At 37.3% G+C, this 103,685-nt stretch overlaps 2 protein-coding genes across 2 annotated transcripts; both read right to left on the bottom strand.

Moving 5' to 3' along the window:
- Positions 1–9,936: 9,936 nt before the first annotated feature.
- Positions 9,937–21,145, bottom strand: LUM (lumican). The gene is made up of 3 exons (XM_071423300.1): positions 20,723–21,145; positions 16,754–17,650; positions 9,937–10,972 (listed from the first exon to the last, which is right to left on the bottom strand). Exons 2-3 carry the CDS (start codon positions 17,628–17,630, stop codon positions 10,818–10,820), a joined length of 1,032 nt encoding a protein of 343 aa, XP_071279401.1. The 5' UTR covers positions 17,631–17,650; positions 20,723–21,145; the 3' UTR covers positions 9,937–10,817.
- A 16,314-nt stretch (positions 21,146–37,459) lies between these two features.
- DCN (decorin) lies at positions 37,460–75,744 on the bottom strand. Its single transcript, XM_071423299.1, has 8 exons — positions 75,563–75,744; positions 71,258–71,493; positions 55,846–55,958; positions 46,308–46,521; positions 46,007–46,120; positions 44,748–44,841; positions 40,807–40,945; positions 37,460–38,976 (listed from the first exon to the last, which is right to left on the bottom strand). The coding sequence occupies exons 2-8, from the start codon at positions 71,463–71,465 to the stop codon at positions 38,782–38,784; spliced, it is 1,077 nt and encodes a 358-aa protein (XP_071279400.1). The 5' UTR covers positions 71,466–71,493; positions 75,563–75,744; the 3' UTR covers positions 37,460–38,781.
- Between the last annotated feature and the right edge of the window lie 27,941 nt (positions 75,745–103,685).

Genomic DNA, 103,685 nt, shown 5'->3' with positions numbered 1-103,685 from the left:
GTTTGTTGGGCATGTTCTTAAAAGCTTGGAGGGAATATGTTTGACTAATCCATTCCCTGCCTCACTCATTCTCTCATATCCAAAGTTACAAATTTCCTTCCCTAAAGCAAACAGACAAAACAAATATCTGCTCTAAATGACGCAAAAAAAAGCCCTAACCAAATTATATCCACAATAAGTAAATCCTGACCTAACTGTTCATATAGCTTTATGCATATTTTAACTATTTTTCCTACTAAATTATATGCTTTTTTTAGCCTCTTCCACAATTATAATTATGAAAAAAATTATCACTGATAATTTACTCAGAAAGGAAATATTTGTGTAGCACAAAAACAGTGCCTTACAACCTCTGTTATCTTGCTTACTGGCTCATGAAGATTAAGAAGCATTTTGCAGTGTAGAGGCAAAAGACTGATAGCTGAAATTTCTGGTCAAAAATGGGAGGTTAGCTGCGACAAAAATAGTATTTAAATAAAAGTAAGTTCTCTCATAGGATTAATGCATCAGTAAGGTTAAGAGCTCAGTTCAGTTGCTGCATATGATATGTAGTAATTTAATAGTTTTCAACATTGTTATTAGCAGTAACAAGTGCAAAATCCTATAGCTTTTCCAGCCTCAGAAACTGCTATCTGGAAGTGTTCCAAAGAAAGGGACAAATAAAGTATTTTTAAAGAATAACATTTCTATTTCACACAGTGAATTTGCTACCTTCTTACTCTGTAAATATTCATAACCTTAATAACTCTTTAAAAACGAAATATAAAGCTGTTTACCTTGTTAGTCAAGTTCCTGGAACTATCTGAAGCCAGTTAGAAATCACTGTAAATTCACCGCTTTTGGCTGCTAACCCCTGTGTTTGTTTCCTGTCCTCCTAAGAATTAGCAGCATATAAAACTGGAAGTACGTACTAGTATTCCCAGATGTATTTCCATGCACACCTTATTAGCTATTGCTTCTAGTTTGACATTGTTTCAGAGTTTGGGCTTACCTCAGCTTTCTTGGATCTTCTTCTCTTTCTATTGGTCCCTGTTGTTAGACTGTAATAGCTTGAGTCGGGCTACAAGCCGTGTTCTAGGAATACAGCCTCATATATACGCATCAGTGCTTACAGCTTTTAACCCCTGAAACAGCTCAGGCACCTCAGCACCTAGGCAGGGAAAGAAGAAAAGCCTGGCCTCAATATCAACCAGCCACTGAGCTGAAGGCATTTGATTTTTTATGTTCTATCAGATGAGGGGAGCTGGTCTAGATGAAACAGGTAGCCCAAAGTGTACATTTATTCAAGATTTTTGTTAGAAGATACTTTACACGCAAAGCTGACTTACATCATAACTCATTCTCATAATACCTGACTTGGCCACAAAGGATTAAAGCCAGTGCCATCTGTTTCTACGGAAATATTTTATTTGATTTTTATTAAATGCAGATGCTGTCATGCCATTTAAAGACAAAATTCTTGATTAGGAGAAGAAGAGAGCAAATGCATTTGCTAAGATTTTTTTAATATTTTCATTTCTTTAAAGATTAAATCTTACCTTTTCCTTTTTGTTCAGAGAGATATTTACATGTATTTATACAAAGCTATAATATTCCTCAGTGTTTCTTGCAATTTTCTTTCATCATTGATCTAAAGCAAGCTCTTTTCAGCCAACTTGCTCTCCAAAGATAGCCACATATTTCTCACATTAAGTATTTTGGAAGATTTTGTTTTCCTTTTTAGACCAAACTTAAAGTAACAACTTCATATCAGAAAAACTATTCATGTTCAAAGCCAGAACAATGACATAAATATTTTAAGGGAAAAGTTAATGGAAAATATTGAAAACATATAATATATTCTAGTACTTTAAATGATTTATATTAGTTTTAAAACTTAGTTGCATAATTATTTTAATTCAGTTTCATCTGTTGGATTTTAACCATCAAACCTATAACAACCTATTTCATAGGTTTTAATCCCTTGCTTCTTAAACTCAGAATGTGTCAAAAGAAGTTTAGAACCAGAAAAGACCAAAAGTAGTCAAAAAAAGGAAAGCAAACCTTAAAAACATGGGCAGCTTTCACTGTCTTCAGTAAGGCTATAATGTTAAACACATCATAAATTTTTTTCTTTAGTTATGTTTGTGCCACCATGTTTCTTGTTTATGAAAAATCCATCCTTACCATCAGTAATTTTTGCATTTTTATGTGCTTAAAAATAAAACAAGTGCTTAAGTGTTTCACTCTGCTAGCACTCCAGGCCATTCAACACCTCTTAAAGATTATCAGAGATTTCTTACAAAGCAGGTATAAAACTGATTCTTTCATGCGTACTAAATATTTTAATAATTTAAATTAGATTAAATTAATTTGCATCTATGCCTTAAACAAAGGTTCTAATTTTAAGCAGATGTACTAATTATAGGACAAAAGCCATAAAAAACCCCAATTTTCATTGTGGATTTCACTTTGAACACCTATAACTTAAAATGTTTAAGACTTGTACCTCCTGCAGCAGAGCTGGTACCCCACATTAGTGACAAGGATGCTTCTCAGCTGGAGTCCATCCAAGGGAGATGGGGAGGGGCAGAGGCATCACTGTGTGAAATTTAAAATAGTCGTATGTCCAAATGTCCTCCATTTAAGGAGGCTTCACCATGGAAAGTGCATCTATGATTCTTGTAAACAGCAAGCAGTGCAGTATAAAACTGCTTTGTTTTTGTGCTAAATCTTCACAAAGTGTGAAGAGAGAATGTGGAAGCCTCTTTGCCACTAAAGAAAGAGCCGAGTCCATCCCGAATGTTGTACTGAAATTGCAAGTGCTCATGGCTGGTATCTGCTGTGACACACCTAAATGCATCCTGCCAGATGTTTACGTTGAGCAACAACAAAAAAGATTAATTTATCTTTTGCTTCATGGTGGTCTGAATTTACTTGCTATTTTTACCTGCTAATTATGTCCAGATACTCATTATGTTATCACAGAAGTCCCTGGCAAAGAGACTTGCTGTTTACCTTGTGGCAGGCAGTGGTACTATTTGTATGAAATATTGTTCAGCAAAGGGTCACAATCTGCCCTTTGTGGATTTTGAGGCCAGATATTTGGTCCTTACCAAACACACATTTCCATTCAAAGGAAGAGTCCTTCACTAGGAGAAGAATATAGCAAAATATATTTTCTAAGACTTTCTCAATAATGTGAATTTCCATTTCTTCTGATGAAAACAAAGCAGAAAAAAATGACAAGAAATGTCTTCAAAATCAAGAAGCAAGAGTGTTTATGACAGTCATACATATTTTCTTACACGCTCCCAAAAATTTTTGAAATATCTCTGTAGAGACAATGATCGCCTGGGTGTTTAAGCAGGCTTTGCAGAAAGCCTTCTTCCCATGAAGCCTTCAAGATTATGCACATCTCATGCATTTGTTGTGTTGAGTCCTTTGTCATCTGGTGTAAAATATTTCTTATTTAAAGGTTGCACTTTATGGTGATAAAGTTTTACAGGCTAATAAAAGACCACGGCCAAGATTTTCAAAAATGACTAATGGTTTGGGAGACTTTTTGTTTTGCAGATCCAACCTGAGACTCTTTCCAGAACCTTACTTTCAGTAAGAGCTAAGAATTTTGTGTTAATGAGGTAATTTTTAACTTGAGAAGCTGAGTGATCAAAGGCAAATATCAGTGAAACTCAAAGTGCTCCTGAGACCATGAACAATCTCTCAAAAAGTAACAGTATGAAAGGTATTTGCACAACAATAAAAGGAAGTGGATAAAAATATTACAGTAAAAATACTGTGGATACCCACTCTGAATTTTGGAGATAATTTCTAAGAGATACTCTTGGGTTTGTTCTAGTTTGAGAAAGATGTCTGAAGCTATTACAGGATTTTTACTGCACGTGTCTCCTTTCAATCCACACTGTTAATCAAGAGAATTTGTATTAAAAAAGTATAGAAAAGTGAAGAGCATCAACAATTGCAGGGGGTAGTAACATCTCCTTGAGAAGTAATATACATGCTTGAAATTAAAACAGCTCACAACCTTGGGAAAGACTAGAAGAGTAAAAAAGACAGACCAGAAAGACCCTTTGGGAGGAGAAATGGACAACTGGGACTGCTGTTTGGAGCTGTTCTGTTTTAGCATCAGGGCTGCTGACAGTGAAAAAATGCATTGCTTTCTTTCAGTAATGGCTGCCATATGTCTCAGATTGAATTTGAAGCAAGGTCTGTTAAGCATCAAGCATGTGTATAGTTCATCACCAGCCAACCCAGGAGTGTACTGCAAGCAGAGCTTACTCATTAGCCCGGTGCATTGCTCCGTATAGCAAAGGCTGCAATCCAGGGTGCCTCAATTTGGGCAGTACTTCACTAAAAACCATGTGCCTTGCTCCACAGGACAATCAGTTCATCTGAAACAGGCCCTTGAATGTCTTCATGGTTACTAGAGAGAAGGTAGTGCTTCAAAAGCTGAAGACAGTAAGTCCAGTTTGTGTATCCTTCATCCTATACTCCTAATGGTAGCTCCAGACACCTTCATGGGGTTGCTGACTTTTACTCAGGCTTCAGTCTGCCTCTTTCACTTCTGATAACAAGCATGTAGTCATCTCTCTCTTTCTGCATTGCTGCTCTGAGTTTTACCCAGAGTCAAAGAGACAAAACTTCTATTTCCAAACGGTTCCCTGACCACCAGACAGTGATATAGCTCAATTAATAATATCTGCTGCTCCTTTTAAAAAACAGCCAAAGGTCAGCAAGATCAAAGAGTCTAAAAGAAAGCAGATGACTGAGCCCTTCAGGCTAGCCCAAGGGACACTGCCGACAGATCAAAGGACTAGCCCAGATGTTCCAGACCCTGCTCCTATGGATGTATTTTACTCTACATCATTCCTAGTGAACAAAAGAAATTAAAACAAAACAGACTTAAGAGCAGGAATGCTGCACCTCTACTAGAAGTCTAGAATTACATGCTTAGACGTTGCAGTGGAAGAAATTGCATTTCTTATTTAATTAAGCATTTTTTGTGCATATGCAGGCAGCTGAAGTATAGGGAGTTTACATGGGGAGTTTTCAGTTTAGATCAGAATACATTGGTTAAAGAAACCCTGGGGAACAGTTTGACTGGCTTAATTTGTTAAAAGGAGATGTCACCTGACCTCTTGTTTATATAGGATTTAGGAAGATAAGATTCCATTCGAAAAGTCTAGAAACAAAACTTTAGCAGTTTACTTTCTGCACAACTTCACTCCCTTATCAAAACTGTGGTGGGAACTGAGTAGCTTAGCTGAAAGTGATCATTGCAGAGCAACACATTTCAGAAAAGAACAACTATGGAAAAGGGCTCAGCTTTTATGGGAAATATATTGGTCTCCTGAATATGCTTCATTAAATAATTTTTTGGCACTCTGTTCACTTTCTCTCTGGTTTGAACTCTTTACCACAGTGACACCAAAAAGGTTCCATGACACAATGCCAAAATCTGGTATTTGTCTTGGCTTGCTAGGTTTACTTTAACTACTATGGAAATGTTACTGTCAATCTCTTACTTTACTTTTTTTTCATGATTTCAACAACTTCAACACTAACAAATCTATCCCACCCTGGGACTCTATTTTTAAAATGCTAACTGTATCTCAAATTAAAATATCTAACATGCATTTATCAGTGACACACATATTGAGTTGCTGGGACAACGTGTAGCTATTTAGATAATTTATATTTTCCAGACAAGTAATGGTAAATGAAAATAGGAATTAGTGATCTGATGCCCATTCTGTAAACCTGTAGAAGTTTTGAACCATAGACCATCAAGGATTAAATATTCTGAGATGACATCAGGATAGTGAAAACAAACTGGCTTTACTATCCTTTAATTATGTCCTTATCCTTAATTTATGTTAACTTCTGTTTTCTTATTTTCTTCTTTTGTTAAAGAACTCCAAAAATATTTTAATTCATCTTCATTTTAGATCCCCACAGTAAGACAATAGATTTCAAGAAGTTTAAACTCACAAAAAGTTCTGTCCTCTAAAATGAGTGACAAGCATTGCATAAAAGAGAATGCCCACAACTTAATGAAAAAAATATTTTGTTCCTTTTACAGTAATGATCTGCTACAGTGATTTTGCCACATGACAAATTCAAGGTTCAGGGGCTTTTTTAATATTTAGAAAGAAACGCCAAATGGCATAACCTATATGAAAACTCAGCTCTTATTTTCCATTAATTGTAGTAATTTTTGCTCTAACTTTTAATGCAGATACTCTTGGGAAATACTGAAATTAAACATTAGACTATGTGATTTTTATTTTCTTAAATTGCGATATCAGTCATCGCTTTCAAGATCTGGCATTTCCCAAAGCACTTGAGTTTTCTTCCAGAGTCCCAACTTCAAGCTCAAATCTCACTCACCATGACTACTCCAGTCACTGATTATCCTTTCAGATGGAACATGTTGAAACTAAGTCTTTATTGTTTAGATGAAATTCCTCAATTCCCAGCACTTTGATGCAAACTGACACCACCTTTTTCTCTGAAGACAGCTCTGGAACCCAGCTCCAGGGAGAATTCATCACCCATCCTTGTCCAAGCACCATGCAGAGCTCCACAGCCCTAAATAATGACCTAAATCACCCTAAATAATCAAAGGGGTGTTCTTCAACACTACCTGCCCTTTTCTTAGATTATTCCATGATCTTCATGGCGGCAGCTGGGAATCCCAGCAATAAATGCCTAGCTCCCTTCTGCATTTTCTGTGTAATACATACCTCAGCTCAAGGCTGTGATTTCCATTAGGAACAACACACCTTTCCTTCTTCTGAATTGAGGGTGGGGATAATAATATTGCAGGGGATGGTTCTTCTTATCCAAACTTAAGAACCTGTACAAAAAAAAAAAAATATCATTTTTATACACAGGTAATCACAAATTCTTCTTCAAATCAATGCAGCATTGCACACAGTATAGAAAACTTACTGGTCTTACTGTTTATTTTTTTGACAGCAAAATGATGAAATCTAGAAGTGAAGTTCAGGAAACTTTTGTTCATGCAGTTTAGAAACCAGTGTGTGTAGTAAGACGGATGGCAAAATCACATGACATGATGCTGGAAAGATGATGGAAGTAGGAATTTTGATAGACTTGTGTATCTTCAAGACAGCTTATTATTAAATTGGTTTATAACTTACAAAATTTATAAAGATTTCCAGTACTTCTGTCTGAAATATTTTGCATGTTTCAAAGAAAGTGTTATCATCAATGGAAATATATTTTTACAAGTATTATTTAATGGGTTCCAAAGTGCCTTCATAGTTATTTGAATATGTGCTCTGTTCAGGTTGACCAAATACCATGACAGACTTGTATGCATTGCCCCACACTGGGATTCACAGAGCAAAGACAAAACTGCTTTTTTTTTTTGCACAGTGCAGGAGCTTTCCTCTCCTTCAGAAGTCAGGTGCATTTGACCAAATCTCTTTGTTTCTACATTGTCATATAGACAACATAAATAATATTTCTCTTCTCATGTATTTACCTAATTTCTTCACTTCCTTCTTAATTAGACTTTATTTTCTGCTTCTCTTTAATAATTTCAGAATTAAAAGGTAGCTGTAGCAGAGATGTGCCACATAAGAAGAATTAGAAGAATTATACTTTTAAAAAGAAATTTTTATAGTAATCAAAACTTGTTAAAACATTGTGTTATTTGATCTGTAGATTAAGAATTCAAATTATGAAAATGAATATGATTCACCTCTTAAAACAAGTAGAAGAGGTTTCCCCCACAAAGCAACATGTTTATAGCACTAAAGAGTAGCAATATGTACATTTTAGCCCATAATCACAATCTTATTTCAGAACAGTGTGATAAAAAGTCCTACAGCCTCTAAAGCTGCTTTTCTTTACATAATGAAGTGATAATTTGCCCTGGTACTTGAACCTGAACTTTCTGCCTTCAAGGTGAGTCTCCCAAAGTGCAGCTACCACTCTTTTCTTTCTTACTTCAACTGATGCTGGACTTTTCAGACTAAGTAGAAAAGAGAGTTATTTCTGTGTGAAAGCCTTAAGGCCTACAAATTACGTTCTTTTTCTTATGGATGGAAAACCTTTTAACCAATATCAAAATCTGAAAAAAAATCATAACCAAAATGTCCTCCATGAGCACCCTGTCCATTAGGATGTGGCATGTTTGTTAGTGCTGTCCCACATGGGAGAGTAAGAAGGGATGGATCTCTGATTTCACTGCCACTACTCAGTAAATCACAAGTGTTAAGATGGGAGCAGATTGGCACAAGACAGCAAAGATATCGAAAGAAAGATTCCACAGTTCCTGCCTATGGAATCTAGGTTTTGTGAGTATCATAGGAGTTGGAATTATGGACTGGAACCTGAAACAAGAAATTTTCCACATGAATTTCATGCTAAACTCTTCAGCTGTAGAACTGGCTAGTAAAACTGATATTTTTCCCCATTGGTTACTAGTATTCTTAGAATCACAGATTCACAGAAGTTATAAATAAGTTTGAAGAAACATCTGAAGGTTGTTTAGTTCAACCTCCTTCTAAAACTAAGACTAGCTTCAAAGACAAATCTGTCCCATTTCTGAGGATACAGAGTCCACAGCTTCCTTGGGCAATCTGTGACAGTACTTTATGAACTCACTGTGAAGAATTTTTTTATATGTCCAGCTGAAATTTCTCCTTCTGGAACTTTCTCTTTGCCACCATTCCCTTTTACCGTGCATCCTGACACTGGGCACTTTTTCTGTATCACTCTTTTAGGCAGTGGCAGACTGCAGTAAGACATGGACTGAGACATAAGGTATATTCAGAGAGGCTAAGGGGAGCACCTTGGCATTACCTGGAAAGAAGAAGGTTGAAGGAAGTTCTCTTAACAGGTTCTACTCTATCATGAGTTGGACTGTTCTCAGTCTCACTGTTCACACTCCTTCATTTTGCATAAATGTAATCAGTGTACTGAAGCAAGCTGAAAAGAATAATACTTTTCTGTTGTGTTGTTAGACTTCAGCAATCAGCTGGCATATCTCATCAGTTTGTGCTCTAGAGGTCTTAGTGTTTAGTATATTTTTACATGAAGGGAACAGTTGGGTTAAAAGCTCTCTGGGAATGGTTAAATACCATTTCTCATTCAATTTTCTTTTCTTTGGGGTGTTTTGCATGCACTTCCTTCTTCTTTTTCTGTGTAACAATGCCTAGGTGCTATTCCACAGTGATTCCCACCCTGATGTGTTCAGAAAGCCCCAGATTTACACTTCATTCTGCAATGAAAACTCTAGCCAACTTGTAACAAATTTTACTGTCAATCCTTCCTGTACATGGGTAAAAAAGAAGCAACATTTATGAATTCCAAAATGAAAAAAAAAAAAGGAGGGAAATATTTCTATTGTTTTCTGAATCTCTCCTTTTGTTTTAGTCCCGGGTTTCTTTGTGAACTGTGTTTTGATTTTGAACATCTGGAACTGGCAACATGCCGACTAAATGGTTTGGTATGAATTGGTTTGGGGTTTTTTTCAGAGGTGATAGTTTCTGCTTTTGCTATAGAAACTAGCAAAGTTTCTGTTTGAGTGTTTAATGGTCTAGTAGTTGAAAATAAAACAGTACCCATGGGATGATCTGTACTTGCAAGCAAGCCACTTACAGCTCTCAGTTACTAACACATCTATTTTAGTGTGTTCCAAGATGCTGACAGCATTTGGACTATTTAGTCCTGGGTGGAACATACTACCATGTCTTTACCATGTGTAGCTGCATTTTACTCACCACCTGTGGTTTCTGACAGATTTCACTGTTCTTTTGACAATACTGAAACACTAGTTTGCACGTTTTCATAGTGCCGTGATTCCCATACAGCAAACTTCATAAGGCATTGATTTATTGGCCAATGCAAGTGTAGTGGCACATGTTAAATTATGTGTACAAACATATTGAAACATCAAAGTAGAGAAAACAGTTTATTTAGCCTTACAATAATTTTTATAATGATAGAATAGCTTAGATTGTCTTGTCCTAACCTGGTTTTTTTTTCATTTTATAAAAGAAAGAAACATAGTTGTCAATGATATGGACAAAAGGACACTATTTGATATGTTTTATTTTCTACAGTCTGGTTAAAAATAGCATGCAAGTAATTGACTAAAAATATTTGTATATATGATTTATTTTGAAATAACAATTATACCAGCAATGAATAAAAATCTTACCATGACAGTTAAATGAAAGTATGACAAAAAGAAGAGTAAACAATTATTTAACCTGAATATTTTTTCCTCGTTATCTTTCATGTATTCCATTAATATAACAATGTCATAGGCTCTGAACACATATTTTCACAAATTTTAAATTGTTTGTATATTGTTAAATAATTTTTTCCTTTGCAATGGGTAACAATATATAAAAGGCATGATGATTAGGAAAGTTTGACAGGAATCTTGTATGGACACAGGCCAGCCCATACTGCTCTCTATAACTAACAATGAATCCCTCCTAACTTCCCTGTGAGTCTGGAACCTGCTGGCATGTATTGCATGCATGAATATAGATTTTTATGAAGTTGAATCTTTTAAATCAACTCATTTAGCCAGATAAAGAAATATTTTGCATCAGATTTAGTAATTCTTGTGCTTTCTAAATAGAACCATTTGTAAAAATATGCACACGTTCCCTTAAATTTGCCAAGTCCTCGCTAAATCTTCACAAACAGAATGGATACTATGCAGCTTGACACTTGCTTTAAGGCATACCCTAATTTTAAAGCACTACCATGGTGTGTTATTCCTGCAGTAAGTGCCCCTGGGAGGGAGCTGGGCGATGCCGGGTGCGTCACTCCAGAGAGATCTCGGCGGCCACGCGCAGGCAGTTGTACATCTCCTGCGGCAGGTCAGCCCGCGTCAGGTTGTTGCCGTCCAGGCGCAGGTGTGTGATCTTGGAGTAGGTCGTCGGTCCAACCACCTTACAGAAGCTGCTCAGTGGGAACTCTGAAGCAAAGAGAACAGAAATAAGAGGAAAACATTAATAATTAGGACAAACCCATTATTTTTCTGCTTTTTTTTTTTTTTTTTTTTTGGATTTCAGTTGAAAATTGTGACCTTAATTCATTATACTATTTTTAGTATTTTGCATTTACGCTGATGTAAATCTCTGTAAATTTATTGGAACTTGAGGGACTTGTGTTGGGAGAGGTTCTTTCTGTTATTTGTGAGAGGAATTTAAAGGCTTAGTTTTTCAAATGCCATTTTCTTCCAGTACAAGTTTGACTTTTAGACTTCAGATTTTATCTAGAGGTCTAATCTGGCATTTAGATAAAAGGAAAAAAACAATCTTAAAAAAAACCCCTAGAGATGCAAAGAGAGGAATCAGCCAGTTTATGTACATTACAATGGAAGGGTAAAAACTGTTTTATAAGATATTGAAGTTTCTGGAGAAATTGAAATCATGATACAGCTTTACCCTAAAGAACAGGCAGCCCAATGGGTGTCTGTGTATTTTGTATGTATTTATATGTGCCATTTTGATTTACCTGTTTCAGAATGAAATTTGGGTCTAGGGTTGGAGAAGAGCTTTACATTTAAACTGTGCAGTTGAACCTTTCCACATCAGAATTAGGTGAGTATGAATAAGGGAATTACTGATAAAATATATATATATATTTATTGTAATTTATATATCATGTTATTTATGGTCTCTATTCAGTTGGGGGATTATTTTGTTCACGTAACATCAGATAGACCTTGAACGGAAATTTGCCTTGTGTCCTATGATCAATATTAACTGTAAGGTAAAAATAACATTAATTACTGAAGTTCTTTGCTCAGTATGAAGAGCACACACCCAACCTCTTTATAGACTTCTTTCATGCAGAGAAGATCAATCCTCAGGAGAGAATGTATGTGAATAAATCTGATGTCGCCTGCATGCCACATTGTGTAATTTTGCAAAGAGAGTCTTCATTCACTGTTTCCTTTAAGTCAGACAGAGGATTAATCTATTGAAAAGCTCTATAAGTACTAAAGAAACAGTCTGAGAGACTTGTTCTTCTTCAGAACACTGACTTTGGATGAATTCACACAGAAAATACTTTAAAAGGTTAAAGGGACTCCTTCAATGAACCCATGCATCTCTAATTTCTGAGACATCAAGTTAGTATTATCAAAATCAAATGCCATTTGATTTACATAGGCCACCTTTATGTATCTTTTCTACATGGCTACTTAACTCATCTAAGAAAGTATGATCAAATTGTAATACTAAAGAAAGTGGAGGAAGTACCTTTCTTACCTTTTCATAAACTTTTGGATTAACATTCTTCTAATTGGATTCTTCCAGGACATGCTTTAACAATAATAATTTTCTATCACTAATGAAACATGGCTTTTGTATACTAAGTATAAAGCTGTACAAGGAGCTCTTTAGAGCATAAGAGCTTAGGTAATATTTTGGACAGAGATATGATGTTAAGAGTGGGTAAAGACTCAAGTACCATCAACAAAATAAGTTGTTTTGAGTAGGAGTTAAGGAAATATAATTTATAAGTAAGATCTTTATCACCAATTTGATTAAAGCAAATTAAAGCAATTTCCTAAATTTTGTGTAGAGTGCAGCCTTCTTTTGGAAGGGTGAGAGGTGAATGACATCCTTTGGGCAGTCCATGCTGTAATACAGGAAACTTTTAAGACTTCAGACCAATTCTGATACTCTTCTGGTTCAGAATGCACTAGCAGAAGCAAACTGATAATTCTTGTTCATTAAGATCATATGATCAGAGAGATTTTTATAGGATTATGTCTGGGTGGAATTTTGCTGAATGAAAACATAAATTCCTGAGATTTTAGCTCATTTTCTTGGGCTATAGGCTATGTCATTGACTATTTAGTTCCAGTTTTCTTCAGATAACTTGGATTTAATTTGTAAAGTTTAAAATAAACATGAATTCTAATATCAATTTTTTCCCATCTTCTTGTCATTCAGGAATGACATAGTAAGTACATTTTTGCTGATGACAAACATTAAAAAACTTTATAAATTTAAATTTTAGGGGTTTTTTTTCATATTGGTACTTTTGAGCATAATATTTGGTTGCAAAAGAAGATTTGCTTATACAAGCTGGATAGATGGTTAACTACTCAAAGAACATAAACTTCATACATGTAAATCACAAAATTTAACTGTGATAACAAAACTCTGATGTGTGCTGAGTGTTTATGAGACTAAAACCACCTGGGAAGTGGATGGAGATCTTGGCCTCACGTAAGTCAAATGAACTCACTCCTGGACCTCAGTGGGATTTTGTTCCAATATTTGGTCCACACCTTTTATATGTGGGTATCAATTTTTTATACTCTTCATACAATTTTCAGTTGTTAAAAACATATTAAAAATGTTTCATTTTAATTGCAGTCTCTACTAGCAGAAAATAAGACCGGTGGTTCTTGTGAGTGCACTTGATGAGCTGTTACCTGTGTGATCTGTATGGGAATTGCAATCCTTTAGACTGGAGTACTGTGGCATCAAATATCTCTGTAGTTTACTTCCTCTTTTGTTACACTTATTTATGTTGCAGGTGAAAAAATGTCTTCCTGAATTTATAAAATTCAGGTTCAGAGCTAGTGTAGCTGGAATTTTTTCCCACATATTTTCCCAACACAGAAATCTCGCATAAGCCAGACACTGAGAGAATAAGTATTGGATGAAAACTGGATTTTCATCTAAGAGTACACTGGGCAATCCTAACAGGATCTGAAGTTCCATAGTCACTATTGTTGGTCTCTTGTCCACTAATCACATGTGAAACATTTTTAGATAGGCCATGTTAAAAAACTCCTTTGGGAATTGTTGGAGTGAACCAGATAAAAGACCATAAAGCACCTCCACAATTTGGTATGTAGTCTCTTAATTGTCCTCTGGCACATTTTCATATTTCCCCTTTCATACTCCATTTATGTGTAATCCCATTACTTCCTGGTGTTTCATGTGGAAGCAACAATTTCCTCATTAATCCCTTACAAGTATAGATTAAATATGGAGAAGGCCATCTTTGGACCTTCTTCTTGTTTCACTGAAACTCTTTGGTTCTTGCGGGTTTTTTTTCCATCCTGCAGAGTTTCTTTTTGGCTTGAGAAGTCTGTAAAGTCTCTGTGTCTGTGTGTGTGTGTGTTTGTGTACATTCATGTGTGTGTGTATATAATAATAATGGCATCTTAAAGGCATTTCAATTTAGAAACTACAGTTTAGGTTTGAGCTGTGGAGAAAGTGAAAGCTTTTCTCAATCTTCCATGGTCCTATTCTAGCTTGGAAATCCAACAAGCACCAAGTACAGTAGATAAAAGTGTAGATTTGACACCTACAATCAATATAATGGATGTGCTTCAATTTATTAGAAATCAGAGGAGCTACTCTGAATTTGATTTCTCAACAGTTTGCTATCTGCTTCACCCACTGCTTCTTGTAAGAGCACATTCTAAGGCATAGCCAATTCTGCTACATATTTTGATGTGTTTGTTTATTCATCAGTTCTTGTTCAAAACACTCAGTCACTCAATAAGGGTATTTCTCAAACAGATTATTTTTTATCAATGACAATGCACAATGATTGTAACAAGTCCATGGTGAAACTCATGGACAGTAATTTAGAGAAATATTCTTTCCAGTAATATCAACAAAGCTAGAACCAGATTATTCTTTCTTAGACAAATATAAATGTTAACTGCAAGCTTTAAGGTACATGAGAAAAGGGAAACATAACAAGTTAAGAGCTCTGGAGAAATATCTTTATGTTAGGTGTCAGTATAATGAAAACTTCAAACTAAGTAAGCATGAACTGAAAGATTATATCTTTTGTGTATTTGAGGACAAATTATCATTACTCCTTAGACAGAAGTCTCTCACAGCATAGGGGTACCATAGGCCATCACATGGAATGGAAGCTGGCCTAATTTACTTTCATAAATCACTGGTACATCATAACAATTTATTAAACAAATTAACTGGTCATTGGTTTGAGGCTTAAATAATCACAGATCAATTAATTCAATTTCCCAAAAGACTAAGCACTCACAGCTGTAGATCAGGTGTAATGAATGGTGAAATCCAAGGGCTTTGTTTGCCCTGTATTAATGATTATTTTTAATTAATTTTTATACCACATTGTCAATCAGCATCTTAGGGAACTATATATTATGCCTGTAAATTGATTCTTGAAGTCTGCTAGATTTTATGATAAAGAAAAAAAAGTAAATCATAATTCTGTTGCATCAGTCCATAGGGTAGCAATGATAGTGTAGCAATAGCTGGTGAACATCCACTCCCCACACCATCCCCCTGAAAAATGCAGATTGCCCTGAAAAGCTAAAATTGTTGTCATAGTCCCTGACCCTGATGTCCTTGGAAAAGTGAATATCAGCCAAGCTTGGTACCTGGTTATCTTGCAGAAGGCTCAGATCATTCTAAGTAGGGGAAAGCGCTTATATCACATGAGAAGTTAAAAATCATAATTTTTAGCTATTTTAGGAGTGGCAGAGTATCTGGTAGAGTTCCACAGGTTGCTGTATGTAGTCCCTTGGGTGGGAACTATTAACTCATTGTTTTCCCTCATCAAAACAAGAAACTGAGATGCACTAGAAAAAAAAAAGCCACTGAGAAAAATGAAACATAGTAAATACAAAACATTTCAAAATATCTTGCCCTAAATCTGGTAAGATCTGCACTAAAAATGTTTGGTTTTAAAGGCTACGTCTCCATGGGGTTAGCTATGTATGGAGTAGCTAACACTGATACTCTTAATCCTTGATGGATACAAGCAGGCAAACAGCAGGGAGGATTTTGTGGTTTACAACAAGCTTCATATCAACAAGCAAGATGATGTAAATCCTCCTGAAGAGCCACAGTCATACTTGGAATATCTCCCTCTCCATCAGGGACTACCACTGATGGAGGTGCAGCTGGGGAACTTCTGGCATGGTGGTGAGGCCTCTCCAGCTCTGCAACACCTCCTTGTCAGCCCAGGAAGGGGACAGCCTTGTGAAAGCCCTGTCTCTGCAGAAACCTTCACGGTCTCGTGCAAGGTGTGGCGTTTCTTGACGTCACAAGGAACATTTTTCAGATTATAAATGAATGGAGACAAACTTGCCACCTGATCATGTGATGTGCAAAATGGGAATGAAAAGAAAGAACAGGGGTAGCTCTTTGGATTTCAAGAGAGGTTTGGAGGGATACTGCATGAGGCAAGGGAGGAAAGAAACAAATGCAGTTACTTTGATGTATCTGTTTCAGTGCATCTTGTGCCTGCTATCTTATGAATTTGATTTTTCTCCCCTTTTCCTCCCTCCAGCATTTTGATTACCAGGTCCTGAAAGGTTACCATAGTCATATCCACACCTGACATCTCTCTTTTTTGTTAACTTAAGAATTCTGAACATTTTTTTGCACTGGTGAAACTTTTCATTTTTTTCCTGAATTATACAAGACAACTTCATTGGCTTCTATGTAGTTACTCCAATTTACAAAAGATGAGAGTTTGAGGAAAAAATCCACTTTAGCATGAAAGCATAAATTTCTCATTTTAAGGATATATTGAGTGGCTATTCAGTAAATATCTGTCTTTTAACATGAATGTGGACAACTGTTAGGTAAATGTCAGTGTGCTTACAGTCTAAACAGTACTATTTTTTCAGACTGGTTCATGTGTTATTTCAGATACTTGCATTGGCCATCAGTATCTAGTCTGTGGTAAACACTAATGAATATGTGCAAATTTAACTTACTGTTAATTTTGTTGACTTGGAGGTAGAAGTTTTCCAGGTTCTCACTGACAATTGGAATGCTCTTCAGTTGATTGAAGGAGAGATCCAACTCAACTAGGGATGTGATGTTGAAGACATTACCTGGTATTCCAGAATCTGTTAATTTATTGTGGGATAAGCGTAAATATTGTAGGGCTTTAAAACCTTGGAAGTACTCATCAGGAACATTGGAAATCTGGTTATTATCAAAATACAGCATGAGCAGGGAGTGAGGCAGTCCTGTCGGTAGCTTTGTAAGTTGATTGAAGCTTAAGTCAAGATACAAAAGTGAATTCAGGCCTTTAAAAGCCCCAGAAATAGAATCTGCTTTCAGCTGGTTGTTCTGGAGGTGAATGACAGTCAGATTCATCAGCCCCTCAAATGCACCAGGACTGACTTTTGTGATCTTGTTGTGACTTAATTGCAAGTCATCTAGAGTTTTGGGAAGTGGTCCAACAGCTTCCGTCAAATTGTTGTAGTTAATGTGAAGTTTCTTCAGGTTCTTTAGTTTAGAAAAGACTCTTCCCTTAATTTTTGAATTTTCCAGATGGTTGTGATCCAGGATCAGCCACTGTAGGTCTGTTACATTGTCAAACGCATTCTCTTCAATTCCCTCAATCATATTGTTTCGGAGATAAAGGTATTTAATTCCACTTGGTACAATTGGAAGGGTTTTCAGCTTAAGATTGTCACAATACATGGCAGTAGGGTAGCTCAAAGGACAATTGCATTCTGGGGCACAGACTGCTGCAGATGGCCCGAAAGGATCATAGCCATAATCATCTCCAGGACCGTAGTCATACTGGCAAAAAATGCCACTAATCAACAGCAGAAAGACAGCTAGGAAATTTAGAGTCATCTTTCTAATGTGTCCTGTTCCTGTATGATGAAAGGGAATAAACAGGATATAACTTTAGTTTTTTATCTCTCTCAGCAATATTTGAAATTTTACCACATAAAGGTTATATTTAAAAACTAATTATGGTTCCTATTTAAAGTTTTTAATTAAGAGAAAAATATATTGGGTTAGTATTACATTGTTAATACTATATTACTGCCTCTGTCTTGTATAATCTTCCTTTGCAACGCAAAATTGCTGGCCATTTTGCTGTTGTAAGTAAAACTTTTTTTATATTTTTCTGCATTCATTGATTAAGTCACAAGAAAGAATGAAGTACAAGGTTTTTAAACTTGCCACAGAAGTTTTCAGTTTTGCTGAAGGCCACATTCAGAGACAGTTCCACCATTTAAATTCTACCAAGCATTCCATGTGCTGAATTGTCTCATTTCTAAACATGTGGCTATTTGACTTAAGTTTGAAAGAGACAGGGAAGCTAAAACTGAGGGTAATGCTCTCATGCATAGTGGGTTGTTAAGATGTGTGTGGCTTGAAAGCTCTTTTTCTCATGGATTATGCTCTGTAAAGCATGGGACACTAAGTCTCATAGTCACACAAAGAACAAACTAATAGGAATATAAAGTGTATTATCTTCAACATGCCAAACAACCAGTATTGCATATGTGTGTGGTGGATCTGAAATGACTGAATCTGACAGTGGACCTGAAATGACTGAATTTCAGATAGTGAAAATGTTCTTGCAAATTCTCTATACAACAAAGGTGTTGGTTACATTTTGTGCCCCTTCTAATTTAACTGAACTGGCTTTACATAGTTAGTTTTTCGGTTCACATACAGCAAAAGGATATTTGGTGTCCTTGGAGGTGTTTGTGATTCAGTATACATGGGGTCACTTAACTCTTTAAGGCCATAGCTTTCTCATCAGGTACTCCACAAGATGTCAATTAATCTGTGAAGACTAGTATCTTGTTTATACCTCTAAGTGGATAGACAGATGTTCTGCTGGAAAAGTAGGTCTAGAATCAATAAAGTCAGTGAGCTTTGATTTTCACTAGTAAAAGACAAGGCTCCAAGTACTCAACTACTGTTCAGAGACTGAGAGGATTAAGAAAATCCTTAAAACCTTTTTTTTTCTCAAGGAATTTCAGAAAGTATGTGAAGCCTGTAAACAGACCACAAGGCATTGATCTCAGATCTGGGCAATTTTCCAGCAGAGTAAGTTAGTCTTGCTATTGGAATTGTTACACAGAGGACTTTATGTTAAAGTGCAGGGCCATAGCTACAAAATTTTCCCTAATTCTAAATGTCTTTCCTTCTATTGACTTCTTAAAAGCCATACAATATTCTAGTGAGATAACAGTCTCATTTAAAGCATCTCTAGGCAGGGTCTATTGATCTCATGCAGTACAGCACAAAGAATTTTTTAAAAATGTTCCTATGTTATCTCTACTCAATAACCCACAAAGTCCCACTGCTAGATATTAAGCTGCTGTCCCCTGGAAAAGGAATCCTATTGGATATCATCTCCATGGTGTTGGTCCCATCACATTTACCTAATTACAAACCCTTGGATAATCACTGAAATATTAGTTGTCAGTGTAATTTTCTTTGCCTGTCTTTTTTATTACTGCATGAGAACATGCAACATGAACATGAGCTAGAACTTTAGTCCCCTGCTGGTATAAATAAGTACAGCTCATCTGAAAGCAAAGACTGCAGTAACACAATTCATCTCAAAATCCAGTCCTATTTAGGTACTAAACATCAAATAAAGGAAATCAAATACTTCTGTATTCAAAGTATAAAAAGAGTAATGAACTCCTTGGACTACACTCTTTAGCCTTATGGTGACATTTTTTACACACCTCTTTAATTTTATAGTTTTAAAATAACATAGACTTTTTTAATTAAAACTCTTTTTGGTTTTTTTGGTTTCAAATTATATTTGTAATGCTAAGTTGCATTATTGATATCATAGTCCTACAGTCCTTTAAATAGAGTAAAAATTTTACTGCTCTGCAGAACCCTTCAAGTAACTAAAAATGTTAGATGGCAAGTGTTTTGAATTAATTTATCAAAACGTTTTAGAATTTATGTGACAATTCAATAGTTCAGGGGCATATGGGCCTGTGTGCAACACAAAATTGCAATGTAAATGGGAAATTTATTTAGCTTGTTTTATTAATGCATTTCTCATTCAGGTATGTGAATGTCTCACTGTCAGAAGTGTAAAATGTTAATAGATCATGTTTGTTTGTTGCAATGAGCTACATGAATCCAAAATATAAAATCAGAAAACATTCTTAGATGCTTATATTACAACATAAACAATAAACATGCTTTAATTAATTGCCTGTGCCTGTTCTAAGCAGTTGTCCTGCAAAATACCTGTGAAAATATTTGTGAAGTTGCCCAGGCAACTTGCCAAAACATACTAAATGATAAATCCATAATTTTGGGAAAACGCTTGCTACATTAATGTAGAAATACTATTTGAATTATGTTTGACCTTGTCTATATTTCCTTAATCATTAATTTATTATGAAACAGAATAAATATAAAATTAACAGTCAGTCAACCTTAATTCTGTAGTTTAACTTCTTAAATTAAGTTTGTAAAAGACTATATTTTTAAAGTTTCACTGGTATATTTAAAATGAGCTTTAAAATTAATTAGAATTTTTAAAATATCTACTGTTTCCCTCTCATTGTTTATGTGATTAATTATTTAAATATCAGGATACATTGTCTTTTTGTAGAATGGAGCAAAATGATTTAGCAAATGGGGTTTACAAAGCTCTCATTAATATTATGAATGAAAAAGTAAACAGTGAGTACTCTTACGCACTTCTTTGTACTGTGTATCAAATCTTATTCCGATGTAGAACAAAACAGACTGTGAAAAATTGCAGCACTGATGTACAAAATATGTGAAGCTGTTTTAAGGAAACTGAGAAAGTGAATCGACAGTGAAACTGTTAATTTGTGCTCAATTTACAAATTGGCAAACTTATCCTGTCATGTTTTCATGTTCCCATTACAGCTACATTTAAACAGCTGAACATTACGGTTAAAGCATGCAGCAGCACTTACCTTACTGCCTTCAAGCTGCTTTCCTTAATTCCCAGAGCAGATGCAATAAGAGGCTGTATCGACCAATATATGCTCTAAACAGTGTCAGGAGGTAAAAGTCTGCCAGATCCTCTGTGTTACAAGAGGGAAAAAAAAAAAAAAAAAGCCCTAGTCACGCTGTTCTCTGAAGCTGCTATGTCATCATGGTGATCTTGTGGTGTGGCATGTACAAAAATGCAGCTCTTTAATGAAGTGCAGGTGGATACCATATTTTGTACAAGGACAACCCATCTGTTCCTCCTGTGGGATCAGAGAATGATATTTCACAAACCTGAGAAAGTTAAAAAGCCACAGGTTTATACAAGATTTTTTTTTGTATTTCAGAGGGAAAACACTTTATATTGTAAAATAAATTGCAAACAGGCTTTTGTTTTCCAACTTATTTTATATTGCTAGACATGAGCTAACACATAGCACTCAGACCTCAATGCTGCTGTTCTTCTTCAGCCAAGTGACTCATTCATTTTTCTGCCTTTTTCTTTAACTGTCTTATGGCCACAGTAAAATATCCTTAATGAAAACTTTAGCCTAAGGATCAGATTCAAAATTGTCTTTGAATCATACCCTTTTCCACATTACATACTGAGTTCAAAGAGTACATATTTGCGTTCAAAGACTCTTCTGCAAATCATTGGAATTGATTTGGTCTGGAGATTTTCTTTTCTGGTTAAATGTATGTTTGTTTAATAAAAACGCATCCCAGGAATGGGTTTTGAGCAGTCACTGTAAACTCACTCCATACATTCATTCTTTTTGCACTTACAGTTTTCTCCTGCATTTCAGAATCTGGAACTACTCAGCTTTATGTTGTCTGTTTCTTATTCCATGGATGTAGTTCAAGAATGCATCTTAAGGCTTGGATGAGATGTTACTTTCACCGAAAATGTTGAAAAAAATTACATTAAGAAAGTAACAGTTTAAAGTGGATCTTAATGCTCCCATAAGAACTTTCCCTTATCTCTAAATGGAGGATGTCTTCCTTTTTATGGGAAACATATTGTTTTATAGATTTGGGTAGGGAAAAATGTCAAATGTGCTTATAGAAAGCACACACAAGCCATTTTAAAGTGTCTTGTGTGTTTAATTGCATTGTAATTGTTGGGGTAGAAATTCAGGGATTTTGATCATTTTCAACCTATTATCTTTATGAAAAGTTGTAATACAGAATGTTTCTGGGCTAGAGAACCCTATCAGTTTCCTGAAGAGGAGCCTGGATGTGAGTTTCTACCAAAATTTGCTGCTGATGCATCTCAGTCTTCACAGCAGTGAAGGCTCCTGGGAGCAGGGAAAACCAGTGCCCTTCACCAAGAACAGGAAACACAAGCAACACTTACAGACCTTTGTGCTTCTGCAGTGCCCCAATTAGCAAACAATTTGCTTAACACAGAGTGCCATGTGCCAGTGCAGCCCACAGGGAGGGAATGTTATGCTTTTGATGTTCTGACATCGTGCCTGTCTCCCTGGTGTGGGAGAACCATTTACACTCTGGGAAACACGTTGGTGACAGATTGTTACTGCATTACTGCTTGCATGGTGCCAAGAAGTGAATGTGCAGCAGTGGGATTACAACTGTGAATTAATCTAAGGGAAAAACTGCATGGTATCAGGACTAGAAATGTACAAGTGGACAAAGCTGCTGTTGTTCTGCATGTAGACAAATGGAGACCAGATGGAGTTTCTCATGCACAGCATGATATTTATCTGAAAACTACTTCATTAGCTTTACTTGACCAAGGAAACCTCAACTGTGACTTGAGTGCAAATGTAGCAATAAGCAGCACTCAGCAGTTGGAATAAAAAAAAAATATTTTTCATGCAGAAAGAGATAACCTTTAAGGTAATACCAAGATTTGCTCTATGGAAGAACATATAACAAGGTGAGCAATGGAGTGTAATATTTGTAAAGAGAATTTTTAAAATCACAGGAAAAGCATTAATTGTGCTTTCTCTGACTATGGATTTGTTTTGAAGGACAAGCCAAATATTATGATAAATTAATGTATATTTTGAACCCTCAGTAATAGGTGTAGTTTTGCATTTGCAGTACAAATAGAATTAAACATTGGCTGCAAGTACAGGATAATCCAGGCTTAATATGCTTTTGGCACAGTTGTGTTTATGAACCAGTTTTTCTATACATCAAGTAAACATCCCTTTTCTCATTCTGATAACAGAAATACAAAACATGCATATCTTTTTAACTTACAAATCTTATTAATCAAACTGATGATATTTTGAAATTAACATATGGTAAAAGCTTGGGTCACATAAAGTTCAGCTGAGACTTGTTAATTCATATAGTTCCTGTTTTGCTGACTGTTTTACATTAGCTATGGAAATTGCACAGTCAAGATGAAGAATCACATGCCTTCTGAGGTTAAGATAAAAAACAATAGATTTTTCACCCTTTTTAATAAGATTTGTACCATCTCTCCAATCTGTTACTTAATAATGCCCTTTGGCATATTTTTTATGCTTTTCCTAATCTTAAAGTTCTAACTCACGCATCTATCACTTCATAAACCTGTTTGGGAGAGCAGGTAGGTGCTACAACCCAGCAAATGAAGGTATTGCTTCTTCTGCAAGAGAGGGTGGGACTGTGGTGGGGTGATTTCTTTGTTTCTGGTCTTATTTTGTGTTCTGTGCAGGGGTTCTTTTGGTAGGTCTCAGAAGTCATTAAACAGCATGTGAATGAAGTTTAATTCCTTAATTTCTAAGGAATACACAAAGTAATATGTAAATTCACCTATGTCATCTAAGTCGGAAAGTGGTTATAAATATGCTTCACACTGATGACGTCAAGACATATTAGTATTTCAATTTTACAACTGCTGTGCTCCAGTCTTTCTTCAAAATTTATTTTCTTTTGTACCTTAATTATTCATCTTTCTTTGATGGAAATATGATCAAAACCTACTATAATCTAACTTTCTTTGTCTTGTGATATATGAATAAATTTTTTTAATGTGATACAAAGCTCCTTTTTGTCTTGATTTTTTTAATTCATGTTTTCATGGCTAGAGATGGCCAAATCTAATGGGTTGTAATGAAAGAATCTGGAAGTAGAGCTCACTGCAAGTCAACTTGCGCTGGCTGAGATCTAGCAGTCAAATATTGTTGAGTGACAGTGTCACCCTTTTGTTTCTACACTCATCAGTGATATCCTCTCTGCTTTTAGTCTCTTGTAAAAGTGCCCTCTTTATAGCTTCTATGCACTTCTGCATAAATGGGAGTGCCTCCCAGTCTATTTGGATTTAATACCCTTTTCCCCAAAAGACTGAGGTTAATGAAAATTAATAGCTACTATCTAAACCAACTGCTGCTTTGCTTTCCTCTTAAACCTCTGCACACATCTGGTGCACAGAACCAAGAGAATTGGGGGGTGCCCAGTATCAGGAGTAGTGTGTTTCTGCCATGGGAACATAGAGCTCCAGAAGAATTCCTCATGGAACTTTTCACACTGCCATATGAAGTGAACAATGAGGTTTCTCCTCTGATCACTCAGAATTTAAACTAAATATTACTCTCAAGATGAAATTAAGGTTAGCTCATTTTATTTGGCTACCTGCAGCAGGGGTTAAGAAACCTCCATCAAGGGAAAAGGCTTCCATGGACATCATGCAGCAAGCCACTTAATTATAAAGAGGCAACATAGCGTTTCTACATGATGTTTTCTATGTCTCTAAACAGTGAATATGCAGCCTGTTAGCCTATATAGAGTGAATATACAAAAATATGATCTTGGCATAAATCTCCAGGAACAATTAGTTAAGTATTTCTGTAAAGTTCTGCAGCATTTTGAAAATATTACTGAAGGCTGACTCATATTTAATGAGTTCCACTAAAAACAATTCAGTTCCAGGTTCTGGAGGCTGTAGGTGCTTATTTTTTCATCTGAAAACTTCCATTCCTCCTAATTGAAATTTTATTTTTTCAGTCTCTACACTGGACTTACATGTTAAATGGAAAGTGTTAGACCACATACTATAAGCATTGCAAAATTTGTGGTGATCCAAATCCTTCTTTTCCTTTCTCCTAAAAAGGAAATGCCAGCTATGGAAACTTACAAAAATGGTAACAGTGTTACAACCTATTAGCAGACCGCAACAGATATTTTAGTTGAGCACAAATCTTTGTTTTTGTCCTTCTGAAAGACTGCTCACTGTTTTGCTTCAAACTTGACAGTGTCTGTATTCTTGTAGTGTTATCCTCCTCTCTGTTGTTTTTCAGACTGGTTTTGATTTGATTCAAATGGTCAACAGCAAAATTTCTTTGAGTTGATCCAAAGTCTGATCAAAGCTTTTTTTTGATGAGGACTAAACATGAAGGGAAGAGTCTGTTTTTAAAACAGACTCTTTAATATATCCTGTATGTTTTGTCATAGCATTTAAAATCTACTGATCCATGTATAAAAGAAAGTTAGGTGGCCTTGGAGCATGAGACAATGCAAATTCTTTACATTATTCCTAATGTAAAGAATTCAAGAGTATCTCTAGGAGCTGTTATATTTGTGAGTAAGTTGTGGTTACATGTAAAAATTATAGCAGCATCTCTGTATTTCTGTATTGTAAACAGTACAGATAATTTATGGAAAAGGAAGAGTTGGACTTCGCCAACTTGGTTAGTTCACCACCTATTATTTGTATATGCTAATGTTGTACCAACTTTGTACAACTGTTGTACCTGCTTTGAAAATCACTGGGTGCTAAACACCTTCGCAGAATCTTAGCATTATCAATGTCTGTTTGCATTCAGATCACTACAGATTAAGGTCAGAAGAGATGTTAAATCATCTGGATTCTGCTGTACAATGAGAATATAGCATTCGGCTGTCTGCTAGTTCAGGTGACTCTGGACTTAAACAGATCCATTAAGTCATAAATCATCTTTGCCATGATGGTGGGACAGTTTTGGGAGCCACTTAACATGCAGCTTTTAAAAACACTGCTCATTGTTGTCGCAGACATCTTTTTATGAAAATCCTTCCTTGAAGTTTTTTTTCCTCCTGAGAAGCTGAGAGACCGCAGGGACAAAATGTAAACAATGGTTATCTGCTGCTGTGGAATGCATCAGGTGCATCTGGGATTGGTCTCATATGCTTGTTTCTAATTAATGACCAATCACGGCACAGCTGGCTCTCTCTCTCTATCTGAGCCACAAACCTTTGTTATTCATTCTTTTCTATTCTTAGCTTAGCCTTCTGATGAGAACTTTCTCTTCTATTCTTCTAGTATAGTTTTAATGTAATATGTATAATAAAATAATAAATCAAGCCTTCTGAAATATGGAGTCAAATCCTCGTCTCTTCCCTCATCTGAAAACCCTTGTACCGTCACACATTGTCATTTCTAAAATGAAGCACCTTGAGCAAATATACTGCAACTACAGAAGATGCTTTTGCCAAAATTAAAACCTCTTCAGCAAGTAAAGTTTGATAGATATCTATTATATCATTGGCTACCCATTAGTATCCATTTTGAAATTAGCTGCCATTTAGTTCATTACCCCCTGAATGCTGTATGAGATTTTTGCATTATTTTCCCTAGGACTGGTGGCAGATTAATAGCCTTGAGGTAAAGACAGCATTTACCTATTTAAAATCCATGAATAATAACACCACATCAGTGTTCTGGTATTCCCAGGTTCATGAAAATGGACTGTAAATGACCAAACAACTCCTACAAGTCTTCCTGAGATGTTTAAGTACAAACTATTGTGACAACCAAATCTAAAAGTAATTCTCACTAACATTTTTGTTGTTTTTTTTTCCTTTAGAAAGAACGTGATATAATAAAAGTGCATCAGTCTGAAAAAGCAGATCTACTCCTTTCCAAATGCAGCAAACAATGATTATTTTTATTCATATTCCGTTGCTAACCATTGGCTTGTGTCTCTTTAGTTGTAGTAAAGATAGATATATCTACTGTATATATGTATAGTAGGAGTATAATACTATTATACATAACATCACTAGAATTTCTTTTCCTCATCAAAATCTCCATCTTCTTCCAGCTATCTTCTGCCATGCTATCTGTGGATCTGTCACTGACATATTCAGTGCAACTGCTTTATTTTTTTTTCCTTATTAATAATATGTACAGGGACACATTTAATATTAACCTTTCTCTTTTTTTCTTCATGTCTCATAATTTTTTTCCCTTCATCTTATATTGTACTCATCAAGTGAAATAAAGCAAGTTATGGTTAAAACTGGCCTTTTTTGGGTGTTATATCAAGAAACAAGAGGTATATGAAGAGGTATTTTTATTCTTCTTACAATTTTTTCCTTCCAGAGAAATTTGTTCATCCCTTTCCTGTTTGGAGACATAGAGCTGCTCTGAACGAGCTGGCTGGAAACATGCTTTTGGCCATATTAAATGGTCAGCTTTGGCAACCACAGATTCCAATCCAGTGATTTAATTGTCTTTATTTTTATCAGGAGATCCAGCGTGGATTAACCTCATGCTGTATAAAATGCCTTTTGACTTAAGAACTGTGCAGTGTTGAGAAACTCTACAAATGCTTTACTACACGGCCACATGGCACTGCTAAAAGCATCTCACAAAATCAGATTTTCCATTCAAAAAGCTACTTTTTTTTTTTTTTTTAAATTTACTCCACCTTATATCTCACTAAGATTCCCTCCACCTCTCTGCAAGATGCAGACTATCTATTATTATAAATAGTGTCAGATATGTGATGAATCTGACATTTTGGTCCTGGGAGACATCAAACACAGGTGTCTACATGTGTGATAAGAGTCCAGCTACTGCTCAAGATCAGTGGGGATGTAATAAACACTGTGAAGCCTGGGGGGTGAGTCAATTGTCAACACAGACACTATAACAGTATTCACTTACCTAAAGGTAGGCATCCAGCATTATTTGAGAGCCTCTCAGGTGTCCAAGTCACCTGTATAGATTATGGAAGAGGACTTTAACACTTATGCCCTTTTCAAATGGTATCTGATGGCAAAGCAATGAACTTCCCAGTGCTTAAGAGCAAGACATCTGCACTTAGGCAGTTGCCTGTGGTCAAGGGATCAAGTCAGACAGTGCAAGGACATGCAACTGCTCTCTGAGGTACCCTGGGCTGCACAGCACAGCCAAGGGGGTCTGGCTACTGTGAGTCAGGATTTTGAGGAAATCTGTCTCCTGAAGTAGCAGCAGGACGCCAGGCACATATAAGCAATCCAGAATGATGTTAGACCCTTATCTTTTGGAAGCTAAATTGTGCCCTTGGAGCTTTAGTGCAGGAAATAATCAATATCTCCGAAGTAATAGCTCCACTTTGTGTAAACTGTCTGAATAGTATTCTCCAGCAATTTTCTCCACAGTCTTCTCTTAGCTGTGTATTCAGCAGAATATCTGCAATGAAATGTCACAAAAGTAGAGCCAAGCAAAATGGGATGTACAAGAATGGAAGCAGCCATGACCCACAGGTATTTTCCATTTTCTTACCACCTCTAAAAATCACAATAGTAAAAAAAGCTAAAATAAGCAATTCACTGAAAAGTCAAATAAAAACTTAGAAGACAGTTCTCTTATTCCATTAGACCATCCCCTGCAGCCTCACTGATCAGTTTTCTTTTTTTCAGTCAAGAAAAGCTTTAAGTATATAAGTTGTATACATTGGAAAGGAGAGAAACTGTTAAAGACATTTTGTGTCACACATAAACTTATTTTGACTGGACACGAATGTGTTTAAGGTCTAAATTGATCTCCATCCAACTCAAGCATGGCCCAGCTGCACTTTTTCCCTCATGCTGCAATGTTTTAAGGAGAATACAGCATTTCCCAATTAAACTTGTTCGCCTCCCATAGATTTCAGACCTCTACTTAGACTAACTCTTTTTTCTTCATCTTGTATTTTGTCAGACTTCAGCAAGCACCTAGTTATTGTACTTGGATAATTCAGTATCTGTATATTTTTATAAATGTGTGTCTGTTTGTTAAATGGTAAACTGAATTGGATCAAAACTGGAATCAACATCTGGCCCTTTAGCTTCCCAGTAGACCTTTTAATGCTTCCATAATATTTATATATATATATATATATATATATATATATATATATATATATGTATAAAATACATAAATACATTATGCTACAAAACAGAACAGCATTTTGAAAGATGCTGCATCTTTTGGAATAGTGAGCTAACCCAGAGGAAATGTCTTCCCTTCTCTCTTCTCAACTGGGTTGGAATGGCTTCTGGGTTGTGAGTATGGAAAGTAAAGCAATTTCCATACTCACAACCAATCAAATAGTGTAACTCTTCCCAAATCTCAGTCAGATCAGAATGCCATATTATCAGCATTTCAAAGATATAAAAACACAGAGATAAACTTTACCATGAAGGATTGCAGAAAGCATTACAATTGACTAAGAAAAAGTAAGGAAAGCATTCAGATAACAGGCAGATTAACAGCATTTTCAATATTTAGGTAGATAAATGCAAAATATTAATGTCACAAAAAATTATTGTATAAAAGGAAATTGTTGACTTCTCTCTTCTTTAGGCTTTACTTAGACTAGTAAATCACATAATGTCCCTGAAACTGGCAAGTTATTCTTTGCAGTATTTGTATTCCAGAATAGGTTTTTGCATGATTCTAGCCTGCACTAAACAATTCCCAGCCAAGATTTGGGAGTTATCACTCTCAACAGAGAGCTTAAATTAAACCACTATGCTTCATGAGGCAAGAAAGCCTTACAACAGAGATGGGACTAAGTCGTGTTCCAGGCTTCAAAAATGGCAGGATTTCACTTAATAATAGAAATGTAGCTTTAGACTCTAGAATATAACCTAAACCATCAATAGGAAAGTAGACATTCAGGTCCTAAGATTTGTGGACATACCCTGAAATAATTTTATCAAATTATAATTTCATGAGTGTGTGTTGTGTGCATGTGTGTGGTGGTATTTATATACACTTTTGCCTTGCACTGAGGTTTTGAAGATACTATGGACTATTTTTAATTTTCAAAGGAGAAACAAATATGCTTGAGAAACAAGATCTGATTCAAAAATTTAGCAGAGGAATAATATTTAAGTGGAAAAGCTGGTTTCACATAGAACTGCTGACACAAACTTAGCAACAGGAGTTCCAGTGAGCAACACTATAATTTAGATTTTCTTACCTCATAGATAGCTTCTAGATAGACACAGATAATATAACTACTCAGTTGTGATATAGCAAACCCATTGCTCATATTCAATTTCATGAAAATAGAATGAGACCTAGTATCACATATTTGTAATAACTTCACTCATAAAGGGAAGGGTTTTACACTGTGTTTTAGCAGTTAAATCTTTGCCATTATTATGGACCTTTTTACACAAGCAGAATTGAATAACCCTGAGACCCATCAGATGTGTGTTGTCTCAGAATGGATACTCTTCCAGGGAGCCCACATGAGGGCTGCTCTTTCAAGCAAGTAGGAAATAGATGTGCAGGTTATGGCCCACAATATTTTGATTCAAAGCTTGGTGAAGGGAAGAAGGTGTTTGCTTTACCAATTAGCAGGAAATCCTTCTTCTGAAAGCCTTGACGCTAATGACTTGTCACATACATCAAAACATTTTTAGATAAGTGCCTTCAAGGCTTTGGAGAACAGGGTTTGGGTTCCTAATTAACTCAGATGATGCAGATTTTAGTCCAGCCTCATCAGCATTCTCCAGCCACACTGCCTCCACCTCTTGTCCAGCAGCTGTATTCCAGAGGGATCCCAGTCCTAGCTCTGCTCTGGGCATGCTGTTCCTAGTTTTGTACCTGGCACTATATCATTGACTGGCAATCTGAGCTTGACCTTGAGCCTGTCCTCTCAGGGGACATCTGTTACAGTCACCCAAACAGCTTTGCTGTGCTTCATGGGGGGCTGTGACACTGCTCAATCCTGAGGCTGCTCCATGCCTTGTGTGGCTGCTGGCTCCCAGCTTGCCTTCTCCTCTAGCAGAGATGCTCTCTCCTGCTGAAACCCAGCTGTAAGCTCAGGGAAAAGACAAGGAATTGAGCTTAAACGCACTTCTTGGACAATGAGTGGTGGAAATCTAGGTGGACACAGGCTGTGGAAGAGATGGTCATGGCAGCAAGAGCCCACTTGTGTACCCAGGGCCCTGATATTGCATTTGGAGCCACAGAATAGCTTGGTTTAGAAGGGACCTTTAGAGATCATGTAGTCCAAACTCCCTGTAATAAGCAACACTTTCCATGAGGCCAGCTTGCCCAAAACCCAGTCCCACCTGGCCTTGAACATTGCCAATGAAGAGACAGCCACAGCTTCTCTGAGCAACCTGTTCCAGTGTCTCACCAGCCTTAATTTAGGGAAAATCTTTCTCATGTCCAGCCTAATTCTACCATCTTTCATCTTAGAACCATTGCACCTTACCCTGTCACTACCGGCCATGGTAAAAAGCCTCTGTCTTTCCTATAAGCCTTCTTTATATAGCAAAAGGCTGCAACAATGTCTCTCCTTAGTCTTTTCTTCCCCCAGAACAGTTCCAACTCTCTCAGAGTTTCTTTGCAGGAGAGGTGGCCCAGCTCTCTGACCCTTCTTGTGGCTGTCCTCTAGTCCCACTGCATCAGCTCTTTCCCATGCTGAGGACCCCAGCACTGTATGCATAACTGCAGGTGGGTTCTTCATGAACGTGGAGAAGAGGAGGAGGATCAGCTCCCTGGATTCCCTGATGGCCATGCTGCTTTTGATGCAGCCCAGGATATGTTTTGCTTTCTGGGCCACGAGTGCACACTGCTGGTTCACATCCAATTATTCATCCACCAGTATCCCAAAATCCTTCTTTGCAGGACTGGTCTCAGAGTATTCATCACCCAATCTGCACCAATGCTGGGACTGCTTTGATCCTCATGAGGTTCACATGTTCATGTCCTACATGCTCTCATACCAGCCCAGAAGCTGTCCATGAGGTAACCAAGGGGTAGAAAGCTCTTTTATCTCAACTTCCTCACTTGAAAGGTGAGGGAGGGTGGAGCTGCGCTGGAGGCATCCTCAGCTTCCTCCTCTGTAGGACAGAGCTTTGGTAAATGGGACATGTCTTCTTCAACTCATATTAATGCTATTTCTTTCCAAGTTCTGCAGAATAAACTAAAATCCTTGTGCTGTTGCAGTTTTTTTTTCGTAGTGTGAGACCGTTCCCACTGTCTAAGGTGTAGGAAACCTGTTAGAATCCTGTGTGTCAGAATTCTAACAAAGCAGTTCAAAGGGAATATTGCCACTTCATTCTAATTTGGTCCTTTGACAGCAGTAAAGAGCTAATATATTTAAGTTTTTCCATAACAATCCAATTATCTCTATCTGTTAAAGAGAAATTCACACAGTCTTCTCTATCTGTCTGCAATCTACACATGCAGAGGCTCCCCTGTATATAAAAGATTGGCATGTCTTTAAAGAATTTGGTGCTGAAAATGAGCAGTAAAGGATAGAAATCTAAAATATAGCCAAAAGGCTAATTTTTTGCTTCATTTTCTTGATGGCATGATGGAATATTAAGTCACTTGAGGTTTAGGATCTCTCAGTCTCTCTCTGTTAGCCAACACTTCAAAGTCAGCGCTTTGTTTCAAGAATTCATTGCAATGTATCCATGTTTTTCTTCCATGTTAGAATGATGTGTAGGGACAAACCTCTGAAGGTTTATTCTCAGAAGGGAATATGAAATGCTTTTGAAGCATTTCAATTGTCTAGAGTTTCTAGCATAGGGAAGCAGTAGTTACAATTACTCTGTCTTTCATGTTGAGATTATTTTATGCATCTTGAAATTTCTTTTTTTTCTGCACTCTGGAATTTGGTTTATTCTTTACAAGCTTTTGATTTCTGCAAAGATTCAATACCTTGAAATTAAAAGATTAAGGGATTCAGCATCAGAATGCTACATGATTAGCTTTAATTGGTTCTGAGTTTTTCCTGCTGAAAGGGCTTTCTAACATGTGCTTAGTAGCAGACACATGGTCCCTATTTTCCATGACTTTAGGGATTTGAACACTTTCAAAAATTACTCTGTAGAGCAGGACTAACCTAATTAATCTCAATTAAAGTCTTCATCTGGAAACAATAATGGAACTTGTATAAACTTGTAGTTTCAAAAATAGCAACAAAATTCTTAAAGCTTTTTTATTCAAATATATTATATGCTTTAATACACTAGTTGAAAATGAGTAAAAGGTGTAAGTATCATTTATCATAAAACATTTCAATGCTGGTTAGACAATAATATAAAGAGTTGGAAAAAATTTGCTTGATTTCATGTTAAATATGAATGTAAAAAGTTTTGTAAATTGTAATAATTTGTACAGAATCACAATTGGAAGGGACATTGAGAGTTGCCAGGGCAATTTAGAGCAGGTTGCACAGGAACTTGTCCAGGTAGGTTGTGAATGTATCCAGAGAGGGAGACCCCACAACCTCACTGGGCCACCAGTTCCAGTGCTCTGCCAGCTTCAGTGTAGAGAAGTTTTTCCTATGCTGAGATGAAACTTCAGGTGGTTTAATTTATGGCCACTGCTCCTCTCTCTGTCACTGGGCACCACTGAAAATAGTCTGGCACCATCCCCCTGACACCCACCTTTGAGATATTTACAGGTGTTGGTGAGATCCCCTCTCAGTCTCTCCTCTCCAGACTAAACAGGCCCAGCAGCCCCAGTTTCTCCATATAAGAGGGATTCTCCAGTCCCTTAATCACCTTTGCAGCCCACCACTGGACCCTCTCCAGTAGCTCCCTTTCTTTCTTGTCCTGAGAAGCCCAGAGCTGGACACAGCACCAGGAGTGGCCTCAGCAGGGCTGAGCAGAGGGGCAGGATCATCTCCCTCAGCCTGCTGGCCACGCTCTTCCCAGTGCACCCCAGGGTACCACTGACCCTGCTGGCCGCAAGGGCGCTGCTGGCTCGTGGTCACCTTGTCACCCACCAGGACTGCCAGGCCCATCCTTGCAGAGCTGGTCTCCAGCAGGTCAGCCCCAGGCTGTGCTGCCACTTGGAGCTATTCCTCCCCATGTCCAGGACCCTGAAATTGCCTTTGTTGAGCCTCATTGGTTTCTCTCTGCCCAATTCTCCAGTCTATCAAGGTCCCACTGAACAGCAGCACAGCCTTCAACTGATCAGCCAACAATCCCTCCTCACAGTTTTGTATCATCACTGAAATTTCTGAGGGTACATTCTATCTTTTCATCCAGGGAATATCCAGAATAAAGCAGTACATATTCCACTGTCCATTCTGCAAAAATCTATTAACAACACCATCCCATCTATAAATTAATATTTTTGCATCTAAACAAAATATCATGCCATTTATGACTAGAAATCATAATAATTTTCAAGTATTCACCTTCTTTCCTTCTGGGAGTGAGCCAGAGGAAGTGCCTGGGACATTTCCTGGCATGAAAAATTCCTGGATTGAAGTGTTTTAGACAGTTCAGAATTTTTTGTATTTAAAGAGTTAATGTGTTTTTTTTATTATTATTTTTTAGTTTACCTTCAAAATTGATGCCCATCTGTATTTTTTCAGCTCCTCTGAGTGAAACTATTAGAGCTATTTGTGTGGCTAAGTGTTTGCAGATGCAAGATGCAAGGCCTACAATTATTGCTGCTTTTCAAAAGCTTCTTCACTGTGTTTCATGCTTCACTGTGTTTCAAGAAATACTTGTGGATATAGAAACACAACCATCGCTGCTTCTCATCACACTGTTATAATTTTGTTATTAGTTTTCTGCTATAGTCTAAAAAGATGTGTGAAATATATAAATAAATATATAATTAGGACAATAAGATTTCTCATAGTTTTTTTTCCATTGTTTCTCCTGCAGATTTAAGTCCAATTCAAGCAGGCAGTAACAGAGCATTAACATTCTTCTGGTCTGCTGACTTAAGACACCCACATAGAGGTAATCTCCAAAGCTTTCAAGCAGCATAATGTACACACTGAGAAAGAAAACTGCCTGACAAAGCAGTTATGAAGAAACCACTTCTTTAAATCTCAGAAAGGAAAATGTGGTGTTTAACAGGCAGGGTAAACAGCCTTCAGTAGTGCCTGTATCCAGACTGATCCTCTTATGGCACAGTAACAGCCCTGAACTTCCAGAGCAGGAAGTAGGGCAGGAGGCCAAAGGCTGGTTTGTGTCACTTAAAATGCAGCCATTGATGAGTCTAGCTGTTTGAGTGTTTGTGTTGAGTGTAATCCAAACAGCTACACAGTTTTTGTGCCTTTTCAGGACACCACAGAAACTTTGTTCTTTTGCAGATGGAGCTGCTGGAGCATTTTTAAGATAAAGTTTTATGTTAAAAAGTATCAACTATTTTGAATTTCACAATTTCATTTTGAAGATGAGGCAGTTAATATTGGAACCTCTATCTCACAGCCCGTATTTCCCTTCAGTGCTCTGCAAATTGTCACTAACATGACTCTTTAATTTATTTTCCTTTTTCTTGAATGAACTATTTTCAGCTAAATTAGGGCAACTCTTCAAAAAAAAAAAAACAAAACAACAGAAAACACAGATGTAGGCAAGTCTCTGAGCAATGTGTGCATACAGAGAGATTGAGCAAAAACACATCCTTGTTCAAAGCAAGTGTATTTGATTGTGGGTGTACAAAAAGACTATTGATATCACAGCTCTGCATCTCTGACTTAATAAAAAGAGAAAACCAAAACAACAGAGTATGTGAATTTAAGTACCCTCTTCTCATAAAGCTCATAAAGCTTCATAAACCTTTTTCCTTTTGGTTTTCTCTAGTTAACAGTACCTTTGGTGCTGTCCTTCTGTGACACTAGATGGCACTTCAGAGTAGTGGTGGGATCAGAAAGTCTGTAATCTTTTTTAATTGTTTTGCATATGATATTAGAAATACATTAAGTTAATGCTTGCTTTTAACAAACACAATTTTCCAGCTTTTTCTTATTTTTTACACATGAGTGAGTGTGAGGTAGAAAATGTTCTCTATTTTCAAAAATATCTAACATAAGCAGAAATAGATTATATCAGAGACGTTCACTAGAAGCTTAAAAAAAACCCCAAAAAAACAAAACGAAAAAACTCAACCAACCTCCCCCCCCCCAAAAAAAAAAGGCCCCCAAAACCAAATTATGGGCCAAAGACCTGTTACCAGACCTTGTGCTTAGATAATTTTAGAAACAGTTTGTGGAGGCAATTGAAAAAATGTACAGTCTTGGAAATGAGAGCGACACCCTGATGCCAAGGATTTAAGAGCTGGTCCTTTCCTAGAAATGAAATTAGATTTAGTGTCATTTATACATCAGCAATTGAGTATATGACAACTATCCATAACCTGGTGCACTGTAGGAGAATGTAGGGATGCTTTAGGCTGCACCAGGAAACAAGGGTATTAATTATTCTTTATGTGTTTTGAGTCCAACAATTGTGACCATTTACTGTCTTCATACTTTATGAAGAAGTTGAGGATGCACTGCAAGGCCCACAGGCTTTCTACTTTAGTTCTCTTATTTCTTTCCACCCAATTGTTTATACATCGTTTGTGTTTGTTCCTTTTCTTTTTTTTCCTTTTTTTTCTTTCCTTGTTGTGTTTTTAAGTGGAAGAACCATCTGTTCTTTATTTATATGAAGAGTAGTTTTGAAAGTATTGGGCTTCTCACTGCTTTGAAGTCTCTGCAGATGCTGTGAGTGGATAGAATCCCATCAGGCAAATATTATTGGTGTGGCTGCACAAATTATGGAAAACCAACAGTGTGCTTACCTTTCAAATATGTCATGATCTTGCTTAGGTCTCTTGTTACAGGATTTGCTTGTTTTGTTTCATTGAGAAAGACTGGGAACCAGGGAAGTCCTGCTATCTTTGCAGCCCTGGGTTGTTAGAAGGGAATGTATTTTATGAGAAATAACTTATGCTTTAGCAGCAAGCAGCAAGCTTGATAGGATACCTATTGTGAGTTTTGCAGAGGAGGACCAGACTCAGATATTTGCTTCTGGATTTGTTGAAGTTTGTTCTAATTTGAAACAAAAGCCTGAGTATGTGAGATGTTAAAACTATGGTTGGAGAAATGGAGAGTTTGTGCATATGTTTACATGACGCTTTATGTAATTGTTGTTATTTTTTGTGTGAATATTTTTCTGTAACGATGTACATACAAACTCTGTGGAATTTTTCAGGCTAAGACAATGCCTTTGTTCTCTTTTGAAATGCCAATGCTTAATTTTCTGCATGAAGTCTTTGTCTGCACAATAGTCAACATCCAACCAAGAACCAAAAGGAAAAAAACAAACCATAACTGATGATTTTCTGGAGTGTTTTCCCTCCTGTGACAAAAAGATATCATATACTGTTTGTTTTATTTAAAAATAACTCTCTGAAAATGTGAAATGCAGAAGAAAAACAGATAGAAAGCAGAGAAATCATTGGCTACTATATGAAGAAGATAGCTCAGAAGAGTGCAAACATGCTTTTTCTGTGTAGTGGTTATAGTGAGTCATAATTGTTTCCAATTATTTACTACTGAATAAATGGCAGCTATAAAAAGACTATATTTGTTTGCTGCTGAGAAAATACCTATGAGAGTCAGGCATGAAAAAGTTCCTTGAGGCAAAAGAATTTCACACAACTTATTCTTAGCTATCACCATGCCAAAGATGTTCAATTTTCAAGACTTATTTAAAGTTCTGACATACGTATGTTATTCTATCAAAACAAAAGAAGAAAGACAAACACTTTGGAGTTTGCCTGTATTACATTATTCTTTAATATAAATGACATATAAGTTTTACAAATTAGAGAGATTGACTTTGGAGTATTAAGAGTCTGCAGAAGGTTCTTTTCAGGTGATGTTTTTATTGAGTATATGTTTAGCTTTGAAGATTGACAGTAGATATGTGCAGCCTACCTTTGATGTGCTTGCTACCCACTGGTATGGGTTGAAGAATCCCAATTTACAGAGGGCTCCAAATCACTCTAAATAGATACAGCTACAAATGATGTCCCAACAATGTCCACAATAGCAGCTATTTCACTTCATCTATTTCTATAATTATGGTTTTGCTTCTATAGTCAAAATTCCACAAATTTGTTGGACAGAGGAGCCTGCATATCTCTACTTCACAATTAATTCCTTTTTTAAAAATCCAAAACCAGTAAAGGATGCTGATAAATGTAAAATGAAGAACAAGTGAAAAGTGAACTGCTATGGGTTTTTTTTAGATAAATACATGGATTGATAACAATTACTAAACCCTTATACCATACTCTGCAAGATAGTACAGTCTTAAAAACTGCTCTTCTGACTAAGGTGAGAAGGATTTGCTCTAGAGAAATTTAGTCATTGAGCTCCAGATATAGGTTACAAGTTTTTTACTGCAGACTACTCAATATTTTATTCACTAGGATGATGTTAGGCTAATTCTGAATAGCATTGCTCTAGAAAAATGGCAAACTTTAAAGAACTATGTGTACAATACAAATTTATTTTATTTTATTTTTTTCAAAAATAATGACATTAGCAACAACTTTATTTGCCTCTGCTAAATAGATACATTCAGAATTATCTTATAGTGGATATTTTTAAACCTCCAGGGCTTGAAATAAATTTAAAGGAGGCAACTCTTACCTTCTCAAGTCTCAAGATGATTTGAGAGTCTTTTTTCCCCTCTGCTATTTTTCTCTGTGTGTGGCTATAAAAATAACCTCAATCACTGTCTTTTTTTTTTTTTTAATAAATCATAACTTGACAAATATTTACTCTGAATTTCATATACAGTGGAATCTGAAAACCTGCAGCATTCAGCAAACTGAACAATGCCACAGAAAGCATGCTGGAAAAGAAGGCTGAAATAAGTCTGTTTAAAGCACAGTGGGCAATTCTTATTGATGGTATGCTCGCTCTTGTACATCTGTTATGTCGCATTTATTCTACATCAATGGATCATCTCCACTTTAAAGTGAAGTTTCTGGCATTTGGCATTAATTGTTAGCAACGGTTTTTTGAACAGGCCTATGAGGACAGACACTTTAGCTGGAACACAACTGACCCCCGTCCCTAGAGATCTATTTGTAATTCCCAATCTGTACTGCGGAGCGTTCGTGGATACACCGGAAGGCAGAGGGCTGGATCTCCCAGTACTGCACGGGGTTGCTGAAGAGGCTCACGCCGGAGTAGCTGGCCTTTTTGGTGTTGTAGCCAAGGGGGCAGAAGTCGTTGATACCAATGGAAGCAATTTTGTTGTTATGAAGATAGACCACCTGAAAAGCATACAAGTACTGAAGTGAGAAATTGAGCTATCACAGCAAATAAGAGAAATTATTTCATATTAAATGCTTCATATGCGTTTTGGCAACATTATACAAATATGTCTTCTTTCCAAACAAATCCTTGACTCTGTTTACCTTTTGAAATACCTAGCATACACCCAATTGGCATAATTTCTACAGAAAGTGCACAAACTGTGCAAGGAATCTAATAATGTGTCACAGACATGTTTTATGAAAAATCCTTTCCTTAGATTTTTTCTCCTGAGAAGCTGAGAGGCCTCAGGAACAAAATGTAAGCAATGATCATCTGCTGCTGTGGAATGCCACAGGTGGATCTGTGATTGGTCCATGTTGGTTGTTTCTAATTAATGGCCAATCACAGTCCAGCTGTCCGGACTGTCTCAGTCAGTCACAAGCCTTTGTTATGATTCTTCTTCTATTCTTAGCTAGCTTTCTGATGAAATCCTTTCTTCTATTTTTTTAGTATAGTTTTAATATAATATATATCATAAAATAATAAATCAAGCCTTCTGAAACATGGAGTCAACATTCTTGTCTCTTCCCTCATCCTGGGACCCCTGTGAACACCACCACAATAATGCTACTGTCAGCTGGTGGAACTGTAACCAAAAGAGAAGCCAAAGATGTGAAATTATGAATACAGCACTGTGGCTCTGGAGCACGCTCTGTATACTGTAGGAAAGACACTCTGTGCTGTTCTTGTGAGCCAGCAAAGGCTTCCTGAAGATAAGGAAAGCCCCATATCTCTCCTGAGGAAGACACCAAGGTTGCCACCATGGCAACATGATGAAGGAGAGAAAGTTAAAAGATACGGACCCTAGCTGGTTCACAGAATGATGTGGCACCTTGGTCACCTACTGAGAATTTTGTTTCTTTCTTATAACCAATGGGCAGTGAATGTGTATGTTAAGTGAATGTAAATATCTTGAAAAAGTATAAAAGCGACATGTTGCTATAATAAATCTCTTTTGAATCCTTCTGATGGAGTTGTGGTACTTTGTGTTGTGTCGTGCTCTATAACAACATCATACAGAAAATATATTTGATGCTAATTGGTTTCTCTCCAGCTCTAATATTTTCATTCTCATGAGTGCAGCTATACAGGACTCAGAGCCAAAGTAACCACTAATGACAATTTAAAGTAGCTGATGAATATTATTTAGCTCCAGATTCACCACTTCTGGAGAATTTTTCCGAGCAGCATGCAGGGGGTAATTTACATTTGGGAGTCTTCATTCTTTGGGAGCTTTCTTTCCTGTAAAACCTTAGTCTGGGTGAAGACAAATTTAAATTGCTCCCGAGAGGCAATATTTCTAGATATCTGGTCAAAAGGACCTCAAAAATACTGGTGATGTGAAATGCCTATTTTGTCTATTTGCCCTCCTGATGGCACTGATTTGTGAGATAACAAAGGAAAGGTTATTGGGAAAGGTTGCAAAACATCACTTAGTAGAAACTAAAAAAAAAAATCAACAGAAGAAATTATCTTAGAAATTATTTTTTGAGTAAAGAGGAAACCAAAGTACAAAAATAATCCCATATTTTTTGTGGTCCTTCAGACATACAGAGACAACGAATGTACACCTCCAGATCTATACATCTCCATAACCATTTCTGCAAAAAAATTGGAATCAGAGTCTTCCTGTTTGTATTCAACATTTCCTTGATAATTCAAGCATTTATGAAACTTGCATCAAGTTAAAAATGCTGTGCACATTTCTGTTTAAGAATGAATAAACACACAAATACCACGAGGAAACTTACAACTACTGCTCTCTGAGACAATATGATAAACTTTACCTGTATGTATTTGTGATCACCCAGTCCACTGGGTACTCTGACAAGTTCATTGTTGTTCAAGTGGAGCTCCCTCAGGTGAGGTACATTGTTAAGAGAGCCATTCTCAACTGAAGAAATACTGTTGAAACTGAGACCCAGTCTGAAAAAGTAAAAAAAAAAAATTTAATATTGAGGGGGAAAATTCTCTGAGACTTCTTAACAGCTTAATTGATATGAGAATTGAATACAGATAATAAGAGACCTCATGTTAAAATAATTTGCTATGGAGGAGTACTTTTAAAGAAAGCCTTCTTCACAGTTACCTAATAACCTGTCATTCTTTGTGGCTTGTAGCAGTTTCAGAAGTCAGGGCCTGAAACTAGAACAAATAGCAGGACTGAAGATCCTTGCTCAATCTTTACAGCTGAGAGGTTTCCTAGTACTAATTAGTATTACATATAATGCAAATAGTCTTATCATACTAATTTAAATATGGCAATGCTTTCAAACTATTAAATGACAAAGGAGAGTTTCATGAAAGCTCTCACTTGCATCAACATGAATTTACTTGACTTAGAAATCAATTCACAGTTCTCCTAGCTAGGATTTAATAATGAAGAATTTTCATTAAAAGTTATTGGAATTAACTTTCTTTTGAATACGGTATACCAAGATTTAAGATAGCTTGGGGAATTGGATCCTACATAGCAATTCAGTCTGAAGTTCTACAGAATGCTTACAATGGACTTCAGTGATGGGTACTCATAGTGAATGTCTTTGAAAAGATTGGAAAAAACACCTCCATGTTTTGTCAGAGGGCTATAAATTCTTGTTTGACACATACCTAAATATGTGCTCACTACATATGCAGGTCTACAAGCAGATGTCTCAAACCTGGGAGACCAGTGCCAAGAAAACCAGTTCTGACTCTCATATCAGTCTATTGAAGAAAAATAGTCCCTTTGCACAGTCTTTTAGGGAAAGAATGAAATTATAGGAGTCTGTAGTGAAGTGGACCTAAATCTCAGAAGGAATGAAATAATATGCAATTACATCTCCTCTAAATATCTTACAAGAACTCTCAGTCACTTGGGGCTATGCTTACAGATGAAGTCAATATTATTGTGTAAAACAGAGGGTGATTTGGAAAGAATATGGTCTCCATCGCCCTTCCCATAGGAAAAGAAAGGAAGAATTTTACAAATCATTCTTGCTTCATACTTTTGATATATTACTTCCTTTTTCATTGGTGAATAAGTAACATTTTCCCAGCATTTCAGTAAATCTCATCCAAGTGTTCTAAATCATTTAAGAGCATCATCAAAAACATATCTCAAAATTGAAGAAACTCTCAAATAATTTTTCACCTTTTTTCTCTAACATCCCTGCTGAATCATTTCTACTGTGTTTTTCAAACAAACTTCATGATTCTCAGCACTCTTATTATTATTATGGGTTTAGAATCATAGAATCATTAGGGTTGGAAAAGACTTCTGAGACCACCAAGTCCAAACGTAATGCAGTCCCACCACATTCACCCCTAAGCCATGTCCCCAGGAGCCACATCCACATGCCTTTTGAACACTTCCAGGGAAGCTGACTCTACCACTTCCCTGGGCAGCCTGTTGAAGTGCCTGACCCCCCTTTCAGTAAAGAAATTTTTCCTAATATCTCATTGAAAACTCCCTTTTTTTGGTTCAATTTCCACTGTTTGAAGCTAGACCATTTCCGTAAGTTTTATTAGAATATAGATGTTGGTAATATCAACATGTAATGTGTAAGGATGTGTAATGTGAATGTTCTCTTGGAACTCATTCCTGCATGTAATCAGCAAAGTCTTTTTTGGATTTATGTTCACAAGATTATTGGTTTTTTACTGAATCACTCAATGAAGGCTTTTGAAAGACTTAGGAACAATTTTACAAGGAAAACAAACAAAAAATGACAAATATTGTGCGTCTACTAGAATGCAAGAAAACTCAAAAGAGAATGAACAGACATACACCAAGCTCTTGCATTTTACAGTTTAAAATTCCTTAACACAGCCAGAAAAATTACCTGTTTCTCAAAGTTTATTTGTGCTTTAGGGCAGCTATTAAACTGTTAAGCTTGAGTAGGCTTGAACAAGGTTGTCTGACCTTGTCCTAATATCTCTGAAAACTTAGTCATATAAAAAAAAGCTGGGGTTCTTCATGGTGGGCTAGAGCTCTTCCATAGCTCCCTCGTTTCCTCATCTGTCTGTTTTGCTTTGTGCAAGGTGCTCCTTGTTCATGCTCTTCCTTACCTCTCACCTTTGCAAAAGAGCATCTCTGACTATGCTTAGGTTGCCTGCTTAAGTACAGGGCACAGAGTGCTTTAAAACCTGGAGCCTGCTCTGAGCAGCTCCACATTTCCACATCATGGTCAACAGACTACCTTGTTCCATACACTACAGCCACAATAGGAGCAGCCCAAGCTTAGACATTTTTAGGACTCCATTGGCACCTGCTGTTTAAAACTTTATGTCTTAAGGCAGACTTCCAACAATGTTGTCCATGTGATGCTGCCTGTGGTGTTTTCCAAGTGTGAATGAGAAAAACAGAAAAACTGTGTCATCTGCAGGACAGCTCACATGCCCCACAACCCCCACCTCCAGTAATGTAAATTACTCTCTACCTGAGTAGTAATCATCTTGTTTTGGTTTTGGAAGTTTTCTTCATAATTTCTCTGAGAAATCTTACAATCTATTCTAAGACTCTGTAACAAACAATAACTGTTTCATAGTCCTCTAGTCCATATTTATAATATTTTTATTTTTTCATTAAAATCTAGGACAGATTTCTTTTTGAGTCTGTGATGAAATATCAACATAAAACATAAGATGAAATGTCTTAATTTATAAGATCTGGAAAGCTGTTCTAAGCTTATATCTTGGAATTTTTAGATTCAAAATAAGTGTTAGGTTACTATATACTTCATTGCATTGAACTGCTGTCCAAGCAACTATAAATAGTTGTAAACTTAACTCCTGTTGCTCAGTAATCTCTCTCTGATTTCTATTTTCTACCCTCATTATGACAAGCAGAATGATGAAAGTCCATTAATCCAGTAATCTGGTTAGAAGTCTGATTATCAGTCTTTTTAAAAACCACTTTCATAGTAATTTTTTGAATATTAAATTATAAAAATTACTTGTAGTAAAGGACCAATTTTCTCTGCTACATGTTTTTTTTTATGTGAATGAATTCACAAATAATTCTGTATAAGGGCTTTTTGGGAATTTTCCTTTTTATTTTCCTACACTTAGAGAAACTTATTCAACAACAGTCACAGATTAGCAGAGTAAAGTCACTCTGACAGTAACAATTTTTCAATTAAATTTTATGATTTTCTTTTCTTAATCATGTTCCTGGACTCATTGCAGACTTGCCTTTCTTGAGAAACAAAGGAACCACTGTTGAAAGAAGTTTTGGTTCCCATGTACTTTTTTCCTCATTTTCCAGGCAAACTGCATGAGTATTGCTGTGTTCCAAGAAAACTGCATAAACCAAAGATGGACATGAAATGAAAGAAGCATGATACAATTTTAAAATTCTAATTGTTCTTGTTTGTTTGTTTGGGTTTTTTGGGGTTTTTTGTTTTGTTTTGTTCTGGGTTTTTTGTTTGGCTTTTTTTTGTGTGTGTGCGTTTTTTTCTCTTTTCTTTTCTTTTTGTTTCTTGTTTTTTGTAAATCAAATAAACAGTTGTCCTGAGCATATAGAACTCATAATTGAAAACAGATGAAAAGTTTTGTCAGGAAAATAAAAAAAAAGTGTTTGTTCTCTTCAATCACTACACAAATCCTTAGAAGTCTTTCCTGCTAAGTTATGATTATTTCAATGATTCTAATATTCATGAAGGCCAGACTTATGTTTTATAATTGTGTGTGTGGTGATTGCAGTTTCAGCTAATATTTTATGTGAAAAGAAGAAATTAATTCTTACTTTGCCAAGTTAGTGAGTCCAGAGAGACTTTCAGCATCAATTTTGCTGATTTTGTTGCCATCAAGGTGAAGCTCAGTAAGGGATGGAGGAAGGCCTGAAAGAGAGAACACCATCAAATTACTTTTGATTAAACTGGATTCTTATATTTTAAAAAAATATTTGTACCATAACAAGGCTCTTTCACAGCTGACAAAATTTTATTTCTAAACATACCCATGAACTATTCACTGAATGAAATAAAGAACTTTCACAATCAGGGAAACTGGAAACAGATAATAACAATTTATTTAGTATGAAATAAGACCAAGCTCCTAGTGTCATTATAAAACAGTTAACTCTTGAAAAATTAAATTCTTCTCATGTATTAATTCTACTCTTGATGATTATGTAAATGGGACCTATAAAGGTCTCTCATTTTAGGCAGACTATCCATATACATAAATGTGCAAACATGTGCCACCTAGATATTTAACAAGAAACAGCAGTAGAAAATGCAGCTGTACGTATGAGGCAAAATAATTTTAATGTCATTTTAGTTAGAGTGCATACTAGTTTACAAATTCTGTTTATCAGGGAAAAAAAAGAGGAAACACATTTTATCTAACTGAGGTCCCTCAAAAGAACATCCAGAACAGGAAATATGGGAAGAAAAAAAATAAAAACCAGTATTATCTCTCAAAAAGTTTTCAGCCATTTCCAAACAATCTCTTGACTGAAATATGAATAAATTGAATATCATTCCCTCTGTATTAGAATCATTCCTGTTTGTTTGTTTTGTTTTTAATAAATTACAATGAAATTGTTCTTATTTTCTAGGAATTTGCAAATAAGGACTTTGAAAAATAGCAAAGATTTCTGTTTTGTTATAGGGACACTATTTTTGGTTTCAAACCCACAGACTTGTGGAGGGCTGATTTTATGCTTGTACAACTTCAGCTAATTCTACATGAGTTTACAGTTGTGTAATGTTAATCAGGCTCAATAACCAGGCTTGGAGGCTGAAAACATTCTTCCATTTTATATTTCAGCTATGAGACAACAAAAGCAAAATAACATAAAATGACATTTCACAGTGCGCCTCTCATGAAGGTTCTTGTAACCGAATGCTAAAATTTCTAAACTAATAAAAGTAATCTGGTTTAAAACCAGACACTTTAAGGACAGACTTAAAAAGCTTTCATAATATTTTTTTCCCAACTGAGTAGAAGTTACCACATTATACCTGTGCAATTCTCTGAAATACTAATGGAATTTCTTACCCTTTGGGATGCTTGTGATGTTGGTGTCTGCGATACGGATGTAGGAGAGCCTCTTCATGCCCTGGAAAGCTCCGTTCTCAATGCCTGAACTCTTGATTGGATTGGTGCCTAGTTCTGCCAACAAAACATGGTTGTGAGCTGTGCTGCAGTGTAGGTACTTATATTCTTCAGGTCAAAGCTAATTTGGAGGTACAATTTATTGGGGCATTTGTGGCCTTCAGACTATAATCACTGATCAAACTACAAATAGCATCTTAAAAAAACACTCAGTTGTGTTTGTTATAATTGCTCATGCTCATACCTAAGACAATCACTTGATTCAGTCCATTAAAGACAGCTTTCCTCAACTTGGAGATCTCATTCTCATGAGCCCGTATCTCCTGGAGAGACTTCGGCATGTTTTCTGGGAGTTCCTTCAGGTTGTTCTTGGACAGGTAAAGTCTTTCCAGTTTCTTCAGAGGAGCAAAAGCTAATGGGCTTATTTTGCTGATTTTGTTGTTGACAAGGATCAATGCCTGTGGAGTAATAATCAAGGAGATCTCAGATGACCACAAGGGAAATTATTTTTGTGGTGAAACATTTAAAAATTATTATTATTATTATTATTATTATTATTATTATTATTATCATCCTCTAGTGCCTTTTGAGGTCTTCTGATGGCAAATTTGGTGAGCTGAAGTAAATATAATGCAGCACTAAAAAAAAAAGATTATGAACTTCTGAAACAGTGAAACATAAGTCCTATAGAACAAATGCAAGTGTTACCTCATTTCTGGGACTGCAATGCAGCTTCTGTTAGCATCCATAATTTATGTTTAAGAATAAGTACAATCATTCCATTTGAAAGCTGGGAAGAACAGGACAGTCACAAAAAAATGCATTTTTTATTTGGATGTTTTTTTCCTGATTTTGTTTGTCCTAAGGATACTGTCATACCTTACCCATCATCACACAACCCTTCTAATCAGTTTCTCCTGAACAGGAAATTCTATTACTCAATAGAGTGAAGGCACAGCCCAGCTTAATAAAAATATGCATAACTTCACCTCATTACTCTTATTCTTATAAAACAGCACTTACTAGATTTCTGACAAATAACAACCTTTTTTTTTTTTTTCAGAGATAGAAGCTATCTTTTTGGTAAGAAAAATTTTGTATGGAAGGGGAACAATCTGAAGCATCAGGCTCCAAGTTCCTGTTGGGAATCATGGACCATACGTACTTTGTCTTCCCTGTTGGTGCCTAATCCAGTTCTCATAACTGTGATATCTAGACTCAGGGTAACTGTAACATTATCTCTCTATACAGCCAGGGGAGAAAGACCTCCATGAAAGCACTGTTATCTGCAACAGTGTTCTCTGCATGCCTCTGAAATGTTACATTACTTCTGAATCTCATAGATGAATTAACCGTGACACAAAAAGGGAGAAGGTCTCATTACAGTCAGGACATAACACAGTAATGGAGAGTATTTCAGATATAATAGATACTTGAATGACTCATCATTCCATCTGTTTGCTATCTGCTTATCAGATTTACAGTGCTGCATGCTTTTACAGTGGATTATGTAGAATGGGCCCTTTAAACATTGATATAATATCTACTTATATTTATTAATAGGGCATCTTTTTTCACCACATCCATTGTGCTAGTTTCAGAAACAGAAGACAAAAATTGTTGTAAGTACTATAGTGAACATCAGAGCATTTTCATACACTTTCAATATTTTCAGAATTACACTTTAGTCTGTTTCTTGGAGGCAAATGAAGTGTCTGACTTATTCCGTAATCATTTAAGTATTAAAACAGTGAAAAGGCTATCAGCCTCTGTGAGAGCACCTCTCCATCATGTAAACTGGAAAGAGAAGTGGGCAGATGAAAATGGTGATGTGTTTTTCCCCTGATGGACTCCTCTTGCAGATCACCCTGAGCAGAGCCAGCAGCGTGTACTGGACACAGTTTCACCGAGTGCACGTAAAGCTGAACATAGCTGGTTTCAATTTGGTGTGCTAGCTAGAAATAACTCACATGCAAGAGGAGGTAGAAGAGGTCACCCACAGTTCAGCAGAGTATTTCCCTAACAATAAGCCCATCCCAAAATAAATATGTTGCGCAGTGGAGGCCCTGACACCAACTCTCTTTTATTTGGGCCTGTATGATAAAATCTGACAAGACAACACATGGATACACATTGGGAGTGGTTTTCTGATTCATGATTACCAGAATTGTGATACAGATGTAGCTTCTTCCCATAGTGAAATTCTGCTACCTGCAGAGTATTAGGACATGGCAATCCAGTTATTTAAAGGTGGTACAGTTGGAATTATGCAGATTAGTCTCTTACATTGTTTTTATTTCAATAATCAAATGTGCTACTGCTAATTACATCGGTCTTTATTAATTTCACCATGTATTTTTTTCGTAGATCTCTACGTCAACACTCAATGAGTTTGGGCTCATGTTATGAGTATTTGAAATTTTTATCCTGTATCTTGTTTTGTACTATGTAACCATTTGTTTCAGCAAAAAGTCTGCCTTTTTTGGATTTCTTTTAACTATGTTATCTTTTAAATGAAAAAAAAAGGCCAACAGTAATCACAGCTGATGACTTGCTGTCAAATATTTCTTGAGGGAAATAGGCAGGCATACATTCAGCTAGGCACTGTAAATATTCTGAGTAGTTGATTGTTATATCTCTTCAGAATGTAACTGATACCCCTGACCAAACTCAGACGTTATCTAGGTACCTAGAATTATGCTTTTCCAATGCTTTCTCCTGAATATGTTAATGTTATCCTGGGGAAACACACAGATTTTTTTATTATTCAAACACTCAAGGAGTCTCTCACTTAGAAATTATGGTATTCTATCAAAGGTATATATAAAGCCACTAATTTCACAGTGGGAACATGTGTTTGGTGGCATAAGGTGGGAAAGTAACACAAGCCAGAATTTACAGCTTTTTCTGTACCAGATTATTTTTTCCCACTTAGAGCCCTCTCTGCTAGTCTCTGCTCCCAGTATTTTAAACCTGCATTATTTTTCCATTGTTGTGCAGCTGTAAAGAAGGAAAAATAAACCCACACACTACAGTTTGTAAGAGACATTTTACTGTCTCCCAGAGCAACAACAAATGATGAGGATAACACACCACTATAGCACCTGGCAAGCCATAGCCCTGGATTCCTTTCCCACTTCACAATGCCTCTATTATATCCCTTACTTAAAGAACTAAGTTATTAGCCTTGCAGCAAGGCTGTTTACTTTCCTCAGAATGTGTCCCGCATGGTTTGCATGTAACAAAAGCTAAACCAAACCAAAATAAAATAAAATTAAAAACTCAGGGGATTTAGAGGTCAATGAAAACAGGAACTAGGGGACAAAAAGCTAGGGAAAACATCTGCAGGCAGTGTTACAGAGGAATGGATCTTAGGCAAAAGCAGGTCACAGGAGCAGCTATGCAGAATAAAGCCCAGATGGCATGATGGGACATTACATTCAGTGTGTTGAAGGACATGACTTTTTTGTACAGGGCAAGAAGCACTTGGAGAGAAAAATAAGGGTCATCCTGAAAGTGCTCAAGAACGCTGGAGCCCTTGGTTACAGATACCACTTACAATGTTGCTGCTGTGAGATAATTTGGCAGAAATGGCATCCTAGAACAAAAGTCACATGAACTGATGCCCTTATTTGAAAATGAAAATCTACCTTCTTCTACACGTTCACTTTTAATGGAGGAAAAAGGATATTTCATTTAGAATAAATATGCTCCCTAAGATCTAACTTCCTCCCCCTCCCCAAAAAATGAAGCACATAATGAATTCACAATAAAGACTGAGCAAACAAATGCACAGCTTTCAACATGACCTGGTATGGATACAAAAAAATATATGGCCTTAAGAAGAAGGAAGGAAGGAAGGAAGGAAGGAAGGAAGGAAGGAAGGAAGGAAGGAAGGAAGGAAGGAAGGAAGGAAGGAAGGAAGGAAGGAAGGAAGGAAGAAAAAGAAAGAAAGAAAGAAAGAAAGAAAGAAAGAAAGAAAGAAAGAAAGAAAGAAAGAAAGAAAGAAAGAAAGAGGCAAAAATACATCAAGTATTTATAAATCAGTTTGTTAGGTTTAGATGTTTCATAGCAATTTCCCATGGATAAGAGAAAACTCAACTTCCATCCTCATTTTCCTGAGATAAAGCTTTTTTCCTTTTTCATGATACAGCATGTAAAATGCACAGTAAACATTGATTCAGTTATAACATTGCACCACCTTATCATGACCAGTAATTTCAGTAGTGTTCAGAGTGGAAAAAAAAAAAAAAACAACTTTTCTCCAAAGATGACTTCTCTTTTAGTGAAACACTTCTGGTATTTCTGTAGTGAGGAGAAAAATAAAAACCACAGTATGACAGGAATAGACCCTGGCTATGTTGAAGTCAGTGGGAGTCTGGCCATTTAGCTCCCTCTGACCTGGTTTCTACATCAAATATTTATTCCCAACACAAAAAGGAGGATTCACAATTCAGGAAAATTCTGGAACCTTTGTTGGCAGGCTTTTGTCAAAATACACCCTGACAAACTGCAGAGGCAGCGTGTGGCAGGCAGGTTGGAATTAGCATAGGGTTGTTCTTCTTGCGGTTACTAAAACTTCCAACTTTTGCCCTGTCTAGGGGTGGGGAATTAAATTTTCTGGCATAATTTCATTATATGAGAATCTCAGGAGACTGTTCTGAGGTGTTTCAATCCCCATTCATCTTAACTCAGCATAGTTAGAAGTGAGAGCCTTGCCAAAACTAGAATTAAAATGGAAAATTACCAGCAAACTTTCATCAGCCATTTTACATAGTTATACACCTGTTTTGTCAGCTGGGGATGGAACTCTTATCTAACATCAATTCTTTACTGATGCATGCATCCTTCAGGGTTTAAACTGAAAAGTCAATCCCTGACCCAATGGAATTTCTTTAATTTCCTGGGTTATGAATTACATTATTACATGTTTTTCATTACAGTTCTGCTAGGAACAGTTATATCTTAAGAACTTTAACCTCAGGAGCCAGGCATCCCAATAAAAATAATAATAAAATTCATCCCTTTTGTTTACCTTACATTTCAAGTTAAGTCATACTTTTAACCTGAACATAGAGGGAAGACTTTCTTCAAAATTATTAAGGATGTATGTACATTTATGGAAAAAACTAAAAAACCAAACAACCCAAGAACAAAACAAACAAACAAAACCCCCAAAAAACCAGAACTTGACATTTTTCTCTAATCATCCAAAGCTAGGATCAAGAGGACATAGCTAAGAAAAGCAAGGGAAAAGGGATGAGATGGAAGCAATAGAGATGAACGAATTGTGAAGGAAGGAGATGAAGGAAGGCACTGGAGAAGCAGCCTACAAACAACAGAAGCCTGTGGACAGCACTTTAATCTTGTGCACAGGACCTTGCTGAACAATCTCACAAAGCAGAGGAGCCTGCTGCAGACCCAGTTTGCCTGGCCTTTGAGCTCTCACTGGTACCTCTCATGCAACATGACTTGCACAGATGATGAGGAAACAGGTGGTTCTGCATTTTCCTTTTTCTTTCAACCCTGTCCATGTCTACTGTGGCAAGAAATTTTGGTCATTCATTAAATTTATTACAATTGATCTGATTTTTTATTGTTCTATTCTATAAAAATTTCCCTTTTTTTATTAGCCTAGAATGCTGACTCTCTCCAGAATTTTAAGGACCTCAAATATTCGTTCCTGGTTTTTTTCCTCACATGAAAAAATCTTTACCCATTGTACAAGAAAAATGTTTTCTGTTCATGTGGTCTGTTTTATACTTGTTTCTGTTTTGATCTCAGGGGGTTTTCTGTATCTCCGAAAGATCTTAGACTTTTCTTCGGGTTTGGTTTGGTTTGTTTGGGTGTTTTGGGATTTTTATTTTGTTTGTTTGTTTTGAAAAAGGATGGCATTAAATTTTCTAGTGCCATACATTATTTTTTCACTCGCTGTTACTACAAAAAGAGTTTCAGTTTCTCTGCCTGCACATTTAGTGTGGATATGGTCATAACTTTAAGTTCCAAGTTTAAATCTTTTATCTCTTAGATCTTTTCCTTCAGTTTAAACAAAGTTTGGTTTAGCATTTTTGTATGTACAGCCATGGCTTTGAACAGTTCTGCTAGCTTCAATTAGGTAATGTTCCACTTGATTTCAGGCCAATAGTGCACTCATCTTCTTTCACTACACTAGCACCCTGCCAATTGAAAAATTCTTGTTGGAGAAGCATGCAGTCACTATTCTGTTGTTTGTGCTGTTCTTACAATGATCTAACACAGAGCAGTTTCTTTCACCTCTTTTTCCAGGTGCAGGCATTCTTCTGGTTTGCTTTGGCTTTGCCACACAGCCTGCAACTCCATGTGCTGTTTGTGTAGGCTCCTCCTTTACTCTGCATGAGAGATTACTCATGCAGTATTTTGGATTCTTTATTGTGTCCATGGGGTCAAAGTACTGAACTCCATCCAGAAATGTCAGTCTGCCTGGAAAATTCTTACTGTTTCATAGAAATAGAGACTTTTTTCCCTGGCTTTTCCAATAGATTTCCTGTCTGACTTTTTTGCCACAGGTCTAAGTCATAAGCAAGTTTTTTTATATAATAATATCAGACAGTTTTCTGAAAACGTGAAACTCAGTCCTCAGCCTGTAAAAAAGACTTCAAATTTTCCTCTGTTCTCTCAATCCCTGTGCTAAAAACAAAACCAAAGCCACACAAACAAACAATCTTTCATTTTCAAATAGAGTGAAGTCTCACTGAGTTTTAATAGTACAACATTAATAGTTTAGCCACATTTCCTGGACAATTTAAAGCTATGAAAATATCAAGTGCACTGTAACTGTTGACTGGGATGTTTCTTGGCAGAAATCTATTATTTGCAGGTAAATATTCCTTTAGCTGTGTCCTCTTCTAATTGCTTGCCATATTTCCACAGCTGCAAATTTTAGCTGTGCTTGGGAAATCTACTTAGGAAAATTTTCAATACTGAGAATATTTTGGTAGGTTTTAATTTCTCTTTCATCTCCAGTGCTGTGTCACTACACAGTGATGTGTAGCATAAGCAGTTACATTTGTACTGAAAGAGAAGCCATGAACAAGTTCGGGGTAAATCCTTTATTTTCTTGCTACCTATTCTGGATTTTAGAACCAGTCAAACCTTAGGTTCAACCCAACTTGTTCATGAAAATCACTTCTAAAACTGATTCACTTGTGGTTGGTGACATTTGTAAGTATTAGGAAGGTAATTTAATGGATTATTTAAAAGTAACAAACTGTGTAAGCTGCTCATTTTTCAAGAGCTATGAAAATTGGGGTTTAAGGAATTTTTCCCTTAATTGATCATTCATGCAAGCAGTTAAGTCCAATTTCCAATTTTAGATTTTGTAACAATACTACTGGTAATTTTAGTAAATCTTCTTGTTTTAGTAGAGTACAAGAAAGTTTAGTAAAGTCTAAGAAATTTTTGAACATCACACTGTCAACTGTGGCATTAACCCAAGCCATGTTTCTCTGGAAATAAGATTAAAAAGCACATGCCTTTTTTATATGTACCTCACACACTCATATATCTTTAAAATAAATGAGATAATAGAGCTCTGTCAGCAACAATGCTTTTGAGTTTTACTTTCTAAAAACAATACTCCCTCTGAAAAATATTTAATTGAAAGTTGGGGAATGGGAATCGTTCCCAGATATTACACAGGAATATCCCTGCTGAGAGCAAAGATGGTGCCTAGTTACATAAATATACTGCATGACTAAATTATTTTTTTGGGGACGAGATCATAGAATCGTAGAATGGTTTGGGTTGGAAGGGGACCTTGAGAGAATCATTACTTGTTCTTGAGTAAATCCAGGAAAATTGCAGTTTTGAAGTTACATGTTAAAGTTTTTGCTAATGCATGATTTCCAGGGGTCCTTAAGCATCTCCTGGGTACTTTTGTGAGCAAGTCAAACAAATAATTTCTTCCCTGAGGTGTTACATATTCAATTCACTATTAAATTGCATCTGTTGTAAAAAAAAAAGAAAAAGAAAAAAGGAGAACCGAAAAAAAAACAAAATAAAGAAAGCCCCTTACAGTTAACTTCAATGACATAAAATAAGTTCACAACAGCATAGCTCACAGCAGGATGTGAAATTGAGACCTGGACCAAATGCCAAGTGGGTAGAAGTCACTGGGAGCAGTGATTTTCATCTGCAATGCTCTGACTCATTTAGTACAGTGTCATGAAGAAGGATTGCCAAAAGATTAATTTCACTGATAAGAATTTTGTCTCTTTTAGCACCTCACAGATAATCTTCACTGAAAACACAGGACTTCTTTCCAAGGTGGAAGAAAACCAAAGCAAATGGGCAGGAATTACTGTGTCAAATCTGTCCTGTAGCCAAAGAAGGGAATTGAAAAAAAATCTGGGGAACAAATTATCTCATTCTTAAAGCTAGACTGGTGAAATGTGATGTGGAAGAACATGTTTTGTTGTCTTTAGAGGTTATCTATGGAACTAGATCAACTATAGACACCTATGCTAAAATTAGATGACATGAACCTCATCATGATTCACTCATGCCGATCCCTTCACTATGGACAGTCTGGCATTCATATTTTTTTTAAATTATCTTCTTGATGTTGCCTTTAAACAAATATTTAAGATGGAATTTGGAAGAAATTAAAAGAGGTAACATTTTATAGGTTTTTTCCAAATATGAGTGGCTGAATGTAGATTCTTGTTTTTAACAGTGATTCTTTGGGTGATGATATTGGCACCAGTTATGGATAAAAATTGGGAGTTGGCTTCTTGTTTGTGAAAGAAATGGAATAGAATAGAATAGAATAGAATAGAATAGAATAGAATTAAAATAGGCTGTGAAGAGCCAGGCAAGAAAAGCCAAATAAGATATTGTTTATAATAATCAAGTATCAAATGGAGGAATACACAGAATAAAATGAGTTTTTGAAAGCCTAGAAAGTAATTTTTTCAGGTGTATGCCTGAATTAGGATATTACTTTCAAAGAGAGAAAATAGCCTTTTTCTGCTCTGTAAAGAAAAATATTTCAACAAAATTTAGGCAGAAGTATGTGTATTTAAAAATGTTGATAAAAACTATAGACAGGGAGGAGGACCTCAGACAGAGAAAAAAAAAAAAGAAACAGAGAGGAAGGTAGCTGTCTGCTGGAAACTTGGAAAAGAAGAGGTGAACCAGAAAAAAAAAATAGTCACAGAAACCAGGAAGGAAAATATTTCAGCAAAGAGGAAACCAGACAGAAGTGTTAGAAGAGACTGGCAGGTAAAGGATGAGGATGGAGCTTTGCAGGGAGAAGGTTATTGCAAAAACATAATTTCATTGTAGTCCAGGGGGCAGAAGAGTAATTTGGAAAGATTCTTGAACTAAAATTAGTACAGAATGTCTGCTGACAAACGTGGCACATAGAAATCTCTGTGAGCTCAGAGGTAGGAGGGGAAAGAGTGCAGTAAGTGAGTGAGGTGGCAGGGCTGAGATGGAAATAACCAAGTAACTGTGCCAAAGAGACTGAGAACATAAATAAATATGTGAGGGGAGCTATGATGGGAGATCAGGGCACTGAATGGACAGGACACAGGCATGAAGAGCTGAAAAGAGCTGAGAAACTTCTGCAGTTGGGCAAGAAACCTTGCAGGAGAGAAATGGGGATAGAAATAAATAGGCTGGGCTGGTGGAGGAAGATCACAAATTATTTAATCAGTTTTCGATAAAAAATGCATTGCCAGGCCGAAGTCACATTTTCTGCCCATTTTTGTTGGTAAATACCAGTTCATTTTTACACTTACATGAAGATTCTTCAGGTTCTTGAAATCTCCTTCTTTAATTTCAGTGATTTTGTTGTTCTGTAAGTCCAACAGGGTTGTGTCTGGGGGAAGGTCTTTTGGCACCTTTTCCAGACCTAGTGACAGTGAAAAGAACAATTAACTTTGGAAGAAACTATAAATAAGGGACAGTGCCTTTCTTAGTAGCATTTTTCTTTCAGTAAACACCATTTATAGAACTAATTTCCTGAAGCAGCTTATGAAGGCTTATTTGAAAGTGTTTCTGTCTCCAACCAGTCAAAGAGTTTTATTTTGCTAAGTTGAACCAACATTTATTTATTCACATTTCCATTATGCCTTTTCTCAGAAAATATCTGAGGTATGGCTTGAAGCAAAGGATTTAGTTTAGGCAAATAATTTCTAACATGTTTTATTCCACTGAACTGCGTGAATAAAAAATGGACAGAGATATAGTATTTGGACAGAGATATAGTATTTATTATTTTCACTGGGTGTTAGCTTTTGTAGACAGAGAACATTTCCTGCTTTTAAAAGGAACTAGGCTTTTTGAAGCAAGTATGATAGTTAATTATAATAATTTCCAGAAAAAATACAGTTTGTTTGACAGAAACTGAGTAAATTGCAGTAAAGTCCACCTTAAAAAAAACACCAAACTACCAATCCACCTCCCCCCTTTTCTTTGAACTGAAACTATGTCCAAGTTTTCTGGAGAACAAATCTCTTGGTTTCACTACAACTGCCAAAAGAACATCAGACAGTTTAAATTAAAGACTCTCTTTGGGACTATTTTCTGAATAGCTGATATGTAAGTCTGATGAAGTCATGGAAATGAAATTATTTAGTGTTAAATAACACTTGCTTTACCCAGCTTTCCTTTCATACTGTGACTTGGAATAAAACAAATCTTTTACAGTCATTCTGATTTACCACAAAATTAAAATGTTCTTTCCTAACTAGCTTTTTTTCTTTTTAACAGAATGTGAAATGGTAAATGAATAGTTGGTAGTAAAAATTTTTTAGACACTAATAAAGTCTCTATATGGGCATGTATCAGAAGTGGATGTCTCTGGGTAAAATTGTCTTTTTACCAGTAAAGGTTTTAACTAGTATTCCTGAAGCTATATTTGAACTCTTCTGGGAAAGATCTCTCTGCAAGTATTTCCAGTGTCTCCCCAGAACGATGATGAACTGCAAAATATTCTTCTCAGAGGAAAGATATATACCTATATATGTTATTTTTTAAACCTGCATACTAATCCCAAGCATGGCATTGCACACACAGTGGGATATGCTTCCCGGAGAAAAGCTTCTTTGCCCACCATGGCTGTTGAGATTCCATGCCTGGAGATACTCCAAAGCTGGAGTACACTGGATACAGCCCCAAGCAACCCTCTAAGCAGGGGAGTGGCCTAGATGGTCTCAAGAGCTGATGCCCAAATTCAACAATCCTGTGACTCTGTGATACTTATTGCTCATCAAAAATTTGTTCTCACACACAGAATGTTGGTTTCTCTGTCAAAATCTTGCTGTGTGTAGCAAAACTCCTTCTCTTTCAATCCTTTCTTAGAATAGATGTGTGTATATGTAAAGAGAAAAGTAAAGAGAAAAGTTTGGTGACATAAAAAAATATTAAAATATTTGGATCAGATTTTTATTAAAACTGAGTGCAATAAAAACTTATCTGAGTTTTAATTACAAGAGATTTCAAAGGTTTTAAAAAGCAGAATCATGTGGCCTGGGATGAACTAGTTAAACCTTCATAAACTGACATCAGCCAAAACTCAAATCCCATCCTGTTTACCTTAATGATGTTCAGTGCACAAATATTTTATACAGATTAAGATTGTTCGTATTACTAAAATAACTTTTACTCATTTAGGCATGGACTTTGTTCTTACTTCAACAGTTGCAAAACCTTCATTACTTCCAGAAGGGTAGTACTAGAGTTCCAAATATATAAGAATATGATACTGTATAATTTGCCTGTTGGTTGTCTTTGGACAGTTTCTGTCTTCAGTGAACAGGACTGATGTCAGCAACTATAAAATTCTTTCCCAAAAACTCTGCTTTTTCAAGACCATAATTTTGTTATAACTTCATACAGTCTAGCAACTTTTCTAGCATTCTTCAAGTATTAAAAAAAAAAACAAACCAAAAAACAACCTGAAGGGTTTAATTGTTTATATTCAAAGACTCAAAGTAGCATTAGTATGTTCTGGTTGTCAGCACGTTTGTGCTGGTAGGCTGGTACCTCTAATAAGGGTCATGGCAGACAATAGGGTGCAAGAGCTATGCAGCCATGCTTTATGGGATGTCCTTGGAACACACTTTGTAAGAGTACTTGGTGAACACTTGGCTTGCCACTGAAGGGATAATATCCCAGAGACTAAACTTCACCCACATCTTCCAGCTGTAATTTTCAGTTTATAAAAGCTGTAGTGTTATTCATTAATATGGTAGAACTGATAATTTCTCAGAGCAATAAAGTTAGACTTTCAATGTTTCATATTATAAAGATAAGACAAATTTGATAATCAGAATTCCATTTCTGAAAATTATTTATTACATCATTTTCCTGTCTTCTATTAGAAACTAGAAGGATGTACAATACAATAATAGCTCTGCATGCAGAGTATAATTGCCATCCCTTGAAGAGTTGAGCTTTTTTTTTTACCTAACCCACATATATCGTAATGCATTTCCTGAAGCTGTTTTTTAAAATGTTTTCAAAACCAGCTATAGACATTATATTTCTTTTTTTTTTTTAATTGACTTGTGTGGGCTTTGAAGAGCAAAGTGTAGATGAGTACAGGGTGCATACCAGCTGCTGTGGAGATCTTGCATTATCACTGAAAGCAATTGAAGACATCCTCCAGCTGAAACCTACATCATCTAAAGCTCTTCAGTGGAGGAAGAGTCTATAAATGTGTGAACCTGGACACTGGCCTGCAAAATCAGCATTTAAATAATTCAGGACTAAGCTGCATTTGAGGTGTGAACCAGACCCACATCTACCTTGTCTTGTGCTTCAGCCTGCAGTTCCAGGTCCCTGTACAAGCTGATGAACCTCCAGAGAGATCCATGTGGAAGGAGCATTGGTGTCATGCAAACTCATCCCTGCAGGCTCCCAGCCTGGAGAGCAAAGCTTCAAACCTTTCTGGCCAACAGCAGCCAGTTCAGATGGATGGGGGAGCCTGAACTGATGTGACAGTGTGGCAGCGTTTAAATCAAATGGAGAAAATTGTAATCCCATTGGAAGCTCAGATGGCTCCTGGGATAGAATTATCATGTCCCAGAGAGATTTTTTTGGTTCTTCTGTCTGGGAGACAGAAGTTTAGAGGGGAATTGTGGGCTGTCCTTACTACTCATTTCTGAGAGACTCAGGAGATACCCAAGTACTTCTGAAGCCATGTTGTACGGTGCGATCACACACCCACCTACTGATAACTTCTGGTGAAATTTATGTAATGCCAACCAAAAGGAAAACTGGTGTCAGAAAATATCAATTGAGTTTCCTCTCCATCATTTTAAGAACAGTATACTCAGATTCCAGCTCTTAGCTGTGATGTTTTCATACATTAAAACTTGCTTCTTGAAAAGCCATATGAAAATCTCTCAGAGGCATCTGAGCTTTTATGTCAATAATCAGCACTACACAGTTGGGTATTTAACTCCCCGGAAGAATTTCAGGCTTCTAGTTCCTAAAATTAACTTATAACTTATTAAAAATTTAGATCCATCTGCCTTTCTAACGTTAAATTGAAAACACATATATACATACATCTATGTATTTTATACATATTTTATACGTATGAAATACATATATCTTCTTTTAAATTTTGGCTGAATAAAATTAAAGTTGATAAATAAATTTTTTAAAAATAAATTTATTCACAAACAAGAGGAAATGGTATAGCTCCACCCTTCCAAAATTCTTGTTTATACTGAGATTAAGAGCTTAGAGCTTCTGGAAGAAAAGATGTTTAATTAACCAGTTAATGTATTTTGGTCAAAATACCCTTTTGATTTGCACTAAAATATTTCTTGGGAGAAATCATTACTTCCTTATAGAAGCTTAACAGCCATCAGTTCCTGTAGCCCAGCTCAGATCTCTAATATCCCTTATGAATTTTTATAAGCAGAAACTTCCTACTGTTCTGCACTGTCAACCTGGAGCAAGCAATTTTCCCACCAGTATACATTTACTTGTGTAAAAATGTATACACATGAAAACACATGAAGAACAGAATAAGCCACAGAGCTACAAAATGGCAAAAAAATTGTGTAAGGAAGTTTGAGTATTTCTTTTTCTTAGGATAAGATGAGCTTTTATTATTCATGACAGAAGTTTTCCTAACTTTTTTGTATACTTCCTTGCTACACAACAGGTTTCTGAGATAACATGCAACATCAAAATTTATTCCATAAAATCCAGAATAATTGGATTGTTAACCATTTTCTTTCTCACACAAGAAAGATTCATCCACAGTCACCTTTGGTGGGGAGATGTTACATGGACCAGGAATCCCTGCTTAGTGGGAGGTTGGAGAAGGTAACTTTGCAGAAATCAAGCTTGTCTCTGTGGGATCTCATCCCTGTGAGGTGTAGCCTTTTGTCATCATTTCTTAAGCAAATGGCAGTGTCTGGCTGCTCAGCTGTGATAGCCTCACCTCCTGGAGAGGATAGAAGGCTGGTGGGTCTGGAGATATTATGAGATGGGAAATTAGGCAGAGAAGGGCCAAGACTGGTATAATTCAGTCCTTGTTTGGCCCCTGAGAAAGAATCAATCAGTGGCTAGCCCTCTTCTGTGTAGCACTGCACCAGCCCAGCTAGCACATGCTGCTCTTTAGCCGGCCAAACAGGTGTGGGAGATGCAGCAGGAATTTGGGAATAGTGTGAGGATGTTATGGGTTTTGGTGTACACAGCAGGCTTTATTATTTCTGCAGCTGAAGGAATAACCTGCTCAGCTACAGGAGCTGAGATCAAGTGGCCATGGAATCTTTCAAACCACAGAGGAGAAGGGAGAATTTTGAGCCCTCCTGGCTGTGCAGAGGTTTCAGTCCACTGCTCCAGCTTCTCGGCAGTGAGAGCCACAAGTTAGGCTGTGTCTTGGCATGGAGCCACATTTCTGCTGAAGCCATACGACTGTGCGAAAAAGGAATGCAAGATTTATGGGGCCAGCGAGGGAGACCAAGCAAGCAGAAGTCTGAGTCTGCAGCCCAGAGATGAGGACGCTTTCCTGACAATTGCATCTTTCCCACACTGAGACCACAAAGCCTAAGTCACAAATATGTGAACAGTGACAGTGATAAACAACTTTTACAATTTTGTGGTTTGATTTTTTTGCTGTCTTTAGGGTATTTCGGTAGATTTTTCCTTCACCTATCCATTTCACAAGCAGCAGGGATGGGGCTTATTCCTCTGAATAAACCTTTGCTTTCCCAGCTGGAGAGCACGGGCCAAAAGGCAGAGAGACATCTGAAGTCCTTAGCTCAGATACATGTGTTACTACATTGCAACACTTACGATTATTATCACAGGGGCCATAAAATGGGGCTCGTTTCAAGGCTCTCTCAGTTTCCGCAAGCAGCTGCTGCCAGCTGAGGAATTTGGACCGAGCTCTGTGTAATTCCCAGCCATGATCATCAGTGGCTGCTCTCCCAGTGGAGGCAGCCTCTCCAGCAGCTGCCTGGGCTGTCTCTGCTCTCTGCTGCCTGCTCTCCCTGCCCCGAGCCCAGCTCTGCTGCATCCCTCTGACGGGCAGTAATCCTCCCAGGGGTGAACGACCTCGGCCATGCCCTGAGTGGACTCTGGGGCAAACGAGGCAAAAGGCAAGGATACTTAGTCACGGAAAAATAACTGGATCCAAGGACTGCTTTCTGGAAGGATGGCAAGGAACTGCCTTGAATGCTTTGACTTAGAAAAGTTTACTGATACTTTCTCAGGAAATGTGCTACAGTATTTACTGGAAATTTGTTCTCTATTGTGTGGGATTTGCAAATAGGAGTAATTTCATTATTTGCATCCATGAAATAAGAAACAATTGTTTTTTTCTACAGACAAGTATCCATGGCCTCCTTCTCTCTCCCACTTTCAAACTAAAAGCTTCTTCTCCACTTTCTCCACTCTTGCTAATAAATTAGATATAAAAACCACTCTGGAATGAATAAGGTTCTTAAAATATATCTTCTTGAGGATGATTCACAACCATTTTTTAGATACTTTTCCTGTTCGGCAGTCTGAAAGTCTCATAAGATCCATTTTAGGGTTATTTTTATCACAGATTATTGGTTTTGTATATGGCTGACCCTTCCCGTAGGAAAGAACAAGAAAACAAACTCCATTCCCTGCTGAGATGGCCCCTCACAAGGGTAGACCTACTGACCTATTACTACATGGAGTATTATTCCCCCCAAATACTTATAACTTTGCTTCCTGAAACAGAGTGAGAAACACAGAAAAATGGAAATTAATTCACACACACTGAGATCAAATGCATAGTTCTCCACTATGATAGTACTAATAATGATAAAAGCCCTAACAAAGGTATAAAAGTGAATGCATGGCTTTCTCTGCTCTTTTCCACCTCCACCCACTCTGAGTAGTGAACACATATTTCAAAGCATAACGAACATTGCAAGGCACAGCTGTTATGAATTATTTTTCAGTGCTAGTCACATTTTTGGTACAGATAGAGTTATTCTCCTGGCTCCAAAAGTTAATACCTAAGAGTAATGATACATTTTTGAAGCTAAAATTCATGTAACTTCTACTTCTGACTTTTAATTACAATGGTCTCAAATGGATATGCCTTCTAAAGAACACTAGCATTTTAGATAGGCAGAAAAATATTCTGAATAATCTTTATACTTCAGGGATTAAGACATTAGGTGAAATAAAAATCAAGTATTATGAGTTTTCTAGTTAACTCCTAGAATCATCAGCTTTACATGTCCCACTGCTGTGGTTGCAGACATAAAACATCCCATCAGAGAGCAGCAAGTGACCCCTGTGATTCATGCAATCTGCCAGCACCATGTGTGTAATGGCTTTACTCAAAGTGGATGCAAGGCAGATGTGCTATCTACCAGTGCTCACACAGTAAGGTGAAACATTTATTCCTTCAGCAGACATAAGAGAGCACTTCAGTGACTCAGAAAAGTGAGCATTATATAGCAAATTATGTTTTGAATGACCCTTTGGAGTAATGCAATTCGATGTTTACCTCTGCTGCAGTTTAAGTTAGCAACAGGCAACAGATTACAATTTGAGGATAGTTCCCTCAATTTTTACTTTGGGATTTACCAGAATTGGCTCTAACATAATGTCATAAAGAATCCTTTGGGGGACGTCTTCTCTGGTTTCAAGTGAACTTACCCCTTCCTGTTCTGACCACATGGTCATTACACAGCCCTAGTTTATAACCTGAGGGCAGAGACATGTTCCTGGTTATTTCAGGTACTTCTAAACATAACACAGCCATTTTTCATAAATGTTTTAGAATTGTTGTCATGCAATCATAAAATGGAAGTAGCTGCTGTGGTCATGTCTGGACACAGTGAATAACAAACAAATTTTGGAAGAGAATTCCCTGACTGAATCAGGAAATCTACAGACCTGCTAGTTCCTTCTTTCTACTAGAGGGTGTTTTATGTACCCTTTGTAACTCTTAGGCATATATGCTTTGTCACTCCTTTATTTTGTCAGACATTTAGTGATAGAGCTTCCCCAGGTCTTCTGCAACTCTACCAGTCATTTGCAGCCCAGAAGATGTAAACTCTACCACAGAGTGAAAGAATAAAGAAGAGAAAGTAAATTTTATCCCCTAATCCTGAAAATGTTAAGATTTTAATTCAATTATTTGCCTTTGCTCCTATATCTCTTAGGTAGAGGTATTCAGCAATGAGTTTGATTATTGCACCACTACAGATACTTTTCTTCCATGTCACCCTAAAATATTAATTAATTGACAAACTCTTTAGTTTCTGAGGTCCACTCTGGAGCAGTAGAAGGGAAAATATGTACTCTAGCATAGAAATTGAAATCATTCTAGGCTTTCACATTTTAAGTGGTAGAGGAGGTGCAAGCAGAAACTGGTTCTGAGATGTCTTATTGCACATTTTTGTTGTGCTAATGTTGTATTACAGGACCAGTCTGTAGCCCCACTTACACTTGTACACGTTTTAAAAGCTGTGACATTCCTATAATAATTTATCCATTTGGGTTTTTTTGCTATTAAGTCCTTAAAGTTGCCATTAGGTGGGCAGAAGTGGTCTCTCACTTTCTCTGCTATTTGTAAAATATAAGTATTATATTCTGTTTCTTATTAAAATTAAAACTGTAAGCAGTATCTCTTTAACAGATTTTTGTAGAAACTAAAAACACTCCAAGTATGTCACAGGTAACAAACACAGAGATGGTATGGGATTCTCTCTTGGATGCTCCCTCACATGAGTATGCATGCAGAGAGTACATAAATTCTTTAAATACTGCTTTTCCCCTTTTTCAACTCCTATGACTGCAAATGAGGTTTGCAGTAGAGTTGCCTACATAGCAAATGGAATCTCACTAAAATCAGGGTCATTTGTAGAGAGCTGTTTGAATCTCATAATTGGCTCCATAAGCTGAAAACTGCAACACAAATATATATTTTTTTCCCTCCCAAAAAAACCCATGCAGGCATGGTCCTTGTTTTTGAGATCCCTGTGTTTCGGTGTTTATTTTTTCCACCTCTATCTTTGCAGAGAAGCCCAACAGCAAGTTCTACTCTTTTATTCAGCCTGGAGAAGAGGAGGCTGACTGGAGACCTCATTGCAATTTACAACTTCCTCATGATGGGAAGAGGAGGGGCAGGCACTGATCTCTTCTCTGTGGTGATCAGTGACAGGACCCAAGGGAATGGCCTGAAGTTGAGTTTGGGGAAGTTTAGATTGGATATTTAGAAAAGGTTCTTCACACAGAAGGTGTTTGGGCGCTGGCACAGGCTCCACAGGGAAGGGGTCACAGCACCAGCCTGGCAGAGCTCAAGAATAACTTGGCAACACTCTCAGGCACATGGTGTGAATCTTGGAGCTATTGTCTGCAGGGCCAGGAGCTGGATTTTGATGATCCTGATGAGTCCCTTCCAACTCAGAATATTCTGTGATTCTGTGATTATCTAGCTACTTTGCTTTCATAATGTAAAGGACAGCAGTGCTCTGTGTAAGCATATTAAATACAATACAGCCAAAGAGGCATAAAATTCCAGCATTTATCAATATTTTTTTTTGTCAGGGCAGACATGGAAAAGAGGATGAATAAATTTTAAAAAATGACAATATAGTTTGAAGAATATAGTTTTTCATTTGAACTTTAGGAAAAGAATAAAATATATTCAGAAAAATATTTTATTTTCCTGTAACCTGATTACCTTCTTTTGGACCACTTCCTTTTGATCAAAGATTCAGGGTGTGTGTAAAACAAATTATAGACCACCTAGTCCAAATTTCATAAGGCTGGGACAATCCAATTTGGGTTTGAAACTGGTGTTTTGAAAATCTGCTTAAAATTAGATTTACGAAATACCATGGTAACTGGACTGTGTGAACAGAGTTTTTCTGGAGAGCTGGGTGCTGATACCAGAAGTTTCTGGCTGTTATCATTGGTTATCTTTCACACAGGATCTGATTTCCTAGATCTCCTCCCTGTTGCTATGGGTTCTCAGTGAACACTGGGAAGGAGCTTTTGGACTCTTTATCTCTTCTATGGCTGAGAAACCTCCACAATTAAATACCTGAGGCTTTTTGTTGTGAAAACACAGGTATTTTTAAAATAGCTATATCCCTTACCAAGTAACACTCCCTACAAATGTGTTAAGAACATAACACATATACCTGTCACACCTGTTAGTCCATAACAGTAGGTCATGTAAGGAATGGTTATTCAGCATGTTTTAAACATTATAATCACCTATAATCACTTTTAATTTACTCATATTTTATTAGCTATCTATTAGCTATTTATTATTGCGTTGGGAGATTTTAGAAATGAACAATTGTGACAGAGCAAGCCAGAAAACAGTCACTTCCTATATCACTTAGACTTGGCAGTCTGCATTTCCATTCCTGCCACCAGGATTTCATAACTGGCATTTCCAAGTCTGAAGCAAGAAAACAAATCTAAAAAAACTTAGACCAAAAAAAGAAAACATACAAAGCTGCTCACTTTTACCTTGGAGTAAACAGTAAATAAAGAAGGGATGTACTTAGAGTGGCTTAATTTTCATCTAGGATCATGTTTATCAGCTGAAACTGGAACATCAGTAATTCAGGTGGTGGCACAAGAAGGCCTGTCTTTTACTGCCATACTGGCAAAGATAATGGCTTTTTGTTAGTATAAAGTAGTCTACATCCAGGCCAATATTCTTTTTCTTGACCATTTTTCAAGTGTGTTTTCTAATTATTGGATTCTTCATTTAATACATTTTCAGAATGTACTGAGCACAGGGCTTTAATTAATGTTTTTTTAACTTCCAGGGCATCCCCAAAATTGTATCGAACCAGAGTATATACAAAAAAATTAAGAATCCATGCCAAATTTATAACTAAACTAAGATGGCAATGTGGGTTTATTTTTCCTTGCCTTAATTAAAAAAAAATAACTTCATTAATCTGAAAATAAGTTTTATAACCTCCAGTGGTGATTGCCCTGTCTTGGCAGTTTGGCTCTCCAAGAGGGATGTTTCTGTCACTGACATCCACCTTAGACAGGATGAACCCCTGCATGGGCAGCCTAACTCACCCAATAACTATGAAAGGGAAGCAGACCACTCTCAGATCCTTAACATCCTATGATAATTCCTATAGATCCTCCAGTCTGACCTCCAACACTTTAAGAGTTCACCCAGTCAGCATGTGGAATGCCCAATGGCCTGTGCTTGCTGACAGCCTAAGTTATGTTGGGCTAAAGAATGTCAGTTTTAAGGCCAGGGTCTTGTGATGTAGATGCTATTCTCAGTATAAGTTACAGAATACTTTCCCAGATTTCATGGCTCCTTTTTTAATGATAATAACTTGGTAAATGATCCAGTTCTATGAAGCCAGGGGATTTCATGAGCGTATCAGCTTCTATTAAACATAAAAGGAGTAAGACTTTAATCTTTATTGTAAGAAATAAAAAGAAAAATTAAAAAAAAACACATCAAAATGTCCTAAAGGTCCATCAGTGATGACATAAATTCACAAAAATTTTTTATTTAAAAATTGTATTTGTTAATGCTGGCCACTTAAGAATGCGTGCTTTCTTTTGCATGTTTATTTACCTATAGGATTTTGAGCTGAGCATTTAGCCTTAAAGATTATGTTTCAAAACAAGGTATATTGCAAAGGAGATAATTTCCTTTATAGTGAAAAATGAGGTTCTCACATGAAGTCAAAATCAGAAAATGGTTGTTCAGATATTTCTGGTAGATTTCTTACAATGAGATAAATTATCTTTTGCCAACAAATATATTGCCATGTTACGATGGTTCAAGTGTTGAAGAGCCATCAGTTGATATACTGAGACACTATTTGTTCAGATAAACTGCCTCATGTTACCAGATAATAATTACTGATAATACTTTACATATCTGTGAACCTTTCATCTCCTGGTCTCAAAGTGCTTTTCAAACACACCCTCCAGCATCCATACTGAGCTCTAATGTACTCTTCTTTATATAAGCTGGAGAACCCCTGCATTTCTGAGCTGTAGGCAAGATTTCAATTTTAGCTATAATACCACTTGATCTTTGTTTGCTGGCATGTCTCTCTCACACACCTTTAGGAAACCACAAAACCTCCATGGATCCTCCAAGTGACACAGATGGAGAGACCCCCACTATGCCCTGTAACTCTCCAAGGAGGGCAATCTCATTGCATCCTGTATAGAGACACTGCTCATTTAGAAGGGGCTGCCAGACTTATCTGAAGGTGAAAGAAAGCTCTGGCCACCACCTCTGAGTGTGCTTATGAAGCATTCTGCATCTGCTGCAGGGATGAGTAACTGCACATGCATCCTCCTGCCTACCAGGACACTCTGGGATGAACTTTGCTTGAGACTCCCTTTGGGAGGATGAGACTTTAAATGGAACTGTTAATCCTTTCTGGGGTTTCTGAGGCGTGTTTGCCTGCCCAGCTGACTGCACATCTTCCCTGTATATATTACTTTAGAGCAGGAAAAGTGGCCTCTGAGCAGCTACATCAGTTACTCCCCACCTGTACTGTGCTCTAATAAGGAAGATGCCTGTGATTCCTATGAAAAGCCTGGGTACAGCATAGCAATGCCTCATACTGAAGCATGATCAAAAAGTGAACCTGTGGCTCCCTTTTAACAACAGGAGGTAGATTAATAAAAGGCAGCACTCTTATAAAGTGGCCTTCCTTGATAAGATCCTTGAGCCTGTTCGCAAAGGTAATACATCTCATGAAATGTAGGAAATGGGGTTCTGCTTTTGATCCATCAGTAACCAAAACTTAGAAAGAATTCTTTTTCAGGATGTGAGAAGGCAGCATTATCCTTCTTGTCAACTCAGCTCTTGGCTGGGAAGCAAAATAAATTAATTTGTAGGTATGTGTTTAGGAAGATGTGACTGAAGTTTAAGACTATAGGAATGCAAAAATTCAGCTGACAAGAGTGTAATTGGACTACTGGGCATTTTTGTTCACTGTTTTTATTGAACTTGGATTTTATTTTTTTTGCTATTCCCATCCAATGCTCATGATAAAAGGGGCAAACCTGATCTCTGGACTCTGGATTCAATAGTTCTCCTGTGGTTTATTCACATAATCCTGTGTCAGATGGTTGGTTTTTTCCTTATGAAGTAAGAATCTACAAATAGCAAATGCCCATTTAGGCACAAAAGAAACAGGCTGAGGAAGAGGAAATGTCTCCATATGTTGCCCATGTTAGGATCCTCCAGTTGCCTTGCTTGGCATGTCCCCTGCACCCATGGGCTCATGGCTGTAAACACTCCTTCCATGCCAGAGAGTGAGTAGGGGAAAGGATCCTGATTCAGGTTTCAACTTTCCTTTGTGAGAATTCATTTAGGAAGTCTTAATATGTCCTTGTGAGGACCCTTGTTATTGTGCCTGAAATTTTTCTTCAATTAGTACCCATGGGACTAGATGACTAAATTTGATAATTTTGGAGGACGGATGTAGCTAATTTGGTTGGGTTGGAAAAGCCCAGAGCTGAAGGGAGAAGCAGGCCGGGAGCACAGGTTAACAGGGAGGCAGAACTGTCACTGCTAGTTTCATGCCTCTGTGTGCAAATTGCACTCCTGATCCCTGAAACACGAGCGTCCTTCATCCCACAGCTCAGGAGCACGCGAGGTCACCTCCACAGTTTGCAGCAAAAGGCCAATAACTGCCTTGTCTCAAGTCAGTAGGTAAATGTGACTTTGTCTGTGTGTGTTACACAGAAGTGAATTCAGAAGAGTAGAGGTCAGGTTTGCCTGTGAGCAGGTGCCACACAGCTCTCCTGTCCCTGCTTGCAGGGCAGCCAGCAGCCCTGTGTTCTTCATGAGCCTCCCAGCTGGGCCGTGCCCCATCAGGGGCTGGGACGAAGATGGCTCAAACTTAATGCCAAGGCTGGCACTGCTTGATAAATACTTCCTTGAGTTCTGCCAGGGAAATATTATTTACCATTTTTCAGGGCTGCATATTTTGAGCCCAGGGAGATCTCTTTTCCTTTGTACCCAAGGGCTGGATGTTATCAGCCTAGCTGACCCAAAAGCACAATCTTTTCATTGCATGATATGCAGCATGTGGGTATAAAGAAAGCTCAAAATATATCTCTTTCTATTCACACCACTTGAAATTATCTGGGAAACACTGACCTGGGGCATTAATTGCTGTATTTCTGAGTCTCCTTGTCAGTGGGACTCTACTAACACAGAAGTATCTTATGCAATGTGTGTGTGAAGAAGTGCACGACTGCAGGAGCAAGTACAGGAGCAAAGGGTCCCTGAGTGAATGTCTCTACTTTTTCACCAAGTGAAAGCTCATTACATTCTGCAGAATTGAAGTAGACTGAGAACAAGTTCTCTAAATAACTTAAATTCCATCAGCGTTACTAAGTGTAACAACAATAAAACCTAAGGCTTTCATGGCATGTGGGGCAACCTCCTCCCCAGCCCCCACTCCATGTTTGCTCTCTCTGGCACCTAAATGGTAAAAAAAAAACATCTATCAAGAGAGACACTACTATGGGAAGCTTTCTGAAAGTATGGCTAGGTTACCCACTCTGTTTCGTGCAGCTTGGCTTGCATTGTTCACTGGGTCTTTGCCAAACATATCCATTGCATAATTAAATGGCTCAGTTTAATAAATTCACAGAAGTTTCTAGGGGTGTAGCTAAAGTTTCCCCTCCTTTCGGTAATTATACAACCCCTAACACAATGAGACACAGGTCCTAATTAGTGGATTTGTGCCATGATTTACAGTAATTATCAAAGCCAAGGTCATAACAAGAAAATAGAAACACCCAGCTATACATTTAAAGAACTAGGATGACTAAAAGAAAAAAAGCTCTATAAGATCATGAGAAGCTATTCATCTGTTTTCCTGTAAGCAAAACCAATTCTAATTGCTTTTCTGCACTGTACACTAACTAAGACTGAATTATACTGGTTTAAACTAAGAGCAGTCTCACTGAAGTCAACTTCATTACTTGAGACTTTTCTGCATGGAAAAGCCAAATGATGGCAGACATGGCTTCATATCCTGCTACTCTGACTGTGCACACAAGCCCCTCCCTTACATAAGGGAGTAAGGAGAGTTTGTGAGAAATGTTCTCATGGTTTCAGCTCATATAGTGGCTCAGAAAGATATTTAATAAGGAATTCCATGCTGTGTTCATTATTTTGGTGGGTTTCCAAGCTCTTTACTCCAAAAAGCTGGTTCCAGGATATATGATTCAGTTGCTTATTTCATGCTTATATATTTCTATGGAAATTGGATGAATTCTATATTGAGGTACTAGACAGTATGATTAAAGGTGTTGGACTTTAGACCACACAATTTAGAACCTTCTAAAATATTTCCATCCCCACATCTGACCTCACTGCTGTTATTTAATATTAATCTGAAGGAATACTTTGAAAACTTATTTTCTCTGCAAGAGAAATCTGCGGCATTTCAAAGAACAAATGAAATGCACACATTCAAAATACACATTTAAAAAATCAAAACATTCTCCATGGTCACAACAAATGCCCATCTTGCCAGGGCTTTGTGGCCTACTTTGTAGAGTAAATTCTGGTTAAGCGCAGCTGTAGCATATTTCTTTGCCAAAAGCCAGTTAGGGAGTGACAGTCCATGGCAGCCTCACCATCCCAGCTGCTAGCCCGTGACTGGAGTGTGAGCACAGAGCCCCTGCAGGTGCTCTTGGGCTTACCTAGGTCGGAGCACTGCACCACGCGAAGATGGCACTGGCAGCGGAAGGGGCACACAGGCCCGAAGCCGGATATGACGGGATCATCCGTTGGAGCCATGTCGGCCGAGCCCTCGTCCTCCAGCATAAAGTCAAAGAGGCCCTGCTGGTGGAATGGCTTGGCCAAGCATGCTGGCAGCAGGAGCACAAGGAGCAGAGCCAGCCTCCTCATGGCTCAGTTCATGGACGCCTGGCAGAACCTAGGATTCAAAGCAGAGGATTAAAAACAAAAGTAGCAGTTTCCCAAAGCTGCACAGTTCCTCCTGAAGGAGGTCCAGAACATCCACCAATTGCATAACTGTTCCTCTCAATGAAAGAAAACTGAATTGTAAAAATAGGACAGTTATGTGATAGGAGTCTGGTAACTGCTTGTCAATAGGCCTTTTTTTTTTTTTTTTTTGCAGAGCAGTTTGAAGGCAACAGTAAACACATCTGTTTGCATATTTAGAGTAATATTTTTTAGGAATAGGCAGCACTGTCAACTTTGTTATGCAAAAGAGTCAAAGCAATAAGCCACATTTTCCATGTGCCTCTCTTCTGCCAATGTAACAGTCTATTTGATTTCATTAGCATTTATTTCATAGCAATGGGTTTGACCCTGGGGACAAACCTGAGGTTCCCAAATTCACTGTAGTTCAGTATTTCATGTCTTGAGAAATATTTTTAAGTGTCAGCTTGCTGCATGTTTTAAATTATAGCCTAGTAAAACTGACTGAGAATGACTAGGATTTAGTGACAGGGTGGAAAGTGAGGGGAAGGTCTTTAGTTGCTTAAATGCACTATACTTCTTTCCTAGTTCAAACAGTACAATAAAATGGAATACAATGTTGTGTTATATTGAATATTCTTGGCTTTCTTTCTAAATTTTGACATCCACCCTGAGAATCCTCTGCTTTGCACTGCATAAGCATTTGAATTGATGCTTGAAGTGTTGTGTGCACACTTTCTAATAGGACTTCAGAGCTTCATTCTGCAGACTTTCATGGTCAGGAGCAACTTTTACAAGTAAGTATTGCCATAGATATTAACAAGAAAAGCTGCTTAAATACATGTTCTCAGGACTTAGGCCTAGATGCAATTCAACACACTCTAGCTTGTGCTACCTGTCTTGCTGTCCATTAAGGGGAAATTGCACAACTGTTTGCAGGTTTTGTACCAAAACTGTAAAGAATAGCTAATTTTCTGAATATTATTTTCTTTTATTGTCTATTTTATAAAATGAAGTTCGTACTTTATTGATTTTAATTGATTTAAAAAATCCACCAAAAAAACCCAAAAAAACCAAAACAAACAAACAAACAAAAGCAACCAAAAACACCAAAACCAAATCTGCCTTCAAATTGCCAAGTGACACAAAGGGAAGCTTGTGATTTATATATAAGCTTTTTCTTAAAATGGATGGTGTAGTCCTAAATGCAGATGCTGCTCTTTGTAATGAAAGCAAAAATGTCCACTTGCATCTTCAGGTCAATATCTTAGAAACACCTTGCCTGGATGCTAGCTGGGATTATTTCTTTTTCTAGAAGAAGTTATCTAACAGTTTGGGGTGTGGTAGAGCATTTTTCAGCTCCATATTTATTATTGGATAAAAAACTGGGAGAGGCAGAAGGGGAGGACTGTCTTCCTCTCTACTTTGACATATGGAACCTACCAGGTAGATGTCAAGAATGGACAGATGATATTAGGTGAGAGTTTACTGAAGCCTACCTTCCTAACATGCTACCACCAGGTACTCTAAAAGGAATGGTTAGTGTTAAGAAAAAAGCTAAATATATAAAAAAGCCATTAGACTGGATTTAGATACAACTTATGTTGTGTCTGAGTTCATTTTCCTTTATGAATTTCTACCTGCAGGTGCCAAGTATACATTTCTACAGAAACCTTTAGGTCTGTTTCTTGAGAAGATGCTTAGGTTGCCCAATAAAATATGCTGGTGTCTTAAAATCATAGCCTATATTCCTGTGATCTACCTTACAGGAAGATATGTATCTACTATCTTCAGGCATCCCAAAGACTTCAAAGTGAAATCACATGGAGTAAAACACTGTTTGTGTTGTCTCTTTCAGGGACATATTTGCTTTCTTAGTTGGACAGGAAAGTACTTCTGTTCCTGGAACAGACACCTTACTGACAGCATGTGCTGAGGGGGATCACAGACCCCCACATCAGCTGGAGAGTTTTTAGTATGTCCTGTTAGCCAGTGCTCTGTAAACTCAGGACATGTAGCAGGGGCAGGCTGTGTCCCCATGTGGATCATCCTCCTGTGCTTCCTCCTGCCCTGGCTCCCCACTGACACTGGGGCTGTGTCCCTTTCCCTCCAACACCCCTGCCATTGCAGGCAGAGTGCACAGGGACATGTCAGGATGCCACAGCCAAGTGCTGTTAATGCATGGCAGTGAGCTGTTACCAGGGCTTCATCTAAAACATGATTTTTGAAAGAGTAATCATCATCTGCAAATTATTGTAAAATAAAAATGCAATTTATTTATTACCTCAGATGAGAAGAAAAATTTGCTAAACCATCACCATTCATCACAATAAGCTGCTTTGTGAAAATGACCAATAAAACATTTCCCCAGTACAAATTAATTTTCAGAATATATATTAACAACAATAAAAATTGGGAATGCTGCACACTAATCCTTGAATGGCAGTGGCAGTCAGGACCTTTAAAGACCATCCTCAGTCTGTTTTTTTGTATTAATATGTTTTTAAAACACTTTAAAATATTTAAAACTTTATTCCCTCTCAGGGTCGCTGCTGAAGTACCACCCATCCCAAGAATGCACAATCAGGATCTTATCCTGGACTTTAATTACTACCATTCAGAAAAGTCAAAAAAAAAAAAAAAGCAAATGCAAAGGCACTTTGGAGTGTCTTCACACTTTGCTTCTTATTCACATTAATATTGATGACTTCATTTATCTCAGTTAAACCCTGTAGCAGGCCTTTCCTTTCGTCTCTGTTTTGTAAAAAGGTTTATGAAATCAAAAAAGAGCTGGCTATAAAGAAAAACTGCAGGACAACAAAGGATATCAAGTATATAATCTGAGGATACAGCAGAGAAAACAGCAGACACATATTAATCAGGATATAGGAACAGATATCTCCAGGCATATATGCATCAATTCTGCAGACACATGTATCTGTCCCTATTGTTTGCATGTGTAATTGAACATAAATAAAAGAAAAGATATACACAAAGCTGTACGACCAAGAAATGTTTACACTTCACTTACAAAAAGAAAGAGTAGGAAGAACAAAAAAAATCTGAATTCTGTGACACAATATTTATGTCTGCAGGATATAACTGTTTAAAATTCCTTTAATTATGTGTTTACAATGAAGAAGAGTTTTCCACAAGCAGAGGAAACTATACCATAGGCTTGGCCACACTTCATTTTAAAATACCACTGAAAATATGCTCCATCAGTTCACGTCACCACTGTATTGGTGGTCTTCTTGTCAGTTTACCTTAATATTAAGGTTAAATTATTAGTTCACCTACTGTCAGAAATCTCTCAAAATTCCACAAAGACAAGCTAAACAATATTTTCCAGTTTCAAAAAATTCCCCTCCATTTTATGTTTTGCTCATTTTGTGCAATAAAGTCTATATATGCAAACATAGGAGTTAGATGTTTTAGAGAATAAAACTCTGTTAACAGGAGTTTCAACTGCATGAATTTTCTTTTCTACTATTTCATTCATAAGAACTTTCTTTAATCATGATTCCCTTGTTTGTACCCTGTAACACAGCACTTTCTAACATTACAAAGGCATACACAGAGCCCGTTTAACTTACTTCTACGCTTTTTTTTTCTCTGAAATTGAAATTATATTCATCAGTGTCTGAAAAATATAGGAAGAAACACAGGAGAAAAAAAATCACAGAGTTCAGTTTAAAGCAGAAATGTAATCATACACACATTTTTTACACTCTCTATATCACCGATTCTAAACACTGGATTGCAGAGAATATACTGCTGTAAAAGTTTACAGCAAAGAAAAAGAAAGGACTACAGCAGTGCTTATACAAATCAAAACAAGAGACAGAACAGTCAAATAAACAGTAGGAAATCTGCACAGTCTTTGAGAATGTATTCTCATGTTTCCAAGAAACAAAAGTGCTGCATAGAAAACTTAACATTAGTAAACATTTAGGAGGATTTTTAACTTGCTTCTTTTAAAATTCAAATAGTTCTTGCCGTAGACTTGCCCGAAGTTCTATTAGTGCACCATAGTTCAAGAGAATTACTAAAAACCGTACCTTTTAATCCAGGAATTTGCAACAGGAGCTCTCAAAGCTGAGATGTAATTAAACTAAATATTCAACCCAGGCAGAAGGCTTTGCAGGTGTGGAAAGGAGGAGGGGGTAAATTCAGCTCAGTGACTGTCACTTGGTGGAAAACCCTCCTGCTTCTATTCCATAGCACAGTTAAAAAATGTTTCTCTCAATGAACACAATCCAGGCTGACACCCACATTAGATCATATGGTAATGATATGTCTCCTGTATTGCAGCCAGAAACTTTATCAGCTCTTTTGCTTTCTTTTCCTCCTTTTTCCTTTTCATTTGCTTTATTTCTCTTTCATCTGTTTACAATCCCAAACTACTTGCACATTATAAGACAGATTCTTAGCTGTAATTCATCCTACTTACTTTATTTATGTCCCCACAACATATATTTAGGAAAGTTTTCTTGGTTTTAACTACAGGGGGTTTTACGATTCATTAATGAAAAGAATCTTTAGCTCTGCCTCTTGTTCATAGTTTTTGGAAATCAAGGAAATTATATAAAATTAATCTTTGAGTTAGGCAAACTAGAGATTAGTATCAGAAGAAAAGGGTTAGCTTTGAGTAAAACTATTTAAACAGATATCAACCTGCCTTTGCTTATGTTATAATCATTGTCAAACTAAGTAGTATATAGTTTAATGTATTATTATCTTGTCTAATAATAGAGTTTGCATGTATTTTTTCAAATGACAGCATGGTTTTGATATATAGGAAAATCATGTTTTCATTAGTAAAATGATTCTAACATTTGTGGTTAGAGCTGCTTTATATAAACTTTGCTTTTTTTTTTTTTTTTTTTTTCCTTCGCTGCCTTCTCACCAGGACAGCAAAACAGAGGGGAAATTAGCTTTAACTGTTTGGGTTTTGTGTTGGTGGTTTTATGTATATTTTAATTTTTTAGTGGGTTTTTTTTTGTTAGTTAGGGTTTTTTAAGAGCCAGAAGAGATTTTTTTTAAAATATGGGATGAAAAATGCATCTGACTTATTGTTTAGATTTATATTTTATTTTAGTAATTTCTGGTTTTATGCAAATGTCACTGGCAGACAAAATGCAATTTCTTTATTCCTACATAATTTTGAAAGTCTAGTGAACTGAAATGAGAGAAAATACAATAATTGCTATTTATTTAGTAAACTGAACACATTGTGAACATGTGTAACTTCACTGCGCTGTTAGCTGTCCTATCTAAATACTGAAGGCTTGTGTCTCTGTGTTTTGACTTGCATCCTTTTTATTTCTGCCCCTAGGCCAAGACCAGGTGCAAATCTGAAATTAAAGCCTGTAAAATGATGCTTAAAAGAAGTCAGGATTTTTTAGAAACATAATAGACTCTTGAAAGTTTAGCTGTCCTTCTCATTTAAATTCAAGAAAAGCCCTTATAATAGATCTTAAAATTGTTCTCCTTTGGTGGAAGAAAGCGTGGTAGAATAATTGTCTGTTAGTTTTGGTCTCTGTAGAACAAAGGTGTAATCAGACATCTTACATTACAGATTCCTTATATAGCTCACTCTAAAAGTTAGGGATCAGTTATTCACCCCTAGTCCTTAAGCTAACTTCTTTTCCCTGCCTCTCCACTGGGTTCAAGACTGCTAATGGTTTTTGTTGTGACATTTTCCTATATATGATTAGTGGTGTTCCAAGCTTTCATGCTTACAACAAAGCCTTATCTTTGTCCAGAAGTGTCGCCATGAGGCTTGCTGAAATCTTGGCTGCATCTTAGTAATGTCAGCTATTTGAACCTTGGTCACCAGCTGCATCTGGTGTATAAAAACATTTCAAAGCAAGATTTTGATGAGGAACAGGTCAGGGTAAACTTGTTGTCAGTTTGCTTCACAAAACCCATTCATATCCTTTCACAGCAAAGCCTTAATACACATTTGTTCTGATATCTGTCATGGGGTTGAAAGGTGTTGTAATTGAATGCCTCAGTAATTTCTTTGGAGGCAGGGTGGGGATGAACAGCCATCTCTCCTTCTCTTTGTCTTGGGCATTATTAGGATTCAAACCAAAATATGAAGATATCGGTGGGAACAGGTGGAGCACAGGGTGTCTGCTGGATGGGCTGGGGGTTCTGTTTTCTTTCATGAATTCCATTCCAAGAAGTTCAGAGAGGAAAAGATGCTATGAGCTTTAGGAACAATGAAAACATTTATGCTACCTGTTGATACCCAGAAGTAGAAGAGTTAGTGTGTTAGGTTTCCAGCTCTTACTGAAATGGAAAGTGGAGTTAGGTGGAACAGAGCAACTGAATGGGAGAGGATTTATGACATTGATTATTGATGTAATATCCTAATAATTGTTTTGAATCAAGAAATCACAGAATCGTTTAAGTTGGAGAAGACCTCCAAGGTCATTGAGACTAAACTTGGACTGATCACTGCCTGGTCAACTAGACCATGGCCCTAAGTGACAAGACCAGTCTTTTCTTGAACATTTCCAGGGATAGTGACTCCATCGCCTTGCTGGGCAGCCCATTCCCATGCCAAACCACCCTTTCCATGAATAAATTCTTCCTGATGTCCAACCTGAACGTGCCCTGATGCAGCCTGTGGCTATTTCCTCTTATCCCACTGCAGGGTTGCCTGGGAGAAGGGGCCAATACCCACCTGGCTAGGTTCTCCCATCAGTTTGTTGTGGAGAGTGATAAGGTCACCCCTGAGCCTCCTTTTCTCCTGGTTAAACAATCCCAGCTCCCTCAGCTGCTCCTCTTAGGATTTACTCTCTAGACCCCTCACCAGCTTCGTTACCCTTCTCTGCACACACAATATTTTCATGCTTCCATGGGAATGTGGATCTTTTCTGATACAAGCATTCCTTGAATCCCACTCTTTGCCCCCTGCTGTGTCACACAGAAAATAAACAACCATAGAAAAAACTACCAACCAAAGAACAATATTAAGTGATTATGTAATTTTCTGGCCCTTGATCATACACAGGGCCTAGCTATCCTTCCCAGTCCTTCCCATACACAATCAGCTATCCTTCCCAGTCTGACCTACTTTGACTACTGCTTGGTCAATATAAAAAATCATCATTAGAACAGTCTTGGTTTCTATGTGATTTTATTACTCCAATTTAACAAACTTTTAGAGCTACATGCTGCTCCAAATACTGATTCCCAGAAAGTTACAGGCAACTGCATGTTAATGTTATTTATATAACAATATTTTTATTAAATTTTGATGGATAGCATCTGCTTCATTTGCTCTTAGCTTATTTTGTGGAACTTTCAAAGGGCAGTGGTGGGAAAGAAGGCAGGAAGCCTGCCTGCTGGTGAGTGCTTTACCTGGGTCCAGTGGAAGTCTGCATGAAAGAGATGAACACTGACCTGTAAGCAGAAAGCATTTTCTGGGGAAATTGCTCCTGGAGTGTGTGGCTGAGCTGGAAGAGAGGCATGTCCAGCAGGCACTCAGTGCTGCCAGAACAGGCTGAAGACTCCTTAGAGGAACTGACATAATCTGTCCCTGGGTGTGGAAAGAAAGGCTTTCTTAAGGGAGTCTGGGAAAAAATGGGTAACATTTATTGCAATCTAGAAAGCTCCTGGAATGAAACCAAAGCAGGAGGACAGGATCCATTTTGCAGGAACATGGTGTCCTGTGTCCCAGAGCTACAGATTCTTACTAATTCTAAGTTTTCACTAGAGAAGAAGGCATTTTCTTGGGCTGCCTTCTAATGAATCCTGGCTTTGATGATCAAAGACCGGTTAGCATTGTTGCGGTTTTTGTGGTAAAGAAGGGCAGGCAAGTCTGCCTCAAAGCTCTCATAAAACAGAGAGTTAAGTGCCAGTCCCCATCAGGTAAGTGCCAATCCCCATCAGGAAGGGATGAAAACAGATGTCCTGCTTGGCTGCCTCATGGGAACTCTTTCCACCTCCTTGGTATCCCACACCTGGGCTTTTATGAACAGCTTCCCAGCATTTCATCTTCCACATTCACTAGGTACTACAGACTGTCTCTTCTTCCTACACTAGGCATAATAATTTCTTCCCCTTAAGTTTAGTAAACTGTTCTTCACAGTTAGCAGTGGAGTCCCTTTACTAAAAATGTGAGTAAATATGCACCCAGCTTAGTAAACACTGATCCAGGTAAATATTGACCCAGGCACAGCCTAACAAGGTAGTTAAAGAGAAGAAATATAATTTCTGGATATTCTGAGTATGAAAGTTTCCTTCAGTGCTCTGTGACCTCAGAAATTATCAGCTTGGATTCCTTCACATTTCTACAGATCAAAAGGGCTAATGTATCAGACTTTGGATGTGTGCTACCAGTAACATTTTATTTATGCTTCCGTGAAAAGCAATACTCGTACAACTGTTGGAACAAAATGCAGTCAAACTTCAAAAGACAGACCTCTCTCTTTGGAGGACTGGTGTGATCATATTCTTCACTTTGGTCTCTTTTCTTTGGAAAGGCCTATCTGTTCCTAAACTTGACACTAGCTTTCATTTTTCCTGGCTTTTCTATTCTCTCCTGAATCAAATAATGTTGTCCAGGTCTTTCTAGCAGCTGTCGAAGTTAACCACATATTGATGTAACCTTACTGCTCACTAGGATTTCAAACACTCTGAACTTAACTTCTACCCTTGAGGAGGAAACATTTCCTGCCTAACCCTCATGTTTTTGTAGTGTAGATGTACATTTTCAGATTGATCTTGCTTCTCTCCCTCAAAAATGTAGGAAATAGGTAAAACTAGACTTTGTATGAGTCATACCAGCTCCTAGCCATGCTACAAGCAAAAAATGAGGGAAAAATAAAAGTGATTTTTGACTAAAGATCTCAGAACTTCACTTTGACTTTACTTCTTCACCTATAATTAAAGAAATTGAAAATGCAGGCAAAAACATTTGCTCTAACACATTGATAGACAGAGTATCAGTACTCAGGTTCTCCATTTGCTGTACTTCAGTGACAGGCAGCATTAAATTTTGTTCCTGCCTGGTTTCTAGGAGAACATCAGCAACCTTCTGTCCTCCATAAAATTTCTTGTATGAAAGAAAGAGTGTGCTGACATCAGCAAAGGCTCCAGGAGCCTACAAGTCCCTGAGAAAGACGCTTTCCCAGAAAAGAGTATAATTTTGGGAGTGTGGGCTGTGAAAAAGGAAGTGATGACTGAAGAGGAGAGAGGATTAGTTTTGGTAAGAGGAGATTAATTTTCTTTCCAGTGAGAAGCTTTTTCATCAGATTTTAGCCTTTCTCTATATTTTGCAGTATCTTGAGTTGCAGTCCAACTTTTTCCAAGGTTCATATGAAAAATACAAACCTTAATTCTCATTTGACGGCCCTTAGATCATGCTCTGGATAAGCTTCGTCATCCCAGCTGAATTACCCAATGCCCTAGAAAAGGATGACAGTAATTCATGCAAATGTTGTAACTGTATTCCTTGCATGTACTCTTTTAGTCATGGGTTATGAACCAGCATTCAAAATGAGGCACATCCTGTGCAGCTCTGAAGAGCCTATTCCCAGATTATGAAAAACATGTGAATACAAGGGTCAGCCTGGATTTCCAATTTAGTCATCATAGAGTAAACTTGTTCAGGGGGAGCTAGTGACTGCTTTACTGAGGAAAGTCAAGAAAAAGGAGTGGAACAGGGAAAAAACCAACATTTACATAAGGCATTGTGTCTTTTTCTCTGTACTAAAATGCTCATTTTTGGCAATCTGTTGAGGAAGAAAATTTTAACTTCAGCTAAACATACAAAATAGTGACTTTGAAAATATAAGAAATGTCATCACAAAACTTACCAGTATGGACTCTGATTCATTATTAAAGAGGAAAGAAAGGTGAAATGGAAGTTTAAAAGTAATGCAGTAGAAGTTTTCAAATTGATATTCACAACATAAGACTTAAAAATAAAAGTCTTGGGTATTTTGGGAAGATTAAAATATCCATTGTATTACCTTAAGCAATTGAAGAGTCATTCACTTTAACTTGCCTTAACCACATATGAGCTTTTCTTTGACTACTATTTAAAGTGTATATATATATATATATTTCACTTTTATTCTTGTAAATGAGCTCTTCAAAGGATTCTGCTGACTAAAATTGCACTGATGTTCCTCAACAGAAATTTTCCATAGCCAACCTGGATAAAACAAAGTGAGATTTACTAAATGAAACAGAGTTTAATTCTACAAGGAAAAACTTTAAATGTGATGGCAATTCCTCCAGTTACTGAATTACAGCTGAATGCTAATTGGTAATCAGAAAAAAAAAGAAGGCTATCCTTTTTTCTAGACCTTTTTCTACATTACTCATTGTTTTATTTCCTTCTTTACAATTTGTTTCTCAGTTACCTTTGGGAATATTATGTCCAAAAATTTTAATTTAGAAGATAGCACACATCCTCTGTGATCCAGCTGAATAAAAGTTAAACTACTCTTATTATGAATATCCTTGTTTTGCATTTATTTGTCTTACTTTTGGTCTTTTGGTTGGTTTGTTTTTTAGATCTGCATATGTAATAGATGAATTTATGAGCATGCTGGGACACATCTCCAGAAGACACAAATCATACTATTCTTATTGAAATTGCAACATCCTGTGTTTTATGCCATTTCAGAACCTAGCCACTGATTTTCTTGACTCATCTTCATCTATCAAAATATATGAGGAACACAAACCCTTAAAGGCTGAAGTAAAAGTGACTAACAGTTTTTTGAAATATCTCTGATAAATTTTGATTTTCTAAGTGCAGTTTCTGAAAATCTGGTGTTGCATAATGCACTGGAGGATGGACACAGAAAAAAGCTAGGCATCCATGCTATGTAACAGCTTTTGAAAAGATCAGTGTATTGTACCAAATACTAAATTTAAGGACAACATATTGTGCTTTAATTGCAAAAAATACATAGGATGTTTCAAAATTCGTGTATTGGCTTTTTATTGGAAGATGGAAAGCTTGCCTCCGAAGAAGCCACATGTGCCTGCAAGGAAAAATCTATTCAGAGACTGTTCACTTACAAAACAAAACCCACTCCAAACTGTATTTTGAGACTTGGATAGGTTAGAACAGTTTTTTCTGAAAATGTTGTTCAGTGTACTCCTGCACACTGTATCTCCTTCAAAAAATTTGAAACAGCTTCACAAGAGGAAATGCCTATCTTTCAGTCACAATTAGAAAATTCATCTCTCTGAGGAGTTCAGGCTGTGTCTAACCTACTTTTAGCCTGCAATGCCATTCATTCTTGTGTCAATTTAAAATGAGAAAGAGTTGACAAAAGAAACAATGGAATTAACTTAGAGAAAATAAACAATTATTGTACAAATTATTAGGAGTGAGAAAAGCAGGTTTTAAAAATACATCCAAGAAAATGCTAGTACCTCATAAACTCTGTTGAAACTTTTTGGGCTCACAAAACCCTTACTTTTGTGGCTTTATTTTGTTTGTTTGTTTGTTTGTTTGTTTTTCCCCAGATGTCTCACTATGGCTATAGGTTAGGTCAATTTTAGCCTGAAGGACACCTGATATTTAGTGTGAGATGCCTAAGAACCATCATCTATTTGTTAAGGGAATATCTAGGATGGAAGCAAATATAGTTCATGCCTCCATTTTGCAATCCTCTCTTCCTTCCTGTGTCCCAAAGATGTTGCATTCCCCCAGCTTTAACAGAATAAACATCTGTATTATGGACTACAGCAGGCTGGTGGGGACAAGCTAGGGTTAGTCAGGTTTAAGATTTCTTTAATACATCTTTATTTTGTTTTGTGGCTTTGAAGTGCTAAACCTGAGGTGACTGGGATCTCTTCTCTGCTTTGTTATTACTGTTCCCAGGACACACAGGAGACAGCATTGCCAGCCTGAGAGGCTCAATGACCTGATTTGTCTGTTGAGCCCAGGTATCCACCTACAATGACAGCAAAACCTTGCTCTGTGTGTAGATCTCAATGTCACCCCTTGTCACCATGGCCCACAGCCTCATCTCTGAATGTTGACTCCCATCCACAAAGGTTGCTGGTCAGCCATTTTATATGAATGAATACAGAGTTATGGAGCTGGCACCATCTACTGAAATTCTCCCTTTTTTCCTGCAAGTTTTCCCACGGCCTCTCCATTCTTGTGTTCATTGAAACAGTTTGGTGCTACTTTCCAAATCAAGCATTCTTTGTATGGTTTCTTTTTCAAAGAGTGCACTTATAATTTATTACAGTATGTTTCAGATTAAAGGAGAACAATATTAGTGATGCCAAAAAAGTATGAAATGTAATTGTGAAATAAACTGGAGACAGCAAAATGGCTTTTGTAGTTCTTAAAAGTATTTGAATCTTGAAAGAAGGTTCAGCCTGTTTTAGATTACAATTTTTTTAATAGCTTTTCTTAAAAGGTATATCTCAGTATATTTTATTTCTAAAAACCAAAGCCATAATATGACCTTCTCTTTGTAATAAAAGATCAGCAGATGTAGATGATGAAAATTCACATTTTTATATTTCAGGTCAGAACCTTTTAAAAATAATACTAGATATCTTTCATCAATGAAAAAGTGAGTCAAATTACAGCTTTGTGACAGAAGTTTGTACAATATTTACCAGTCTGAGAATTCCTGGGCCTATTCTGAAAAATGTGAATTTTACCTTTTCCATACTCTAGCTTTTAACCAAGACACGAGGGTATATTTTCATCTTGTCTGGTTAAGATGTGATGTGCATTTAGGGATTTGCCAGTTTGTAGACTAAATGAGAAGGAATTGTGTTTTGGTGGTGAGGATAGATAAGCCTTGTGTTGGGTGCTAAGAGGGACCATAAAAAATATTGTACTGACCCTATGACTCCTGTGACTATGAACTCTTGACTTAGGGCAGCTGGCAATTTAATAGTAAATTAGTACAAAATGTGACTTAATTAAATACGGAATTTCTAGACATTTAGAGTACCTAACCCTCTTTTTTTCCCTGGTTTCATTTTGTTTGTATAAAGCTGGTGAACAGAAGTGACTGATGTGACATGTGCAACAGCTTTACCAATCTCTGACCTACAGTGTGCCCTTTTCCCAGACTTTCCAGGCTTATCTTAAGTGTAAAAGCTTGATTTTAGTTTAGATCTACTGCTTACTAAATTTTGGATTTTTGTGTTAGCTTTTCAGAAGTCCAAGACCCGTAAACGCTTGATTACATAAGATACAGAACTCTATGCATCCTTTTCTTCTTTCCATCTCTCAGCTCTTGCAGAACAACATATTCCATATAGGCAGTAACTGGGCAAAAGGATATTTTCTATCACCATGAAAAATGGTTTTACATCAGCATGTATTTTGCTTTAGAAACCGTAGAATTAACCTTTTTTATCTGAATATAATTTACTTTGTCTTTATAATCATCTATCACTTTGAAGGCAAAAAGACACAAAATCATCAGAGAGGAAATCTGATTTTCCAAATTGTGTGTTGAAAAAGTACAATAATATTTAATAGAATCAAAATTAATGTTGTATAGTATTTTTAAAACAACCAACACAATCAAATGTAAAATCAATGAAAAATTCCATTCTTACTACAGACCACTTTTCTACATCCTGTTCCATGTAAAAATTCTGTGGAAAGAATTTCATTCAATACTTGGTTCTCCTGGATTCTAGGTAACTCCTGTACAAGCACATTTATTTTATTCCTGTCTAACTCAGTTACTCAGCTCTACTGATGGTTAGCAAAGGTTTCCCAATATTTCCCAAACATGAGTATCTGCTGCAAATTAAGCCAATTACATTTTGTTCTACTTTCTGTGAGACATCTCATGACAGTCTTCTTCATAGCAACATTTTGTGTACTTGAAGTGTCATCACCCCCTTCTTGTTCTCCAAACTGTTAATTCTCTAACTATTTTGCTTGCTACACTTTTCATCCAAATGTTCTGATTTTTCATTTATTCTTTTATTTATGATTTTTAAGGTCTCGTCCAATATAAACCGTTTATGATTCTCCCATGGATTCTCTTATTTAAATCTTAAAGCGGGGTACTGGAAGACTGCTCCAAAGACTTCACAGGCACTTCTCTTCAGTAAACACTAGTAGAACCCAGCAAATCAGTTCTGATCAGATTTGAGCCAAGCTCCATTGTGTGTGTCTTGGAGGAGAGGAAGTGATCAGCAGCAAAAATATACATATGGTGGGGAGGTTATTTCTGAACACTTCTGCATTTAACAGCAAATGAATGACACTGGACATCCACTTCAAATGCCTGGAGTAAGAGAGTTTTCTGAGACACAACAACAAATAAGACGTGCACAAAGACTGCTGTTCTCCTTGAGGGATCGCAGGCTTGGATTTCTTCAGTATCTCTGGTGTAAATGTTACAGAATAAAATTTAATATAAGGCTATGTTCAACCTATTATAACTGGGTTTACAGCAGTAATTTAAATTGGACTGATTCAGTTACTTTTAGCTTTGCATAGATTATTTGTAATTTGTAAATGTTTAATGGGAAACACATATTATTTCAGATAAATCTTGTGGTTTGTTTAATTTGGTAAAGAAAATATATTCCTGTCTGTTAATGCATCTGAAGTTGAAAATTCTGGAGTAAATTTGCAAGTTTTCCTTTTCATTGGTACAATGAAAACGTGGATGTGGATTTTATAGCAATCCATTTCACATGAACCAGTTACTGGGGGAACATATTAATGCTGAGACACACCATTATGTGACTTTTAGGCATGAAAGGATACACAAGCAACTTAAAAAATTCAACTCAACAGGACTGTAGAATCATATAAAGACATCACAGGTTTTTTTCTGGCATTGAGGAGACTGTTTGCAATCCAGATATTTACTTGTGAAAGCCCTTCTTGGAGCGTGGATATGGAAAAGGCAAAGTAGTTGTGTTTATTATATTTTGTAGTAAATGTCACTAAATGTAAGGCAGTCCAGTAAGCAAAAATATGTATGCCTTGAAAAGTTTATGCTTTAGCACATAGTGCTATAAATAATGAGTGGTACCTAGGAATAAACATATCTTTTGAAAAAAATACATCATGCAGATAATTGAATGGGAATAAATAAAAATATTAACTAAATTAAAGGAGGAAATCAGAAAATAAGACAGAAAAGGGGGAAGGAGAGTACTAGATGGAGACAGATTAAAAATCTATTGCTCACCAGAGTGAATCACCTAAAGTTTTCCTCCCCTGAAATATGTATTTTTCTGATATCTTCTCCCATTATTCACCAATGAGACTTTAATAATATGCACACTTAAACATTCCCACAGGGTAATACTTTCTACTTTCTCTCACACCAACAAATTTCTCGGGTAACTCCTAGAAAAAGTAACCCATATTGCTACAAGGCAAATTCTGTGTTCCAAGTTTCTAAATTAAAAAGTGGACTTCCTAAAAATCTCTAAATTGCAGATAACTGACAAGAGTGGAATGAACACTGGAATAATATCATTAAGTGCTAGACTCCTTTCAAGCCTGCATGTGGTACAGAGGCCACTAAAAGCAACCTGTCTGCTATCTGATCTTGACTGGACATTTCAGTGGGCTGCCTTGTTGTAGTTTTTGGGTTCTCAGAGTAAGATAAGAACAGAAGAGTAAGAAGCTGTCAGAGGCATGTTGGAAAGCTTCTGTAGCTTATGTAGGATGGGCTCCAACAGAAGCAGAAGTCTCAGAGACATTCATAAATTAGCAGGCAAATCTGTTTACTAGATAGGCATTGCATGGTTTTTTGTATTTTTTTAATAAGGATTTTTCCTCAAATATTTATTTCACATATTTAACAACTTTAATTTGGTTTATTTAACAAATAATTCTGCTCTTTGGAGTAAGTTAGTCACTAAGTGATTTTTTTTTCTCAAAACTCATCCAGTTTTGCGCATAATTTAAAAGAAAACATTTTTTTTTCCACAAGCCACAGGAAGTTCAAAATGCTTATTTAAAAGAGGGCAATGAACGCTTCCCAGTATGATGTAAAAGTAAAATAAATACCATTCTCAGTCACATACTGTTCAGACAGACACAGAACAGATTATAGGAGAGGCTGGGAGAAAACACACTGCATTAATAGGCTGAGAAATTAAAATAGTTTGAATAGCATTATAATAGGCCATTTGCTCATTTTATTAGAGTGCATTTGCTCAAGGCTATTTTCATTAGACTCCAGATACATGTCTTCTGCCCTATGGCAGAACACTGAAACACTTTTTTCTCAAAAATAGTTTGGACGGAAAATTTTTGTGCGAGTGTGATATTCTGAGTAAGAAATACAGTAATATAGAGGTTTTTTTGCAACTTCTTTTTATTAAAGATAAATTACAATAGGAAAGACTTAGAAACACATTTCCCAAAATAGGTCAATGATCAGAAATAATAATTTTCCTCCAAATCCAAACTCCTTAACCACATTCTTGTTCTAGTATTTTAAAGATTCTTTTGACAAACTTTTGTGTGAGTGCTTAAATTTAAAGTATATAGCAAATTCCTTCAATTTATTGCACACAAGATATTTTCTTCCTTTATTTCAGTTAGTTTTGAAAAAGACCATAAATAAATAGGTCAATTTTGCACATCAGCTCAGTTGTGATTGTTTAGTGGGACTTGTGGGAAAATTCTGTCCTTCTGAAATGAGACCACACATCTGGATATAAGCATATATTTTGGGAGTTGTATTAGAAAATTTAAGCTACTATGAAATCATGTATGAATAAAACGTTAGTGGAAGAGTGAGCAGATATTTCATGCACTGAAAAAGTGTTGGCTTGCATACACTTTAATAAAGACTTGTATTTTTATTTCTGCAGGACATGTTTAGAAGGACCATTAATTTCACTAATATGGATTTAGCCCAGATTGCATTTTTCTCCACTAGTAATTAAGACACTATTTCACATCTCCCAGCTCCAGTATCTAACACATTAGTCTTCCTTGGCCTGACATTCTTCATGTAGGGAATATCTTTGAAATAGCATGGAATATACTGCTGTGTGTTCATGATGCTGAGTTTTATGTTATTACCATGGGCAGAGTACCAGGCACTTATGGTGGAAACACGTTTAGTAAATTATCCAGACAGAATGCACAGACTTCTTGGCAGCATTACTCTTTTGCTTATTGCTTTTCAGTGTACTAGGAGTACTTCTAAATATCAAGTAGGAAAAGTTTTTATGCCAGAAAACATATTTCTGCCACCTAAAAATTGAAACAATAGAAAATTTAAGTCTGTAGACTTTGTTGGGGTTTGACTAGAAGTGTTTCTTTTCAGATATTTATCTAGTTACATGAAAACAGAGCTTATCAGTACTCTAGGATCTATGGTGCAAATAATAATATTAGAATTATATGTATTTAAGTGACATTTGAAAGGCTGATTTTTGTGTTCCATCCTTGCAGTCTTTTAGGAATATGTACTTTGCATTTAGCAGCACTAATGGAAATACAGAGATATTGACAAAGGCAGCAACCAGAAAACAGCAAAAGTCACTAAACTTGAATAACATTCTTGGCATATGACTTGTCTTTCAAAGATGAATAATTTCTGCCTTTGAACTGTTCTCTCTCAGTGATTTTAAAATATATTGACAGTTGTTGCAATTTCTGCAGAAGGTAGCATTCAGATGTTGATTTGAACCAACTTCCACGTGTATATAAGTTCAGTAAAAACAAACACAGAAAAAAAAAAGGAAAATAATTTACAATATATTTGAATATTTGAAAATATTTTGCCCCTATATGCACCCAAATGTGGTGATAACTCAGGATTCAGTCTTGGTTAAATACCTTTTAATTCCCATAGGTGTGTGCAATTTCCAGCTCATGTTTTTTCAGACAGAGATTTCTATAGACAGGTGCTGAATCTTAGGAACAACTTCACATTTTCTAAATATGCTTACAGCTGCTTGAGATTTTGGATATGATTCATGGAGACAGGCAAGCCTTAGGATCCCACAGATAAATTATTGCTTGCATTAGTCTGAGTTAAAATTATACTTTATAAGATGGTCATAAATATTAGTCAATCCACGCACTGTAAATATTAGGTAACATACTGGTTTTGACATGCACCATCATATTTCTTGATCCACCTTGTAGATATGCCCAAGTGTGGACACAAAATGAAATTGAAATTATTAGCAGGGAATAATTTTCTTCCTCTAAACAGTAAAACATAACCCACATACTATTAGATATATTGTCTGAAATTTTAGCCCAGTACTGGTTTGCTCATTACTGAACAAGACTGCTGAACCATATCTGTTCATATCTGAAAATTAGGGCATTTTTCTGGGGCTTGCTAATGATTTCCTAGCAGCTAAGCACCCAGTTGAATGGATGGTTTCTCTTTATTTTACTTAAAAGCCATTGAATCATTCTTCATTGATTGCTGTGACCACATCAGTGTAGGTTTAAAAAAATAGAAGGCTGCAAGCCATTAATGATTTCATGAAATATATGGTTTGTCTGCTGATAAATGTTAGAGACAGTAAGATGCCTGTTTTAACACCTTTAGCACTGCAAGTATGCTACCTTCATAAACATCCTTTGGAAGTGTTTTGCTGCTAATTCTACTGGACCTCAATTAATATCATTTGTAAATAGACAAAAAAGCAAAGTGTTTGAGTTACTAAAAAGTGTTAGGTCTTGATAACTAGAATCATATTAGCATTCTATATGCTTCCTTAAAATTAATTAATGAATAGACAGCTGACAAGCTAAGGGTAGAGATAAAAAATTGGGAATGATTAACAGAAAGCAATAAAATGCAGTTTTATGCATCTTGGCTACACAGAGTCATAAAATACTACTTGTGCTATGACAGTTGCTTAAATATTTAGTAGAATAAACCAAATTATGCATAAGAGAATATGACTACAAATATAACTGCAATCAGGAAGCTGTATAACTAGAAAAAAAAGAATTTAAATTGAAGCCAGAAGCACAGAGATGTCCTATTGTCCTTTTTTTCCAGTGGGGGACTGTTTTTTCATATGTGAATATCAGCAGGGAATCTTGGCCTCTCCATGGGTGTAGGAGTCTGCCCCAACTTGACAGTTTTAGGCCAGTTGCTAAAGAAAGTGTGCTTTTCATCATTAATGACAAACACTTTTGCTACTGATTAGTGATTTGGAGCTCTGTCACTAATCAAAAATTTTCTGATTCTGCCTTTTCCAATGTATACACAGAAAGCTTTCCATTGTTTTGTGTTGCTATGGGAAATGGCAACACAATGTAGTTGACAACTTAAATTGTCAACTACAATTGACAAAAGGAAAAGAGAAATTAAACATGAAAAAAATTCAAATCAAAATAGGAAGAGGACTGAAAGTTACTTCAGTTTCATCACAGTGGTTTGTGTTGGAAGAGACCTTTAACAGGATCTCATTTCAAGCCCCCTGCTATGGGCAGGGACACCTTCCACTAGACTGGGTTGCTCTCATCTCATCTCACCTGGCCTTGAAGACTTCCAGGAATGGGGCAGGCACAGCTCCTCTGGTAAACCTGTTTCATTGTCTCATCCCCTCACAGCAAAGAATTTCTTCCTAATATCTAGGAAGCTAGTCTTTTCCAGTTTGAAGCCATTCCTTCTTGTTGTGTCACTACATGCTCTTGTAAATAGTCCCTCTCCACCTCTCTTGTCCTTGTACACCCTTCAAGTACTGGGAGGCCGCAATTAGGTCATCCTAAGCCTTCTCTTCTCCAGGCTGAGAAATCACAATTCTCTCAGCTTCTCCTCATAGGAGAGGTGTTCTATCCCTCTCATCATCTTGGTGGCCTCCTCTGGACTTGCTCCCACACATCAATGTCTCTGTGCTGGGAGCCCAGAGCTGGATGCAGCCCTGCAGGTGGGGTCTCACAGGAGCAGAGCAGAGGGGCAGAATCCCCTCCCTCCTCTGCTGCCCACGCTGCTTTGGATGCAGCCCAGGACACCTTTGGCTCTCTGGGCTGTGAGTGCCATTGCTGGGTCATGTCCAGCCTCTCATCCACCTGCACCCACAAGTCCTTCTCAGCAGGGCTGCTGTCCATCTGTCCATCCCCCAGCCTGGACTGATACCGGGGGCTGCTCCAGGTGCAGCACCTTGCACTCAGTCCTATTAAACCTCATGAGATTCCATGGACCCATTTCTTGAGCTTGTCCAGGTCCCTCTGGATGGCATCCCATCCTTCAGGTGTGTCAATCACACCACTCAGCTTGGTGTCATCAGCAAATCTGCTGAGGGTGCACTCAACCTCTTCTTCTATGTCATTAATGAAGATATTAAATGACACTGGTCCCAGTGCAGATCCTTGAGGGACAATACTTTTCACTGATGTCCATCTCTCTGAGCCACTGATCACTACCCTCTGGATACAACTATCCATCTGCTTTCTTACCCATCTAAGAGGCTGCTTATAAAATCCATTGCCCTCCAGTTTAGAGGGAGGGATGTCGGGGGGGATGATGTCAAAGGCTTTAGAGAAATCCAGATAAAGGCCATCCTCATCCTGTCACTTGTCCACTGTTGGAGTCACTCAATCACAGAATATCACTGGGTTGGTCAGACAGGACCTGCCCTTGGTGAAGCTGTGCTGGCTGTCTTGAATCACTTTCTGGAAAACTGAGAAGACTACAAATGAATACTGCCTCTTTAAGACCTACATTTCTCCTTCTTTCAGGTAAGGAGATTAATGTGATGAAACAGTTCTTGGTGTTGTGCTGAGTTCCAAATGAGTATTGTGATCAGAGGTTCAAATTCTTCCTTCCAGAAAGGAGTTAAGATAAGGAGGTAAGATAATAGTATTATCCAAACACAAGAGGCTAAGTTTGGGCCTCAAAAGGAAACTGAAGCAGCATTCCTGTGGGAAAAAAACAACCAGTCAACCTTATTAAAAATACTTCTGTCACGGCCAAAGTGCCTCTTTCAGAGTAAGGCCAAGGCCATTTTTGAGCCTCTAGGAGAAAGGGAATGCCAGCAGCAGTGAGAGCCACTCTACAAGCCCCCTAATGCATCATTTTGAAGAGACAGCTTTGGTTTTCTTCCCCGATATTTCAGATTTCACATCTAATTTCAAAACTCTTCCTTTTTTATTTACAGGAAAAAAAAAGTATTTTAAAAAAAAACTATCTGAACTGAGGACAAAATGGAAGCTTTAATTATGAATGTTTTTTGGTTTGAAATACTTCTTGATGAAATATAAAGACATTTTATACCTCAACAACATGAGTAATATATACATTGTTTTGAGTGACTTAGATATCAGAGGAGCGTCTGAGCATCTTTAATTTGAAAACCATACGTGAAAACATTCTCTAAGGAGTAATATAATATCTTTAGGCAAAAAGGTCATTTAAAATGAAACTTTCAGCTAATTCCTGCATATTTGTAGTAGTCAGATCTCAAGAGAATCAGTAGATATGACAGCAGAAAGTCCAATAAAAACAGTAAAATAGACACAAGTTTTTTGTGAACCCAGTATTATCCAAAGCCAAAGGAAAAGTATACTGCAATCACTACTTATGCAGTATTTCAACTCTTAAAAAAGCAAAATAGTACTGTGGTTTAAATGCTGCACTATCATCAAACAGCTGGGTTTGCAGGGTTTTTTACACTGAAGATAAAGAGGGAAGTATCTGCTACTTGTTTTTAGGAACTCCCTCTTTTCTGCTGTTTGCCTGTGCATAGTTGCTAAACTGCAAGTTCTCTAAAGGAATGAGATTTTTTTTTCTTTTTTATTTTTTCTTTTTTCTTTCTTTTCCTTTTTTTTTTTTTTTGGTCTCTTCTAAGCATTTTGCCACTCACAAGGATAGTAGCCACAAATATCTGAAGATATTTGGGCAAAGCTGCATGACATAAACTGAATAATTTCTACCATGCACTTGCATCCTAAACTAATTATTCCCATTTGTATTGTTTCTGAGTACATTTTTACCACGGTATCATTTTTTCCACTTGTGTAGCTGTGTGACTACAGAGACACAAGTAACAGCACACTGCTTACACCATTAAATCACATTATAGCAATCACATTTTAAAATGTACTGCAAACTATCTTTGCAAAGGAAAAAATGCCATTTCAATTCCTACTTCTAATCTCAATACTAATGTATTAAATCAATGTGATAGCACCACTGATCTTGGGGTGTTCCTGCACAGGACCAGGAGCTGGAAGACCCTGGTGGGTCCCAACTCAGATATTCTATGGCTGCATGATTCTCTCAAATTTAGCAGGCACCCACCCCAACTGTATGCCATTACAGCAGTGGAGCACTGCACTGCTTTTCCCATGTAACTTGGCAACACAGGCACTGTGTGACAGATGCACCAGCCAACGAGCCCTATAAATCCCAGCAGCATTTCCTGGATCTTTTGGTGAATATAACCCTCTCTTGAAAACTGAGAAGATCACTAGAGTGCTCTGTAGGAGTGAAGTCATCACCAAACCCGGGTTTCCATGGTTAAAAAATATTTACAGTTCATTTGCCTATATTCAAATACATATATAAACTTCTTCCCAACCAGTAAGAGATTCTGAAGTAATTTATAACTTTTTGTACTAACTCCCTGAAACTGCAAAAACACACCAATTAAGAGAAGAGAAATGGTGGAAAGTGAACTTCCACACTAAGAAATATACTTGGAAAATAGTATTTTCTATTATTTCATCACATCTAACTGCACTGGCCATCCAATAAGACATCCAAGGTGATTCTGAAACTGATAAAAATAAGAAAGATGGATTTCTTGTTTATTGGTTCCTATGTGTTAACAATGGAGAATGACTACACATTAACACTGACCTAAGAGACAGCTCTGGAAGAACCACAGCTGCAGTGCTGCTAAAAGCATCTACTCTAAACAGACAAGATAGACTCCTGAATGGTTTGGAAACACAAACATTACCCCTGGAGTGGCAGCAGATCTCAGACTGGCGATAGTGTCAGAGAGAGTGGCAATAGTTGGGGGGGAAACACTAAGTAAAAGCAAAGATAAGAAGAAAAGGGACATTGAAAGGAGCAGGGGATACTGAAACAGTGTCAGAGGAGAGCCAGCTGTGGCTTAGATGGAGGTGAGTTAATGGTAGTTACAGGTCCACATATCCCCTAGGTTGGAATGTCTCCAATCCTCACCGGACCCTCCTTGGGCTACATCTGGAGCTGCCCTGGTAGCTGAAGTCTCTGGCTAGATCTTGTCTCTGAATTTCACCCTGGAAGATGCCTAGGAAAGAAAGAAGATGATCTGAACTTTAAATTTCCCAAAATTCCCTTTTGCGTGGTTCCAGGGTCAGAATGATACTTTGGAGTTCAAGAGTTAACAGCTGGGCCCTGTCATATCCCTTCTCCTCCAGGACAGCTGCCCATGCCATCTGATAGAAATGTGGTTTATACCTCACACAAAGTCTCTCTCACCACACAGTCACTACAAGGCCTGTTTATTCCACTGTTGGAACATATTCCCTCCTTTGCATTTTTCTGTTCCCACCCATTTATTCATAACAGATGACATTGTTGCAGGACACATGTATGCCGAAGGTGTTTTCAGCCTTTGTAAAAGCTGTAAAACATGTGCAGAAAGTCCATTATTAGCCTAGGTTTGTAAAAAGCCCTCCCTCCCTCTTTTATTGTTTCCTTTTGGTATCCTTCCATACAGCAAAGTCTACATACATATAACCCAAATATTTAGGACCCCAAGCTCTCAAATGCAATCCATGCCTGCTCGTTTTCTTTACAGAGAGTAAGGCTGTGATTAGACATGAAATAACTGTAGATAATAAATCTGCTCCCAAGGACTGAGTAATCTTATTACAAGTGGGAAATGATGGTTTACTCATCAACATGTGGAGTGCCTTAAAAGTGCTGTAATAGCCAAACTAATGTAGAGAGGCAGGCAAAGTCTGCTCGAAGAAAAGGAACCTCTGGTGATGTTTTACATATGTAGCGACTTAATGTTGGAAAGAAGAATAATGTATCTTACGTTCACCCTCAAAAATGGGCTAACTATAAAAATATTTGGGATGTGAGGCCTGCATAAGAGCTTCCCATCAGTATAGCAGTTTTGTTTGATGCTCTTAATAAAGGCCAGAACATACGTTGCATGTTGTGGAAAGGAGATAAAAATTCGCTTGGAAGTGCATTCTCTTTCTGCTTGGAAAACCTCGTGGTGAGGTGTCAGTCTGGTGTTACATGAAATGCAAAATTTCCTTCCGAAAGGGTGTTCTTTTGAGCTAGCTGTGGGTGTGCTAGTGTAATTCCTTGGGACAAAAGGAAATGTATGCGATTTTCCAGAGAGACAATCAATTTTTCTCCTGAGCTCTTTTTTCTTTGCATGATTCAATACAATGCCTATAATGAGAGCTGTTTCCACGGGGACACAGGCTGTAATATCATTTGAACAGAACCTGTAATTGTTGACACTCAGCATGGTTTTAAGAACTTTGATTGCCAAACTAGAATGCTTAATTGTCACATTTTTTCTCTTTTCATCTGTGAAATGTGAGTGCAATTTTTTAATTCACACAATGAAATCTGAACAAAAATCAGGCCCTAAGCAGCCCTTTGTGTGTTTTTGCTGGTTTTTTTTTAAACAACTGGCTGTGGAGGAGTGTTTGCTTTCAGGGGTCAGAGGTGGTATTCATCCATCAACAGTTCAGGAACTGAAATTAAGTTTTTTATTGGAAAATAAAACACCATGAACATCTCTCTCAGAGCTAAATTAAATGTTGGCTTTATACCTGTCAGTCTACATCTTTCATTCAGCAATCACAAAGACGTTCTGAGAGCTGCTAGTATTTGAGCTAGTTTATAAGCCTTGAATATTTGAATTGTTCTTCAATCTGGCCAAATGGAAGAAACCCTTGAGCTCCTTCCTAGAAAAAGATGACTGCCATCCTCAAAGCCAGAGGTCCAGGTGTGTGCAGAGGTTGAGTAACATTGGGGAAATCATCTCCACAAACTGATGAGAGTACAGAACTGGGTGGTTTTGGGGTTGAAACTGTCTACTTTGTCAGAATGAGAAAGAAATTCAAAATATAGGCTCTACCCTTTGCAAAAATCAGTTTAATTTCATGAACTTTCAAGGTAAATATGAAATCTGTTGCTGTGTAGCAAAGAGCAAAGTTCTGAATTACTTTTAGTACAGAAAGATATTGTCCTCATGTTTGATAAAAATACCTATTAAAAGATAAAAATAGTGTAGCAGAGGTAAGGCAAATACCAAAGAAAAATAACAAACAGAAAAATGAGTTAATGGTTTCAGCAAATTGAGATCAAATTAAGAATTGTCCAAGGCAGTATTTTAATAGCTCCCCATGAAGCAAAGAATCAGGGACATTTAAAGCCAGGGAAGTAGACAAGACAATGTCACCACTGTGGCAGTTCTGGAGCTTATCAATATGTTCCAGAGGAAGCAGAAAAAGCAACCTGAGGGACAGAAAGCAAACTTTTAAGCTTCATCTCATGATGTAGATTAGCTGGTTGAGCTAACACTGTCCTGAGGCTGCTTACAGCACTCTGATGAGTGCAAAATAGTTCAGAAATTTGGAAGGTGTGTTATTTAGTGGTTTTTAAGAGCATGCTGAACCAGTACAGAGTACAGAAGGATATGCTGGCAATCACAAGTAAGAACTCTCTTGTTTATGAAATAGAAAAATATGCTATAAATAAATGTCTGAGAAGCCCTGGTGCTTACTGCTTCAATGCTTGAGCTGGTCTAGGCAGTAAATAAATAAATATCACTACTCTTCTCCAAGCTGGTGGGTAGAATGTTCTCACAAAGTTTCCAGTATTTTATGCCTATGTCTTGGTCATAGACCACAAGTAAAACTTTTCCATGAGCATTTTGGAATTTCCACTTCTGCACAAAAATTGGGAAATGCAGTCACCATTCGCACAGGAGGAAAAAAAAGGAGGTTCAAGGAACATCTACCAAACTTCTGCACCACAAATTTGTTTGAGACTTTATTTTGTTTTCACAGTGTGTGTCTCCTATGGCACTCCTTAACTTGTTATTGTGAATACAAGAGCACGGCACCATCCTAAATGGCACAAACCTGAGGACTTCAATCCACATAGGATCTGGAGCATTCATGAAAAGAAAATGTCTGGGGCTGTCCCACAGAGGTCCCACAGGACCTCAGAAAGTGAAGTAATGGTGCAGTGATCAAAGTAGAGTCTGTGGTCTGTGTGGGGAGCAGAGGACAGCGTGTAAGAAAGATGGGACAGCTACTGTGATGGAGCAGGAACAGGGAAGGTCTTTGTTTTGTCTGGCATCAGAGCTACTGTTGGGAGCTTTGGTCAGACTTCTCAGACAGCCAGGGGAGGGAGAGAGGTATTCTCTTGTTTGCTTCTTCCCATTAGGTTGGCTCTACCCATCTCCTATGGTGCATGGAGAGGAAGCAATGGCCTGTGTGAGCACCACAGGGCTGCAGGGAGCTGCTTCCTGCTCTTGGCACAGCCACAGCAAGCTTCACCCACACCGTGCACTATGGGCAGCTGAGCTTCTGAGTGCTGCTGGTGCTCCCTCTGATGACCATCCTGGGTGCTCTGAGTATCGTGGCCTCTGTGGCTTCCTCCCTTTCCCTTCTTGGTGTCAGTTCATATGACATCTTCCAGCTCTGGCAGGTTTCAGGGCTGTCCCTGCACTACTTTCTTGAGACAACTTCATAGAAGCAGGTGGTTGGAAGGTGCCCCAAGAGGGCAGAGGTTCAACTCATCCTTGTGTTTGGGGGCAGCTTCAAGCATACCTGCACTGTGAGATCTCTGTGCATTTGAATGAACATATTTTAGCTCTTTAAAGGGATTCTGCAATTTCTCTAAGTAACAGTAACAGAACAGAATACACGTTCTCAATTAATGACTAATCTAAATCTGTCTTGTTTCAAAATAAGGCAGTTTCTTCACATCTATTCCCTGTGATCCAGGAACACAATCAGTCACTTCTTTCCATGTAGCTGTCTTGGCATACCTGTTATCATTTGCTTTTTCAACTTTTTCTTTCTAGACTAAACAAATCTCAGCTTTTCCACATAAGTCTTATTTTCTGACTGTCTGTTTAATAGAAGATCACAGACCAGCTTAGAGGCTTAACTTTGAAATCCAGGACTAAGCTTCTATTATCTACATGCTAGAAATAACAAGGTAATATAAAACATTGCAAGACAAGTGAAAGAAATTTCAGAAGGGAGTTTCATATCTTGATAGTATCTAAAAAGCTATGTGCAAAGGGATTTAGTGCTCTGAATAGTTTCAAATGGGTAAATGGTGAAGATACCAGGGAACTTTGGAACCACCATGTTTACAATTGTGAAAAATAATCTCCCCTCCCCCCAGATTCCTTTCCCTCTCTAGAGCTCTCCAGACAATTTCGACTGCATGAAGTAAGGGAAACTTATGTCTGAAAGTTGAAAAGATGCATGATCTCATAGGTTCCTATCAATCTGTACCAATTTTTCACATATTACAGGAAGTCTCTTGCTCAGCATTTACAGGAGATAATTCACACTTTATGGCACAATTGCACTTATTGCTTCACCAAGGGTGGTGTTTGTCACTGATCCTGTAACTACTGTCAGCAGTTAGTTGTACTGGCACTGTAGAGCGTTTACTGCGTCATAGTTCCAATCAGGATGCATAATTTTACCCATTGGAGATCACCTCCCACCCATTTTTTGATCTTGATCTTGCCTAGAAACCATGAGCAGCAAACAGCAAGTGTGCCCATTTTGGCATGAGTAGTTTCTCCCAGGTTGTCAGCACCTTCCAACACTGTTAATTCTGAGCTTCTTCCGGGGTCTGCGTGCTAATCTAATGTTTCTCTTTCTAAGGCAACATGGTTGCTCTTGGGAGACCTAATTACCTCTACTCCTACACAGCATACCTTTTGCTGTGACAAGGGGCTAAGGTAATAGGGAAATGCCTACATTCTTAATTTCTAATAAGGTTTTTGAGATAAATCACAAATATGTAGATAGTAGTATAGAATAAATAGTAGCTATAGCAAATTAAAAAACTTGGAAGAGGAGAGTAATTTAGGGCTGCCACATTTCTCTTCAGTCCTGATATACAGGTGACTGTGCTAAGTGATGCAGTCAAGATGTGCTGGATCCACTTACTGTGCTCATTTTACAATATTAGCTTTTGCAGAGTAAATCTGGTGATTTCAGTACAGTGATAATGAGCACAGCTGCTCACCTAGGAAGCAGATACAAAGAGGGCCCAGAGCTCTTCAGATCCATGTATGTGTATTGCTCAGTTGCTTAAAAACATACCCGAGACATTTGGATGTATGGCAGCCTGGATGGAGTTTCTGACTGAGAGCAACCACATCTCATCTGCCAGTGCTGTCAAACAGCTGTTTACCTGATAGAATATCTGTACAACACATACAAACACTTCCAGAAAAATTTCATTTTTGAAAAATTCATATGGTAGGGAAAATACAAATACGTGGTCTCTCTCCTTCATCTTTCCTTCCCTCCCAACAAGTTACCTGCAATTTTTCTATTTTTTTCAGTTGTTTCCTCCATCTCCCCCTCTCCTTCCTTTGCTCTATCTCTCCTTGAACAATTACTATGCCAAAGCCAGCTAGCACATAACAGGAGATGGTTCTGTTCAGCATCCTCTGTTGCAGAAGATGCTAGAAATAACACAGGCTTTGAAGTGTTCCTGGATTGTGGAGCTATCATTCAAGCAGGTCACGTCTAGGACATCACTGCAGCTTTTTCAGTCAGTTTTCTTTTTTGCTAGGTTTAACTGATCCATGCACCTCCAAGAACTTTCTCTGCTCACAACACATCATCTAGGCCACCAGCACTCTTCCAGTTGTCCATGTCTTACCTTTAAATGACCTCCTTTTCTAATGATTAAATCCATATGATCTTTCTCTCTTTGTTTCTTACCTAGTCCAATTTCTGACAAAACTGGAGACAGGAGGAGGAGGGCACTGTTGACCCTTGACCAGTTTCTGTAACCCAGAACACATCTGGGAAGGAAGAGCAGAGTGATCTCTGGTCCCAGCCCCATCTGACATTCCCCTACCTCCCTCACTTGCTTTCTTCCTCCTTCTGCTGCCCTGAATTCCCAGCCCCCTCCTTTAGCTGCTCCCTGACTTTTAATTCCTTTCCTTATTCTCTGTCTCTGTGCAGTTCCTCCTTCTTTCCCAGAGTTGCTGCTGGATATTCATCCAACACTTCCCATCCAGCACATACATCTTGCACTTTCTTTTCACAACCAGCTTCTAGTTAGCTGGAAGACTCTGATTACATTTCTTCCATGCACATATATCCCCCTGCAGCAGAGCTGCATTTAAGTGAAATGCCTGCAGAGGTTTCTCAAATTTCAGTCAAGAGCAAGGTTCAGATTTACATTGCTTGGGTGTGACATGGAATCAGCAACCAAAGTATGTTCCCTTGAGCAATTAAGTTCATATAACCCCTGGCTGGTGGGCAGATACTTGCTGGGATATTCTGCCTGCCAGTGCTCGCTTTGATTCATCTGGTGCCTTACAGCTAAGAATTACTCTCTGCAAAGACTAATCTCTTTCCCTTTTTTCTTCTGGGTTTTTTTTTCTCGATTTTTTTTTCTTTTATTTTTCAAATTAAAAATAAATGGCTTTCCTGGTCTTGTTTTTCATGGAAGCAGCATCTTTGCAGTGAGTGTATAAGAGATCCTGGGATAGGAGCCAGGTTTTGCTCTAAAGGCAGTTACATAGAGATTCACATGAAGACACAGCAACAGGTCTCATGGTGTTTTATTCAGAAAGCTGTATCTTAAGAAACTTTTGCTTATTGAACCAGGCTGGACCAAAAAGTCAATCTTGCATCATGAGAAATTCTAGACAAGACCAGAAAGATTTTATGGTTTCACATTAAAAAAACCCAACTTGCAGACGTAAGGAGTTCTCCACCTTAGTTACAACAAAACTGGCAATGTACTATAATAAAGCACTTGAGGGCTCTGGCAGTCACAAAGCAGAAACATAAATGTAGTTCTGCTCTTCTAACATAAGCACTATAAAAACAGCTCTACTGTAATGGGTAAAAGAGCTGTTAGATGAGAGCAACTTTGATTAAGAAGACTTAGACCACATCAGACTACCCTTTTGTCTCATAACAACTACTTTCAGAAAACTCACAACATGAACTGGTTATGCCAAGTAGGACACTTTAGCATGATCTGCCACTATCACTGCCTTCCCTTTGTGACCTGGGCCTGGGAAGGCTGGCTTCAAGAGAGTCCTCTGTCCTTCTTCTTAATGACTCACAGATGACTTTGCTGGCATTTCCTGCAGTTCCTCCCAAAAGAAGTTTACAAAGTGTTTAGGGTTTAATTATTGCTGAATCAGTGCATCTTCATTCAACAGGAAAAGAGAAATGCACTTCCATTATCATCTTGCAATGTGGTTAATTAAAAACAGCTCTTCAGCTGGTTGCAGCCTGTTTGCCAGTTGTATTTTGTCACATTTTGCAGCGATATCTGAAAGCAGTGGTTCTGCTTGTGTGTTTGTACACACACACACACAAATATATATATATACATTCTGGGGCCTCATTCCCTTATGCCCTATAATTCACCCGGCCATCCATATCAGGGACAACATATCCAGCCATCTTTGCACAACAGATGTGATCTCCTTTCTAAAAGAGCCAGGAAAACCTTGCTGCAAATTAGCACATCCTGATGTTCTTATTTCACAGTTGTGGCACCTCAACTACTTTCAGAAAGTCAACTCCAGTACTTTATAGAGTATTCTTGAATACTTCCTGTCAAATGGCAATCCAGAAATAAAATCAAAAAACCAAAACTTTCACCACATATCTTTTTCAGGGCTATACTCTGAGACTTTTTTCAGAAATATCAAGCTTCCACAGTGCTGTGGTGGCTTTTTTCAGAGGTCCTGCATAAGAATCAAAACTCCTGCTTGTACAGTTCGCCCACTGCCTTCTATCTGGTTTCCTTGATTGTTCTTGGATATTTGAAAATGTCTGCTGAAACTCTAATTACAACTGCAGTAAACATTATAAACTTCTACAGTTAAATTGCTCACACAACACTGATTTTGGTTTGATTTTGTTTTTATTATGAAAACAACAAACATTCCACAGCCAATTATACATACCTTAAATAAAGTTCAAAGAAAAATACCCTGATCACTGATGCTATTTGACTCCCTTTAAGCAGCCAAATCACAGAACTACAGATGCAGATAAAGAAAGGCTACCAGTAATCCACAAAAATGCTGAAAACAAATGCTTGGTCAGGCTGTCTGTCTAGTATCTGTCTATAGTTCATGCCATAAAGGCTGCTGCTTGTTGTTTCTCCAGAGTGCTGGTTTTACACAGGGGATAGTGGTGAAGGTTACTTAAAATGCAGACCCTCCTTCACAGACAATCCCACTGATTTTTGTCCTGAGAGGTGTTGATTAGCCCCTGTTTACCAGTGCGGAAAATCTTCCACCATCCAAGCTCATATGATGAAAGGTATGAAGAGCATTAAGGGAGTGGTTTCAAGAATGAAACTGCAAAAGATCAAAAGGACACCATTTAGATTTGTCTTTAGTTGGGGCTTGACTTGGATTCTGCTAACAAAGAACCTCTTTGATCTAGAATATTTTATTACTGCAGAGAATGAATGCAAGGAAGAAAATATTCATTTTAATTATTAGTCTCTGTTCCTCTCCCCTGCCCTAGGAAAGTGAACAATCCAGATTGTGATGTAGTTCTGGAAGTGAAGATGTGTACTGTATGTCCAAGTTCCTTTTTTAACCTATACTTCTAGCAACCAGCCACAAAAGTTATAAAAAGTTAAAAAAAAACAAACAAAAAAAACCCCTAGGTTTGGGCTCATGCTAAAATGAAAGACTGATTCTCTAGAAATCCCTGAGGCACAGCAAACTGTGCCAAGTGTAATTTCACATCCTTGCTGATTGTCCTCTTTCTCCAGTGCAGTCATTCATTTGCCCTATCACATGTTCCAAATTTTAAGAACAGTATAAATAACATTTATCAGAACACTTCTGGCCTGTGACTGTCAATGACTATTTGGGCTTCTCTGGAAGTTTCCATAATTTTTTTCTTCTCTGTTCCAAAAGACATTGCCTATTTCTATTTTCAAAAAGGAACTGAACTGTTCTTCCTCTAATTGCAGAGATTATTACCGTGTCATTCATGCTTCATTTTTCTGCTTATGCAGA

This window comes from Agelaius tricolor, unplaced genomic scaffold, assembly GCF_023055355.1.
Source record: "Agelaius tricolor isolate 1412-34295 unplaced genomic scaffold, bAgeTri1.0.p SCAF_3, whole genome shotgun sequence".
Taxonomy (NCBI): domain Eukaryota; kingdom Metazoa; phylum Chordata; class Aves; order Passeriformes; family Icteridae; genus Agelaius; species Agelaius tricolor.
The sequence above is the reverse complement of the archived record's forward strand: the minus strand, read 5'-3'. Positions and strand labels throughout refer to the sequence as shown.

Bases quoted from the DNA above. Each gene is read 5' to 3' on its own strand.
- LUM (XM_071423300.1), bottom strand. From the start codon at position 17,630: ATGACTCTAAATTTCCTAGCTGTCTTTCTGCTGTTGATTAGTGGCATT. The intron at 10,973-16,753 runs GTAAGTTAAATT...TCTTTGCTTCAG, and splicing joins CCAAGTCAACAAAATTAACA to AGTTCCCACTGAGCAGCTTC.
- DCN (XM_071423299.1), bottom strand. From the start codon at position 71,465: ATGAGGAGGCTGGCTCTGCTCCTTGTGCTCCTGCTGCCAGCATGCTTG. The intron at 46,121-46,307 runs GTATGAGCATGA...TTTTGTTGGCAG, and splicing joins GAATCAAGTGATTGTCTTAG to AACTAGGCACCAATCCAATC. The intron at 40,946-44,747 runs GTAAGAATTAAT...TTACTTTTTCAG, and splicing joins GGACTCACTAACTTGGCAAA to ACTGGGTCTCAGTTTCAACA.